The sequence below is a fragment of the Hypanus sabinus genome, chromosome 18, assembly GCF_030144855.1.
Source record: "Hypanus sabinus isolate sHypSab1 chromosome 18, sHypSab1.hap1, whole genome shotgun sequence".
Classification (NCBI taxonomy): Eukaryota; Metazoa; Chordata; class Chondrichthyes; order Myliobatiformes; family Dasyatidae; genus Hypanus; species Hypanus sabinus.
The window spans coordinates 80704124-80848302 of NC_082723.1; positions in this window are offsets into that span (position 1 = coordinate 80704124).

Genomic DNA, 144179 nt, shown 5'->3' on the forward strand with positions numbered 1-144179 from the left:
CTTCTCTACACAGTGGAACTTTAGCCTTTGCAGAAGTCAACCAAGTCAATGGCTGTTCCACTGTAAATGGTACCAAGTAGGTTACTGAATTCAGCTTGCATTGGAGTATTCCATGGCACTGAGCACTCTACATGCAATATCTGTACAGTTCCAAACCACCCACAGTAGTTATGTACACAACCTTACCACAGAATGAATTGAATAGAAAGTAATGCATTCTGCTGAATGGAGTGTACAGTTCAATTTTTCTGATAACTACTATGTGCTGACATGATCTAAACATAGTTATCACACTAACAATATGATATAGAGTTGTCTGCAACCAATTTTATGAGTGTGCTACTTATGGTCCAGAAGTTACTTTCAGTAACATTACCTTCACTGCACAGTGGAACTTTAGCCTTTGCAGAAGTAAACCAAGTCAATGGCTGTTCCACTGTAAATGGTACCAGGTAGGTTACTGAATGCACCTTGGATTGGAGTATTCCATGGCACTGAGCACTCTACATGCAAAATCTATAAACTTCCAAGTCACCCAGAGTAGTTATGTGCACAACCTTACCGCAGAATGCATTGAATAGAAAGTAATGCATTCAACTCAATGGAGTGTACAGTTCAATTTTGCTGATAACTACTATGTGCTGACATGATGTAAACATTGTTAGCACACTATCCATATGATTTAGAGTTGTCTGCAACCAATTTTATGAGTGTGCTACCTATGCAGCAGAAGTTTCAGTAACATTACCTTCTCTACACAGTGGAACTTTAGCCTTTGCAGAAGTAAACCAAGTCAAAGGCTGTTCCACTGTAAATGGTACCAGGTATGTTAGTGAATTCACTTTGCATTGGAGTATTCCATGGCGCTGAGCACTCTACATGCAAAATCTATACATTTCCAAACCACCCAGAGTAGTTATGTGCACAACCTTACCACAGAATGCATTGAATAGAAAGTAATGCATTCAACTCAAAGGAGTGTACGGTTCAATTTTGCTGATAACTACTATGTGCTGACATGATCTAAACATTGTTATCACACTAACCATATGATTTAGAGTTGTCTGCAACCAATTTTATGAGTGTGCTACCTATTCTCCAGAAGTTACTTTCAGTAACATTACCTTCTCTACACAGTGGAACTTTAGCCTTTGCAGAAGTCATCCAAGTCAATGGCTGTTCCACTGTAAATGGTACCAAGTAGGTTACTGAATTCAGCTTGCATTGGAGTATTCCATTTCACTGAGCACTCTACATGCAATGTCTGTACAGTTCCAAACCACCCAGAGTAGTTATGTACACAACCTTACCACAGAATGAATTTAATAGAAAGTAAAGCGTTCAACTCAATGGAGTGTACAGTTCAATTTCGCTGATAACTACTATGTGCTGACATGATGTAAACATTGTTAGCACACTATCCATATGATTTAGAGTTGTCTGCAACCAATTTTATGAGTGTGCTACCTATGCAGCAGAAGTTACTTTCAGTAACATTACCTTCTCTACACAGTGGAACTTTAGCCTTTGCAGAAGAAAACAAAGTCAATGGCTGTTCCACTGTAAATGGTACCAAGTAGGTTACTGAATTCAGCTTGCATTGGAGTATTCCATGGCACTGAGCACTCTACATGCAATGACTGTACAGTTCCAAACCACCCAGAGTAGTTATGTACACAACCTTACCACAGAATGCATTGAATACAAAGTAATGCGTTCAACTCAATGGAGTATACAGTTCAATTTCGCTGATAACTACTATGTGCTGACATGTTGTAAACATTGTTAGCAGACTATCCATCTGATTTAGAGTTGTCTGCAACCAATTTTATGAGTGTGCTACTTATGGTCCAGAAGTTACTTTCAGTAACATTACCTTCACTGCACAGTGGAAGTTTAGCCTTTGCAGAAGTAAACCAAGTCAATGGCTGTTCCACTGTAAATGGTACCAGGTAGGTTACTGAAAGCACCTTGGATTGGAGTATTCCATGGCACTGAGCACTCTACATGCAAAATCTATAAACTTCCAAACCACCCAGAGTAGTTATGTGCACAACCTTACCGCAGAATGCATTGAATAGAAAGTAATGCATTCAACTCAATGGAGTGTACAGTTCAATTTTGCTGATAACTACTATGTGCTGACATGATCTAAACATTGTTAGCACACTATCCATATGATTTAGAGTTGTCTGCAACCAATTTTATGAGGGTGCTACCTATGCATCAGAAGTTTCAGTAACATTACCTTCTCTACACAGTGGAACTTTAGCCTTTGCAGAAGTAAACCAAGTCAATGGCTGTTCCACTGTAAATGGTACCAAGTAGGTTACTGAATTCAGCTTGCATTGGAGTATTCCATGGCACTGAGCACTCTACATGCAATATCTGTACAGTTCCAAACCACCCAGAGTAGTTATGTACACAACCTTACCACAGAATGAATTGAATAGAAAGTAATGCATTCAACTGAATGGAGTATACAGTTCAATTTCGCTGATAACTACTATGTGCTAACATGATCTAAACATTGTTATCACACTATCCATATGATTTAGAGTTGCCTGCAACCAATTTTATGAGTGTGCTACTTATGGTCCAGAAGTTACTTTCAGTAACATTACCTTCACTGCACAGTGGAACTTTAGCCTTTGCAGAAGTAAACCAAGTCAATGGCTGTTCCACAGTAAATGGTACCAGGTATGTTAGTGAATTCACTTTGCATTGGAGTATTCCATGGCGCTGAGCACTCTACATGCAAAATCTATACATTTCCAAACCACCCAGAGTAGTTATGTGCACAACCTTACCACAGAATGCATTGAATAGAAAGTAATGCATTCAACTCAAAGGAGTGTACGGTTCAATTTTGCTGATAACTACTATGTGGTGACATGATCTAAACATTGTTATCACACTAACCATATGATTTAGAGTTGTCTGCAACCAATTTTATGAGTGTGCTACCAATTCTCCAGAAGTTACTTTCAGTAACATTACCTTCTCTACACAGTGGAACTTTAGCCTTTGCAGAAGTCAACCAAGTCAATGGCTGTTCCACTGTAAATGGTACCAGGTAGGTTAGAGAATTCACCTTGCATTGGAGAATTCCATGGCACTGAGCACTCTACATGCAATATCTGTACAGTTCCAAACCACCCAGAGTAGTTATGTACACAAACTTACCACAGAATGAATTGAATAGAAAGTATTGCATTCAACTCAATGGAGTGTACAGTTCAATTTCGCTGATAACTACTGTGTGCTGACATGATGTAAACATTGTTAGCACACTATCCATATGATTTAGAGTTGTCTGCAACCAATTTTATGAGTGTGCTACCTATGCAGCAGAAGTTTCAGTAACATTACCTTCTCTACACATTGGAACTTTAGCCTTTGCAGAAGTAAACCAAGTCAATGGCTGTTCCACTGTAAATGGTACCAAGTAGGTTACTGAATTCAGCTTGCATTGGAGTATTCCATGGCACTGAGCACTCTACATGCAATATCTGTACAGTTCCAAACCACCCAGAGTAGTTATGTACACAACCTTACCACAGAATGAATTGAATAGAAAGTAATGCGTTCAACTGAATGGAGTGTACAGTTCAATTTTGCTGATAACTACTATGTGCTGACATGATCTAAACATTGTTATCACACTATCCATATGACTTAGATTTGCCTGCAACCAATTTTATGAGTGTGCTACCTATTCTCCAGAAGTTACTTTCAGTAACATTACATTCTCTACACAGTGGAACTTTAGCCTTTTCAGAAGTGAACCAAGTCAATGGCTGTTCCACTGTAAATGGTACCAGGTAGGTTAGTGAATTCACCTTGCATTGGAGTATTCCATGGCACTGAGAACTCTACATGCAAAATCTATACAGTTCCAAACCACCCAGAGTAGTTATGTACACAACCTTACCACAGAATGCATTGAATACAAAGTAATGCATTCAACTCAATGGAGTATACAGTTCAATTTCGCTGATAACTACTATGTGCTGACATGTTGTAAACATTGTTAGCACACTATCCATATGATTTAGAGTTGTCTGCAACCAATTTTATGAGTGTGCTACCTATGCAGCAGAAGTTTCTGTAACATTACCTTCTCTACACAGAGGAACTTTAGCCTTTGCAGAAGTAAACCAAGTCAATGGCTGTTCCACTGTAAATGGTACCAAGTAGGTTACTGAATTCAGCTTGCATTGGAGTATTCCATGGCACTGAGACTCTACATGCAATATCTGTACAGTTCCAAACCACCCAGAGTAGTTATGTACACAACCTTACCACAGAATGAATTTAATGGAAAGTAAAGCATTCAAATCAATGGAGTGTACAGTTCAATTTCGCTGATAACTACTATGTGCTGACATGATGTAAACATTGTTAGCACACTATCCATCTGATTTAGAGTTGTCTGCACCCAATTTTATGAGTGTGCTACTTATGGTCCAGAAGTTACTTTCAGTAACATTACCTTCACTGCACAGTGGAACTTTAGCCTCTGCAGAAGTAAACCAAGTCAATGGCTGTTCCACTGTAAATGGTACCAGGTAGGTTACTGAATGCACCTTGGATTGGAGTATTCCATGGCACTGAGCACTCTACATGCAAAATCTATAAACTTCCAAACCACCCAGAGTAGTTATGTGCACAACCTTACCACAGAATGCATTGAATAGAAAGTAATGCATTCAACTCAATGGAGTGTACAGTTCAATTTTGCTGATAACTACTATGTGCTGACATGATGTAAACATTGTTAGCACACTATCCATATGATTTAGAGTTGTCTGCAACCAATTTTATGAGTATGCTACCTATTCTCCAGAAGTTACTTTCAGTAACATTACCTTCTCTACACAGTGGAACTTTAGCCTTTGCAGAAGTCAACCAAGTCAATGGCTGTTCCACTGTAAATGGTACCAGGTAGGTTAGAGAATTCACCTTGCACTGGAGTATTCCATGGCACTGAGCACTCTACATGCAAAATCTATACAGTTCCAAACCACCCAGAGTAGTAATGTACACAACCTTACCACAGAATGCATTGAATAGAAAGTAATGCATTCAACTCAAAGGAGTGTACAGTTCAATTTTGCTGATACCTACTATGTGCTAACATGATCTAAACATTGTTAGCGCACTAACCATATGATTTAGAGTTGTCTGCAACCAATTTTATGAGTGTGCTACCTATTCTCCAGAAGTTACTTTCAGTAACATTACCTTCTCTACACAGTGGAACTTTAGCCTCTGCAGAAGTAAACCAAGTCAATGGCTGTTCCACTGTAAATGGTACCAGGTAGGTTACTGAATGCACCTTGGATTGGAGTATTCCATGGCACTGAGCACTCTACATGCAAAATCTATAAACTTCCAAACCACCCAGAATAGTTATGTGCACAACCTTACCACAGAATGCATTGAATAGAAAGTAATGCATTCAACTCAATGGAGTGTACAGTTCAATTTTGCTGATAACTACTATGTGCTGACATGATGTAAACATTGTTAGCACACTATCCATATGATTTAGAGTTGTCTGCAACCAATTTTATGAGTGTGCTACCTATTCTCCAGAAGTTACTTTCAGTAACATTACCTTCTCTACACAGTGGAACTTTAGCCTTTGCAGAAGTCAACCAAGTCAATGGCTGTTCCACTGTAAATGGTACCAGGTAGGTTAGAGAATTCACCTTGCATTGGAGTATTCCATGGCACTGAGCACTCTACATGCAAAATCTATACAGTTCCAAACCACCCAGAGTAGTAATGTACACAACCTTACTACAGAATGCATTGAATAGAAAGTAATGCATTCAACTCAAAGGAGTGTACAGTTCAATTTTGCTGATACCTACTATGTGCTAACATGATCTAAACATTGTTAGCGCACTAACCATATGATTTAGAGTTCTCTGCAACCAATTTTATGAGTGTGCTACTTATGGTCCAGAAGTTACTTTCAGTAACATTAGCTTCACTGCACAGTGGAACTTTAGCCTCTGCAGAAGTAAACCAAGTCAATGGCTGTTCCACTGTAAATGGTACCAGGTAGGTTACTGAATGCACCTTGGATTGGAGTATTCCATGGCACTGAGCACTCTACATGCAAAATCTATAAACTTCCAAACCACCCAGAGTAGTTATGTGCACAACCTTACCACAGAATGCATTGAATAGAAAGTAATGCATTCAACTCAATGGAGTGTACAGTTCAATTTTGCTGATAACTACTATGTGCTGACATGATGTAAACATTGTTAGCACACTATCCATATGATTTAGAGTTGTCTGCAACCAATTTTATGAGTGTGCTACCTATTCTCCAGAAGTTACTTTCAGTAACATTACCTTCTCTACACAGTGGAACTTTAGCCTTTGCAGAAGTCAACCAAGTCAATGGCTGTTCCACTGTAAATGGTACCAGGTAGGTTAGAGAATTCACCTTGCATTGGAGTATTCCATGGCACTGAGCACTCTACATGCAAAATCTATACAGTTCCAAACCACCCAGAGTAGTAATGTACACAACCTTACCACAGAATGCATTGAATAGAAAGTAATGCATTCAACTCAAAGGAGTGTACAGTTCAATTTTGCTGATACCTACTATGTGCTAACATGATCTAAACATTGTTAGCGCACTAACCATATGATTTAGAGTTGTCTGCAACCAATTTTATGAGTGTGCTACCTATTCTCCAGAAGTTACTTTCAGTAACATTACCTTCTCTACAAAGTGGAACTTTAGCCTTTGCAGAAGTAAACCAAGTCAAAGACTGTTCCACTGTAAATGGTACCAGGTAGGTTACTGAAGTCAGCTTGCATTGGAGTATTCCATGGCACTGAGCACTCTACATGCAAAATCTATACAGTTCCAAACCACCCAGAGTAGTTATGTACACAACCTTACCACAGAATGAATTGAATAGAAAGTAATGCATTCAACTCAATCGAGTGTACAGCTCAATTTTGCTGATAACTACTATTTGCTGACATGATCTAAACATTGTTAGCACACTATCCATCTGATTTAGAGTTGTCTGCACCCAATTTTATGAGTGTGCTACTTATGGTCCAGAAGTTACTTTCAGTAACATTACCTTCACTGCACAGTGGAACTTTAGCCTCTGCAGAAGTAAACCAAGTCAATGGCTGTTCCACTGTAAATGGTACCAGGTAGGTTACTGAATGCACCTTGGATTGGAGTATTCCATGGCACTGAGCACTCTACATGCAAAATCTATAAACTTCCAAACCACCCAGAGTAGTTATGTGCACAACCTTACCACAGAATGCATTGAATAGAAAGTAATGCATTCAACTCAATGGAGTGTACAGTTCAATTTTGCTGATAACTACTATGTGCTGACATGATGTAAACATTGTTAGCACACTATCCATATGATTTAGAGTTGTCTGCAACCAATTTTATGAGTGTGCTACCTATGCAGCAGAAGTTTCAGTAACATTACCTTCTCTACACATTGGAACTTTAGCCTTTGCAGAAGTAAACCAAGTCAATGGCTGTTCCACTGTAAATGGTACCAAGTAGGTTACTGAATTCAGCTTGCATTGGAGTATTCCATGGCACTGAGCACTCTACATGCAATATCTGTACAGTTCCAAACCACCCAGAGTAGTTATGTACACAACCTTACCACAGAATGAATTGAATAGAAAGTAATGCGTTCAACTGAATGGAGTGTACAGTTCAATTTTGCTGATAACTACTATGTGCTGACATGATCTAAACATTGTTATCACACTATCCATATGACTTAGATTTGCCTGCAACCAATTTTATGAGTGTGCTACCTATTCTCCAGAAGTTACTTTCAGTAACATTACATTCTCTACACAGTGGAACTTTAGCCTTTTCAGAAGTGAACCAAGTCAATGGCTGTTCCACTGTAAATGGTACCAGGTAGGTTAGTGAATTCACCTTGCATTGGAGTATTCCATGGCACTGAGCACTCTACATGCAAAATCTATACAGTTCCAAACCACCCAGAGTAGTTATGTACACAACCTTACCACAGAATGCATTGAATACAAAGTAATGCATTCAACTCAATGGAGTATACAGTTCAATTTCGCTGATAACTACTATGTGCTGACATGTTGTAAACATTGTTAGCACACTATCCATATGATTTAGAGTTGTCTGCAACCAATTTTATGAGTGTGCTACCTATGCAGCAGAAGTTTCTGTAACATTACCTTCTCTACACAGAGGAACTTTAGCCTTTGCAGAAGTAAACCAAGTCAATGGCTGTTCCACTGTAAATGGTACCAAGTAGGTTACTGAATTCAGCTTGCATTGGAGTATTCCATGGCACTGAGACTCTACATGCAATATCTGTACAGTTCCAAACCACCCAGAGTAGTTATGTACACAACCTTACCACAGAATGAATTTAATGGAAAGTAAAGCATTCAAATCAATGGAGTGTACAGTTCAATTTCGCTGATAACTACTATGTGCTGACATGATGTAAACATTGTTAGCACACTATCCATCTGATTTAGAGTTGTCTGCACCCAATTTTATGAGTGTGCTACTTATGGTCCAGAAGTTACTTTCAGTAACATTACCTTCACTGCACAGTGGAACTTTAGCCTCTGCAGAAGTAAACCAAGTCAATGGCTGTTCCACTGTAAATGGTACCAGGTAGGTTACTGAATGCACCTTGGATTGGAGTATTCCATGGCACTGAGCACTCTACATGCAAAATCTATAAACTTCCAAACCACCCAGAGTAGTTATGTGCACAACCTTACCACAGAATGCATTGAATAGAAAGTAATGCATTCAACTCAATGGAGTGTACAGTTCAATTTTGCTGATAACTACTATGTGCTGACATGATGTAAACATTGTTAGCACACTATCCATATGATTTAGAGTTGTCTGCAACCAATTTTATGAGTATGCTACCTATTCTCCAGAAGTTACTTTCAGTAACATTACCTTCTCTACACAGTGGAACTTTAGCCTTTGCAGAAGTCAACCAAGTCAATGGCTGTTCCACTGTAAATGGTACCAGGTAGGTTAGAGAATTCACCTTGCACTGGAGTATTCCATGGCACTGAGCACTCTACATGCAAAATCTATACAGTTCCAAACCACCCAGAGTAGTAATGTACACAACCTTACCACAGAATGCATTGAATAGAAAGTAATGCATTCAACTCAAAGGAGTGTACAGTTCAATTTTGCTGATACCTACTATGTGCTAACATGATCTAAACATTGTTAGCGCACTAACCATATGATTTAGAGTTGTCTGCAACCAATTTTATGAGTGTGCTACCTATTCTCCAGAAGTTACTTTCAGTAACATTACCTTCTCTACACAGTGGAACTTTAGCCTCTGCAGAAGTAAACCAAGTCAATGGCTGTTCCACTGTAAATGGTACCAGGTAGGTTACTGAATGCACCTTGGATTGGAGTATTCCATGGCACTGAGCACTCTACATGCAAAATCTATAAACTTCCAAACCACCCAGAATAGTTATGTGCACAACCTTACCACAGAATGCATTGAATAGAAAGTAATGCATTCAACTCAATGGAGTGTACAGTTCAATTTTGCTGATAACTACTATGTGCTGACATGATGTAAACATTGTTAGCACACTATCCATATGATTTAGAGTTGTCTGCAACCAATTTTATGAGTGTGCTACCTATTCTCCAGAAGTTACTTTCAGTAACATTACCTTCTCTACACAGTGGAACTTTAGCCTTTGCAGAAGTCAACCAAGTCAATGGCTGTTCCACTGTAAATGGTACCAGGTAGGTTAGAGAATTCACCTTGCATTGGAGTATTCCATGGCACTGAGCACTCTACATGCAAAATCTATACAGTTCCAAACCACCCAGAGTAGTAATGTACACAACCTTACTACAGAATGCATTGAATAGAAAGTAATGCATTCAACTCAAAGGAGTGTACAGTTCAATTTTGCTGATACCTACTATGTGCTAACATGATCTAAACATTGTTAGCGCACTAACCATATGATTTAGAGTTCTCTGCAACCAATTTTATGAGTGTGCTACTTATGGTCCAGAAGTTACTTTCAGTAACATTAGCTTCACTGCACAGTGGAACTTTAGCCTCTGCAGAAGTAAACCAAGTCAATGGCTGTTCCACTGTAAATGGTACCAGGTAGGTTACTGAATGCACCTTGGATTGGAGTATTCCATGGCACTGAGCACTCTACATGCAAAATCTATAAACTTCCAAACCACCCAGAGTAGTTATGTGCACAACCTTACCACAGAATGCATTGAATAGAAAGTAATGCATTCAACTCAATGGAGTGTACAGTTCAATTTTGCTGATAACTACTATGTGCTGACATGATGTAAACATTGTTAGCACACTATCCATATGATTTAGAGTTGTCTGCAACCAATTTTATGAGTGTGCTACCTATTCTCCAGAAGTTACTTTCAGTAACATTACCTTCTCTACACAGTGGAACTTTAGCCTTTGCAGAAGTCAACCAAGTCAATGGCTGTTCCACTGTAAATGGTACCAGGTAGGTTAGAGAATTCACCTTGCATTGGAGTATTCCATGGCACTGAGCACTCTACATGCAAAATCTATACAGTTCCAAACCACCCAGAGTAGTAATGTACACAACCTTACCACAGAATGCATTGAATAGAAAGTAATGCATTCAACTCAAAGGAGTGTACAGTTCAATTTTGCTGATACCTACTATGTGCTAACATGATCTAAACATTGTTAGCGCACTAACCATATGATTTAGAGTTGTCTGCAACCAATTTTATGAGTGTGCTACCTATTCTCCAGAAGTTACTTTCAGTAACATTACCTTCTCTACAAAGTGGAACTTTAGCCTTTGCAGAAGTAAACCAAGTCAAAGACTGTTCCACTGTAAATGGTACCAGGTAGGTTACTGAAGTCAGCTTGCATTGGAGTATTCCATGGCACTGAGCACTCTACATGCAAAATCTATACAGTTCCAAACCACCCAGAGTAGTTATGTACACAACCTTACCACAGAATGAATTGAATAGAAAGTAATGCATTCAACTCAATCGAGTGTACAGCTCAATTTTGCTGATAACTACTATTTGCTGACATGATCTAAACATTGTTAGCACACTATCCATCTGATTTAGAGTTGTCTGCACCCAATTTTATGAGTGTGCTACTTATGGTCCAGAAGTTACTTTCAGTAACATTACCTTCACTGCACAGTGGAACTTTAGCCTCTGCAGAAGTAAACCAAGTCAATGGCTGTTCCACTGTAAATGGTACCAGGTAGGTTACTGAATGCACCTTGGATTGGAGTATTCCATGGCACTGAGCACTCTACATGCAAAATCTATAAACTTCCAAACCACCCAGAGTAGTTATGTGCACAACCTTACCACAGAATGCATTGAATAGAAAGTAATGCATTCAACTCAATGGAGTGTACAGTTCAATTTTGCTGATAACTACTATGTGCTGACATGATGTAAACATTGTTAGCACACTATCCATATGATTTAGAGTTGTCTGCAACCAATTTTATGAGTGTGCTACCTATTCTCCAGAAGTTACTTTCAGTAACATTACCTTCTCTACACAGTGGAACTTTAGCCTTTGCAGAAGTCAACCAAGTCAATGGCTGTTCCACTGTAAATGGTACCAGGTAGGTTAGAGAATTCACCTTGCATTGGAGTATTCCATGGCACTGAGCACTCTACATTTAAAATCTATACAGTTCCAAACCACCCAGAGTAGTAATGTACACAACCTTACTACAGAATGCATTGAATAGAAAGTAATGCATTCAACTCAAAGGAGTGTACAGTTCAATTTTGCTGATACCTACTATGTGCTAACATGATCTAAACATTGTTAGCGCACTAACCATATGATTTAGAGTTCTCTGCAACCAATTTTATGAGTGTGCTACTTATGGTCCAGAAGTTACTTTCAGTAACATTAGCTTCACTGCACAGTGGAACTTTAGCCTCTGCAGAAGTAAACCAAGTCAATGGCTGTTCCACTGTAAATGGTACCAGGTAGGTTACTGAATGCACCTTGGATTGGAGTATTCCATGGCACTGAGCACTCTACATGCAAAATCTATAAACTTCCAAACCACCCAGAGTAGTTATGTGCACAACCTTACCACAGAATGCATTGAATAGAAAGTAATGCATTCAACTCAATGGAGTGTACAGTTCAATTTTGCTGATAACTACTATGTGCTGACATGATGTAAACATTGTTAGCACACTATCCATATGATTTAGAGTTGTCTGCAACCAATTTTATGAGTGTGCTACCTATTCTCCAGAAGTTACTTTCAGTAACATTACCTTCTCTACACAGTGGAACTTTAGCCTTTGCAGAAGTCAACCAAGTCAATGGCTGTTCCACTGTAAATGGTACCAGGTAGGTTAGAGAATTCACCTTGCATTGGAGTATTCCATGGCACTGAGCACTCTACATGCAAAATCTATACAGTTCCAAACCACCCAGAGTAGTAATGTACACAACCTTACCACAGAATGCATTGAATAGAAAGTAATGCATTCAACTCAAAGGAGTGTACAGTTCAATTTTGCTGATACCTACTATGTGCTAACATGATCTAAACATTGTTAGCGCACTAACCATATGATTTAGAGTTGTCTGCAACCAATTTTATGAGTGTGCTACCTATTCTCCAGAAGTTACTTTCAGTAACATTACCTTCTCTACAAAGTGGAACTTTAGCCTTTGCAGAAGTAAACCAAGTCAAAGGCTGTTCCACTGTAAATGGTACCAGGTAGGTTACTGAAGTCAGCTTGCATTGGAGTATTCCATGGCACTGAGCACTCTACATGCAAAATCTATACAGTTCCAAACCACCCAGAGTAGTTATGTACACAACCTTACCACAGAATGAATTGAATAGAAAGTAATGCATTCAACTCAATCGAGTGTACAGCTCAATTTTGCTGATAACTACTATGTGCTGACATGATCTAAACATTGTTATCACACTATCCATATGATTTAGAGCTGTATGCAACCAATTTTATGAGTGTGCTACCTAATCTCCAGAAGTTACTTTCAGTAACATTACATTCTCTAGACAGTGGAACTTTAGCCTTTGCAGAAGAAAACCAAGTCAATGGCTGTTCCACTGTAAATGGTACCAAGTAGTTTACTGAATTCAGCTTGCATTGGAGAATTCAATGGCACTGAGCACTCTACATGCAAAATCTATACAGTTCCAAACCACCCAGAGTAGTTATGTACACAACCTTACCACAGAATGCATTGAATACAAAGTAATGCGTTCAACTCAATGGAGTATACAGTTCAATTTCGCTGATAACTACTATGTGCTGACATGTTGTAAACATTGTTAGCACACTATCCATATGATTTAGAGTTGTCTGCAAACAATTTTATGAGTGTGCTACCTATGCAGCAGAAGTTTCTGTAACATTACCTTCTCTACACAGTGGAACTTTAGCCTTTGCAGAAGTAAACCAAGTCAATGGCTGTTCCACTGTAAATGGTACCAAGTAGGTTACTGAATTCAGCTTGCATTGGAGCATTCCATGGCACTGAGCACTCTACATGCAATATCTGTACAGTTCCAAACCACCCAGAGTAGTTATGTACACAACCTTACCACAGAATGAATTTAATGGAAAGTAAAGCATTCAAATCAATGGAGTGTACAGTTCAATTTCGCTGATAACTACTGTGTGCTGACATGATGTAAACATTGTTAGCACTCTATCCATCTGATTTAGAGTTGTCTGCACCCAATTTTATGAGTGTGCTACTTACGGTCCAGAAGTTACTTTCAGTAACATTACCTTCACTGCACAGTGGAACTTTAGCCTCTGCAGAAGTAAACCAAGTCAATGGCTGTTCCACTGTAAATGGTACCAGGTAGGTTACTGAATGCACCTTGGATTGGAGTATTCCACGGCACTGAGCACTCTACATGCAAAATCTATAAACTTCCAAACCACCCAGAGTAGTTATGTGCACAACCTTACCACAGAATGCATTGAATAGAAAGTAATGCATTCAACTCAATGTAGTGTACGGTTCAATTTTGCTGATAACTACTATGTGCTGACATGATGTAAACATTGTTAGCACACTATCCATATGATTTAGAGTTGTCTGCAACCAATTTTATGAGTGTGCTACCTATTCTCGAGAAGTTACTTTCAGTAACATTACCTTCTCTACACAGTGGAACTTTAGCCTTTGCAGAAGTCAACCAAGTCAATGGCTGTTCCACTGTAAATGGTACCAGGTAGGTTAGAGAATTCAACTTGCATTGGAGTATTCCATGGCACTGAGCACTCTGCATGCAAAATCTATACATTTCCAAACCACCCAGAGTAGTAATGTACACAACCTTACCACAGAATGCATTGAATAGAAAATAATGCTTTCAACTCAAAGGAGTGTACAGTTCAATTTTGCTGATACCTACTATGTGCTAACATGATCTAAACATTGTTAGCGCACTATCCATATGATTTAGAGTTGTCTGCAACCAATTTTATGAGTGTGCTACCTATGCAGCAGAAGTTTCAGTAACATTACCTTCTCTACACAGTGGAAATTTAGCCTTTGCAGAAGTAAACCAAGTCAAAGGCAGTTCCACTGTAAATGGTACCAGGTATGTTAGTGAATTCACTTTGCATTGGAGTATTCCATGGCGCTGAGCACCCTACATGCAAAATCTATACATTTCCAAACCACCCAGAGTAGTTATGTGCACAACCTTACCACAGTATGCATTGAATAGAAAGTAATGCATTCAACTCAAAGGAGTGTACGGTTCAATTTTGCTGATAACTACTATGTGCTGACATGATCTAAACATTGTTATCACACTAACCATATGATTTAGAGTTGTCTCCAACCAATTTTATGAGTGTGCTACCTATTCTCCAGAAGTTACTTTCAGTAACATTACCTTCTCTACACAGTGGAACTTTAGCCTTTGCAGAAGTCAACCAAGTCAATGGCTGTTCCACTGTAAATGGTACCAAGTAGGTTACTGAATTCAGCTTGCATTGGAGTATTCCATGGCACTGAGCACTCTACATGCAATATCTGTACAGTTCCAAACCACCCAGAGTAGTTATGTACACAACCTTACCACAGAATGAATTGAATAGAAAGTAATGCATTCAACTGAATGGAGTGTACAGTTCAATTTTGCTGATAACTACTATGTGCTGACATGATCTAAACATTGTTATCACACTATCCATATGACTTAGATTTGCCTGCAACCAATTTTATGAGTGTGCTACCTATTCTCCAGAAGTTACTTTCAGTAACATTACATTCTCTACACAGTGGAACTTTAGCCTTTTCAGAAGTGAACCAAGTCAATGGCTGTTCCACTGTAAATGGTACCAGGTAGGTTAGAGAATTCACCTTGCATTGGAGTATTCCATGGCACTGAGCACTCTACATGCAAAATCTATACAGTTCCAAACCACCCAGAGTAGTTATGTACACAACCTTACCACAGAATGCATTGAATACAAAGTAATGCGTTCAACTCAATGGAGTATACAGTTCAATTTCGCTGATAACTACTATGTGCTGAAATGTTGTAAACATTGTTAGCACACTATCCATATGATTTAGAGTTGTCTGCTTCCAATTTTATGAGTGTGCTACCTATGCAGCAGAAGTTTCTGTAACATTACCTTCTCTACACAGTGGAACTTCAGCCTTTGCAGAAGTAAACCAAGTCAATGGCTGTTCCACTGTAAATGGTACCAAGTAGGTTACTGAATTCAGCTTGCATTGGTGTATTCCATGGCACTGAGCACTCTACATGCAATATCTGTACAGTTCCAAACCACCCAGAGTAGTTATGTACACAACCTTACCACAGAATGAATTTAATGGAAAGTAAAGCATTCAAATCAATGGAGTGTACAGTTCAATTTCGCTGATAACTACTGTGTGCTGACATGATGTAAACATTGTTAGCGCACTAACCATATGATTTAGAGTTGTCTGCAACCAATTTTATGAGTGTGCTACCTATTCTCCAGAAGTTACTTTCAGTAACATTACCTTCTCTACAAAGTGGAACTTTAGCCTTTGCAGAAGTAAACCAAGTCAAAGGCTGTTCCACTGTAAATGGTACCAGGTAGGTTACTGAAGTCAGCTTGCATTGGAGTATTCCATGGCACTGAGCACTCTACATGCAAAATCTATACAGTTCCAAACCACCCAGAGTAGTTATGTACACAACCTTACCACAGAATGAATTGAATAGAAAGTAATGCATTCAACTCAATCGAGTGTACAGCTCAATTTTGCTGATAACTACTATGTGCTGACATGATCTAAACATTGTTATCACACTATCCATATGATTTAGAGCTGTATGCAACCAATTTTATGAGTGTGCTACCTAATCTCCAGAAGTTACTTTCAGTAACATTACATTCTCTAGACAGTGGAACTTTAGCCTTTGCAGAAGAAAACCAAGTCAATGGCTGTTCCACTGTAAATGGTACCAAGTAGTTTACTGAATTCAGCTTGCATTGGAGAATTCAATGGCACTGAGCACTCTACATGCAAAATCTATACAGTTCCAAACCACCCAGAGTAGTTATGTACACAACCTTACCACAGAATGCATTGAATACAAAGTAATGCGTTCAACTCAATGGAGTATACAGTTCAATTTCGCTGATAACTACTATGTGCTGACATGTTGTAAACATTGTTAGCACACTATCCATATGATTTAGAGTTGTCTGCAAACAATTTTATGAGTGTGCTACCTATGCAGCAGAAGTTTCTGTAACATTACCTTCTCTACACAGTGGAACTTTAGCCTTTGCAGAAGTAAACCAAGTCAATGGCTGTTCCACTGTAAATGGTACCAAGTAGGTTACTGAATTCAGCTTGCATTGGAGCATTCCATGGCACTGAGCACTCTACATGCAATATCTGTACAGTTCCAAACCACCCAGAGTAGTTATGTACACAACCTTACCACAGAATGAATTTAATGGAAAGTAAAGCATTCAAATCAATGGAGTGTACAGTTCAATTTCGCTGATAACTACTGTGTGCTGACATGATGTAAACATTGTTAGCACTCTATCCATCTGATTTAGAGTTGTCTGCACCCAATTTTATGAGTGTGCTACTTACGGTCCAGAAGTTACTTTCAGTAACATTACCTTCACTGCACAGTGGAACTTTAGCCTCTGCAGAAGTAAACCAAGTCAATGGCTGTTCCACTGTAAATGGTACCAGGTAGGTTACTGAATGCACCTTGGATTGGAGTATTCCACGGCACTGAGCACTCTACATGCAAAATCTATAAACTTCCAAACCACCCAGAGTAGTTATGTGCACAACCTTACCACAGAATGCATTGAATAGAAAGTAATGCATTCAACTCAATGTAGTGTACGGTTCAATTTTGCTGATAACTACTATGTGCTGACATGATGTAAACATTGTTAGCACACTATCCATATGATTTAGAGTTGTCTGCAACCAATTTTATGAGTGTGCTACCTATTCTCGAGAAGTTACTTTCAGTAACATTACCTTCTCTACACAGTGGAACTTTAGCCTTTGCAGAAGTCAACCAAGTCAATGGCTGTTCCACTGTAAATGGTACCAGGTAGGTTAGAGAATTCAACTTGCATTGGAGTATTCCATGGCACTGAGCACTCTGCATGCAAAATCTATACATTTCCAAACCACCCAGAGTAGTAATGTACACAACCTTACCACAGAATGCATTGAATAGAAAATAATGCTTTCAACTCAAAGGAGTGTACAGTTCAATTTTGCTGATACCTACTATGTGCTAACATGATCTAAACATTGTTAGCGCACTATCCATATGATTTAGAGTTGTCTGCAACCAATTTTATGAGTGTGCTACCTATGCAGCAGAAGTTTCAGTAACATTACCTTCTCTACACAGTGGAAATTTAGCCTTTGCAGAAGTAAACCAAGTCAAAGGCAGTTCCACTGTAAATGGTACCAGGTATGTTAGTGAATTCACTTTGCATTGGAGTATTCCATGGCGCTGAGCACCCTACATGCAAAATCTATACATTTCCAAACCACCCAGAGTAGTTATGTGCACAACCTTACCACAGTATGCATTGAATAGAAAGTAATGCATTCAACTCAAAGGAGTGTACGGTTCAATTTTGCTGATAACTACTATGTGCTGACATGATCTAAACATTGTTATCACACTAACCATATGATTTAGAGTTGTCTCCAACCAATTTTATGAGTGTGCTACCTATTCTCCAGAAGTTACTTTCAGTAACATTACCTTCTCTACACAGTGGAACTTTAGCCTTTGCAGAAGTCAACCAAGTCAATGGCTGTTCCACTGTAAATGGTACCAAGTAGGTTACTGAATTCAGCTTGCATTGGAGTATTCCATGGCACTGAGCACTCTACATGCAATATCTGTACAGTTCCAAACCACCCAGAGTAGTTATGTACACAACCTTACCACAGAATGAATTGAATAGAAAGTAATGCATTCAACTGAATGGAGTGTACAGTTCAATTTTGCTGATAACTACTATGTGCTGACATGATCTAAACATTGTTATCACACTATCCATATGACTTAGATTTGCCTGCAACCAATTTTATGAGTGTGCTACCTATTCTCCAGAAGTTACTTTCAGTAACATTACATTCTCTACACAGTGGAACTTTAGCCTTTTCAGAAGTGAACCAAGTCAATGGCTGTTCCACTGTAAATGGTACCAGGTAGGTTAGAGAATTCACCTTGCATTGGAGTATTCCATGGCACTGAGCACTCTACATGCAAAATCTATACAGTTCCAAACCACCCAGAGTAGTTATGTACACAACCTTACCACAGAATGCATTGAATACAAAGTAATGCGTTCAACTCAATGGAGTATACAGTTCAATTTCGCTGATAACTACTATGTGCTGAAATGTTGTAAACATTGTTAGCACACTATCCATATGATTTAGAGTTGTCTGCTTCCAATTTTATGAGTGTGCTACCTATGCAGCAGAAGTTTCTGTAACATTACCTTCTCTACACAGTGGAACTTCAGCCTTTGCAGAAGTAAACCAAGTCAATGGCTGTTCCACTGTAAATGGTACCAAGTAGGTTACTGAATTCAGCTTGCATTGGTGTATTCCATGGCACTGAGCACTCTACATGCAATATCTGTACAGTTCCAAACCACCCAGAGTAGTTATGTACACAACCTTACCACAGAATGAATTTAATGGAAAGTAAAGCATTCAAATCAATGGAGTGTACAGTTCAATTTCGCTGATAACTACTGTGTGCTGACATGATGTAAACATTGTTAGCACACTATCCATCTGATTTAGAGTTGTCTGCACCCAATTTTATGAGTGTGCTACTTATGGTCCAGAAGTTACTTTCAGTAACATTACCTTCACTGCACAGTGGAACTTTAGCCTCTGCAGAAGTAAACCAAGTCAATGGCTGTTCCACGGTAAATGGTACCAGGTAGGTTACTGAATGCACCTTGGATTGGAGTATTCCATGGCACTGAGCACTCTACATGCAAAATCTATAAACTTCCAAACCAGCCAGAGTAGTTATGTGCACAAACTTACCACAGAATGCATTGAATAGAAAGTAATGCATTCAACTCAATGGAGTGTACGGTTCAATTTTGCTGATAACTACTATGTGCTGACATGATGTAAACATTGTTAGCACACTATCCATATGATTTAGAGTTGTCTGCAACCAATTTTATGAGTGTGCTACCTATTCTCCAGAAGTTACTTTCAGTAACATTACCTTCTCTACACAGTGGAACTTTAGCCTTTGCAGAAGTAAACCAAGTCAATGGCTGTTCCACTATAAATGGTACCAAGTAGGTTACTGAATTCAGCTTGCATTGGAGTATTCCATGGCACTGAGCACTCTACATGCAATATCTGTACAGTTCCAAACCACCCAGAGTAGTTATGTACACAAACCTACCACAGAATGAATTGAATAGAAAGTAATGCATTCAACTGAATGGAGTGTACAGTTCAATTTTGCTGATAACTACTATGTGCTGACATGAGCTAAACATTGTTATCACACTATCCATATGACTTAGATTTGCATGCAACCAATTTTATGAGTGTGCTACCTATTCTCCAGAAGTTACTTTCAGTAACATTACATTCTCTACACAGTGGAACTTTAGCCTTTTCAGAAGTGAACCAAGTCAATGGCTGTTCCACTGTAAATGGTACCAGGTAGGTTAGTGAATTCACCTTGCATTGGAGTATTCCATGGCACTGAGCACTCTACATGCAAAATCTATACATTTCCAAACCACCCAGAGTTGTTATCTACACAACCTTACCACAGAATGCATTGAATACAAAGTAATTCGTTCAACTCAATGGAGTATACAGTTCAATTTCGCTGATAACTACTATGTGCTGACATGTTGTAAACATTGTTAGCACACTATCCATATGATTTAGAGTTGTCTACAACCAATTTTATGACTGTGCTACCTTTGCAGCAGAAGTTTCTGTAACATTACCTTCTCTACACAGTGGAACTTTAGCCTTTGCAGAAGTAAACCAAGTCAATGGCTGTTCCACTGTAAATGGTACCAAGTAGGTTACTGAATTCAGCTTGCATTGGAGTATTCCATGGCACTGAGCACTCTACATGCAATATCTGTACAGTTCCAAACCACCCAGAGTAGTTATGTACACAACCTTACCACAGAATGAATTTAATGGAAAGTAAAGCATTCAAATCAATGCAGTGTACAGTTCAATTTCGCTGATAACTACTGTGTGCTGACATGATGTAAACATTGTTAGCACACTATCCATCTGATTTAGAGTTGTCTGCACCCAATTTTATGAGTGTGCTACTTATGGTCCAGAAGTTAATTTCAGTAACATTACCTTCACTGCACAGTGGAACTTTAGCCTCTGCAGAAGTAAACCAAGTCAATGGCTGTTCCACTGTAAATGGTACCCGGTAGGTTACTGAATGCACCTTGGATTGGAGTATTCCATGGCACTGAGCACTCTACATGCAAAATCTATAAACTTCCAAACCACCCAGAGTAGTTATGTGCACAACCTTACCACAGAATGCATTGAATAGAAAGTAATGCATTCAACTCAATGGAGTGTACAGTTCAATTTTGCTGATAACTACTATGTGCTGACATGATGTAAACATTGTTAGCACACTATCCATATGATTTAGAGTTGTCTGCAACCAATTTTATGAGTGTGCTACCTATGCAGCAGAAGTTTCAGTAACATTACCTTCTCTACACAGTGGAACTTTAGCCTTTGCAGAAGTAAACCAAGTCAAAGGCTGTTCCACTGTAAATGGTACCAGGTATGTTAGTGAATTCACTTTGCATTGGAGTATTCCATGGCGCTGAGCACTCTACATGCAAAATCTATACATTTCCAAACCACCCAGAGTAGTTATGTGCACAACCTTACCACAGTATGCATTGAATAGAAAGTAATGCATTCAACTCAAAGGAGTGTACGGTTCAATTTTGCTGAGAACTACTATGTGCTGACATGATCTAAACATTGTTATCACACTAACCATATGATTTAGAGTTGTCTGCAACCAATTTTATGAGTGTGCTACCTTTGCAGCAGAAGATTCTGTAACATTACCTTCTCTACACAGTGGAACTTCAGCCTTTGCAGAAGTAAACCAAGTCAATGGCAGTTCCACTGTAAATGGTACCAAGTAGGTTACTGAATTCAGCTTGCATTGGAGTATTCCATGGCACTGAGTACACTACATGCAAAATCTATACAGTTCCAAACCACCCAGAGTAGTTATGTACACAAACTTACCACAGAATGTATTGAATAGAAAGTAATGCATTCAACTCAATCGAGTGTACAGCTCAATTTTGCTGATAACTACTATGTGCTGACATGATCTAAACATTGTTATCACATTATCCATATGATTTAGAGCTGTCTGCAACCAATTTTATGAGTGTGCTACCTATTCTCCAGAAGTTACTTTCAGTAACATTACATTCTCTAGACAGTGGAACTTTAGCCTTTGCAGAAGAAAACCAAGTCAATGGCTGTTCCACTGTAAATGGTACCAAGTAGTTTACTGAATTCAGCTTGCATTGGAGAATTCCATGGCACTGAGCACTCTACATGCAATATCTTTACAGTTCCAAACCACCCAGAGTAGTTATGTACACAAACTTACCACAGAATGAATTGAATAGAAAGTAATGCATTCAACTGAATGGAGTGTACAGTTCAATTTTGCTGATAACTACTATGTGCTGACATGAGCTAAACATTGTTATCACACTATCCATATGACTTAGATTTGCATGCAACCAATTTTATGAGTGTGCTACCTATTCTCCAGAAGTTACTTTCAGTAACATTACATTCTCTACACAGTGGAACTTTAGCCTTTTCAGAAGTGAACCAAGTCAATGGCTGTTCCACTGTAAATGGTACCAGGTAGGTTAGTGAATTCACCTTGCATTGGAGTATTCCATGGCACTGAGCACTCTACATGCAAAATCTATACATTTCCAAACCACCCAGAGTTGTTATCTACACAACCTTACCACAGAATGCATTGAATACAAAGTAATGCGTTCAACTCAATGGAGTATACAGTTCAATTTCGCTGATAACTACTATGTGCTGACATGTTGTAAACATTGTTAGCACACTATCCATATGATTTAGAGTTGTCTACAACCAATTTTATGAGTGTGCTACCTTTGCAGCAGAAGTTTCTGTAACATTACCTTCTCTACACAGTGGAACTTTAGCCTTTGCAGAAGTAAACCAAGTCAATGGCTGTTCCACTGTAAATGGTACCAAGTAGGTTACTGAATTCAGCTTGCATTGGAGTATTCCATGGCACTGAGCACTCTACATGCAATATCTGTACAGTTCCAAACCACCCAGAGTAGTTATGTACACAACCTTACCACAGAATGAATTTAATGGAAAGTAAAGCATTCAAATCAATGCAGTGTACAGTTCAATTTCGCTGATAACTACTGTGTGCTGACATGATGTAAACATTGTTAGCACACTATCCATCTGATTTAGAGTTGTCTGCAACCAATTTTATGAGTGTGCTACCTTTGCAGCAGAAGATTCTGTAACATTACCTTCTCTACACAGTGGAACTTCAGCCTTTGCAGAAGTAAACCAAGTCAATGGCAGTTCCACTGTAAATGGTACCAAGTAGGTTACTGAATTCAGCTTGCATTGGAGTATTCCATGGCACTGAGTACACTACATGCAAAATCTATACAGTTCCAAACCACCCAGAGTAGTTATGTACACAAACTTACCACAGAATGTATTGAATAGAAAGTAATGCATTCAACTCAATCGAGTGTACAGCTCAATTTTGCTGATAACTACTATGTGCTGACATGATCTAAACATTGTTATCACATTATCCATATGATTTAGAGCTGTCTGCAACCAATTTTATGAGTGTGCTACCTATTCTCCAGAAGTTACTTTCAGTAACATTACATTCTCTAGACAGTGGAACTTTAGCCTTTGCAGAAGAAAACCAAGTCAATGGCTGTTCCACTGTAAATGGTACCAAGTAGTTTACTGAATTCAGCTTGCATTGGAGAATTCCATGGCACTGAGCACTCTACATGCAATATCTTTACAATTCCAAACCACCCAGAGTAGTTATGTACACAACCTTACCACAGAATGAATTTAATAGAAAGTTAAGCATTCAACACAATGGAGTGTACAGTTCAATTTCGCTGATAACTACTATGTGCTGACATGATCTGAACATTTTTATCACACTAACCTTATGATTTAGAGTTGTCTGCTACCAATTTTATGAGTGTGCTACCTATTCTACAGAAGTTACTTTCAGTAATATTACCTTCTCTACACAGTGGAACTTTAGCCTTTGCAGAAGAAAACCAAGTCAATGGCTGTTCCACTGTAAATGGTACCAAGTAGGTTACTGAATTCAGCTTGCATTGGAGTATTCCATGGCACTGAGCACTCTACATGCAATATCTGTACAGTTCCAAACCACCCAGAGTAGTTATGTACACAAACTTACCACAGAATGAATTGAATAGAAAGTAATGCATTCAACTGAATGGAGTGTACAGTTCAATTTTGCTGATAACTACTATGTGCTGACATGAGCTAAACATTGTTATCACACTATCCATATGACTTAGATTTGCATGCAACCAATTTTATGAGTGTGCTACCTATTCTCCAGAAGTTACTTTCAGTAACATTACATTCTCTACACAGTGGAACTTTAGCCTTTTCAGAAGTGAACCAAGTCAATGGCTGTTCCACTGTAAATGGTACCAGGTAGGTTAGTGAATTCACCTTGCATTGGAGTATTCCATGGCACTGAGCACTCTACATGCAAAATCTATACATTTCCAAACCACCCAGAGTTGTTATCTACACAACCTTACCACAGAATGCATTGAATACAAAGTAATGCGTTCAACTCAATGGAGTATACAGTTCAATTTCGCTGATAACTACTATGTGCTGACATGTTGTAAACATTGTTAGCACACTATCCATATGATTTAGAGTTGTCTACAACCAATTTTATGAGTGTGCTACCTTTGCAGCAGAAGTTTCTGTAACATTACCTTCTCTACACAGTGGAACTTTAGCCTTTGCAGAAGTAAACCAAGTCAATGGCTGTTCCACTGTAAATGGTACCAAGTAGGTTACTGAATTCAGCTTGCATTGGAGTATTCCATGGCACTGAGCACTCTACATGCAATATCTGTACAGTTCCAAACCACCCAGAGTAGTTATGTACACAACCTTACCACAGAATGAATTTAATGGAAAGTAAAGCATTCAAATCAATGCAGTGTACAGTTCAATTTCGCTGATAACTACTGTGTGCTGACATGATGTAAACATTGTTAGCACACTATCCATCTGATTTAGAGTTGTCTGCACCCAATTTTATGAGTGTGCTACTTATGGTCCAGAAGTTAATTTCAGTAACATTACCTTCACTGCACAGTGGAACTTTAGCCTCTGCAGAAGTAAACCAAGTCAATGGCTGTTCCACTGTAAATGGTACCAGGTAGGTTACTGAATGCACCTTGGATTGGAGTATTCCATGGCACTGAGCACTCTACATGCAAAATCTATAAACTTCCAAACCACCCAGAGTAGTTATGTGCACAACCTTACCACAGAATGCATTGAATAGAAAGTAATGCATTCAACTCAATGGAGTGTACAGTTCAATTTTGCTGATAACTACTATGTGCTGACATGATGTAAACATTGTTAGCACACTATCCATATGATTTAGAGTTGTCTGCAACCAATTTTATGAGTGTGCTACCTATGCAGCAGAAGTTTCAGTAACATTACCTTCCCTACACAGTGGAACTTTAGCCTTTGCAGAAGTAAACCAAGTCAAAGGCTGTTCCACTGTAAATGGTACCAGGTATGTTAGTGAATTCACTTTGCATTGGAGTATTCCATGGCGCTGAGCACTCTACATGCAAAATCTATACATTTCCAAACCACCCAGAGTAGTTATGTGCACAACCTTACCACAGTATGCATTGAATAGAAAGTAATGCATTCAACTCAAAGGAGTGTACGGTTCAATTTTGCTGATAACTACTATGTGCTGACATGATCTAAACATTGTTATCACACTAACCATATGATTTAGAGTTGTCTGCAACCAATTTTATGAGTGTGCTACCTTTGCAGCAGAAGATTCTGTAACATTACCTTCTCTACACAGTGGAACTTCAGCCTTTGCAGAAGTAAACCAAGTCAATGGCTGTTCCACTGTAAATGGTACCAAGTAGGTTACTGAATTCAGCTTGCATTGGAGTATTCCATGGCACTGAGCACTCTACATGCAATATCTGTACAGTTCCAAACCACCCAGAGTAGTTATGTACACAACCTTACCACAGAATGAATTTAATGGAAAGTAAAGCATTCAAATCAATGGAGTGTACAGTTCAATTTCGCTGATAACTACTGTGTGCTGACATGATGTAAACATTGTTAGCACACTATCCATCTGATTTAGAGTTGTCTGCACCCAATTTTATGAGTGTGCTACTTATGGTCCAGAAGTTACTTTCAGTAACATTACCTTCACTGCACAGTGGAACTTTAGCCTCTGCAGAAGTAAACCAAGTCAATGGCTGTTCCACTGTAAATGGTACCAGGTAGGTTACTGAATGCACCTTGGATTGGAGTATTCCATGGCTCTGAGCACTCTACATGCAAAATCTATAAACTTCCAAACCACCCAGAGTAGTTTTGTGCACAACCTTACCACAGAATGCATTGAATAGAAAGTAATGCATTCAACTCAATGGAGTGTACAGTTCAATTTTGCTGATAACTACTATGTGCTGACATGATGTAAACATTGTTAGCACACTATCCATATGATTTAGAGTTGTCTGCAACCAATTTTATGAGTGTGCTACCTATGCAGCAGAAGTTTCAGTAACATTACCTTCTCTACACAGTGGAACTTTAGCCTTTGCAGAAGTAAACCAAGTCAAAGGCTGTTCCACTGTAAATGGTACCAGGTATGTTAGTGAATTCACTTTGCATTGGAGTATTCCATGGCGCTGAGCACTCTACATGCAAAATCTATACATTTCCAAACCACCCAGAGTAGTTATGTGCACAACCTTACCACAGTATGCATTGAATAGAAAGTAATGCATTCAACTCAAAGGAGTGTACAGTTCAATTTTGCTGATAACTACTATGTGCTGACATGATCTAAACATTGTTATCACACTAACCATATGATTTAGAGTTGTCTGCAACCAATTTTATGAGTGTGCTACCTATTCTCCAGAAGTTACTTTCAGTAACATTACCTTCTCTACACAATGGAACTTTAGCCTTTGCAGAAGTCAACCAAGTCAATGGCTGTTCCACTGTAAATGGTACCAAGTAGGTTACTGAATTCAGCTTGCATTGGAGTATTCCATGGCACTGAGCACTCTACATGCAATATCTGTACAGTTCCAAACCACCCAGAGTGGTTATGTACACAACCTTACCACAGAATGAATTTAATAGAAAGTAAAGCATTCAACTCAATGGAGTGTACAGTTCAATTTCGCTGATAACTACTATGTGCTGACATGATGTAAACATTGTTAGCACACGATCCATATGATTTAGAGTTGTCTGCAACCAATTTTATGAGTGTGTTACCTATGCAGCAGAAGTTACTTTCAGTAACATTACCTTCACTACACAGTGGAGCTTTAGCCTTTTCAGAAGTAAACCAAGTCAATGGCTGTTCCACTGTAAATGGTACCAGGTATGTTAGTGAATTCACCTTGCATTGGAGTATTCCATGGCACTGAGCACTCTACATGCAAAATCTATACAGTTCCAAACCACCCAGAGTAGTTATGTACACAACCTTACCACAGAATGAATTGAATAGAAAGTAATGCATTCAACTCAATGGAGTGTACAGTTCAATTTTGCTGATAACTACTATGTGCTGACATGATGTAAACATTGTTAGCACACTATCCATATGATGTAGAGTTGTCTGCAACCAATTTTATGAGTGTGCTACCTATTCTCCAGAAGTTACTTTCAGTAACATTACATTCTCTACACAGTGGAACTTTAGCGTTTGCAGAAGTAAACCAAGTCTATGGCTGTTCCACTGTAAATGGTACCAGGTAGGTTACTGAAGTCAGCTTGCATTGGTGTATTCCATGGCACTGAGCACTCTACATGCAATATCTATACAGTTCCAAACCACCCAGTGTAGTTATGTACACAACTTACCAGAGAATGCATTGAATACAAAGTAATGCATTCAAATCAATGGAGTATACAGTTCAATTTTGCTGATAACTACTATTTGCTGACATGATCTAAACATTGTTATCACGCTAACCATATGATTTAGATTTGTCTGCAACCAATTTTATGAGTGTGCTACCTATTCTCCAGAAGTTACTTTCAGTAACATTACATTCTCTACACAGTGGATCTTTAGCCTTTGCAGAAGTAAACCAAGTCAATGGCTGTTCCACTGTAAATGGTACCAGGTAGGTTAGTGAATTCACCTTGCATTGGAGTATTCCATGGCACTGAGCACTCTACATGCAATATCTGTACAGTTCCAAACCACCCAGAGTGGTTATGTACACAACCTTACCACAGAATGAATTTAATAGAAAGTAAAGCATTCAACTCAATGGAGTGTACAGTTCAATTTCGCTGATAACTACTGTGTGCTGACATGATGTAAACATTGTTAGCACACGATCCATATGATTTAGAGTTGTCTGCAACCAATTTTATGAGTGTGCTACCTATGCAGCAGAAGTTACTTTCAGTAACATTACCTTCTCTACACAGTGGAACTTTAGCCTTTGCAGAAGAAAACCAAGTCACTGGCTGTTCCACTGTAAATGGTACCAAGTAGTTTACTGAATTCAGCTTGCATTGGAGTATTCCATGGCACTGAGCACTCTACATGCAATGTCTGTAGAGTTCCAAACCACCCAGAGTAGTTATGTACACAACCTTACCACAGAATGAATTTATTAGAAAGTAAAGCGTTCAACTCAATGGAGTGAACAGTTCAATTTCGCTGATAACTACTATGTGCTGACATGATGTAAACATTGTTAGCACACTATGCATATGATTTAGTGTTATCTGCAACCAATTTTATGAGTGTGCTACCTATTCTCCAGAAGTTACTTTCAGTAACATTACCTTCTCTACACAGTGGAACTTTAGCCTTTGCAGATGTAAACCAAGTCAATGGCTGTTCCACTGTAAATGGTACCAAGTAGGTTACTGAACTCAGCTTGCATTGGAGTATTCCATGGCACTGAGCACTCTACATGCAATATCTGTACAGTTCCAAACCACCCAGAGTAGTTATGTACACAACTTACCACAGAATGCATTGAATACAAAGTAATGCATTCAAATCAATGGAGTGTACAGTTCAATTTTGCTGATAACTACAATGTGCTGGCATGATGTAAACATTGTTAGCACACTATCCATATGATTTCGAGTTGTCTGCAACCAATTTTATGAGTGTGCTACCTATGCAGCAGAAGATACTTTCAGTAACATTACCTTCTCGACAGTGGAACTTTAGCCTTTGCAGAAGTAAACCAAGTCAATGGCTGTTCCACTGCAAATGGTACCAAGTAGGTTACTGAATTCAGCTTGCATTGGAGTATTCCATGGCACTGAGCACTCTACATGCATTATCTGTACAGTTCCAAACCACCCAGTGTAGTTATGTTCACAACCTTACCACAGAATGAATTGAATACAAAGTAATGCATTCAAATCAATGGAGTGTACAGTTCAATTTTGCTGATAACTACTATGTGCTGACATGATGTAAACATTGATAGCACACTATCCATATGATTTAGAGCTGTCTGCAACCAATTTTATGAGTGTGCTACCTATTCTCCAGAAGTTACATTCAGTAACATTACATTCTCTACACAGTGGAACTTTAGCCTTTGCAGAAGAAAACCAAGTCAATGGCTGTTCCACTGTAAATGGTACCAAGTAGTTTACTGAATTCAGCTTGCATTGGAGAATTCCATGGCACTGAGCACTCTACATGCAATATCTTTACAATTCCAAACCACCCAGAGTAGTTATGTACACAACCTTACCACAGAATGAATTTAATAGAAAGTTAAGCATTCAACACAATGGAGTGTACAGTTCAATTTCGCTGATAACTACTATGTGCTGACATGATCTGAACATTTTTATCACACTAACCTTATGATTTAGAGTTGACTGCTACCAATTTTATGAGTGTGCTACCTATTCTCCAGAAGTTACTTTCAGTAACGTTACCTTCTCTACACAATGGAACTTTAGCCTTTGCTGAAGTCAACCAAGTCAATGGCTGTTCCACTGTAAATGGTACCAAGTAGGTTACTGAATTCAGCTTGCATTGGAGTATTCCATGGCACTGAGCACTCTACATGCAATATCTGTACAGTTCCAAACCACCCAGAGTAGTTATGTACACAACTTACCACAGAATGAATTTAATAGAAAGTAAAGCATTCAACTCAATGGAGTGAACAGTTCAATTTCGCTGATAACTACTATGTGCTGACATGATGTAAACATTGTTAGCACACTATCCATATGATTTAGAGTTGTCTGCAACCAATTTTATGAGTGTGCTACCTATTCTCCAGAAGTTACTTTCAGTAACATTACCTTCTCTACACAGTGGAACTTTAGCCTTTGCAGATGTAAACCAAGTCAATGGCTGTTCCACTGTAAACGGTACCAAGTAGGTTACTGAACTCAGCTTGCATTGGAGTATTCCATGGCACTGAGCACTCTACATGCAATATCTGTACAGTTCCAAACCACCCAGAGTAGTTATGTACACAACTTACCACAGAATGCAATGAATACAAAGTAATGCATTCAAATCAATGTAGTGTACAGTTCAATTTTGCTGATAACTACTATCTGCTGACATGATGTAAACATTGTTAGCACACTATCCATATGATGTAGAGTTGTCTGCAACCAATTTTATGAGTGTGCTACCTATGCAGCAGAAGTTACTTTCAGTAACATTACCTTCTCGAAAGTGGAACTTTAGCCTTTGCAGAAGTAAACCAAGTCAATGGCTGTTCCACTGCAAATGGTACCAAGTAGGTTACTGAATTCAGCTTGCATTGGAGTATTCCATGGCACTGAGCACTCTACATGCATTATCTGTACAGTTCCAAACCACCCAGTGTAGTTATGTTCACAACCTTACCACAGAATGAATTGAATACAAAGTAATGCATTCAAATCAATGGAGTGTACAGTTCAATTTTGCTGATAACTACTATGTGCTGACATGATGTAAACATTGTTAGCACACTATCCATATGATGTAGAGTTGTCTGCAACCAATTTTATGAGTGTGCTACCTATGCAGCAGAAGTTACTTTCAGTAACATTACCTTCTCTACACAGAGGAACTTTAGCCTTTGCAGAAGAAAACCAAGTCAATGGCTGTTCCACTGTAAATGGTACCAAGTAGTTTACTGAATTCAGCTTGCATTGGAGAATTCCATGGCACTGAGCACTCCACATGCAATATCTTTACAATTCCAAACCACCCAGAGTAGTTATGTACACAACCTTACCACAGAATGAATTGAATAGAAAGTAACGCTTTCAACTCAATGGAGTGTACAGTTCAATTTCGCTGATAACTACTATGTGCTGACATGATGTGAACATTGTTAGCACACTATCCATATGATTTAGAGTTGTCTGCAACCAATTTTATGAGTGTGCTACCTATGCAGCAGAAGTTACTTTCAGTAACATTACCTTCACTACACAGTGGAGCTTTAGCCTTTTCAGAAGTAAACCAAGTCAATGGCTGTTCCACTGTAAATGGTACCAGGTATGTTAGTGAATTCACCTTGCATTGGAGTATTCCATGGCACTGAGCACTCTACATGCAAAATCTATACAGTTCCAAACCACCCAGAGTTGTTATATACACAACCTTACCACAGAATGAATTGAATAGAAAGTAATGCATTCAACTCAATGGAGTGTACAGCTCAATTTTGCTGACAACTACTATGTGCTGACATGATCTAAACATTGTTATCACACGAACCATATGATTTAGAGTTGTCTGCAACCAATTTTATGAGCGTGCTACCTATGCAGCAGAAGTTACTTTCAGTAACAATTACCTTCTCTACAGTGGAACTTTAGCCTTTGCAAAAGTAAACCAAGTCAATGGCTGTTCCACTGTAAATGGTACCAAGAAGGTTACTTAATTCATCTTGCATTGGAGTATTCCATTTCACTGAGCACTCTACATGCAATGTCTGTAGAATTCCAAACCACCCAGAGTAGTTATGTACACAACCTTACCACAGAATGAATTTAATAGAAAGTAAAGCGTTCAACACAATGGAGTGAACAGTTCAATTTCGCTGATAACTACTATGTGCTAACTTGATCTAAACATTGTTAGCACACTAACCATATGATTTAGAGCTGTCTGCAAACAATTTTATGAGTGTGCTACCTATGCAGCAGAAGTTACTTTCAGTAACATTACCTTCTCTACACAGTGGAACTTTAGCCTTTGCAGAAGAAAACCAAGTCAATGGCTGTTCCACTGTAAATGGTACCAAGTAGTTTACTGAATTCAGCTTGCATTGGAGAATTCCATGGCACTGAGCACTCCACATGCAATATCTTTACAATTCCAAACCACCCAGAGTAGTAATGTACACAACCTTACCACAGAATGAATTGAATAGAAAGTAACGCATTCAACTCAATGTAGTGTACAGTTCAATTTCGCTGATAACTACTATGTGCTGACATGATGTGAACATTGTTAGCACACTATCCATATGATTTAGAGTTGTCTGCAACCAATTTTATGAGTGTGCTACCTATGCAGCAGAAGTTACTTTCAGTAACATTACCTTCACTACACAGTGGAGCTTTAGCCTTTTCAGAAGTAAATCAAGTCAATGGCTGTTCCACTGTAAATGGTACCAGGTATGTTAGTGAATTCACCTTGCATTGGAGTATTCCATGGCACTGAGCACTCTACATGCAAAATCTATACAGTTCCAAACCACCCAGAGTAGTTATGTACACAACCTTACCACAGAATGAATTTAATAGAAAGTTAAGCATTCAACACAATGGAGTGTACAGTTCAATTTCGCTGATAACTACTATGTGCTGACATGATCTGAACATTTTTATCACACTAACCTTATGATTTAGAGTTGTCTGCTACCAATTTTATGAGAGTGCTACCTATTCTCCAGAAGTTACTTTCAGTAATATTACCTTCTCTACACAGTGGAACTTTAGCCTTTGCAGAAGTAAACCAAGTCAATGGCTGTTCCACTGTAAATGGTACCAAGAAGGTTACTGAATTCAGCTTGCATTGGAGTATTCCATTTCACTGAGCACTCTACATGCAATGTCTGTAGAGTTCCAAACCACCCAGAGTAGTTATGTACACAACCTTACCACAGAATGAATTTAATAGAAAGTAAAGCGTTCAACTCAATGGAGTGAACAGTTCAATTTCGCTGATAACTACTATGTGCTGACATGATGTAAACATTGTTAGCACACTAACCATATGATTTAGATTTGTCTGCACCCAATTTTATGAGTGTGCTACTTATGGTCCAGAAGTTACTTTCAGTAACATTACCTTCACTGCACAGTGGAACTTTAGCCTCTGCAGAAGTAAACCAAGTCAATGGCTGTTCCACTGTAAATGGTACCAGGTAGGTTACTGAATTCACCTTGCATTGGAGTATTCCATGGCACTGAGCACTCTACATGCAATATCTGTACAGTTCCAAACCACCCAGAGTGGTTATGTACACAACCTTACCACAGAATGAATTTAATAGAAAGTAAAGCATTCAACTCAATGGAGTGTACAGTTCAATTTCGCTGATAACTACTATGTGCTGACATGATGTAAACATTGTTAGCACACGATCCATATGATTTAGAGTTGTCTGCAACCAATTTTATGAGTGTGTTACCTATGCAGCAGAAGTTACTTTCAGTAACATTACCTTCACTACACAGTGGAGCTTTAGCCTTTTCAGAAGTAAACCAAGTCAATGGCTGTTCCACTGTAAATGGTACCAGGTATGTTAGTGAATTCACCTTGCATTGGAGTATTCCATGGCACTGAGCACTCTACATGCAAAATCTATACAGTTCCAAACCACCCAGAGTAGTTATGTACACAACCTTACCACAGAATGAATTGAATAGAAAGTAATGCATTCAACTCAATGGAGTGTACAGTTCAATTTTGCTGATAACTACTATGTGCTGACATGATGTAAACATTGTTAGCACACTATCCATATGATGTAGAGTTGTCTGCAACCAATTTTATGAGTGTGCTACCTATTCTCCAGAAGTTACTTTCAGTAACATTACATTCTCTACACAGTGGATCTTTAGCCTTTGCAGATGTAAACCAAGTCAATGGCTGTTCCACTGTAAATGGTACCAGGTAGGTTAGTGAATTCACCTTGCATTGGAGTATTCCATGGCACTGAGCACTCTACATGCAATATCTGTACAGTTCCAAACCACCCAGAGTGGTTATGTACACAACCTTACCACAGAATGAATTTAATAGAAAGTAAAGCATTCAACTCAATGGAGTGTACAGTTCAATTTCGCTGATAACTACTATGTGCTGACATGATGTAAACATTGTTAGCACACGATCCATATGATTTAGAGTTGTCTGCAACCAATTTTATGAGTGTGCTACCTATGCAGCAGAAGTTACTTTCAGTAACATTACCTTCTCTACACAGAGGAACTTTAGCCTTTGCAGAAGAAAACCAAGTCAATGGCTGTTCCACTGTAAATGGTACCAAGTTGTTTACTGAATTCAGCTTGCATTGGTGAATTCCATGGCACTGAGCACTCCACATGCAATATCTTTACAATTCCAAACCACCCAGAGTAGTTATGTACACAACCTTACCACAGAATGAATTGAATAGAAAGTAACGCATTCAACTCAATGGAGTGTACAGTTCAATTTCGCTGATAACTACTATGTGCTGACATGATGTGAACATTGTTAGCACACTATCCATATGATTTAGAGTTGTCTGCAACCAATTTTATGAGTGTGCTACCTATGCAGCAGAAGTTACTTTCAGTAACATTACCTTCACTACACAGTGGAGCTTTAGCCTTTTCAGAAGTAAACCAAGTCAATGGCTGTTCCAATGTAAATGGTACCAGGTATGTTAGCGAATTCACCTTGCATTGGAGTATTCCATGGCACTGAGCACTCTACATGCAAAATCTATACAGTTCCAAACCACCCAGAGTTGTTATATACACAACCTTACCACAGAATGAATTGAATAGAAAGTAATGCATTCAACTCAATGGAGTGTACAGCTCAATTTTGCTGACAACTACTATGTGCTGACATGATCTAAACATTGTTATCACACGAACCATATGATTTAGAGTTGTCTGCAACCAATTTTATGAGCGTGCTACCTATGCAGCAGAAGTTACTTTCAGTAACAATTACCTTCTCTACAGTGGAACTTTAGCCTTTGCAAAAGTAAACCAAGTCAATGGCTGTTCCACTGTAAATGGTACCAAGAAGGTTACTGAATTCAGCTTGCATTGGAGTATTCCATTTCACTGAGCACTCTACATGCAATGTCTGTAGAATTCCAAACCACCCAGAGTAGTTATGTACACAACCTTACCACAGAGTGAATTTAATAGAAAGTAAAGCGTTCAACTCAATGGAGTGAACAGTTCAATTTCGCTGATAACTACTATGTGCTGACATGATGTAAACATTGTTAGCACACTAACTATATGATTTAGATTTGTCTGCACCCAATTTTATGAGTGTGCTACCTATTCTCCAGAAGTTACTTTCAGTAACATTACATTCTCTACACAGTGGATCTTTAGCCTTTGCAGAAGTAAACCAAGTCAATGGCTGTTCCACTGTAAATGGTACCAGGTAGGTTACTGAATTCACCTTGCATTGGAGTATTCCATGGCACTGAGCACTCTACATGCAATATCTGTACAGTTCCAAACCACCCAGAGTGGTTATGTACACAACCTTACCACAGAATGAATTTAATAGAAAGTAAAGCATTCAACTCAATGGAGTGTACAGTTCAATTTCGCTGATAACTACTATGTGCTGACATGATGTAAACATTGTTAGCACACGATCCATATGATTTAGAGTTGTCTGCAACCAATTTTATGAGTGTGTTACCTATGCAGCAGAAGTTACTTTCAGTAACATTACCTTCACTACACAGTGGAGCTTTAGCCTTTTCAGAAGTAAACCAAGTCAATGGCTGTTCCACTGTAAATGGTACCAGGTATGTTAGTGAATTCACCTTGCATTGGAGTATTCCATGGCACTGAGCACTCTACATGCAAAATCTATACAGTTCCAAACCACCCAGAGTAGTTATGTACACAACCTTACCACAGAATGAATTGAATAGAAAGTAATGCATTCAACTCAATGGAGTGTACAGTTCAATTTTGCTGATAACTACTATGTGCTGACATGATGTAAACATTGTTAGCACACTATCCATATGATGTAGAGTTGTCTGCAACCAATTTTATGAGTGTGCTACCTATTCTCCAGAAGTTACTTTCAGTAACATTACATTCTCTACACAGTGGATCTTTAGCCTTTGCAGAAGTAAACCAAGTCAATGGCCGTTCCACTGTAAATGGTACCAGGTAGGTTAGTGAATTCACCTTGCATTGGAGTATTCCATGGCACTGAGCACTCTACATGCAATATCTGTACAGTTCCAAACCACCCAGAGTGGTTATGTACACAACCTTACCACAGAATGAATTTAATAGAAAGTAAAGCATTCAACTCAATGGAGTGTACAGTTCAATTTCGCTGATAACTACTATGTGCTGACATGATGTAAACATTGTTAGCACACGATCCATATGATTTAGAGTTGTCTGCAACCAATTTTATGAGTGTGCTACCTATGCAGCAGAAGTTACTTTCAGTAACATTACCTTCTCTACACAGAGGAACTTTAGCCTTTGCAGAAGAAAACCAAGTCAATGGCTGTTCCACTGTAAATGGTACCAAGTTGTTTACTGAATTCAGCTTGCATTGGTGAATTCCATGGCACTGAGCACTCCACATGCAATATCTTTACAATTCCAAACCACCCAGAGTAGTTATGTACACAACCTTACCACAGAATGAATTGAATAGAAAGTAACGCATTCAACTCAATGGAGTGTACAGTTCAATTTCGCTGATAACTACTATGTGCTGACATGATGTGAACATTCTTAGCACACTATCCATATGATTTAGAGTTGTCTGCAACCAATTTTATGAGTGTGCTACCTATGCAGCAGAAGTTACTTTCAGTAACATTACCTTCACTACACAGTGGAGCTTTAGCCTTTTGAGAAGTAAACCAAGTCAATGGCTGTTCCACTGTAAATGGTACCAGGTATGTTAGTGAATTCACCTTGCATTGGAGTATTCCATGGCACTGAGCACTCTACATGCAAAATCTATACAGTTCCAAACCACCCAGAGTTGTTATATACACAACCTTACCACAGAATGAATTGAATAGAAAGTAATGCATTCAACTCAATGGAGTGTACAGCTCAATTTTGCTGACAACTACTATGTGCTGACATGATCTAAACATTGTTATCACACGAACCATATGATTTAGAGTTGTCTGCAACCAATTTTATGAGCGTGCTACCTATGCAGCAGAAGTTACTTTCAGTAACAATTACCTTCTCTACAGTGGAACTTTAGCCTTTGCAAAAGTAAACCAAGTCAATGGCTGTTCCACTGTAAATGGTACCAAGAAGGTTACTGAATTCAGCTTGCATTGGAGTATTCCATTTCACTGAGCACTCTACATGCAATGTCTGTAGAATTCCAAACCACCCAGAGTAGTTATGTACACAACCTTACCACAGAGTGAATTTAATAGAAAGTAAAGCGTTCAACTCAATGGAGTGAACAGTTCAATTTCGCTGATAACTACTATGTGCTGACATGATGTAAACATTGTTAGCACACTAACTATATGATTTAGATTTGTCTGCAACTAATTTTATGAGTGTGCTACCTATTCTCCAGAAGTTACTTTCAGTAACATTACATTCTCTACACAGTGGATCTTTAGCCTTTGCAGAAGTAAACCAAGTCAATGGCTGTTCCACAGTAAATGGTACCAGGTAGGTTAGTGAATTCACCTTGCATTGGAGTATTCCATGGCACTGAGCACTCTACATGCAATATCTGTACAGTTCCAAACCACCCAGAGTGGTTATGTACACAACCTTACCACAGAATGAATTTAATAGAAAGTAAAGCATTCAACTCAATGGAGTGTACAGTTCAATTTCGCTGATAACTACTATGTGCTGACATGCTGTAAACATTGTTAGCACACGATCCATATGATTTAGAGTTGTCTGCAACCAATTTTATGAGTGTGCTACCTATGCAGCAGAAGTTACTTTCAGTAACATTACCTTCTCTACACAGTGGAACTTTAGCCTTTGCAGAAGAAAACCAAGTCAATGGCTGTTCCACTGTAAATGGTACCAAGTAGTTTACTGAATTCAGCTTGCATTGGAGAATTCCATGGCACTGAGCACTCCACATGCAATATCTTTACAATTCCAAACCACCCAGAGTAGTTATGTACACAACCTTACCACAGAATGAATTGAATAGAAAGTAACGCATTCAACTCAATGGAGTGTACAGTTCAATTTCGCTGATAACTACTATGTGCTGACATGATGTGAACATTGTTAGCACACTATCCATATGATTTAGAGTTGTCTGCAACCAATTTTATGAGTGTGCTACCTATGCAGCAGAAGTTACTTTCAGTAACATTACCTTCACTACACAGTGGAGCTTTAGCCTTTTCAGAAGTAAACCAAGTCAATGGCTGTTCCACTGTAAATGGTACCAGGTATGTTAGTGAATTCACCTTGCATTGGAGTATTCCATGGCACTGAGCACTCTACATGCAAAATCTATACAGTTCCAAACCACCCAGAGTAGTTATGTACACAACCTTACCACAGAATGAATTTAATAGAAAGTTAAGCATTCAACACAATGGAGTGTACAGTTCAATTTCGCTGATAACTACTATGTGCTGACATGATCTGAACATTTTTATCACACTAACCTTATGATTTAGAGTTGTCTGCTACCAATTTTATGAGTGTGCTACCTATTCTCCAGAAGTTACTTTCAGTAATATTACCTTCTCTACACAGTGGAACTTTAGCCTTTGCAGAAGTAAACCAAGTCAATGGCTGTTCCACTGTAAATGGTACCAAGAAGGTTACTGAATTCAGCTTGCATTGGAGTATTCCATTTCACTGAGCACTCTACATGCAATGTCTGTAGAGTTCCAAACCACCCAGAGTAGTTATGTACACAACCTTACCACAGAATGAATTTAATAGAAAGTAAAGCGTTCAACTCAATGGAGTGAACAGTTCAATTTCGCTGATAACTACTATGTGCTGACATGATGTAAACATTGTTAGCACACTAACCATATGATTTAGATTTGTCTGCAACCAATTTTATGAGTGTGCTACCTATTCTCCAGAAGTTACTTTCAGTAACATTACATTCTCTACACAGTGGATCTTTAGCCTTTGCAGAAGTAAACCAAGTCAATGGCTGTTCCACTGTAAATGGTACCAGGTAGGTTAGTGAATTCACCTTGCATTGGAGTATTCCATGGCACTGAGCACTCTACATGCAATATCTGTACAGTTCCAAACCACCCAGAGTGGTTATGTACACAACCTTACCACAGAATGAATTTAATAGAAAGTAAAGCATTCAACTCAATGGAGTGTACAGTTCAATTTCGCTGATAACTACTATGTGCTGACATGATGTAAACATTGTTAGCACACGATCCATATGATTTAGAGTTGTCTGCAACCAATTTTATGAGTGTGTTACCTATGCAGCAGAAGTTACTTTCAGTAACATTACCTTCACTACACAGTGGAGCTTTAGCCTTTTCAGAAGTAAACCAAGTCAATGGCTGTTCCACTGTAAATGGTACCAGGTATGTTAGTGAATTCACCTTGCATTGGAGTATTCCATGGCACTGAGCACTCTACATGCAAAATCTATACAGTTCCAAACCACCCAGAGTAGTTATGTACACAACCTTACCACAGAATGAATTGAATAGAAAGTAATGCATTCAACTCAATGGAGTGTACAGTTCAATTTTGCTGATAACTACTATGTGCTGACATGATGTAAACATTGTTAGCACACTATCCATATGATGTAGAGTTGTCTGCAACCAATTTTATGAGTGTGCTACCTATGCAGCAGAAGTTACTTTCAGTAACATTACATTCTCTACACAGTGGATCTTTAGCCTTTGCAGAAGTAAACCAAGTCAATGGCTGTTCCACTGTAAATGGTACCAGGTAGGTTAGTGAATTCACCTTGCATTGGAGTATTCCATGGCACTGAGCACTCTACATGCAATATCTGTACAGTTCCAAATCACCCAGAGTGGTTATGTACACAACCTTACCACAGAATGAATTTAATAGAAAGTAAAGCATTCAACTCAATGGAGTGTACAGTTCAATTTCGCTGATAACTACTATGTGCTGACATGATGTAAACATTGTTAGCACACGATTCATATGATTTAGAGTTGTCTGCAACCAATTTTATGAGTGTGCTACCTATGCAGCAGAAGTTACTTTCAGTAACATTACCTTCTCTACACAGAGGAACCTTAGCCTTTGCAGAAGAAAACCAAGTCAATGGCTGTTCCACTGTAAATGGTACCAAGTAGTTTACTGAATTCAGCTTGCATTGGAGAATTCCATGGCACTGAGCACTCCACATGCAATATCTTTACAATTCCAAACCACCCAGAGTAGTTATGTACACAACCTTACCACAGAATGAATTGAATAGAAAGTAACGCATTCAACTCAATGGAGTGTACAGATCAATTTCGCTGATAACTACTATGTGCTGACATGATGTGAACATTGTTAGCACACTATCCATATGATTTAGAGTTGTCTGCAACCAATTTTATGAGTGTGCTACCTATGCAGCAGAAGTTACTTTCAGTAACATTACCTTCACTACACAGTGGAGCTTTAGCCTTTTCAGAAGTAAACCAAGTCAATGGCTGTTCCACTGTAAATGGTACCAGGTATGTTAGTGAATTCACCTTGCATTGGAGTATTCCATGGCACTGAGCACTCTACATGCAAAATCTATACAGTTCCAAACCACCCAGAGTTGTTATATACACAACCTTACCACAGAATGAATTGAATAGAAAGTATTGCATTCAAATCAATGGAGTGTACAGCTCAATTTTGCTGACAACTACTATGTGCTGACATGATCTAAACATTGTTATCACACGAACCATATGATTTAGAGTTGTCTGCAACCAATTTTATGAGCGTGCTACCTATGCAGCAGAAGTTACTTTCAGTAACAATTACCTTCTCTACAGTGGAACTTTAGCCTTTGCAAAAGTAAACCAAGTCAATGGCTGTTCCACTGTAAATGGTACCAAGAAGGTTACTGAATTCAGCTTGCATTGGAGTATTCCATTTCACTGAGCACTCTACATGCAATGTCTGTAGAATTCCAAACCACCCAGAGTAGTTATGTACACAACCTTACCACAGAATGAATTTAATAGAAAGTAAAGCGTTCAACTCAATGGAGTGAACAGTTCAATTTCGCTGATAACTACTATGTGCTGACATGATGTAAACATTGTTAGCACACTAACTATATGATTTAGATTTGTCTGCAACCAATTTTATGAGTGTGCTACCTATTCTCCAGAAGTTACTTTCAGTAACATTACATTCTCTACACAGTGGATCTTTAGCCTTTGCAGAAGTAAACCAAGTCAATGGCTGTTCCACTGTAAATGGTACCAGGTAGGTTAGTGAATTCACCTTGCATTGGAGTATTCCATGGCACTGAGCACTCTACATGCAATATCTGTACAGTTCCAAACCACCCAGAGTGGTTATGTACACAACCTTACCACAGAATGAATTTAATAGAAAGTAAAGCATTCAACTCAATGGAGTGTACAGTTCAATTTCGCTGATAACTACTATGTGCTGACATGATGTAAACATTGTTAGCACACGATCCATATGATTTAGAGTTGTCTGCAACCAATTTTATGAGTGTGCTACCTATGCAGCAGAAGTTACTTTCAGTAACATTACCTTCTCTACACAGTGGAACTTTAGCCTTTGCAGAAGAAAACCAAGTCAATGGCTGTTCCACTGTAAATGGTACCAAGTAGTTTACTGAATTCAGCTTGCATTGGAGAATTCCATGGCACTGAGCACTCCACATGCAATATCTTTACAATTCCAAACCACCCAGAGTAGTTATGTACACAACCTTACCACAGAATGAATTGAATAGAAAGTAACGCATTCAACTCAATGGAGTGTACAGTTCAATTTCGCTGATAACTACTATGTGCTGACATGATGTGAACATTGTTAGCACACTATCCATATGATTTAGAGTTGTCTGCAACCAATTTTATGAGTGTGCTACCTATGCAGCAGAAGTTACTTTCAGTAACATTACCTTCACTACACAGTGGAGCTTTAGCCTTTTCAGAAGTAAACCAAGTCAATGGCTGTTCCACTGTAAATGGTACCAGGTATGTTAGTGAATTCACCTTGCATTGGAGTATTCCATGGCACTGAGCACTCTACATGCAAAATCTATACAGTTCCAAACCACCCAGAGTAGTTATGTACACAACCTTACCACAGAATGAATTTAATAGAAAGTTAAGCATTCAACACAATGGAGTGTACAGTTCAATTTCGCTGATAACTACTATGTGCTGACATGATCTGAACATTTTTATCACACTAACCTTATGATTTAGAGTTGTCTGCTACCAATTTTATGAGTGTGCTACCTATTCTCCAGAAGTTACTTTCAGTAATATTACCTTCTCTACACAGTGGAACTTTAGCCTTTGCAGAAGTAAACCAAGTCAATGGCTGTTCCACTGTAAATGGTACCAAGAAGGTTACTGAATTCAGCTTGCGTTGGAGTATTCCATTTCACTGAGCACTCTACATGCAATGTCTGTAGAGTTCCAAACCACCCAGAGTAGTTATGTAGACAACCTTACCACAGAATGAATTTAATAGAAAGTAAAGCGTTCAACTCAATGGAGTGAACAGTTCAATTTCGCTGATAACTACTATGTGCTGACATGATGTAAACATTGTTAGCACACTAACCATATGATTTAGATTTGTCTGCAACCAATTTTATGAGTGTGCTACCTATTCTCCAGAAGTTACTTTCAGTAACATTACATTCTCTACACAGTGGATCTTTAGCCTTTGCAGAAGTAAACCAAGTCAATGGCTGTTCCACTGTAAATGGTACCAGGTAGGTTAGTGAATTCACCTTGCATTGGAGTATTCCATGGCACTGAGCACTCTACATGCAATATCTGTACAGTTCCAAACCACCCAGAGTGGTTATGTACACAACCTTACCACAGAATGAATTTAATAGAAAGTAAAGCATTCAACTCAATGGAGTGTACAGTTCAATTTCGCTGATAACTACTATGTGCTGACATGATGTAAACATTGTTAGCACACGATCCATATGATTTAGAGTTGTCTGCAACCAATTTTATGAGTGTGTTACCTATGCAGCAGAAGTTACTTTCAGTAACATTACCTTCACTACACAGTGGAGCTTTAGCCTTTTCAGAAGTAAACCAAGTCAATGGCTGTTCCACTGTAAATGGTACCAGGTATGTTAGTGAATTCACCTTGCATTGGAGTATTCCATGGCACTGAGCACTCTACATGCAAAATCTATACAGTTCCAAACCACCCAGAGTAGTTATGAACACAACCTTACCACAGAATGAATTGAATAGAAAGTAATGCATTCAACTCAATGGAGTGTACAGCTCAATTATTCTGATAACTACTATGTGCTGACATGATCTAAACATTGTTATCACACTAACCATATGATTTAGAGTTGTCTGCAACCAATTTTATGAGTGTGCTACCTATGCAGCAGAAGTTACTTTCAGTAACATTACATTCTCTACACAGTGGAACTTTAGCCTTTGCAGAAGAAAACCAAGTCAATGGCTGTTCCACTGTAAATGGTACCAAGTAGTTTACTGAATTCAGCTTGCATTGGAGAATTCCATGGCACTGAGCACTCTACATGCAATATCTTTACAATTCCAAACCACCCAGAGTAGTTATGTACACAACCTTACCACAGAATGAATTTAATAGAAAGTTAAGCATTCAACACAATGGAGTGTACAGTTCAATTTCGCTGATAACTACTATGTGCTGACATGATCTAAACATTGTTATCACACTATCCATATGATTTAGAGTTGTCTGCAAACAATTTTATGAGTGTGCTACCTATTCTCCAGAAGTTACTTTCAGTAATATTACCTTCTCTACACAGTGGAACTTTAGCCTTTGCAGAAGTAAACCAAGTCAATGGCTGTTCCACTGTAAATGGTACCAAGAAGGTTACTGAATTCAGCTTGCATTGGAGTATTCCATTTCACTGAGCACTCTACATGCAATGTCTGTAGAGTTCCAAACCACCCAGAGTAGTTATGTACACAACCTTACCACAGAATGAATTTAATAGAACGTAAAGCGTTCAACTCAATGGAGTGTACAGCTCAATTATTCTGATAACTACTATGTGCTGACATGATCTAAACATTGTTATCACACTAACCATATGATTTAGAGCTGTATGCAACCAATTTTATGAGTGTGCTACCTATGCAGCAGAAGTTACTTTCAGTAACATTACATTCTCTACACAGTGGAACTTTAGCCTTTGCAGAAGAAAACCAAGTCAATGGCTGTTCCACTGTAAATGGTACCTAGTAGTTTACTGAATTCAGCTTGCATTGGAGAATTCCATGGCACTGAGCACTCTACATGCAATATCTTTACAATTCCAAACCACCCAGAGTAGTTATGTACACAACCTTACCACAGAATGAATTTAATAGAAAGTTAAGCTTTCAACACAATGGAGTGTACAGTTCAATTTCGCTGATAACTACTATGTGCTGACATGATGTAAACATTGTTAGCACACGATCCATATGATTTAGAGTTGTCTGCAACCAATTTTATGAGTGTGCTACCTATGCAGCAGAACTTACTTTCAGTAACATTACCTTCTCTACACAGTGGAACTTTAACCTTTGCAGAAGAAAACCAAGTCAATGGCTGTTCCACTGTAAATGGTACCAAGTAGTTTACTGAATTCAGCTTGCATTGGAGAATTCCATGGCACTGAGCACTCCACATGCAATATCTCTACAATTCCAAACCACCCAGAGAAGTTATGTACACAACCTTACCACAGAATGAATTGAATAGAAAGTAAAGCATTCAACTCAATGGAGTGTACAGTTCAATTTCGCTGATAACTACTATGTGCTGACATGATGTAAACATTGTTAGCACACTATCCATATGATTTAGAGTTGTCTGCAACCAATTTTATGAGTGTGCTACCTATGCAGCAGAAGTTACTTTCAGTAACATTACCTTCACTACACAGTGGAGCTTTAGCCTTTTCAGAAGTAAACCAAGTCAATGGCTGTTCCACTGTAAATGGTACCAGGTATGTTAGTGAATTCACCTTGCATTGGAGTATTCCATGGCACTGAGCACTCTACATGCAAAATGTATACAGTTCCAAACCACCCAGAGTAGTTATGTACACCACCTTACCACAGAATGAATTGAATAGAAAGTAATGCATTCAACTCAATGGAGTGTACAGCTCAATTATTCTGATAACTACTATGTGCTGACATGATCTAAACATTGTTATCACACTAACCATATGATTTAGAGTTGTCTGCAACCAATTTTATGAGTGTGCTACCTATGCAGCAGAAGTTACTTTCAGTAACATTACATTCTCTACACAGTGGAACTTTAGCCTTTGCAGAAGAAAACCAAGTCAATGGCTGTTCCACTGTAAATGGTACCAAGTAGTTTACTGAATTCAGCTTGCATTGGAGAATTCCATGGCACTGAGCACTCTACATGCAATATCTTTACAATTCCAAACCACCCAGAGTAGTTATGTACACAACCTTACCACAGAATGAATTGAATAGAAAGTAACGCATTCAACTCAATGGAGTGTACAGATCAATTTCGCTGATAACTACTATGTGCTGACATGATGTGAACATTGTTAGCACACTATCCATATGATTTAGAGTTGTCTGCAACCAATTTTATGAGTGTGCTACCTATGCAGCAGAAGTTACTTTCAGTAACATTACCTTCACTACACAGTGGAGCTTTAGCCTTTTCAGAAGTAAACCAAGTCAATGGCTGTTCCACTGTAAATGGTACCAGGTATGTTAGTGAATTCACCTTGCATTGGAGTATTCCATGGCACTGAGCACTCTACATGCAAAATCTATACAGTTCCAAACCACCCAGAGTTGTTATATACACAACCTTACCACAGAATGAATTGAATAGAAAGTAATGCATTCAACTCAATGGAGTGTACAGCTCAATTTTGCTGACAACTACTATGTGCTGACATGATCTAAACATTGTTATCACACGAACCATATGATTTAGAGTTGTCTGCAACCAATTTTATGAGCGTGCTACCTATGCAGCAGAAGTTACTTTCAGTAACAATTACCTTCTCTACAGTGGAACTTTAGCCTTTGCAAAAGTAAACCAAGTCAATGGCTGTTCCACTGTAAATGGTACCAAGAAGGTTACTGAATTCAGCTTGCATTGGAGTATTCCATTTCACTGAGCACTCTACATGCAATGTCTGTAGAATTCCAAACCACCCAGAGTAGTTATGTACACAACCTTACCACAGAATGAATTTAATAGAAAGTAAAGCGTTCAACTCAATGGAGTGAACAGTTCAATTTCGCTGATAACTACTATGTGCTGACATTATGTAAACATTGTTAGCACACTAACTATATGATTTAGATTTGTCTGCAACCAATTTTATGAGTGTGCTACCTATTCTCCAGAAGTTACTTTCAGTAACATTACATTCTCTACAAAGTGGATCTTTAGCCTTTGCAGAAGTAAACCAAGTCAATGGCTGTTCCACTGTAAATGGTACCAGGTAGGTTAGTGAATTCACCTTGCATTGGAGTATTCCATGGCACTGAGCACTCTACATGCAATATCTGTACAGTTCCAAACCACCCAGAGTGGTTATGTACACAACCTTACCACAGAATGAATTTAATAGAAAGTAAAGCATTCAACTCAATGGAGTGTACAGTTCAATTTCGCTGATAACTACTATGTGCTGACATGATGTAAACATTGTTAGCACACGATCCATATGATTTAGAGTTGTCTGCAACCAATTTTATGAGTGTGCTACCTATGCAGCAGAAGTTACTTTCAGTAACATTACCTTCTCTACACAGTGGAACTTTAGCCTTTGCAGAAGAAAACCAAGTCAATGGCTGTTCCACTGTAAATGGTACCAAGTAGTTTACTGAATTCAGCTTGCATTGGAGAATTCCATGGCACTGAGCACTCCACATGCAATATCTTTACAATTCCAAACCACCCAGAGTAGTTATGTACACAACCTTACCACAGAATGAATTGAATAGAAAGTTAAGCATTCAACACAATGGAGTGTACAGTTCAATTTCGCTGATAACTACTATGTGCTGACATGATCTGAACATTTTTATCACACTAACCTTATGATTTAGAGTTGTCTGCTACCAATTTTATGAGTGTGCTACCTATTCTCCAGAAGTTACTTTCAGTAATATTACCTTCTCTACACAGTGGAACTTTAGCCTTTGCAGAAGTAAACCAAGTCAATGGCTGTTCCACTGTAAATGGTACCAAGAAGGTTACTGAATTCAGCTTGCGTTGGAGTATTCCATTTCACTGAGCACTCTACATGCAATGTCTGTAGAGTTCCAAACCACCCAGAGTAGTTATGTAGACAACCTTACCACAGAATGAATTTAATAGAAAGTAAAGCGTTCAACTCAATGGAGTGAACAGTTCAATTTCGCTGATAACTACTATGTGCTGACATGATGTAAACATTGTTAGCACACTAACCATATGATTTAGATTTGTCTGCAACCAATTTTATGAGTGTGCTACCTATTCTCCAGAAGTTACTTTCAGTAACATTACATTCTCTACACAGTGGATCTTTAGCCTTTGCAGAAGTAAACCAAGTCAATGGCTGTTCCACTGTAAATGGTACCAGGTAGGTTAGTGAATTCACCTTGCATTGGAGTATTCCATGGCACTGAGCACTCTACATGCAATATCTGTACAGTTCCAAACCACCCAGAGTGGTTATGTACACAACCTTACCACAGAATGAATTTAATAGAAAGTAAAGCATTCAACTCAATGGAGTGTACAGTTCAATTTCGCTGATAACTACTATGTGCTGACATGATGTAAACATTGTTAGCACACGATCCATATGATTTAGAGTTGTCTGCAACCAATTTTATGAGTGTGTTACCTATGCAGCAGAAGTTACTTTCAGTAACATTACCTTCACTACACAGTGGAGCTTTAGCCTTTTCAGAAGTAAACCAAGTCAATGGCTGTTCCACTGTAAATGGTACCAGGTATGTTAGTGAATTCACCTTGCATTGGAGTATTCCATGGCACTGAGCACTCTACATGCAAAATCTATACAGTTCCAAACCACCCAGAGTAGTTATGTACACAACCTTACCACAGAATGAATTGAATAGAAAGTAATGCATTCAACTCAATGGAGTGTACAGCTCAATTATTCTGATAACTACTATGTGCTGACATGATCTAAACATTGTTATCACACTAACCATATGATTTAGAGTTGTCTGCAACCAATTTTATGAGTGTGCTACCTATGCAGCAGAAGTTACTTTCAGTAACATTACATTCTCTACACAGTGGAACTTTAGCCTTTGCAGAAGAAAACCAAGTCAATGGCTGTTCCACTGTAAATGGTACCAAGTAGTTTACTGAATTCAGCTTGCATTGGAGAATTCCATGGCACTGAGCACTCTACATGCAATATCTTTACAATTCCAAACCACCCAGAGTAGTTATGTACACAACCTTACCACAGAATGAATTTAATAGAAAGTTAAGCATTCAACACAATGGAGTGTACAGTTCAATTTCGCTGATAACTACTATGTGCTGACATGATCTAAACATTGTTATCACACTATCCATATGATTTAGAGTTGTCTGCAAACAATTTTATGAGTGTGTTACCTATTCTCCAGAAGTTACTTTCAGTAATATTACCTTCTCTACACAGTGGAACTTTAGCCTTTGCAGAAGTAAACCAAGTCAATGGCTGTTCCACTGTAAATGGTACCAAGAAGGTTACTGAATTCAGCTTGCATTGGAGTATTCCATTTCACTGAGCACTCTACATGCAATGTCTGTAGAGTTCCAAACCACCCAGAGTAGTTATGTACACAACCTTACCACAGAATGAATTTAATAGAACGTAAAGCGTTCAACTCAATGGAGTGTACAGCTCAATTATTCTGATAACTACTATGTGCTGACATGATCTAAACATTGTTATCACACTAACCATATGATTTAGAGCTGTATGCAACCAATTTTATGAGTGTGCTACCTATGCAGCAGAAGTTACTTTCAGTAACATTACATTCTCTACACAGTGGAACTTTAGCCTTTGCAGAAGAAAACCAAGTCAATGGCTGTTCCACTGTAAATGGTACCAAGTAGTTTACTGAATTCAGCTTGCATTGGAGAATTCCATGGCACTGAGCACTCTACATGCAATATCTTTACAATTCCAAACCACCCAGAGTAGTTATGTACACAACCTTACCACAGAATGAATTTAATAGAAAGTTAAGCATTCAACACAATGGAGTGTACAGTTCAATTTCGCTGATAACTACTATGTGCTGACATGATGTAAACATTGTTAGCACACGATCCATATGATTTAGAGTTGTCTGCAACCAATTTTATGAGTGTGCTACCTATGCAGCAGAACTTACTTTCAGTAACATTACCTTCTCTACACAGTGGAACTTTAACCTTTGCAGAAGAAAACCAAGTCAATGGCTGTTCCACTGTAAATGGTACCAAGTAGTTTACTGAATTCAGCTTGCATTGGAGAATTCCATGGCACTGAGCACTCCACATGCAATATCTCTACAATTCCAAACCACCCAGAGAAGTTATGTACACAACCTTACCACAGAATGAATTGAATAGAAAGTAAAGCATTCAACTCAATGGAGTGTACAGTTCAATTTCGCTGATAACTACTATGTGCTGACATGATGTAAACATTGTTAGCACACTATCCATATGATTTAGAGTTGTCTGCAACCAATTTTATGAGTGTGCTACCTATGCAGCAGAAGTTACTTTCAGTAACATTACCTTCACTACACAGTGGAGCTTTAGCCTTTTCAGAAGTAAACCAAGTCAATGGCTGTTCCACTGTAAATGGTACCAGGTATGTTAGTGAATTCACCTTGCATTGGAGTATTCCATGGCACTGAGCACTCTACATGCAAAATGTATACAGTTCCAAACCACCCAGAGTAGTTATGTACACCACCTTACCACAGAATGAATTGAATAGAAAGTAATGCATTCAACTCAATGGAGTGTACAGCTCAATTATTCTGATAACTACTATGTGCTGACATGATCTAAACATTGTTATCACACTAACCATATGATTTAGAGTTGTCTGCAACCAATTTTATGAGTGTGCTACCTATGCAGCAGAAGTTACTTTCAGTAACATTACATTCTCTACACAGTGGAACTTTAGCCTTTGCAGAAGAAAACCAAGTCAATGGCTGTTCCACTGTAAATGGTACCAAGTAGTTTACTGAATTCAGCTTGCATTGGAGAATTCCATGGCACTGAGCACTCTACATGCAATATCTTTACAATTCCAAACCACCCAGAGTAGTTATATACACAACCTTACCACGGAATGAATTTAATAGAAAGTAAAGCGTTCAACTCAATGGAGTGAACAGTTCAATTTCACTGATAACTACTATGTGCTGACATGATGTAAACATTGTTATCACACTATCCATATGATTTAGATTTGTCTGCAACCAATTTTATGAGTGTGCTACCTATGCAGCAGAAGTTACTTTCAGTAACATTACCTTCTCTACACAGTGGAACTTTAGCATTTGCAGAAGTAAACCAAGTCAATGGCAGTTCCACTGTAAATGGTACCAGGTAGATTAGTGAATTCACCTTGCATTGGAGTATTCCATGGCACCGAGCACTCTACATGCAAAATCTATACAGTTCCAATCCACACAGAGTAGTTATGTTCACAAACTTACCACAGAATGAATTGAATAGAAAGTAATGCATTCAACTCAATAGAGTGTACAGTTCAATTTTGCTGATAACTACTATGTGCTGACTTGATCTAAACATTGTTATCACACTAACCAGATGATATAGATTTGTCTGCAACCAATTTTATGAGTGTGCTACCTATTCTCCAGAAGTTACATTCAGTAACATTACATTCTCTACACAGTGGAACTTTTGCCTTTGCAAAAGTAAACCAGTTCAATGGCAGTTCCACTGAAAATGGTACCAGGTATGTTAGTGAATTCACCTTGCATTGGAGGATTCCATGGCACTGAGCACTCTACATGCAAAATCTATACAGTTCCAAACCACCCAGAGTAGTTACTTACACAACCTTACCACAGAATGAATTGAATAGAAAGTAATGCATTCAACTCAATGGAGTGTACAGTTCAATTCTGCTGATAACTACTATGTGCTGACATGATGTAAACATTGATAGCACACTATCCATATGATTTAGAGTTGTCTGCAACCAATTTTATGAGTGTGCTACCTATTCTCCAGAAGTTACTTTCAGTAACATTACCTTCTCTACACAGTGGAACTTTAGCCTTTGCAGAAGTAAACCAAGTCAATGGCAGTTCCACTGTAAATGGTACCAGGTAGATTAGTGAATTCACCTTGCATTGGAGTATTCCATGGCACTGAGCACTCTACATGCAAAATCTATACAGTTCCAATCCACACAGAGTAGTTATGTTCACAAACTTACCACAGAATGAATTGAATAGAAAGTAATGCATTCAACTCAATAGAGTGTACAGTTCAATTTTGCTGATAACTACTATGTGCTGACTTGATCTAAACATTGTTATCACACTAACCAGATGATATAGATTTGTCTGCAACCAATTTTATGAGTGTGCTACCTATTCTCCAGAAGTTACTTTCAGTAACATTACATTCTCTACACAGTGGAACTTTAGCCTTTGCAGAAGTAAACCAGTTCAATGGCAGTTCCACTGAAAATGGTACCAGGTATGTTAGTGAATTCACCTTGCATTGGAGTATTCCATGGCACTGAGCACTCTACATGCAAAATCTATACAGTTCCAAACCACCCAGAGTAGTTATGTACACAACCTTACCACAGAATGAATTGAATAGAAAGTAATGCATTCAACTCAATGGAGTGTACAGTTCAATTCTGCTGATAACTACTATGTGCTGACATGATGTAAACATTGATAGCACACTATCCATGTGATTTAGAGTTGTCTGCAACCAATTTTATGAGTGTGCTACCTAAGCAGCAGAAGTTACTTTCAGTAACATTACCTTCTCTACACAGTGGAAATTTAGCCTTTGCAGAAGTAAACCAAGTCAATGGCTGTTCCACTGTAAAGGGTACCAAGTAGGTTACTGAATTCAGCTTGCATTGGAGTATTCCATGGCACTGAGCACTCTACATGCAGTGTCTGTACAGTTCCAAACCACCCAGAGTAGTTATGTACACAACCTGACCACAGAATGAATTGAATAGAAAGTAACGCATTCAACTGAATGGAGTGTACAGTTCAATTTTGCTGATAACTACTATGTGCTGACATGATCTAAACATTGTTAGCACATTAACCACATGATTTAGAGTTGTCTGCAACCAATTTTATGAGTGTGCTACCTATTCCCCAGAAGTTACTTTCAGTAACATTACCTTCTCTACACAGTGGAACTTTAGCATTTGCAGAAGTAAACCAAGTCAATGGCAGTTCCACTGTAAATGGTACCAGGTAGATTAGTGAATTCACCTTGCATTGGAGTATTCCATTGCACTGAGCACTCTACATGCAAAATCTATACAGTTCCAATCCATACAGAGTAGTTATGTTCACAAACTTACCACAGAATGAATTGAATAGAAAGTAATGCATTCAACTCAATAGAGTGTACAGTTCAATTTTGCTGATAACTACTATGTGCTGACTTGATCTAAACATTGTTATCACACTAACCAGATGATATAGATTTGTCTGCAACCAATTTTATGAGTGTGCTACCTATTCTCCAGAAGTTACTTTCAGTAACATTACATTCTCTACACAGTGGAACTTTAGCCTTTGCAGAAGTAAACCAGTTCAATGGCTGTTCCACTGAAAATGGTACCAGGTATGTTAGTGAATTCAACTTGCATTGGAGTATTCCATGGCACTGAGCACTCTACATGCAAAATCTATACAGTTCCAAACCACCCAGAGTAGTTATGTACACAACCTTACCACAGAATGAATTGAATAGAAAGTAATGCATTCAACTCAATGGAGTGTACAGTTCAATTCTGCTGATAACTACTCTGTGCTGACATGATGTAAACATTGATAGCACACTATCCATATGATTTAGAGTTGTCTGCAACCAATTTTATGAGTGTGCTACCTATGCAGCAGAAGTTACATTCAGTAACATTACCTTCTCTACACAGTGGAACTTTAGCCTTTGCAGAAGTAAACCAAGTCAATGGCTGTTCCACTGTAAAGGGTACCAAGTAGGTTACTGAATTCAGCTTGCATTGGAGTATTCCATGGCACTGAGCACTCTACATGCAGTGTCTGTACAGTTCCAAACCACCCAGAGTAGTTATGTACACAACCTGACCACAGAATGAATTGAATAGAAAGTAACGCATTCAAATCAATGGAGTGTACAGTTCAATTTTGCTGATACCTACGATGTGCTAACTTGATCTAAACATTGTTAGCGCACTAACCATATGATTTAGAGTTGTCTGCAAACAATTTTATGAGTGTGCTACCTATGGTCCGGAAGTTACTTTCAGCAACATTACCTTCACTGCACAGTGGAACTTTAGCCTTTGCAGAAGTAAACCAAGTCAATGGCTGTTCCACTGTAAATGGTACTAAGTAGGTTACTGAATTCAGCTTGCATTGGAGTATTCCATGGCACTGAGCACTCTGCATGCATTATCTGTACAGTTCCAAACCACCCAGAGTAGTTATGTACACAACCTTACCACAGAATGCATTGAATAGACAGTAATGCATTCAACTCAAAGGAGTGTACAGTTCAATTTTGCTGATAACTACTATGTGCTGACATGATCTAAACATTGTTAGCACATTAACCTCATGATTTAGAGTTGTCTGCAACCAATTTTATGAGTGTGCTACCTATTCCCCAGAAGTTACATTCAGTAACATTACCTTCTCTACACAGTGGAACTTTAGCCTTTGCAGAAGTAAACCAAGTCAAAGGCTGTTCCACTGGAAATGGTAGCAGGTAGGTTACTGAATTCAGATTGCATTGGAGTATTCCATGGCACTGAGCACTCTACATGCAATATCTATACAGTTCCAAACCACCCAGTGTAGTTATGTACACAACTTACCACAGAATGCATTGAATACAAAGTAATGTTTTCAACTCTATGGAGTGTACATTTAAATTTTGCTGATAACTACTATGTGCTGACATGATCTAAACTTTGTTATCACACTAACCATATGATTTAGATTTGTGTGCAACCAATTTTATGAGTGTGCTACCTATGCAGCAGAAGTTACTTTCAGTAACATTACCTTCTCTACACAGTGGAACTTTAGCCTTTGCCGAAGTAAACCAAGTCAATGGCAGTTCCACTGTAAAGGGTAACAAGTAGGTTAGTGAATTCAGCTTGCATTGGAGTATTCCATGGCACTGCGCACTCTACATGCAATGTCTGAACAGTTCCAAACCACCCAGAGTAGTTCTGTACACAACCTTACCACAGAATGAATTGAATAGAAAGTAACGCTTTCAACTGAATGGAGTGTACAGTTCAATTTTGCTGATAACTACTATGTGCTGATGTGATCTAAACATTGTTATCACACTAACCATATGGTTTAGAGTTGTCTGCAACCAATTTTATGAGTGTGCTACCTATTCTCCTGAAGTTACTTTCAGTAACATTACATTCTCTACACAGTGGAACTTTAGCCTTTGCAGAAGTAAACCAAGTCAATGGCTGTTCCACTGTAAATGGTACCAGGTAGATTAGTGAATTCACCTTGCATTGGAGTATTCCATGGCACTGAGCACTCTATATGCAAAATCTATACAGTTCCAATCCACACAGAGCAGTTATGTTCACAAACTTAACACAGAATGAATTGAATAGAAAGTAATGCATTCAACTCAATAGAGTGTACAGTTCAATTTTGCTAATAACTACTATGTGCTGACTTGATCTAAACATTGTTATCACACTAACCAGATTATATAGATTTGTCTGCAACCAATTTTATGAGTGTGCTACCTATTCTCCAGAAGTTACTTTCAGTAACATTACATTCTCTACACAGTGGAACTTTAGCCTTTGCAGAAGTAAACCAGTTCAATGGCTGTTCCACTGAAAATGGTACCAGGTATGTTAGTGAATTCACCTTGCATTGGAGTATTCCATGGCACTGAGCACTCTACATGCAAAATCTATACAGTTCCAAACCACCCAGAGTAGTTATGTACACAACCTTACCACAGAATGAATTGAATAGAAAGTAAGGCATTCAACTCAATGGAGTGTACAGTTCAATTCTGCTGATAACTACTATGTGCTGACATGATGTAAACATTGATAGCACACTATCCATATGATTTAGAGTTGTCTGCAACCAATTTTATGAGTGTGCTACCTATGCAGCAGAAGTTACATTCAGTAATATTACCTTCTCTACACAGTGGAACTTTAGCCTTTGCAGAAGAAATCCAAGTCAATGGCTGTTCCACTGTAAATGGTACCAAGTAGGTTACTGAATTCAGCTTGCATTGGAGTATTCCATGGCACTGTGCACTCTACATGCAATATCTGTACAGTTCCAAACCACCCAGAGTAGTTATGTACACAACCTGACCACAGAATGAATTGAATAGAAAGTAACGCATTCAACTGAATGGAGTGTACAGTTCAATTTTGCTGATAACTACTATGTGCTGACATGATCTAAACATTGTTAGCACATTACCCACATGATTTAGAGTTGTCTGCAACCAATTTTATGAGTGTGCTACCTATTCTCCAGAAGTTACTTTCAGTAACATTACCTTCTCTACACAGTGGAACTTTAGCCTTTGCAGAAGTAAACCAAGTGAAAGGCTGTTCCACTGTAAATGGTAGCAGGTAGTTTACTGAATTCAGATTGCATTGGAGTATTCCATGGCACTGAGCACTCTGCATGCATTATCTGTACAGTTCCAAACCACCCAGAGTAGTTATGTTCACAACCTTACCAAAGAATGAAAGCAATGCATTCAACTCAATGGAGTGAACAGTTCAATTTTGATGATAACTACTATGTGCTGACATGATCTAAACTTTGTTATCACACTAACCATATGATTTAGATTTGTCTGCAACCAATTTTATGAGTGTGCTACCCATGCAGCAGAAGTTACTTTCAGTAACATTACCTTCTCTACACAGTGGAACTTTAGCCTTTGCAGAAGTAAACCAAGTCAGTGGCTGTTCCACTGTAAATGGTACAAGTAGGTTACTGAATTCAGCTTGCATTGGAGTATTCCATGGCACTGAACACTCTACATGCAAAATCTATACATTTCCAAACCACCCAGAGTAGTTATGTTCACAACATTACCACAGAATGCATTCAATAGAAAGTAATGCATTCAACTCAAAGGAGTGTACAGTTCAATTTTGCTGATAACTACTATGTGCTGACATGATGTAAACATTGTTAGCACACTATCCATGTGATGTAGAGTTGTCTGCAACCAATTTTATGAGTGTGCTACCTATTCTCCAGAAGTTACTTTCAGTAACATTACCTTCTCTACACAGTAGAACTTTAGCCTTTGCAGAAGTAAACCAAGTCAATGGCTGTTCCACTGTAAAGGGTACCAAGTAGGTTACTGAATTCAGCTTGCATTGGAGTATTCCATGGCACTGAGCACTCTACATGCAATGTCTGTACAGTTCCAAACCACCCAGAGTAGTTATGTACACAACCTGACCACAGAATGAATTGAATAGAAAGTAACGCATTCAACTGAATGGAGTGTACAGTTCAATTTTGCTGATAACTACTATGAGCTGACATGATCTAAACATTGTTAGCACATTAACCACATGATTTAGAGTTGTCTGCAACCAATGTTATGAGTGTGCTACCTATTCCCCAGAAGTTACTTTCAGTAACATTACCTTCTCTACACAGTGGAACTTTAGCCTTTGCAGAAGTAAACCAAGGCAAAGGCTGTTCCACTGTAAATGGTAGCAGGTAGGTTACTGAATTCGGATTGCATTGGAGTATTCCATGGCACTGAGCACTCTACATGCAATATCTATACAGTTCCAAACCACCCAGTGTAGTTATGTACACAACTTACCACAGAATGCATTGAATACAAAGTAATGCTTTCAACTCTATGGAGTGTACATTTAAATTTTGCTGATAACTACTATGTGCTGACATGATCTAAACTTTGTTATCACACTAAACATATGATTTAGATTTGTCTGCAACCAATTTTATGAGTGTGCTACCTATTCTCCAGAAGTTACTTTCAGCAACATTACCTTCTCTACACAGTGGAACTTTAGCCTTTGCAGAAGTAAACCAAGTCAATGGCTGTTCCACTGTAAATGGTACCAGGTAGATTAGTGAATTCACCTTGCATTGGAGTATTCCATGGCACTGAGTACTCTGCATGCAAAATCTATACAGTTCCAATCCACACAGAGTAGTTATGTACACAACCTTACCACAGAATGCATTGAATAGAAAGTAATGCATTCAAATCAAAGGAGTGTACAGTTGAATTTTGCTGATACCTCCTATGTGCTAACATGATCTAAACATTGTTCGCGCACTAACCATATGATTTAGAGTTGTCTGCAACCAATTTTATGAGCGTGCTACCTATGGTCCAGAAGTTACATTCAGTAACATTACCTTCACTGCACAGTGGAACTTTAGCCTTTTCAGAAGTAAACCAAGTCAATGGCTGTTACACCGTAATTGGTACCAGTTAGGTTAGTCAATTCACCTTGCATTGGAGTATTCCATGGCACTGAGCACTCTACATGCAAAATCTATACAGTTCCGAACCACCCAGATTAGTTATGTACACAACATAACCACAGAATGCACTGAATAGAAAGTAATGCTCTCAACTCAATGGAGTATACAGTTCAATTTCGCTGATAACTACTATGTGCTGACATGTTGTAAACATTGTTAGCACACTATCCATATGATGTAGAGGTGTCTGCAACCAATTTTATGAGTGTGCTACCTATGCAGCAGAAGTTACATTCAGTAACATTAACTTCTCTACACAGTTGAACTTTAGCCTTTGCAGAAGAAAACCAAGTCAATGGCTGTTCCACTGTAAATGGTACCAAGTAGGTTACTGAATTCAGCTTGCATTGGAGTATTCCATGGCACTGAGCACTCTACATGCATTATCTGTACAGTTCCAAACTACCCAGAGTAGTTATGTTCACAACCTTACCACAGAATGAATTGAATAGAAAGTAATGCATTCAACTCAATAGAGTGTACAGTTCAATTTTGCTGATAACTACTATGTGCTGACTTGATCTAAACATTGTTATCACACTAACCATATGATATAGATTTGTCTGCAACCAATTTTATGAGTGTGCTACCTATTCTCCTGAAGTTACTTTCAGTAACATTACATTCTCTACACAGTGGAACTTTAGCCTTTGCAGAAGTAAACCAGTTCAATGGCTGTTCCACTGAAAATGGTACCAGGTATGTTAGTGAATTCACCTTGCATTGGAGTATTCCACGGCACTGAGCACTCTACATGCATTATCTGTACAGTTCCAAACCACCCAGAGTAGTTATGTACACAACCTGACCACAGAATGAATTGAAAAGAAAGTAACGCATTCAACTGAATGGAGTGTACAGTTCAATTTTGCTGATAACTACTAGCTGCTGACATGATCTAAACATTGTTAGCACATTAACCACATGATTTAGAGTTGTCTGCAACCAATTTTATGAGTGTGCTACCTATTCTCCAGAAGTTACTTTCAGTAACATTACCTTCTCTACACACTGGAACTTTAGCCTTTGCAGAAGTAAACCAAGTCAAAGGCTCTTCCACTGTAAATGGTAGCAGGTAGGTTACTGAATTCAGATTGCATTGGAGTATTCCATGGCACTGAGCACTCTACATGCAATATCTATACAGTTCCAAACCACCCAGTGTAGTTATGTACACAACTTACCACAGAATGCATTGAATACAAAGTAATGCTTCCAACTCTATGGAGTGTACAGTTCAATTTTGCTGATAACTACTATGTGCTGACATGATCTAAACTTTGTTATCACACTAACCATATGATTTCGAGTTGTCTGCAACCAATTTTATGAGTGTGCTACCTATGCAGCAGAAGTTACTTTCAGTAACATTACCTTCTCTACACAGTGGAACTTTAGCCTTTGCAGAAGTAAACCAAGTCAATGGCTGTTCCACTGTAAATGGTACCAAGTAGGTTACTGAATTCAGCTTGCATTGGTGTATTCCATGGCACTGAGCACTCTACATGCAATATCTGTACAGTTCCAAACCACCCAGAGTAGTTATGTACACAACATAACCACAGAATGCACTGAATAGAAAGTAATGCGCTCAACTCAATGGAGTATACAGTTCAATTTCGCTGATAACTACTATGTGCTGACATGTTGTAAACATTGTTAGCACACTACCCATATGATGTAGAGTTGTCTGCAACCAATTTTATGAGTGTGCTACCTATGCAGCAGAAGTTACATTCAGTAACATTACCTTCTCTACACAGTTGAACTTTAGCCTTTGCAGAAGAAAACCAAGTCAATGGCTGTTCCACTGTAAATGGTACCAGGTAGATTAGTGAATTCACCTAGCATTGGAGTATTCCATGGCACTGAGCACTCTACATGCAAAATCTATACAGTTCCAATCCACACAGAGTAGTTATGTACTCAACCTTACCACAGAATGCATTGAATAGAAAGTAATGCATTCAAATCAAAGGAGTGTACAGTTGAATTTTGCTGATACCTACTATGTGCTAACATGATCTAAACATTGTTAGCCCACTAACCATATGATTTAGAGTTGTCTGCAACCAATTTTATGAGCGTGCTACCTATGGTCCAGAAGTTACTTTCAGTAACATTACCTTCACTGCACAGTTGAACTTTAGCCTTTTCAGAAGTAAACCAATTCAATGGCTGTTCCACCATAATTGGTACCAGTTAGGTTAGTGAATTCACCTTGCATTGGAGTATTCCATGGCACTGAGCACTTTACATGCAAAATCTATACAGTTCCAAACCACCCAGAGTAGTTATGTACACAACATAACCACAGAATGCACTGAATAGAAAGTAATGCGCTCAACTCAATGGAGTATACAGTTCAATTTCGCTGATAACTGCTATGTGCTGACATGTTGTAAACATTGTTAGCACACTATCCATATGATGTAGAGTTGTCTGCAACCAATTTTATGAGTGTGCTACCTATGCAGCAGAAGTTACATTCAGTAACATTACCTTCTCTACACAGTTGAACTTTAGCCTTTGCAGAAGAAAACCAAGTCAATGGCTGTTCCACTGTAAATGGTACCAGGTAGATTAGTGAATTCACCTTGCATTGGAGTATTCCATGGCACTGAGCACTCTACATGCAAAATCTATACAGTTCCAATCCACACAGAGTAGTTATGTACGCAACCTTACCACAGAATGCATTGAATAGAAAGTAATGCATTCAAATCAAAGGAGTGTACAGTTGAATTTTGCTGATACCTACTATGTGCTAACATGATCTAAACATTGTTAGCGCACTAACCATATGATTTAGAGTTGTCTGCAAAGAATTTTATGAGCGTGCTACCTATGGTCCAGAAGTTACTTTCAGTAACATTACCTTCACTGCACAGTGGAACTTTAGCCTCTGCAGAAGTAAACCAAGTCAATGGCTGTTCCACTGTAAATGGTACCAGGTAGGTTACTGAATGCACCTTGGATTGGAGTATTCCATGGCACTGAGCACTCTACATGCAAAATCTATAAACTTCCAAACCACCCAGAGTAGTTATGTGCACCACCTTACCACAGAATGCATTGAATAGAAAGTAATGCATTCAACTCAATGGAGTGTACGGTTCAATTTTGCTGATAACTACTATGTGCTGACATGATGTAAACATTGTTAGCACACTATCCATATGATTTAGAGTTGTCTGCAACCAATTTTATGAGTGTGCTACCTATGCAGCAGAAGTTTCAGTAACATTACCTTCTCTACACAGTGGAACTTTAGCCTTTGCAGAAGTAAACCAAGTCAAAGGCTGTTCCACTGTAAATGGTACCAGGTATGTTAGTGAATTCACTTTGCATTGGAGTATTCCATGGCGCTGAGCACTCTACATGCAAAATCTATACAGTTCCAAACCACCCAGAGTAGTTATGTACACAACATAACCACAGAATGCACTGAATAGAAAGTAATGCGCTCAACTCAATGGAGTATACAGTTCAATTTCGCTGATAACTACTATGTGCTGACATGATCTAAACATTGTTATCACACTAACCATATGATTTAGAGTTGTCTGCAACCAATTTTATGAGTGTGCTACCTATTCTCCAGAAGTTACTTTCAGTAACATTACATTCTCTACACAGTGGAACTTTAGCCTTTTCAGAAGTAAACCAAGTCAATGGCTGTTCCACCGTAATTGGTACCAGTTTGGTTAGTGAACTCACCTTGCATTGGAGTATTCCATGGCACTGAGCACTCTACATGCAAAATCTATACAGTTCCAAACCACCCAGAGTAGTTATGTACACAACATAACCACAGAATGCACTGAATAGAAAGTAATGCGCTCAACTCAATGGAGTATACAGTTCAATTTCGCTGATAACTACTATGTGCTGACATGATCTAAACATTGTTATCACACTAACCATATGATTTAGAGTTGTCTGCAACCAATTTTATGAGTGTGCTACCTATTCTCCAGAAGTTACTTTCAGTAACATTACATTCTCTACACAGTGGAACTTTAGCCTTTGCAGAAGTAAACCAGTTCAATGGCTGTTCCACTGAAAATGGTACCAGGTATGTTAGTGAATTCACCTTGCATTGGAGTATTCCATGGCACTGTGCCCTCTACATGCAATATCTGTACAGTTCCAAACCACCCAGAGTAGTTATGCACACAACCTGACCACAGAATGAATTGAAAAGAAAGTAACGCATTCAACTGAATGGAGTGTACAGTTCAATTTTGCTGATAACTACTATGTGCTGACATGATCTAAACATTGTTAGCACATTAACCAGATGATTTAGAGTTGTCTGCAACCAATTTTATGAGTGTGCTACCTATTCTCCAGAAGTTACTTTCAGTAACATTACCTTCTCTACACAGTGGAACTTTAGCCTTTGCAGAAGTAAACCAAGTCAATGGCTGTTCCACTGTAAATGGTACCAAGTAGGTTACTGAATTCAGCTTGCATTGGAGTATTCCATGGCACTGAACACTCTACATGCAAAATCTATACATTTCCAAACCACCCAGAGTAGTTATGTGCACAACCTTACCACAGAATGCATTGAATAGAAAGTAATGCATTCAACTCAAAGGAGTGTACAGTTCAATTTTGCTGATAACTACTATGTGCTGACATGATGTAAACACTGTTAGCACACTATCCATGTGATTTAGAGTTGTCTGCAACCAATTTTATGAGTGTGCTACCTATGGTCCAGAAGTGACTTTCAGTAACATTACCTTCTCTACACAGTGGAACTTTAGCCTTTGCAGAAGTAAACCAAGTCAAAGGCTGTTCCACTGTAAATGGTAGCAGGTAGGTTACTGAATTCAGCTTGCATTGGAGTATTCCATGGCACTGAGCAATCTACATGCAATGTCTGTACAGTTCCAAACCACCCAGTGTAGTTATGTACACAACTTACCACAGAATGCATTGAATACAAAGTAATGCATTCAAATCAATGGAGTGTACAGTTCAATTTTGCTGATAACTACTATGTGCTGACATGATTTCAACATTGTTAGCACACTATCCATATGATTTCGAGTTGTCTGCAACCAATTTTATGAGTGTGCTACCTATGCAGCAGAAGTTACTTTCAGTAACATTACCTTCTCTACACAGTGGAACTTTAGCCTTTGCAGAAGTAAACCAAGTCAAAGGCTGTTCCACTGTAAATGGTAGCAGGTAGGTTACTTAATTCAGATTGCATTGGAGTATTCCATCGCACTGAGCACTCTACATGCAATATCTATACAGTTCCAAACCACCCAGTGTAGTTATGTACACAACTTACCACAGAATGCATTGAATACAAAGTAATGCATTCAACTCTATGGCGTGTACAGTTCAATTTTGCTGATAACTACTATGTGCTGACATGATCTAAACTTTGTTATCACACTAACCATATGATTTCGAGTTGTCTGCAACCAATTTTATGAGTGTGCTACCTATGCAGCAGAAGTTACTTTCAGTAACATTACCTTCTCTACACAGTGGAACTTTAGCCTTTGCAGAAGTAAACCAAGTCAATGGCTGTTCCACTGTAAATGGTACCAAGTAGGTTACTGAATTCAGCTTGCATTGGTGTATTCCATGGCACTGAGCACTCTACATGCAATATCTGTACAGTTCCAAACCACCCAGAGTAGTTATGTACACAACATAACCACAGAATGCACTGAATAGAAAGTAATGCGCTCAACTCAATGGAGTATACAGTTCAATTTCGCTGATAACTACTATGTGCTGACATGTTGTAAACATTGTTAGCACACTATCCATATGATGTAGAGTTGTCTGCAACCAATTTTATGAGTGTGCTACCTATGCAGCAGAAGTTACATTCAGTAACATTACCTTCTCTACACAGTTGAACTTTAGCCTTTTCAGAAGAAAACCAAGTCAATGGCTGTTCCACCATAATTGGTACCAGTTAGGTTAGTGAATTCACCTTGCATTGGAGTATTCCATGGCACTGAGCACTTTACATGCAAAATCTATACAGTTCCAAACCACCCAGAGTAGTTATGTACACAACATAACCACAGAATGCACTGAATAGAATGTAATGCGCTCAACTCAATGGAGTATACAGTTCAATTTCGCTGATAACTGCTATGTGCTGACATGTTGTAAACATTGTTAGCACACTATCCATATGATGTAGAGTTGTCTGCAACCAATTTTATGAGTGTGCTACCTATGCAGCAGAAGTTACATTCAGTAACATTACCTTCTCTACACAGTTGAACTTTAGCCTTTGCAGAAGAAAACCAAGTCAATGGCTGTTCCACTGTAAATGGTACCAGGTAGATTAGTGAATTCACCTTGCATTGGAGTATTCCATGGCACTGAGCACTCTACATGCAAAATCTATACAGTTCCAATCCACACAGAGTAGTTATGTACGCAACCTTACCACAGAATGCATTGAATAGAAAGTAATGCATTCAAATCAAAGGAGTGTACAGTTGAATTTTGCTGATACCTACTATGTGCTAACATGATCTAAACATTGTTAGCGCACTAACCATATGATTTAGAGTTGTCTGCAAAGAATTTTATGAGCGTGCTACCTATGGTCCAGAAGTTACTTTCAGTAACATTACCTTCACTGCACAGTGGAACTTTAGCCTCTGCAGAAGTAAACCAAGTCAATGGCTGTTCCACTGTAAATGGTACCAGGTAGGTTACTGAATGCACCTTGGATTGGAGTATTCCATGGCACTGAGCACTCTACATGCAAAATCTATAAACTTCCAAACCACCCAGAGTAGTTATGTGCACCACCTTACCACAGAATGCATTGAATAGAAAGTAATGCATTCAACTCAATGGAGTGTACGGTTCAATTTTGCTGATAACTACTATGTGCTGACATGATGTAAACATTGTTAGCACACTATCCATATGATTTAGAGTTGTCTGCAACAAATTTTATGAGTGTGCTACCTATGCAGCAGAAGTTTCAGTAACATTACCTTCTCTACACAGTGGAACTTTAGCCTTTGCAGAAGTAAACCAAGTCAAAGGCTGTTCCACTGTAAATGGTACCAGGTATGTTAGTGAATTCACTTTGCATTGGAGTATTCCATGGCGCTGAGCACTCTACATGCAAAATCTATACAGTTCCAAACCACCCAGAGTAGTTATGTACACAACATAACCACAGAATGCACTGAATAGAAAGTAATGCGCTCAACTCAATGGAGTATACAGTTCAATTTCGCTGATAACTACTATGTGCTGACATGATCTAAACATTGTTATCACACTAACCATATGATTTAGAGTTGTCTGCAACCAATTTTATGAGTGTGCTACCTATTCTCCAGAAGTTACTTTCAGTAACATTACATTCTCTACACAGTGGAACTTTAGCCTTTTCAGAAGTAAACCAAGTCAATGGCTGTTCCACCGTAATTGGTACCAGTTTGGTTAGTGAACTCACCTTGCATTGGAGTATTCCATGGCACTGAGCACTCTACATGCAAAATCTATACAGTTCCAAACCACCCAGAGTAGTTATGTACACAACATAACCACAGAATGCACTGAATAGAAAGTAATGCGCTCAACTCAATGGAGTATACAGTTCAATTTCGCTGATAACTACTATGTGCTGACATGATCTAAACATTGTTATCACACTAACCATATGATTTAGAGTTGTCTGCAACCAATTTTATGAGTGTGCTACCTATTCTCCAGAAGTTACTTTCAGTAACATTACATTCTCTACACAGTGGAACTTTAGCCTTTGCAGAAGTAAACCAGTTCAATGGCTGTTCCACTGAAAATGGTACCAGGTATGTTAGTGAATTCACCTTGCATTGGAGTATTCCATGGCACTGTGCCCTCTACATGCAATATCTGTACAGTTCCAAACCACCCAGAGTAGTTATGCACACAACCTGACCACAGAATGAATTGAAAAGAAAGTAACGCATTCAACTGAATGGAGTGTACAGTTCAATTTTGCTGATAACTACTATGTGCTGACATGATCTAAACATTGTTAGCACATTAACCAGATGATTTAGAGTTGTCTGCAACCAATTTTATGAGTGTGCTACCTATTCTCCAGAAGTTACTTTCAGTAACATTACCTTCTCTACACAGTGGAACTTTAGCCTTTGCAGAAGTAAACCAAGTCAATGGCTGTTCCACTGTAAATGGTACCAAGTAGGTTACTGAATTCAGCTTGCATTGGAGTATTCCATGGCACTGAACACTCTACATGCAAAATCTATACATTTCCAAACCACCCAGAGTAGTTATGTGCACAACCTTACCACAGAATGCATTGAATAGAAAGTAATGCATTCAACTCAAAGGAGTGTACAGTTCAATTTTGCTGATAACTACTATGTGCTGACATGATGTAAACACTGTTAGCACACTATCCATGTGATTTAGAGTTGTCTGCAACCAATTTTATGAGTGTGCTACCTATGGTCCAGAAGTGACTTTCAGTAACATTACCTTCTCTACACAGTGGAACTTTAGCCTTTGCAGAAGTAAACCAAGTCAAAGGCTGTTCCACTGTAAATGGTAGCAGGTAGGTTACTGAATTCAGCTTGCATTGGAGTATTCCATGGCACTGAGCAATCTACATGCAATGTCTGTACAGTTCCAAACCACCCAGTGTAGTTATGTACACAACTTACCACAGAATGCATTGAATACAAAGTAATGCATTCAAATCAATGGAGTGTACAGTTCAATTTTGCTGATAACTACTATGTGCTGACATGATTTCAACATTGTTAGCACACTATCCATATGATTTCGAGTTGTCTGCAACCAATTTTATGAGTGTGCTACCTATGCAGCAGAAGTTACTTTCAGTAACATTACCTTCTCTACACAGTGGAACTTTAGCCTTTGCAGAAGTAAACCAAGTCAAAGGCTGTTCCACTGTAAATGGTAGCAGGTAGGTTACTTAATTCAGATTGCATTGGAGTATTCCATCGCACTGAGCACTCTACATGCAATATCTATACAGTTCCAAACCACCCAGTGTAGTTATGTACACAACTTACCACAGAATGCATTGAATACAAAGTAATGCATTCAACTCTATGGCGTGTACAGTTCAATTTTGCTGATAACTACTATGTGCTGACATGATCTAAACATTGTTATCACACTATCCATATGATTTCGAGTTTTCTGCAACCAATTTTATGAGTGTGCTACCTATTCTCCAGAAGTTACTTTCAGTAACATTACATTCTCTACACAGTGGAACTTTAGCCTTTGCAGAAGTAAACCAAGTCAATGTCTGTTCCACTGTAAATGGTACCAAGTAGGTTACTGAATTCAGCTTGCATTGGAGTATTCCATGGCACTGAGCACTCTGCAAGCATTATCCGTACAGTTCCAAACCACCCAGAGTAGTTATGTTCACAACCTTAACAAAGAATGAAAGCAATGCATTCAACTCAATGGAGTGTACAGTTCAATTTTGCTGATAACTACTGTGTGCTGACATGATCTAAACATTGTTATCACACTATCTATATGATTTAGAATTTTCTGCAACCAATTTTATGAGTGTGCTACCTATTCTCCAGAAGTTACTTTCAGTAACATTACATTCTCTACACAGTGGAACTTTAGCCTTTGCCGAAGTAAACCAAGTCAATGGCTGTTCCACTGTAAATGGTACCAGTTAGGTTAGTGAATTCACCTAGCATTGGAGTATTCCATGGCACTGAGCACTCTACATGCAATATCTATACAGTTCCAAACCACCCAGTGTAGTTATGTACACAACTTACCACAGAATGCATTGAAAACAAAGTAATGCATTCAAATCAATGGAGTGTACAGTTCAATTTTGCTGATAACTACTATGTGCTGACATGATGTAAACATTGTTAGCACACTATCCATATGATTTCGAGTTGTCTGCAACCAATTTTATGAGTGTGCTACCTATGCAGCAGAAGTTACTTTCAGTAACATTACCTTCTCTACACAGTGGAACTTTAGCCTTTGCAGAAGTAAACCAAGTCAATGGCTGTTGCACTGTAAATGGTACCAAGTAGGTTACTGAATTCAGCTTGCATTGGAGTATTCCATGGCACTGAGCACTCTACATGCAATGTCTGTACAGTTCCAAACCACCCAGAGTAGTTATGTACACAACCTGACCACAGAATGAATTGAATAGAAAGTAACGCATTCAACTGAATGGAGTGTACATTTCAATTTTGCTGATAACTACTATGTGCTGACATTGTTAGCACATTAACCACATGATTTAGAGTTGTCTGCAACCAATTTTATGAGTGTGCTACCTATTCTCCAGAAGTTACTTTCAGTAACATTACCTTCTCTACACAGTGGAACTTTAGCCTTTGCAGAAGTAAACCAAGTCAAAGGCTGTTCCACTGTAAATGGTAGCAGGTAGGTTAGTGAATTCAGATTGCATTGGAGTATTCCATGGCACTGAGCACTCTACATGCAATATCTATACAGTTCCAAACCACCCAGTGTAGTTATGTACACAACTTACCACAGAATGCATTGAATACAAAGTAATGCATTCAACTCTATGGAGTGTACAGTTCAATTTTGCTGATAACTACTATGTGCTGACATGATCTAAACATTGTTATCACACTAGCTATATGATTTAGAGTTTTCTGCAACCAATTTTATGAGTGTGCTACCTATTCTCCAGAAGTTACTTTCAGTAACATTACATTCTCTACACAGTGGAACTTTAGCCTTTGCAGAAGTAAACCAAGTCAATGGCTGTTCCACTGTAAATGGTACCAGTTAGGTTAGTGAATTCACCTAGCATTGGAGTATTCCATGGCACTGAGCACTCTACATGCAATATCTATACAGTTCCAAACCACCCAGTGTAGTTATGTACACAACTTACCACAGAATGCATTGAATACAAAGTAATGCATTCAAATCAATGGAGTGTACAGTTCAATTTTGCTGATAACTACTATGTGCTGACATGATGTAAACATTTGTTAGCACACTATCCATATGATTTCGAGTTGTCTGCAACCAATTTTATGAGTGTGCTACCTATGCAGCAGAAGTTACTTTCAGTAACATTACCTTCTCTACACAGTGGAACTTTAGCCTTTGTAGAAGTAAACCAAGTCAATGGCTGTTCCACTGTAAATGGTACCAAGTAGGTTACTGAATTCAGCTTGCATTGGAGTATTCCATGGTACTGAGCACTCTGCAAGCATTATCTGTACAGTTACAAACCACCCAGAGTAGTTATGTTCACAACCTTACCACAGAATGAAAGCAATGCATTCAACTCAATGGAGTGTAAAGTTCAATTTTGCTGATAACTACTATGTGCTGACATGATCTAAACTTTGTTATCACACTAACCATATGATTTAGATTTGTCTGCAACTAATTTTATGAGTGTGCGACCTATTCTCCAGAAGTTACTTTCAGTAACATTACATTGTCTACACAGTGGAACTTTGGCCTTTGCAGAAGTAAACCAAGTCAATGGCTGTTCCACTGTAAATGGTACCAGGTAGGTTAGTGAATTCACCTTGCATTGGAGTATTCCATGGCACTGAGCACTCTACATGCAAAATCTATACAGTTCCAAACCACCCAGAGTAGTTATGTACACAACCTTACCACAGAATGTATTGAATAGAAAGTAATGCATTCAACTCTATGGAGTGTACAGTTCAATTTTGCTGATAACTACCATGTGCTGACATGATCTAAACATTGTTATCACACTATACATATGATTTAGAGTTGCCTGCAACCAATTTTATGAGTGTGCTACCTATTCTCCAGAAGTTACTTTCAGTAACATTACCTTCACTGCACAGTGGAACGTTATCCTTTGCAGAAGTAAACTAAGTCAAAGGCTGTTCCACTGTAAATGGTACCAAGTAGGTTACTGAATTCAGCTTGCATTGGAGCATTCCATGGCACTGAGCACTCTGCATGCATTATCTGTACAGTTCAAAACCACCCAGAGTAGTTATGTACACAACTTACCACAGAATGCATTGAATACAAAGTAATGCATTCAAATCAATGGAGTGTACAGTTCAATTTTGCTGATTACTACTATGTGCTGACATGATGTAAACATTGTTAGCACACTATCCATATGATTTAGAGTTGTCTGCAACCAATTTTATGAGTGTGCTACCTATTCTCCAGAAGTTACTTTCAGTAACATTACCTTCTCTACACAGTGGAACTTTAGCCTTTGCAGAAGTAAACCAAGTCAAAGGCTGTTCCACTGTAAATGGTACCAGGTAGGTTACTGAATTCAGATGCATTGGAGTATTCCATGGCACTGAGCACTCTGCAAGCATTATCTGTACAGTTCCAAACCACCCAGAGTAGTTATGTTCACAACCTTACCACAGAATGAAAGCAATGCATTCAACTCATTGGAGTGTACAGTTCAATTTTGCTGATAACTACTATGTGCTAACATGATCTAAACATTGTTAGCGCACTAACCATATGATTTAGAGTTGTCTGCAACCAATTTTATGAGTGTGCTACCTATGGTCCAGAATTGACTTTCAGTAACATAACCTTCTCTACACAGTGGAACTTTAGCTTTTTCAGAAGTAAACCAAGTCAATGGCTGTTCCACTGTAAATGGTACCAGGTAGGTTAGCGATTTCACCTTGCATTGGAGTATTCCATGGCACTGAGCACTCTACATGCAAAATCTATACAGTTCCAAACCAAACCAGAGTAGTTATGTACACAACATTACCACAGAATGCATTGAATAGAAAGAAATGCATTCAACTCTATGGAGTGTACAGTTCAATTTTGATGATAACTACTATGTGCTGACATGATGTAAACATTATTAGCACACTATCCATATGATTTAGAGTTGTCTGCAACCAATTTTATGAGTGTGCTAACTATGCAGCAGAAGTTACATTCAGTAACATTACCTTCTCTACACAGTGGAACTTTAGCCTTTGCAGAAGTAAACCAAGTCAATGGCTGTTCCACTGTAAATGGTACCAGTTAGGTTAGTGAATTCACCTTGCATTGGAGTATTCCATGGCACTGAGCACTCTACATGCAAAATCTATACAGTTCCAAACCACCCAGAGTAGTTATGTACACAACCTTACCACAGAATGCATTGAATAGAAAGTAATGCATTCAACTCAAAGGAGTGTACAGTTCAATTTTGCTGATACCTACGATGTGCTAACTTGATCTAAACATTGTTAGCGCACTAACTATATGATTTAGAGTTGTCTGCAAACAATTTTATGAGTGTGCTACCTCTGCAGCAGAAGTTACATTCAGTAACATTACCTTCTCTACACAGTGGAACTTTAGCCTTTGCAGAAGTAAACCAAGTCAATGGCTGTTCCACTGTAAAGTGTGCCTAGTAGGTTACTGAATTCAGCTTGCATTGGAGTATTCCATGGCACTGAGCACTCTACATGCAATGTCTGTACAGTTCCAAACCACCCAGAGTAGTTATGTACACAACCTGACCACAGAATGAATTGTATAGAAAGTAACGCATTCAACTGAATGGAGTGTACAGTTCAATTTTGCTGATAACTACTATGTGCTGACATGATGTAAACATTGTTAGCACACTATCCATATGATTTAGAGTTGTCTGCAACCAATTTTATGAGTGTGCTACCTATTCTCCAGAAGTTACTTTCAGTAACATTACCTTCTCTACACAGTGGAACTTTAGCCTTTGCAGAAGTAAACCAAGTCAAAGGCTGTTCCACTGTAAATGGTACCAGGTAGGTTAGTGAATTCAGATGCATTGGAGTATTCCATGGCACTGAGCACTCTACATGCAAAATCTATACAGTTCCAAACCACCCAGATTAGTTATGTACAGAACCTTACCACAGAATGCATTGAATAGAAAGTAATGCATTCAACTCTATGGAGTGTACAGTTCAATTTTGCTGATAACTACTATGTGCTGACATGATCTAAACATTGTTATCACACTATCCATATGATTTAGAGTTGCCCGCAACCAATTTTATGAGTATGCTACCTATTCTCCAGAAGTTACTTTCAGTAACATTACCTTCACTGCACAGTGGAACGTTATCCTTTGCAGAAGTAAACTAAGTCAATGGCTGTTCCACTGTAAATGGTAGCAAGTAGGTTACTGAATTCAGCTTGCATTGGAGTATTCCATGGCACTGAGCACTCTGCATGCATTATCTGTACAGTTCAAAACCACCCAGAGTAGTTATGTACACAACTTACCACAGAATGCATTGAATACAAAGTAATGCATTCAAATCAATGGAGTGTACAGTTCAATTTTGCTGATAACTACTATGTGCTGACATGATGTAAACATTATTAGCACACTATCCATATGATTTAGAGTTGTCTGCAACCAATTTTATGAGTGTGCTACCTATTCTCCAGAAGTTACTTTCAGTAACATTACCTTCTCTACACAGTGGAACTTTAGCCTTTGCAGAAGTAAACCAAGTCAAAGGCTGTCCCACTGTAAATGGTACCAGGTAGGTTACTGAATTCAGATGCATTGGAGTATTCCATGGCACTGAGCACTCTACATGCAATATCTATACAGTTCCAAACCACCCAGTGCAGTTATGTACACAACTTCCCACAGAATGCATTGAATACAAAGTAATGCATTCAAATCAATGGAGTGTACAGTTCCATTTTGCTGATAACTACTATGTGCTGACGTGATGTAAACATTGTTAGCACACTATCCATATGATTTCGTGTTGTCAGCAACCAATTTTATGAGTGTGCTACCTATGCAGCAGAAGTCACTTTCAGTAACATTACCTTCTCTACACAGTGGAACATTAGCCTTTGTAGAAGTAAACCAAGTCAATGGCTGTTCCACTGTAAATGGTACCAAGTAGGTTACTGAATTCAGCTTGCATTGGAGTATTCCATGGCACTGAGCACTCTGCAAGCATTATCTGTACAGTTCCAAACAATCCAGAGTAGTTATGTTCACAACCTTACCACAGAATGAAAGCAATGCATTCAACTCATTGGAGTGTACAGTTCAATTTTGCTGATAACTACTATGTGCTGACATGATCTAAACTTTGTTATCACACTAACCATATGATTTAGATTCGTCTGCAACCAATTTTATGAGTGTGCTACCTATTCTCCAGAAGTTACTTTCAGTAAAATTACATTCTCTACACAGTGGAACTTTAGCCTTTGCAGAAGTAAACCAAGTCAATGGCTGTTCCACTGTAAATGGTACCAGGTATGTTAGTGAATTCAACTTGCATTGGAGTATTCCATGGCACTGAGCTCTCTACATGCAATATCTATACAGTTCCAAACCACCCAGTGTAGTTATGTACACAACTTACCACAGAATGCATTGAATACAAAGTAATGCATTCAACTCTATGGAGTGTACAGTTCAATTTTGCTGATAACTACTATGTGCTGACATGATCTAAACATGGTTATCACACTATCTATATGATTTAGAGTTCTCTGCAACCACTTTTATGAGTGTGCTACCTATTCTCCAGAAGTTACTTTCAGTAACATTACATTCTCTACACAGTGGAACTTTAGCCTTTGCAGAAGTAAACCAAGTCAATAGCTGTTCCACTGTAAATGGTACCAGTTAGGTTAGTGAATTCACCTAGCATTGGAGTATTCCATGGCACTGAGCACTCTACATGCAATATCTATACAGTTCCAAACCACCCAGTGTAGTTATGTACACAACTTACCACAGAATGCTTTGAATACAAAGTAATGCATTCAAATCAATGGAGTGTACAGTTCAATTTTGCTGATAACTACTATGTGCTGACATGATGTAAACATTGTTAGCACACTATGCATATGATTTCGAGTTGTCTGCAACCAATTTTATGAGTGTGCTACCTATGCAGCAGAAGTTACTTTCAGTAACATTACCTTCTCTACACAGTGGAACTTTAGCTTTTTCAGAAGTAAACCAAGTCAATGGCTGTTCCACTGTAAATGGTACCAGGTAGGTTAGTGAATTCAGCTTGCATTGGAGTATTCCATGGCACTGTGCACTCTACATGCAATGTCTGTACAGTTCCAAACCACCCAGAGTAGTTATGTACACAACCTGACCACAGAATGAATTGAATAGAAAGTAACGCATTCAACTGAATGGAGTGTACAGTTCAATTTTGCTGATAAATACTATGTGCTGACATTGTTGGCACATTAACCACATGATTTAGAGTTGTCTGCAACCAATTTTATGAGTGTGCTACCTATGGTCCAGAAGTGACTTTCAGTAACATAACCTTCTCTACACAGTGGAACTTTAGCTTTTTCAGAAGTAAACCAAGTCAATGGCTGTTCCACTGTAAATGGTACCAGGTAGGTTAGAGAATTCACCTTGCATTGGAGTATTCCATGGCACTGAGCACTCTACATGCAAAATCTATACAGTTCCAAACCAAACCAGAGTAGTTATGTACACAACCTTACCACAGAATGCATTGAATAGAAAGTAATGCATTCAACTCTATGGAGTGTACAGTTCAATTTTGATGATAACTACTATGTGCTGACATGTTGTAAACATTATTAGCACACTATCCATATGATTTAGAGTTGTCTGCAACCAATTTTATGAGTGTGCTACCTATGCAGCAGAAGTTACATTCAGTAACATTACCTTCTCTACACAGTGGAACTTTAGCCTTTGCAGAAGTAAACCAAGTCAATGGCTGTTCCACAGTAAATGGTACCAGTTAGGTTAGTGAATTCACCTTGCATTGGAGTATTCCATGGCACTGAGCACTCTACATGCAAAATCTATACAGTTCCAAACCACCCAGAGTAGTTATGTACACAACCTTACCACAGAATGCATTGAATAGAAAGTAATGCATTCAACTCAAAGGAGTGTACAGTTCAATTTTGCTGATACCTACGATGTGCTAACTTGATCTAAACATTGTTAGCGCACTAACCATATTATTTAGAGTAGTCTGCAAACAATTTTATGAGTTTGCTACCTATGGTCCGGAAGTTACTTTCAGTAACATTACCTTCACTGCACAGTGGAACTTTAGCCTTTGCAGAAGTAAACCAAGTCAATGGCTGTTCCACTGTAAATGGTAACAAGTAGGTTACTGAATTCAGCTTGCATTGGAGTATTCCATGGCACTGAGCACTCTGCATGCATTATCTGTACAGTTCCAAACCACCCAGAGTAGTTATGTTCACAACCTTACCACAGAATGCATTGAATAGAAAGTAATGCATTCAACTCAAAGGAGTGTACAGTTCAATTTTGCTGATAACTACTATGTGCTGACATGATGTAAACATTGTTAGCACACTATCCATGTGATTTAGACTTGTCTGCAACCAATTTTATGAGTGTGCTACCTATGCAGCAGAAGTCACTTTCAGTAACATTACCTTCTCTACACAGTGGAACTTTAGCCTTTGCAGAAGTAAACCAAGTCAATGGCTGTTCCACAGTAAAGGGTGCCAAGTAGGTTACTGAATTCAGCTTGCATTGGAGTATTCCATGGCACTGAGCACTCTACATGCAATGTCTGTACAGTCCCAAACCACCCAGAGTAGTTATGTACACAACCTGACCACAGAATGAATTGAATTGGAAGTAACACATTCAACTGAATGGAGTGTACAGTTCAATTTTGCTGATAACTACTATGTGCTGACATTGTTAGCACATTAACCACATGATTTAGAGTTGTCTGCAACCAATTCTATGAGTGTGCTACCTATTCTCCAGAAGTTACTTTCAGTAACATTACCTTCTCTACACAGTGGAAATTTAGCCTTTGCAGAAGCACACCAAGTCAAAGGCTGTTCCACTGTAAATGGTAGCAGGTAGGTTACTGAATTCAGATTGCATTGGAGTATTCCATGGCACTGAGCACTCTACATGCAATATCTATACAGTTCCAAACCACCCAGTGTAGTTATGTACACAACTTACCACAGAATGCATTGAATACAAAGTAATGCATTCAACTCTATGGAGTGTACAGTTCAATTTTGCTGATAACTACTATGTGCTGACATGATCTAAACATTGTTATCACACTATCTATATGATTTAGAGTTTTCTGCAACCAATTTTATGAGTGTGCTACCTATTCTCCAGAAGTTACTTTCAGTAACATTACATTCTCTACACAGTGGAACTTTAGCCTTTGCAGAAGTAAACCAAGTCAATGGCTGTTCCACTGTAAATGGTACCAGTTAGGTTAGTGAATTCACCTAGCATTGGAGTATTCCATGGCACTGAGCACTCTACATGCAATATCTATACAGTTCCAAACCACCCAGTGTAGTTATGTACACAACTTACCTCAGAATGCATTGAATACAAAGTAATGCATTCAAATCAATGGAGTGTACAGTTCAATTTTGCTGATACCTACGATGTGCTAACTTGATCTAAACATTGTTAGCGCACTAACCATATGATTTAGAGTTGTCTGCAAACAATTTTATGAGTGTGCTACCTATGGTCCGGAAGTTACTTTCAGTAACATTACCTTCACTGCACAGTGGAACTTTAGCCTTTGCAGAAGTAAACCAAGTCAATGGCTGTTCCACTGTAAATGGTACTAAGTAGGTTACTGAATTCAGCTTGCATTGGAGTATTCCATGGCACTGAGCACTCAGCATGCATTATCTGTACAGTTCCAAACCACCCAGAGTAGTTATGTACACAACCTTACCACAGAATGCATTGAATAGAAAGTAATGCATTCAACTCAAAGGAGTGTACAGTTCAATTTTGCTGATAACTACTATGTGCTGAGATGATGTAAACATTGTTAGCACACTATCCATGTGATTTAGAGTTGTCTGCAACCAATTTTATGAGTGTGCTACCTATGCAGCAGAAGTTACTTTCAGTAACATTACCTTCTCTACACAGTGGACCTTTAGCCTTTGCAGAAGTAAACCAATTCAATGGCTGTTCCACTGTAAAGGGTGCCAAGTAGGTTACTGAATTCAGCTTGCATTGGAGTATTCCATGGCACTGAGCACTCTATATGCAATGTCTGTACAGTTCCAAACCACCCAGAGTAGTTATGTACACAACCTGACCACAGAATGAATTGAATAGAAAGTAACGCATTCAACTGAATGGAGTGTACAGTTCAATTTTGCTGATAACTACTATGTGCTGACATTGTTAGCACATTAACCACATGATTTAGAGTTGTCTGCAACCAATTTTATGAGTGTGCTACCTATTCTCCAGAAGTTACTTTCAGTAACATTACCTTCTCTACACAGTGGAACTTTAGCCTTTGCAGAAGTAAACCAAGTCAAAGGCTGTTCCACTGTAATTGGTAGCAGGTAGGTTACTGAATTCAGATTGCATTGGAGTATTCCATGGCACTGAGCACTCTACATGCAGTATCTATACAGTTCCAAACCACCCAGTGTAGTTATGTACACAACTTACCACAGAATGCATTGAATACAAAGTAATGCATTCAACTCTATGGAGTGTACAGTTCAATTTTGCTGATAACTACTATGTGCTGACATGATCTAAACATTGTTATCACACTATCTATATGATTTAGAGTTTTCTGCAACCAATTTTATGAGTGTGCTACCTATTCTACAGAAGTTACTTTCAGTAACATTACATTCTCTACACAGTGGAACTTTAGCCTTTGCAGAAGTAAACCAAGTCAATGGCTGTTCCACTGTAAATGGTACCAGTTAGGTTAGTGAATTCACCTAGCATTGGAGTATTCCATGGCACTGAGCACTCTGCATGCATTATCTGTACAGTTCAAAACCACCCAGAGTAGTTATGTACACAACTTACCACAGAATGCATTGAATACAAAGTAATGCATTCAAATCAAAGGACTGTACAGTTCAATTTTGCTGATAACTACTATGTGCTGACGTGATGTAAACATTGTTAGCACACTATCCATATGATTTCGAGTTGTCAGCAAACAATTTTATGTTTGTGCTACCTATGCAGCAGAAGTCACTTTCAGTAACATTACCTTCTCTACACAGTGGAACTTTAGCCTTTGTAGAAGTAAACCAAGTCAATGGCTGTTCCACTGTAAATGGTACCAGGTATGTTAGTGAATTCAACTTGCATTGGAGTATTCCATGGCACTGTGCACTCTACATGCAATATCTGTACAGTTCCAAACCACCCAGAGTAGATATGTACACAACCTTACCACAGAATGAATTGAATAGAAAGTAATGCATTCAACTGAATGGAGTGTACAGTTGAATTTTGCTGATAACTACTATGTGCTGACATGATCTAAACATTGTTATCACACTATCCATATGATTTAGAGTTGCCTGCAACCAATTTTATGAGTGTGCTACCTATGCAGCAGAAGTTACTTTCAGTAACATTACCTTCTCTACACAGTGGAACATTAGCCTTTGTAGAAGTAAAGCAAGTCAATGGCTGTTCCATAGTAAATGGTACCAAGTAGGTTAGTGAATTCAGCTTGCATTGGAGTATTCCATGGTACTGAGCACTCTGCAAGCATTATCTGTACAGTTCCAAACCACCCAGAGTAGTTATGTTCACAACCTTACCACAGAATGAAAGCAATGCATTCAACTCAATGTAGTGTACAGTTCAATTTTGCTGATAACTACTATGTGCTGACATGATCTAAACTTTGTTATCACACTAACCATATGATTTAGATTTGTCTGCTACTAAATTTATGAGTGTGCGACCTATTCTCCAGAAGTTACTTTCAGTAACATTACATTCTCTACACAGTGGAACTTTGGCCTTTGCAGAAGTAAAACAAGTCAATGGCTGTTCCACAGTAAAGGGTGCCAAGTAGGTTACTGAATTCAGCTTGCATTGGAGTATTCCATGGCACTGAGCACTCTACATGCAATGTCTGTACAGTTCAAAACCACCCAGAGTAGTTATGTACACAACTTACCACAGAATGCATTGAATACAAAGTAATGCATTCAAATCAAAGGACTGTACAGTTCAATTTTGCTGATAACTACTATGTGCTGACGTGATGTAAACATTGTTAGCACACTATCCATATGATTTCGAGTTGTCAGCAACCAATTTTATGTTTGTGCTACCTATGCAGCAGAAGTCACTTTCAGTAACATTACCTTCTCTACACAGTGGAACTTTAGCCTTTGTAGAAGTAAACCAAGTCAATGGCTGTTCCACTGTAAATGGTACCAGGTATGTTAGTGAATTCAACTTGCATTGGAGTATTCCATGGCACTGTGCACTCTACATGCAATATCTGTACAGTTCCAAACCACCCAGAGTAGATATGTACACAACCTTACCACAGAATGAATTGAATAGAAAGTAATGCATTCAACTGAATGGAGTGTACAGTTGAATTTTGCTGATAACTACTATGTGCTGACATGATCTAAACATTGTTATCACACTATCCATATGATTTAGAGTTGCCTGCAACCAATTTTATGAGTGTGCTACCTATGCAGCAGAAGTTACTTTCAGTAACATTACCTTCTCTACACAGTGGAATATTAGCCTTTGTAGAAGTAAAGCAAGTCAATGGCTGTTCCATAGTAAATGGTACCAAGTAGGTTAGTGAATTCAGCTTGCATTGGAGTATTCCATGGTACTGAGCACTCTGCAAGCATTATCTGTACAGTTCCAAACCACCCAGAGTAGTTATGTTCACAACCTTACCACAGAATGAAAGCAATGCATTCAACTCAATGTAGTGTACAGTTCAATTTTGCTGATAACTACTATGTGCTGACATGATCTAAACTTTGTTATCACACTAACCATATGATTTAGATTTGTCTGCTACTAAATTTATGAGTGTGCGACCTATTCTCCAGAAGTTACTTTCAGTAACATTACATTCTCTACACAGTGGAACTTTGGCCTTTGCAGAAGTAAAACAAGTCAATGGCTGTTCCACAGTAAAGGGTGCCAAGTAGGTTACTGAATTCAGCTTGCATTGGAGTATTCCATGGCACTGAGCACTCTACATGCAATGTCTGTACAGTTCCAAACCACCCAGAGTAGTTATGTACACAACCTGACCACAGAATGAATTGAATTGGAAGTAACACATTCAACTGAATGGAGTGTACAGTTCAATTTTGCTGATAACTACTATGTGCTGACATTGTTAGCACATTAACCACATGATTTAGAGTTGTCTGCAACCAATTTTATGAGTGTGCTACCTATTCTCCAGAAGTTACTTTCAGTATCATTACCTTCTCTACACAGTGGAACTTTAGCCTTTGCAGAAGCAAACCAAGTCAAAGGCTGTTCCACTGTAAATGGTAGCAGGTAGGTTACTGAATTCAGATTGCATTGGAGTATTCCATGGCACTGAGCACTCTACATGCAATATCTATACAGTTCCAAACCACCCAGTGTAGTTATGTACACAACTTACCACAGAATGCATTGAATACAAAGTAATGCATTCAACTCTATGGAGTGTACAGTTCAATTTTGCTGATAACTACTATGTGCTGACATGATCTAAACATTGTTATCACACTATCTATATGATTTAGAGTTTTCTGCAACCAATTTTAAGAGTGTGCTACCTATTCTCCAGAAGTTACTTTCAGTAACATTACATTCTCTACACAGTGGAACTTTAGCCTTTGCAGAAGTAAACCAAGTCAATGGCTGTTCCACTGTAAATGGTACCAGTTAGGTTAGTGAATTCACCTAGCATTGGAGTATTCCATGGCACTGAGCACTCTACATGCAATATCTATACAGTTCCAAACCACCCAGTGTAGTTATGTACACAACTTACCTCAGAATGCATTGAATACAAAGTAATGCATTCAAATCAATGGAGTGTACAGTTCAATTTTGCTGATACCTACGATGTGCTAACTTGATCTAAACATTGTTAGCGCACTAACCATATGATTTAGAGTTGTCTGCAAACAATTTTATGAGTGTGCTACCTATGGTCCGGAAGTTACTTTCAGTAACATTACCTTCACTGCACAGTGGAACTTTAGCCTTTGCAGAAGTAAACCAAGTCAATGGCTGTTCCACTGTAAATGGTACTAAGTAGGTTACTGAATTCAGCTTGCATTGGAGTATTCCATGGCACTGAGCACTCTGCATGCATTATCTGTACAGTTCCAAACCACCCAGAGTAGTTATGTACACAACCTTACCACAGAATGCATTGAATAGACAGTAATGCATTCAACTCAAAGGAGTGTACAGTTCAATTTTGCTGATAACTACTATGTGCTGAGATGATGTAAACATTGTTAGCACACTATCCATGTGATTTAGAGTTGTCTGCAACCAATTTTATGAGTGTGCTACCTATGCAGCAGAAGTTACTTTCAGTAACATTACCTTCTCTACACAGTGGACCTTTAGCCTTTGCAGAAGTAAACCAAGTCAATGGCTGTTCCACTGTAAAGGGTGCCAAGTAGGTTACTGAATTCAGCTTGCATTGGAGTATTCCATGGCACTGAGCACTCTATATGCAATGTCTGTACAGTTCCAAACCACCCAGAGTAGTTATGTACACAACCTGACCACAGAATGAATTGAATAGAAAGTAACGCATTCAACTGAATGGAGTGTACAGTTCAATTTTGCTGATAACTACTATGTGCTGACATTGTTAGCACATTAACCACATGATTTAGAGTTGTCTGCAACCAATTTTATGAGTGTGCTACCTATTCTCCAGAAGTTACTTTCAGTAACATTACCTTCTCTACACAGTGGAACTTTAGCCTTTGCAGAAGTAAACCAAGTCAAAGGCTGTTCCACTGTAAATGGTAGCAGGTAGGTTACTGAATTCAGATTGCATTGGAGTATTCCATGGCACTGAGCACTCTACATGCAGTATCTATACAGTTCCAAACCACCCAGTGTAGTTATGTACACAACTTACCACAGAATGCATTGAATACAAAGTAATGCATTCAACTCTATGGAGTGTACAGTTCAATTTTGCTGATAACTACTATGTGCTGACATGATCTAAACATTGTTATCACACTATCTATATGATTTAGAGTTTTCTGCAACCAATTTTATGAGTGTGCTACCTATTCTCCAGAAGTTACTTTCAGTAACATTACATTCTCTACACAGTGGAACTTTAGCCTTTGCAGAAGTAAACCAAGTCAATGGCTGTTCCACTGTAAATGGCACCAGTTAGGTTAGTGAATTCACCTAGCATTGGAGTATTCCATGGCACTGAGCACTCTGCATGCATTATCTGTACAGTTCAAAACCACCCAGAGTAGTTATGTACACAACTTACCACAGAATGCATTGAATACAAAGTAATGCATTCAAATCAAAGGACTGTACAGTTCAATTTTGCTGATAACTACTATGTGCTGACGTGATGTAAACATTGTTAGCACACTATCCATATGATTTCGAGTTGTCAGCAACCAATTTTATGTTTGTGCTACCTATGCAGCAGAAGTCACTTTCAGTAACATTACCTTCTCTACACAGTGGAACTTTAGCCTTTGTAGAAGTAAACCAAGTCAATGGCTGTTCCACTGTAAATGGTACCAGGTATGTTAGTGAATTCAACTTGCATTGGAGTATTCCATGGCACTGTGCACTCTACATGCAATATCTGTACAGTTCCAAACCACCCAGAGTAGATATGTACACAACCTTACCACAGAATGAATTGAATAGAAAGTAATGCATTCAACTGAATGGAGTGTACAGTTGAATTTTGCTGATAACTACTATGTGCTGACATGATCTAAACATTGTTATCACACTATCCATATGATTTAGAGTTGCCTGCAACCAATTTTATGAGTGTGCTACCTATGCAGCAGAAGTTACTTTCAGTAACATTACCTTCTCTACACAGTGGAACATTAGCCTTTGTAGAAGTAAAGCAAGTCAATGGCTGTTCCATAGAAAATGGTACCAAGTAGGTTAGTGAATTCAGCTTGCATTGGAGTATTCCATGGTACTGAGCACTCTGCAAGCATTATCTGTACAGTTCCAAACCACCCAGAGTAGTTATGTTCACAACCTTACCACAGAATGAAAGCAATGCATTCAACTCAATGTAGTGTACAGTTCAATTTTGCTGATAACTACTATGTGCTGACATGATCTAAACTTTGTTATCACACTAACCATATGATTTAGATTTGTCTGCTACTAATTTTATGAGTGTGCGACCTATTCTCCAGAAGTTACTTTCAGTAACATTACATTCTCTACACAGTGGAACTTTGGCCTTTGCAGAAGTAAAACAAGTCAATGGCTGTTCCACTGTAAATGGTACCAGGTAGGTTAGTGAATTCACCTTGCATTGGAGTATTCCATGGCACTGAGCACTCTACATGCAAAATCTATACAGTTCCAAACCAAACCAGAGTAGTTATGTACACAACCTTACCACAGAATGCATTGAATTGGAAGTAACACATTCAACTGAATGGAGTGTACAGTTCAATTTTGCTGATAACTACTATGTGCTGACATTGTTAGCACATTAACCACATGATTTAGAGTTGTCTGCAACCAATTTTATGAGTGTGCTACCTATTCTCCAGAAGTTACTTTCAGTAACATTACCTTCTCTACACAGTGGAACTTTAGCCTTTGCAGAAGCAAACCAAGTCAAAGGCTGTTCCACTGTAAATGGTAGCAGGTAGGTTACTGAATTCAGATTGCATTGGAGTATTCCATGGCACTGAGCACTCTACATGCAATATCTATACAGTTCCAAACCACCCAGTGTAGTTATGTACACAACTTACCACAGAATGCATTGAATACAAAGTAATGCATTCAACTCTATGGAGTGTACAGTTCAATTTTGCTGATAACTACTATGTGCTGACATGATCTAAACATTGTTATCACACTATCTATATGATTTAGAGTTTTCTGCAACCAATTTTATGAGTGTGCTACCTATTCTCCAGAAGTTACTTTCAGTAACATTACATTCTCTACACAGTGGAACTTTAGCCTTTGCAGAAGTAAACCAAGTCAATGGCTGTTCCACTGTAAATGGCACCAGTTAGGTTAGTGAATTCACCTAGCATTGGAGTATTCCATGGCACTGAGCACTCTACATGCAATATCTATACAGTTCCAAACCACCCAGTGTAGTTATGTACACAACTTACCTCAGAATGCATTGAATACAAAGTAATGCATTCAAATCAATGGAGTGTACAGTTCAATTTTGCTGATACCTACGATGTGCTAACTTGATCTAAACATTGTTAGCGCACTAACCATATGATTTAGAGTTGTCTGCAAACAATTTTATGAGTGTGCTACCTATGGTCCGGAAGTTACTTTCAGTAACATTACCTTCACTGCACAGTGGAACTTTAGCCTTTGCAGAAGTAAACCAAGTCAATGGCTGTTCCACTGTAAATGGTACTAAGTAGGTTACTGAATTCAGCTTGCATTGGAGTATTCCATGGCACTGAGCACTCTGCATGCATTATCTGTACAGTTCCAAACCACCCAGAGTAGTTATGTACACAACCTTACCACAGAATGCATTGAATAGACAGTAATGCATTCAACTCAAAGGAGTGTACAGTTCAATTTTGCTGATAACTACTATGTGCTGAGATGATGTAAACATTGTTAGCACACTATCCATGTGATTTAGAGTTGTCTGCAACCAATTTTATGAGTGTGCTACCTATGCAGCAGAAGTTACTTTCAGTAACATTACCTTCTCTACACAGTGGACCTTTAGCCTTTGCAGAAGTAAACCAAGTCAATGGCTGTTCCACTGTAAAGGGTGCCAAGTAGGTTACTGAATTCAGCTTGCATTGGAGTATTCCATGGCACTGAGCACTCTATATGCAATGTCTGTACAGTTCCAAACCACCCAGAGTAGTTATGTACACAACCTGACCACAGAATGAATTGAATAGAAAGTAACGCATTCAACTGAATGGAGTGTACAGTTCAATTTTGCTGATAACTACTATGTGCTGACATTGTTAGCACATTAACCACATGATTTAGAGTTGTCTGCAACCAATTTTATGAGTGTGCTACCTATTCTCCAGAAGTTACTTTCAGTAACATTACCTTCTCTACACAGTGGAACTTTAGCCTTTGCAGAAGTAAACCAAGTCAAAGGCTGTTCCACTGTAAATGGTAGCAGGTAGGTTACTGAATTCAGATTGCATTGGAGTATTCCATGCCACTGAGCACTCTACATGCAGTATCTATACAGTTCCAAACCACCCAGTGTAGTTATGTACACAACTTACCACAGAATGCATTGAATACAAAGTAATGCATTCAACTCTATGGAGTGTACAGTTCAATTTTGCTGATAACTACTATGTGCTGACATGATCTAAACATTGTTATCACACTATCTATATGATTTAGAGTTTTCTGCAACCAATTTTATGAGTGTGCTACCTATTCTCCAGAAGTTACTTTCAGTAACATTACATTCTCTACACAGTGGAACTTTAGCCTTTGCAGAAGTAAACCAAGTCAATGGCTGTTCCACTGTAAATGGTACCAGTTAGGTTAGTGAATTCACCTAGCATTGGAGTATTCCATGGCACTGAGCACTCTGCATGCATTATCTGTACAGTTCAAAACCACCCAGAGTAGTTATGTACACAACTTACCACAGAATGCATTGAATACAAAGTAATGCATTCAAATCAAAGGACTGTACAGTTCAATTTTGCTGATAACTACTATGTGCTGACGTGATGTAAACATTGTTAGCACACTATCCATATGATTTCGTGTTGTCAGCAACCAATTTTATGTTTGTGCTACCTATGCAGCAGAAGTCACTTTCAGTAACATTACCTTCTCTACACAGTGGAACTTTAGCCTTTGTAGAAGTAAACCAAGTCAATGGCTGTTCCACTGTAAATGGTACCAGGTATGTTAGTGAATTCAACTTGCATTGGAGTATTCCATGGCACTGTGCACTCTACATGCAATATCTGTACAGTTCCAAACCACCCAGAGTAGATATGTACACAATCTTACCACAGAATGAATTGAATAGAAAGTAATGCATTCAACTGAATGGAGTGTACAGTTGAATTTTGCTGATAACTACTATGTGCTGACATGATCTAAACATTGTTATCACACTATCCATATGATTTAGAGTTGCCTGCAACCAATTTTATGAGTGTGCTACCTATGCAGCAGAAGTTACTTTCAGTAACATTACCTTCTCTACACAGTGGAACATTAGCCTTTGTAGAAGTAAAGCAAGTCAATGGCTGTTCCATAGTAAATGGTACCAAGTAGGTTAGTGAATTCAGCTTGCATTGGAGTATTCCATGGTACTGAGCACTCTGCAAGCATTATCTGTACAGTTCCAAACCACCCAGAGTAGTTATGTTCACAACCTTACCACAGAATGAAAGCAATGCATTCAACTCAATGTAGTGTACAGTTCAATTTTGCTGATAACTACTATGTGCTGACATGATCTAAACTTTGTTATCACACTAACCATATGATTTAGATTTGTCTGCTACTAATTTTATCAGTGTGCGACCTATTCTCCAGAAGTTACTTTCAGTAACATTACATTCTCTACACAGTGGAACTTTGGCCTTTGCAGAAGTAAAACAAGTCAATGGCTGTTCCACTGTAAATGGTACCAGGTAGGTTAGTGAATTCACCTTGCATTGGAGTATTCCATGGCACTGAGCACTCTACATGCAAAATCTATACAGTTCCAAACCAAACCAGAGTAGTTATGTACACAACCTTACCACAGAATGCATTGAATAGAAAGTAATGCATTCAACTCTATGGAGTGTACAGTTCAATTTTGATGATAACTACTATGTGCTGACATGATGTAAACATTATTAGCACAATATCCATATGATTTAGAGTTGTCTGCAACCAATTTTATGAGTGTGCTACCTATGCAGCAGAAGTTACATTCAGTAACATTACCTTCTCTACACAGTGGAACTTTAGCCTTTGCAGAAGTAAACCAAGTCAATGGCTGTTCCACTGTAAATGGCACCAGTTAGGTTAGTGAATTCACCTTGCATTGGAGTATTCCATGGCACTGAGCACTCTACATGCAATGTCTGTACAGTTCCAAACCACCCAGAGTAGTTATGTACACAACCTGACCACAGAATGAATTGAATAGAAAGTAACGCATTCAACTGAATGGAGTGTACAGTTCAATTTTGCTGATAACTACTATGTGCTGACATTGTTAGCACATTAACCACATGATTTAGAGTTGTCTGCAACCAATTTTATGAGTGTGCTACCTATTCTTCAGAAGTTACTTTCAGTAACATTACCTTCTCTACACAGTGGAACTTTAGCCTTTGCAGAAGTAAACCAAGTCAAAGGCTGTTCCACTGTAAATGGTAGCAGGTAGGTTACTGAATTCAGATTGCATTGAAGTATTCCATGGCACTGAGCACTCTACATGCAATATCTATACAGTTCCAAACCACCCAGAGTAGTTATGTACACAAACTGACCACAGAATGAATTGAATAGAAAGTAACGCATTCAACTGAATGGAGTGTACAGTTCAATTTTGCTGATAACTACTATGTGTTGACATTGTTAGCACATTAACCACATGATTTAGAGTTGTCTGCAACCAATTTTATGAGTGTGCTACCTATTCTCCAGAAGTTACTTTCAGTAACATTACCTTCTCTACACAGTGGAACTTTAGCCTTTGCAGAAGTAAACCAAGTCAAAGGCTGTTCCACTGTAAATGGTAGCAGGTAGGTTACTGAATTCAGATTGCATTGGAGTATTCCATGGCACTGAGCACTCTACATGCAATATCTATACATTTCCAAACCACCCAGTGTAGTTATGTACACAACTTACCACAGAATGCATTGAATACAAAGTAATACATTCAACTCTATGGAGTGTACAGTTCAATTTTGCTGATAACTACTATGTGCTGACATGATCTAAACATTGTTATCACACTATCTATATGATTTAGAGTTTTCTGCAACCAATTTTATGAGTGTGCTACCTATTCTCCAGAAGTTACTTTCAGTAACATTACATTCTCTACACAGTGGAACTTTAGACTTTGCAGAAGTAAACCAAGTCAATGGCTGTTCCACTGTAAATGGTACCAGTTAGGTTAGTGAATTCACCTAGCATTGGAGTATTCCATGGCACTGAGCACTCTACATGCAATATCTATACAGTTCCAAACCACCCAGTGTAGTTATGTACACAACTTACCACAGAATGCATTGAATACAAAGTAATGCATTCAAATCAATGGAATGTACAGTTCAATTTTGCTGATAACTACTATATGCTGACATCATGTAAACATTGTTAGCACACTATCCATATGATTTCGAGTTGTCTGCAACCAATTTTATGAGTGTGCTACCGATGCAGCAGAAGTTACTTTCAGTAACATTACCTTCTCTACACAGTGGAACTTTAGCCTTTGTAGAAGTAAACCAAGTCAATGGCTGTTCCACTGGAAATGGTACCAAGTAGGTTACTGAATTCAGCTTGCATTGGAGTATGTCATGGCACTGAGCACTCTGCAAGCATTATCTGTACAGTTCCAAACCACCCAGAGTAGTTATGTTCACAACCTTACCACAGAATGAAAGCAATGCATTCAACTCAATGGAGTGTACAGTTCAATTTTGCTGATAACTACTATGTGCTGACATGATCTAAACTTTGTTATCACACTAACCATATGATTTAGATTTGTCTGCAACTAATTTTATGAGTGTGCGACCTATTCTCCAGAAGTTACTTTCAGTAACATTACATTCTCTACACAGTGGAACTTTAGCCTTTGCAGAAGTAAACCAAGTCAATGGCTGTTCCACTGTAAATGGTACCAGGTATGTTAGTGAATTCACCTTGCATTGGAGTATTCCATGGCACTGAGCACTCTACATGCAAAATCTATACATTTCCAAACCACACAGAGTAGTTATGTACACAACCTTACCACAGAATGCATTCAATAGAAAGTAATGCATTAAACTCAAAGGAGTGTACAGTTCAATTTTGCTAATAACTACTATGTGCTAACATGATCTAAACATTGTTAGCGCACTAACCATATGATTTATAGTTGTCTGCAACTAATTTTATGAGTGTGCTACCTATTCTCCAGAAGTTACTTTCAGTAACATTACCTTCTCTACACAGTGGAACTTTAGCCTTTGCAGAAGTAAACCAAGTCAATGGCTGTTCCACTGTAAATGGTACCAGTTAGGTTAGTGAATTCACCTAGCATTGGAGTATTCCATGGCACTGAGCACTCTGCATGCATTATCTGTTCAGTTCAAAACCACCCAGAGTAGTTATGTACACAACTTACCACAGAATGCATTGAATACAAAGTAATGCATTCAAATCAAAGGACTGTACAGTTCAATTTTGCTGATAACTACTATGTGCTGACGTGATGTAAACATTGTTAGCACACTATCCATATGATTTCGAGTTGTCAGCAACCAATTTTATGAGTGTGCTACCTATGCAGCAGAAGTCACTTTCAGTAACATTACCTTCTCTACACAGTGGAACTTTAGCCTTTGTAGAAGTAAACCAAGTCAATGGCTGTTCCACTGTAAATGGTACCAGGTATGTTAGTGAATTCAACTTGCATTGGAGTATTCCATGGCACTGAGCACTCTACATGCAATATCTGTACAGTTCCAAACCACCCAGAGTAGATATGTACACAACCTTACCACAGAATGAATTGAATAGAAAGTAATGCATTCAACTGAATGGAGTGTACAGTTGAATTTTGCTGATAACTACTATGTGCTGACATGATCTAAACATTGTTATCACACTATCCATATGATTTAGAGTTGCCTGCAACCAATTTTATGAGTGTGCTACCTATGCAGCAGAAGTTACTTTCAGTAACATTACCTTCTCTACACAGTGGAACATTAGCCTTTGTAGAAGTAAAGCAAGTCAATGGCTGTTCCATAGTAAATGGTACCAAGTAGGTTAGTGAATTCAGCTTGCATTGGAGTATTCCATGGTACTGAGCACTCTGCAAGCATTATCTGTACAGATCCAAACCACCCAGAGTAGTTATGTTCACAACATTACCACAGAATGAAAGCAATGCATTCAACTCAATGTAGTGTACAGTTCAATTCTGCTGATAACTACTATGTGCTGACATGATCTAAACTTTGTTATCACACTAACCATATGATTTAGGTTTGTCTGCTACTAATTTTATGAGTGTGCGACCTATTCTCCAGAAGTTACTTTCAGTAACATTACATTCTCTACACAGTGGAACTTTGGCCTTTGCAGAAGTAAAACAAGTCAATGGCTGTTCCACTGTAAATGGTAGCAGGTAGGTTACTGAATTCAGATTGCATTGGAGTATTCCATGGCACTGAGCACTCTACATGCAATATCTATACATTTCCAAACCACCCAGTGTAGTTATGTACACAACTTACCACAGAATGCATTGAATACAAAGTAATACATTCAACTCTATGGAGTGTACAGTTCAATTTTGCTGATAACTACTATGTGCTGACATGATCTAAACATTGTTATCACACTATCTATATGATTTAGAGTTTTCTGCAACCAATTTTATGAGTGTGCTACCTATTCTCCAGAAGTTACTTTCAGTAACATTACATTCTCTACACAGTGGAACTTTAGCCTTTGCAGAAGTAAACCAAGTCAATGGCTGTTCCACTGTAAATGGTACCAGTTAGGTTAGTGAATTCACCTAGCATTGGAGTATTCCATGGCACTGAGCACTCTACATGCAATATCTATACAGTTCCAAACCACCCAGTGTAGTTATGTACACAACTTACCACAGAATGCATTGAATACAAAGTAATGCTTTCAAATCAATGGAATGTACAGTTCAATTTTGCTGATAACTACTATATGCTGACATCATGTAAACATTGTTAGCACACTATCCATATGATTTCGAGTTGTCTGCAACCAATTTTATGAGTGTGCTACCGATGCAGCAGAAGTTACTTTCAGTAACATTACCTTCTCTACACAGTGGAACTTTAGCCTTTGTAGAAGTAAACCAAGTCAATGGCTGTTCCACTGGAAATGGTACCAAGTAGGTTACTGAATTCAGCTTCCATTGGAGTATGTCATGGCACTGAGCACTCTGCAAGCATTATCTGTACAGTTCCAAACCACCCAGAGTAGTTATGTTCACAACCTTACCACAGAATGAAAGCAATGCATTCAACTCAATGGAGTGTACAGTTCAATTTTGCTGATAACTACTATGTGCTGACATGATCTAAACTTTGTTATCACACTAACCATATGATTTAGATTTGTCTGCAACTAATTTTATGAGTGTGCGACCTATTCTCCAGAAGTTACTTTCAGTAACATTACATTCTCTACACAGTGGAACTTTAGCCTTTGCAGAAGTAAACCAAGTCAATGGCTGTTCCACTGTAAATGGTACCAGGTATGTTAGTGAATTCACCTTGCATTGGAGTATTCCATGGCACTGAGCACTCTACATGCAAAATCTATACATTTCCAAACCACACAGAGTAGTTATGTACACAACCTTACCACAGAATGCATTCAATAGAAAGTAATGCATTAAACTCAAAGGAGTGTACAGTTCAATTTTGCTGATAACTACTATGTGCTGACGTGATGTAAACATTGTTAGCACACTATCCATATGATTTCGAGTTGTCAGCAACCAATTTTATGAGTGTGCTACCTATGCAGCAGAAGTCACTTTCAGTAACATTACCTTCTCTACACAGTGGAACTTTAGCCTTTGTAGAAGTAAACCAAGTCAATGGCTGTTCCACTGTAAATGGTACCAGGTATGTTAGTGAATTCAACTTGCATTGGAGTATTCCATGGCACTGAGCACTCTACATGCAATATCTGTACAGTTCCAAACCACCCAGAGTAGATATGTACACAACCTTACCACAGAATGAATTGAATAGAAAGTAATGCATTCAACTGAATGGAGTGTACAGTTGAATTTTGCTGATAACTACTATGTGCTGACATGATCTAAACATTGTTATCACACTATCCATATGATTTAGAGTTGCCTGCAACCAATTTTATGAGTGTGCTACCTATGCAGCAGAAGTTACTTTCAGTAACATTACCTTCTCTACACAGTGGAACATTAGCCTTTGTAGAAGTAAAGCAAATCAATGGCTGTTCCATAGTAAATGGTACCAAGTAGGTTAGTGAATTCAGCTTGCATTGGAGTATTCCATGGTACTGAGCACTCTGCAAGCATTATCTGTACAGATCCAAACCACCCAGAGTAGTTATGTTCACAACATTACCACAGAATGAAAGCAATGCATTCAACTCAATGTAGTGTACAGTTCAATTTTGCTGATAACTACTATGTGCTGACATGATCTAAACTTTGTTATCACACTAACCATATGATTTAGATTTGTCTGCTACTAATTTTATGAGTGTGCGACCTATTCTCCAGAAGTTACTTTCAGTAACATTACATTCTCTACACAGTGGAACTTTGGCCTTTGCAGAAGTAAAACAAGTCAATGGCTGTTCCACTGTAAATGGTACCAGGTAGGTTAGTGAATTCACCTTGCATTGGAGTATTCCATGGCACTGAGTACTCTACATGCAAAATCTATACAGTTCCAAACCAAACCAGAGTAGTTATGTACACAACCTTACCACAGAATGCATTCAATAGAAAGTAATGCATTAAACTCAAAGGAGTGTACAGTTCAATTTTGCTGATAACTACTATGTGCTGACGTGATGTAAACATTGTTAGCACACTATCCATATGATTTCGAGTTGTCAGCAACCAATTTTATGAGTGTGCTACCTATGCAGCAGAAGTCACTTTCAGTAACATTACCTTCTCTACACAGTGGAACTTTAGCCTTTGTAGAAGTAAACCAAGTCAATGGCTGTTCCACTGTAAATGGTACCAGGTATGTTAGTGAATTCAACTTGCATTGGAGTATTCCATGGCACTGAGCACTCTACATGCAATATCTGTACAGTTCCAAACCACCCAGAGTAGATATGTACACAACCTTACCACAGAATGAATTGAATAGAAAGTAATGCATTCAACTGAATGGAGTGTACAGTTGAATTTTGCTGATAACTACTATGTGCTGACATGATCTAAACATTGTTATCACACTATCCATATGATTTAGAGTTGCCTGCAACCAATTTTATGAGTGTGCTACCTATGCAGCAGAAGTTACTTTCAGTAACATTACCTTCTCTACACAGTGGAACATTAGCCTTTGTAGAAGTAAAGCAAGTCAATGGCTGTTCCATAGTAAATGGTACCAAGTAGGTTAGTGAATTCAGCTTGCATTGGAGTATTCCATGGTACTGAGCACTCTGCAAGCATTATCTGTACAGATCCAAACCACCCAGAGTAGTTATGTACACAACCTGACCACAGAATGAATTGAATAGAAAGTAACGCATTCAACTGAATGGAGTGTACAGTTCAATTTTGCTGATAACTACTATGTGCTGACATTGTTAGCACATTAACCACATGATTTAGAGTTGTCTGCAACCAATTTTATGAGTGTGCTACCTATTCTCCAGAAGTTACTTTCAGTAACATTACCTTCTCTACACAGTGGAACTTCAGCCTTTGCAGAAGTAAACCAAGTCAAAGGCTGTTCCACTGTAAATGGTAGCAGGTAGGTTACTGAATTCAGATTGCATTGGAGTATTCCATGGCACTGAGCACTCTACATGCAATATCTATACAGTTCCAAACCACCCAGAGTAGTTATGTACACAACCTGACCACAGAATGAATTGAATAGAAAGTAACGCATTCAACTGAATGGAGTGTACAGTTCAATTTTGCTGATAACTACTATGTGCTGACATTGTTAGCACATTAACCACATGATTTAGAGTTGTCTGCAATCAATTTTATGAGTGTGCTACCTATTCTCCAGAAGTTACTTTCAGTAACATTACCTTCTCTACACAGTGGAACTTTAGCCTTTGCAGAAGTAAACCAAGTCAAAGGCTGTTCCACTGTAAATGGTAGCAGGTAGGTTACTGAATTCAGATTGCATTGGAGTATTCCATGGCACTGAGCACTCTACATGCAATATCTATACATTTCCAAACCACCCAGTGTAGTTATGTACACAACTTACCACAGAATGCATTGAATACAAAGTAATACATTCAACTCTATGGAGTGTACAGTTCAATTTTGCTGATAACTACTATGTGCTGACATGATCTAAACATTGTTATCACACTATCTATATGATTTAGAGTTTTCTGCAACCAATTTTATGAGTGTGCTACCTATTCTCCAGAAGTTACTTTCAGTAACATTACATTCTCTACACAGTGGAACTTTAGCCTTTGCAGAAGTAAACCAAGTCAATGGCTGTTCCACTGTAAATGGTACCAGTTAGGTTAGTGAATTCACCTAGCATTGGAGTATTCCATGGCACTGAGCACTCTACATGCAATATCTATACAGTTCCAAACCACCCAGTGTAGTTATGTACACAACTTACCACAGAATGCATTGAATACAAAGTAATGCATTCAAATCAATGGAATGTACAGTTCAATTTTGCTGATAACTACTATGTGCTGACATCATGTAAACATTGTTAGCACACTATCCATATGATTTCGGGTTGTCTGCAACCAATTTTATGAGTGTGCTACCGATGCAGCAGAAGTTACTTTCAGTAACATTACCTTCTCTACACAGTGGAACTTTAGCCTTTGTAGAAGTAAACCAAGTCAATGGCTGTTCCACTGGAAATGGTACCAAGTAGGTTACTGAATTCAGCTTGCATTGGAGTATTTCATGGCACTGAGCACTCTGCAAGCATTATCTGTACAGTTCCAAACCACCCAGAGTAGTTATGTTCACAACCTTACCACAGAATGAAAGCAATGCATTCAACTCAATGGAGTGTACAGTTCAATTTTGCTGATAACTACTATGTGCTGACATGATCTAAACTTTGTTATCACACTAACCATATGATTTAGATTTGTCTGCAACTAATTTTATGAGTGTGCGACCTATTCTCCAGAAGTTACTTTCAGTAACATTACATTCTCTACACAGTGGAACTTTAGCCTTTGCAGAAGTAAACCAAGTCAATGGCTGTTCCACTGTAAATGGTACCAGGTATGTTAGTGAATTCACCTTGCATTGGAGTATTCCATGGCACTGAGCATTCTACATGAAAATCTATACATTTCCAAACCACACAGAGTAGTTATGTACACAACCTTACCACAGAATGCATTCAATAGAAAGTAATGCATTAAACTCAAAGGAGTGTACAGTTCAATTTTGCTGATAACTACTATGTGCTAACATGATCTAAACATTGTTAGCGCACTAACCATATGATTTATAGTTGTCTGCAACTAATTTGATGAGTGTGCTACCTATGGTCCAGAAGTGACTTTCAGTAACATAACCTTCTCTCACAGTGGAACTTTAGCTTTTTCAGAAGTAAACCAAGTCAATGGCTGTTCCACTGTAAATGGTACCAGTTAGGTTAGTGAATTCACCTTGCATTGGAGTATTCCATGGCACTGAGCACTCTACATGCAATGTCTGTACAGTTCCAAACCACCCAGAGTAGTTATGTACACAACCTGACCACAGAATGAATTGAATAGAAAGTAACGCATTCAACTGAATGGAGTGTACAGTTCAATTTTGCTGATAACTACTATGTGCTGACATTGTTAGCACATTAACCACATGATTTAGAGTTGTCTGCAACCAATTTTATGAGTGTGCTACCTATTCTCCAGAAGTTACTTTCAGTAACATTACCTTCTCTACACAGTGGAACTTTAGCCTTTGCAGAAGTAAACCAAGTCAAAGGCTGTTCCACTGTAAATGGTAGCAGGTAGGTTACTGAATTCAGATTGCATTGGAGTATTCCATGGCACTGAGCACTCTACATGCAATATCTATACAGTTCCAAACCACCCAGAGTAGTTATGTACACAACCTGACCACAGAATGAATTGAATAGAAAGTAACGCATTCAACTGAATGGAGTGTACAGTTCAATTTTGCTGATAACTACTATGTGCTGACATTGTTAGCACATTAACCACATGATTTAGAGTTGTCTGCAACCAATTTTATGAGTGTGCTACCTATTCTCCAGAAGTTACTTTCAGTAACATTACCTTCTCTACACAGTGGAACTTTAGCCTTTGCAGAAGTAAACCAAGTCAAAGGCTGTTCCACTGTAAATGGTAGCAGGTAGGTTACTGAATTCAGATTGCATTGGAGTATTCCATGGCACTGAACACTCTACATGCAATATCTATACATTTCCAAACCACCCAGTGTAGTTATTTACACAACTTACCACAGAATGCATTGAATACAAAGTAATACATTCAACTCTATGGAGTGTACAGTTCAATTTTGCTGATAACTACTATGTGCTGACATGATCTAAACATTGTTATCACACTATCTATATGATTTAGAGTTTTCTGCAACCAATTTTATGAGTGTGCTACCTATTCTCCAGAAGTTACTTTCAGTAACATTACATTCTCTACACAGTGGAACTTTAGCCTTTGCAGAAGTAAACCAAGTCAATGGCTGTTCCACTGTAAATGGTACCAGGTATGTTAGTGAATTCACCTTGCATTGGAGTATTCCATGGCACTGAGCACTCTACATGAAAATCTATACATTTCCAAACCACACAGAGTAGTTATGTACACAACCTTACCACAGAATGCATTCAATAGAAAGTAATGCATTAAACTCAAAGGAGTGTACAGTTCAATTTTGCTGATAACTACTATGTGCTAACATGATCTAAACATTGTTAGCGCACTAACCATATGATTTATAGTTGTCTGCAACTAATTTTATGAGTGTGCTACCTATGGTCCAGAAGTGACTTTCAGTAACATAACCTTCTCTACACAGTGGAACTTTAGCTTTTTCAGAAGTAAACCAAGTCAATGGCTGTTCCACTGTAAATGGTACCAGTTAGGTTAGTGAATTCACCTTGCATTGGAGTATTCCATGGCACTGAGCACTCTACATGCAATGTCTGTACAGTTCCAAACCACCCAGAGTAGTTATGTACACAACCTGACCACAGAATGAATTGAATAGAAAGTAACGCATTCAACTGAATGGAGTGTACAGTTCAATTTTGCTGATAACTACTATGTGCTGACATTGTTAGCACATTAACCACATGATTTAGAGTTGTCTGCAACCAATTTTATGAGTGTGCTACCTATTCTCCAGAAGTTACTTTCAGTAACATTACCTTCTCTACACAGTGGAACTTTAGCCTTTGCAGAAGTAAACCAAGTCAAAGGCTGTTCCACTGTAAATGGTAGCAGGTAGGTTACTGAATTCAGATTGCATTGGAGTATTCCATGGCACTGAGCACTCTACATGCAATATCTATACAGTTCCAAACCACCCAGAGTAGTTATGTACACAACCTGACCACAGAATGAATTGAATAGAAAGTAACGCATTCAACTGAATGGAGTGTACAGTTCAATTTTGCTGATAACTACTATGTGCTGACATTGTTAGCACATTAACCACATGATTTAGAGTTGTCTGCAACCAATTTTATGAGTGTGCTACCTATTCTCCAGAAGTTACTTTCAGTAACATTACCTTCTCTACACAGTGGAACTTTAGCCTTTGCAGAAGTAAACCAAGTCAAAGGCTGTTCCACTGTAAATGGTAGCAGGTAGGTTACTGAATTCAGATTGCATTGGAGTATTCCATGGCACTGAGCACTCTACATGCAATATCTATACATTTCCAAACCACCCAGTGTAGTTATGTACACAACTTACCACAGAATGCATTGAATACAAAGTAATACATTCAACTCTATGGAGTGTACAGTTCAATTTTGCTGATAACTACTATGTGCTGACATGATCTAAACATTGTTATCACACTATCTATATGATTTAGAGTTTTCTGCAACCAATTTTATGAGTGTGCTACCTATTCTCCAGAAGTTACTTTCAGTAACATTACATTCTCTACACAGTGGAACTTTAGCCTTTGCAGAAGTAAACCAAGTCAATGGCTGTTCCACTGTAAATGGTACCAGTTAGGTTAGTGAATTCACCTAGCATTGGAGTATTCCATGGCACTGAGCACTCTACATGCAATATCTATACAGTTCCAAACCACCCAGTGTAGTTATGTACACAACTTACCACAGAATGCATTGAATACAAAGTAATGCATTCAAATCAATGGAATGTACAGTTCAATTTTGCTGATAACTACTATGTGCTGACATCATGTAAACATTGTTAGCACACTATCCATATGATTTCGAGTTGTCTGCAACCAATTTTATGAGTGTGCTACCGATGCAGCAGAAGTTACTTTCAGTAACATTACCTTCTCTACACAGTGGAACTTTAGCCTTTGTAGAAGTAAACCAAGTCAATGGCTGTTCCACTGGAAATGGTACCAAGTAGGTTACTGAATTCAGCTTGCCTTGGAGTATGTCATGGCACTGAGCACTCTGCAAGCATTATCTGTACAGTTCCAAACCACCCAGAGTAGTTATGTACACAACCTTACCACAGAATGCATTCAATAGAAAGTAATGCATTAAACTCAAAGGAGTGTACAGTTCAATTTTGCTGATAACTACTATGTGCTAACATGATCTAAACATTGTTAGCGCACTAACCATATGATTTATAGTTGTCTGCAACTAATTTTATGAGTGTGCTACCTATTCTCCAGAAGTTACTTTCAGTAACATTACATTCTCTACACAGTGGAACTTTAGCCTTTGCAGAAGTAAACCAAGTCAATGGCTGTTCGACTGTAAATGGTACCAGTTAGGTTAGTGAATTCACCTAGCATTGGAGTATTCCATGGCACTGAGCACTCTGCATGCATTATCTGTACAGTTCAAAACCACCCAGAGTAGTTATGTACACAACTTACCACAGAATGCATTGAATACAAAGTAATGCATTCAAATCAAAGGACTGTACAGTTCAATTTTGCTGATAACTACTATGTGCTGACGTGATGTAAACATTGTTAGCACACTATCCATATGATTTCGAGTTGTCAGCAACCAATTTTATGAGTGTGCTACCTATGCAGCAGAAGTCACTTTCAGTAACATTACCTTCTCTACACAGTGGAACTTTAGCCTTTGTAGAAGTAAACCAAGTCAATGGCTGTTCCACTGTAAATGGTACCAGGTATGTTAGTGAATTCAACTTGCATTAGAGTATTCCATGGCACTGAGCACTCTACATGCAATATCTGTACAGTTCCAAACCACCCAGAGTAGATATGTTCACAACCTTACCACAGAATGAAAGCAATGCATTCAACTCAATGGAGTGTACAGTTCAATTTTGCTGATAACTACTATGTGCTGACATGATCTAAACTTTGTTATCACACTAACCATATGATTTAGATTTGTCTGCAACTAATTTTATGAGTGTGCGACCTATTCTCCAGAAGTTACTTTCAGTAACATTACATTCTCTACACAGTGGAACTTTAGCCTTTGCAGAAGTAAACCAAGTCAATGGCTGTTCCACTGTAAATGGTACCAGGTATGTTAGTGAATTCACCTTGCATTGGAGTATTCCATGGCACTGAGCACTCTACATGAAAATCTATACATTTCCAAACCACACAGAGTAGTTATGTACACAACCTTACCACAGAATGCATTCAATAGAAAGTAATGCATTAAACTCAAAGGAGTGTACAGTTCAATTTTGCTGATAACTACTATGTGCTAACATGATCTAAACATTGTTAGCGCACTAACCATATGATTTATAGTTGTCTGCAACTAATTTTATGAGTGTGCTACCTATGGTCCAGAAGTGACTTTCAGTAACATAACCTTCTCTACACAGTGGAACTTTAGCTTTTTCAGAAGTAAACCAAGTCAATGGCTGTTCCACTGTAAATGGTACCAGTTAGGTTAGTGAATTCACCTTGCATTGGAGTATTCCATGGCACTGAGCACTCTACATGCAATGTCTGTACAGTTCCAAACCACCCAGAGTAGTTATGTACACAACCTGACCACAGAATGAATTGAATAGAAAGTAACGCATTCAACTGAATGGAGTGTACAGTTCAATTTTGCTGATAACTACTATGTGCTGACATTGTTAGCACATTAACCACATGATTTAGAGTTGTCTGCAACCAATTTTATGAGTGTGCTACCTATTCTCCAGAAGTTACTTTCAGTAACATTACCTTCTCTACACAGTGGAACTTTAGCCTTTGCAGAAGTAAACCAAGTCAAAGGCTGTTCCACTGTAAATGGTAGCAGGTAGGTTACTGAATTCAGATTGCATTGGAGTATTCCATGGCACTGAGCACTCTACATGCAATATCTATACAGTTCCAAACCACCCAGAGTAGTTATGTACACAACCTGACCACAGAATGAATTGAATAGAAAGTAACGCATTCAACTGAATGGAGTGTACAGTTCAATTTTGCTGATAACTACTATGTGCTGACATTGTTAGCACATTAACCACATGATTTAGAGTTGTCTGCAACCAATTTTATGAGTGTGCTACCTATTCTCCAGAAGTTACTTTCAGTAACATTACCTTCTCTACACAGTGGAACTTTAGCCTTTGCAGAAGTAAACCAAGTCAAAGGCTGTTCCACTGTAAATGGTAGCAGGTAGGTTACTGAATTCAGATTGCATTGGAGTATTCCATGGCACTGAACACTCTACATGCAATATCTATAAATTTCCAAACCACCCAGTGTAGTTATGTACACAACTTACCACAGAATGCATTGAATACAAAGTAATACATTCAACTCTATGGAGTGTACAGTTCAATTTTGCTGATAACTACTATGTGCTGACATGATCTAAACATTGTTATCACACTATCTATATGATTTAGAGTTTTCTGCAACCAATTTTATGAGTGTGCTACCTATTCTCCAGAAGTTACTTTCAGTAACATTACATTCTCTACACAGTGGAACTTTAGCCTTTGCAGAAGTAAACCAAGTCAATGGCTGTTCCACTGTAAATGGTACCAGGTATGTTAGTGAATTCACCTTGCATTGGAGTATTCCATGGCACTGAGCACTCTACATGAAAATCTATACATTTCCAAACCACACAGAGTAGTTATGTACACAACCTTACCACAGAATGCATTCAATAGAAAGTAATGCATTAAACTCAAAGGAGTGTACAGTTCAATTTTGCTGATAACTACTATGTGCTAACATGATCTAAACATTGTTAGCGCACTAACCATATGATTTATAGTTGTCTGCAACTAATTTTATGAGTGTGCTACCTATGGTCCAGAAGTGACTTTCAGTAACATAACCTTCTCTACACAGTGGAACTTTAGCTTTTTCAGAAGTAAACCAAGTCAATGGCTGTTCCACTGTAAATGGTACCAGTTAGGTTAGTGAATTCACCTTGCATTGGAGTATTCCATGGCACTGAGCACTCTACATGCAATGTCTGTACAGTTCCAAACCACCCAGAGTAGTTATGTACACAACCTGACCACAGAATGAATTGAATAGAAAGTAACGCATTCAACTGAATGGAGTGTACAGTTCAATTTTGCTGATAACTACTATGTGCTGACATTGTTAGCACATTAACCACATGATTTAGAGTTGTCTGCAACCAATTTTATGAGTGTGCTACCTATTCTCCAGAAGTTACTTTCAGTAACATTACCTTCTCTACACAGTGGAACTTTAGCCTTTGCAGAAGTAAACCAAGTCAAAGGCTGTTCCACTGTAAATGGTAGCAGGTAGGTTACTGAATTCAGATTGCATTGGAGTATTCCATGGCACTGAGCACTCTACATGCAATATCTATACAGTTCCAAACCACCCAGAGTAGTTATGTACACAACCTGACCACAGAATGAATTGAATAGAAAGTAACGCATTCAACTGAATGGAGTGTACAGTTCAATTTTGCTGATAACTACTATGTGCTGACATTGTTAGCACATTAACCACATGATTTAGAGTTGTCTGCAACCAATTTTATGAGTGTGCTACCTATTCTCCAGAAGTTACTTTCAGTAACATTACCTTCTCTACACAGTGGAACTTTAGCCTTTGCAGAAGTAAACCAAGTCCAAGGCTGTTCCACTGTAAATGGTAGCAGGTAGGTTACTGAATTCAGATTGCATTGGAGTATTCCATGGCACTGAGCACTCTACATGCAATATCTATACATTTCCAAACCACCCAGTGTAGTTATGTATACAACTTACCACAGAATGCATTGAATACAAAGTAATACATTCAACTCTATGGAGTGTACAGTTCAATTTTGCTGATAACTACTATGTGCTGACATGATCTAAACATTGTTATCACACTATCTATATGATTTAGAGTTTTCTGCAACCAATTTTATGAGTGTGCTACCTATTCTCCAGAAGTTACTTTCAGTAACATTACATTCTCTACACAGTGGAACTTTAGCCTTTGCAGAAGTAAACCAAGTTAATGGCAGTTCCACTCTAAATGGTACCAGTTAGGTTAGTGAATTCACCTAGCATTGGAGTATTCCATGGCACTGAGCACTCTACATGCAATATCTATACAGTTCCAAACCACCCAGTGTAGTTATGTACACAACTTACCACAGAATGCATTGAATACAAAGTAATGCATTCAAATCAATGGAATGTACAGTTCAATTTTGCTGATAACTACTATGTGCTGACATCATGTAAACATTGTTAGCACACTATCCATATGATTTCGAGTTGTCTGCAACCAATTTTATGAGTGTGCTACCGATGAGGCAGAAGTTACTTTCAGTAACATTACCTTCTCTACACAGTGGAACTTTAGCCTTTGTAGAAGTAAACCAAGTCAATGGCTGTTCCACTGGAAATGGTACCAAGTAGGTTACTGAATTCAGCTTGCCTTGGAGTATGTCATGGCACTGAGCACTCTGCAAGCATTATCTGTACAGTTCCAAACCACCCAGAGTAGTTATGTACACAACCTTACCACAGAATGCATTCAATAGAAAGTAATGCATTAAACTCAAAGGAGTGTACAGTTCAATTTTGCTGATAACTACTATGTGCTAACATGATCTAAACATTGTTAGCGCACTAACCATATGATTTATAGTTGTCTGCAACTAATTTTATGAGTGTGCTACCTATTCTCCAGAAGTTACTTTCAGTAACATTACATTCTCTACACAGTGGAACTTTAGCCTTTGCAGAAGTAAACCAAGTCAATGGCTGTTCGACTGTAAATGGTACCAGTTAGGTTAGTGAATTCACCTAGCATTGGAGTATTCCATGGCACTGAGCACTCTGCATGCATTATCTGTACAGTTCAAAACCACCCAGAGTAGTTATGTACACAACTTACCACAGAATGCATTGAATACAAAGTAATGCATTCAAATCAAAGGACTGTACAGTTCAATTTTGCTGATAACTACTATGTGCTGACGTGATGTAAACATTGTTAGCACACTATCCATATGATTTCGAGTTGTCAGCAACCAATTTTATGAGTGTGCTACCTATGCAGCAGAAGTCACTTTCAGTAACATTACCTTCTCTACACAGTGGAACTTTAGCCTTTGTAGAAGTAAACCAAGTCAATGGCTGTTCCACTGTAAATGGTACCAGGTATGTTAGTGAATTCAACTTGCATTAGAGTATTCCATGGCACTGAGCACTCTACATGCAATATCTGTACAGTTCCAAACCACCCAGAGTAGATATGTACACAACCTTACCACAGAATGAATTGAATAGAAAGTAATACATTCAACTGAATGGAGTGTACAGTTTAATTTTGCTGATAACTACTATGTGCTGACATGATCTAAACATTGTTATCACACTATCCATATGATTTAGAGTTGCCTGCAACCAATTTTATGAGTGTGCTACCTATGCAGCAGAAGTTACTTTCAGTAACATTACCTTCTCTACACAGTGGAACATTAGCCTTTGTAGAAGTAAAGCAAGTCAATGGCTGTTCCATAGTAAATGGTACCAAGTAGGTTAGTGAATTCAGCTTGCATTGGAGTATTCCATGGTACTGAGCACTCTGCAAGCATTATCTGTACAGTTCCAAACCACCCAGAGTAGTTATGTTCACAACCTTACCACAGAATGAAAGCAATGCATTCAACTCAATGTAGTGTACAGTTCAATTTTGCTGATAACTACTATGTGCTGACATTGTTAGCACATTAACCACATGATTTAGAGTTGTCTGCAACCAATTTTATGAGTGTGCTACCTATTCTCCAGAAGTTACTTTCAGTAACATTACCTTCTCTACACAGTGGAACTTTAGCCTTTGCAGAAGTAAACCAAGTCAATGGCTGTTCCACTGTAAATGGTACCAGTTAGGTTAGTGAATTCACCTAGCATTGGAGTATTCCATGGCACTGAGCACTCTACATGCAATATCTATACAGTTCCAAACCACCCAGTGTAGTTATGTACACAACTTACCACAGAATGCATTGAATACAAAGTAATGCATTCAAATCAATGGAATGTACAGTTCAATTTTGCTGATAACTACTATGTGCTGACATCATGTAAACATTGTTAGCACACTATCCATATGATTTCGAGTTGTCTGCAACCAATTTTATGAGTGTGCTACCGATGCAGCAGAAGTTACTTTCAGTAACATTACCTTCTCTACACAGTGGAACTTTAGCCTTTGTAGAAGTAAACCAAGTCAATGGCTGTTCCACTGGAAATGGTACCAAGTAGGTTACTGAATTCAGCTTGCAATGGAGTACTTCATGGCACTGAGCACTCTGCAAGCATTATCTGTACAGTTCCAAACCACCCAGAGTAGTTATGTTCACAACCTTACCACAGAATGAAAGCAATGCATTCAACTCAATGGAGTGTACAGTTCAATTTTGCTGATAACTACTATGTGCTGACATGATCTAAACTTTGTTATCACACTAACCATATGATTTAGATTTGTCTGCAACTAATTTTATGAGTGTGCGACCTATTCTCCAGAAGTTACTTTCAGTAACATTACATTCTCTACACAGTGGAACTTTAGCCTTTGCAGAAGTAAACCAAGTCAATGGCTGTTCCACTGTAAAATGTACCAGGTATGTTAGTGAATTCACCTTGCATTGGAGTATTCCATGGCACTGAGCACTCTACATGAAAATCTATACATTTCCAAACCACACAGAGTAGTTATGTACACAACCTTACCACAGAATGCATTCAATAGAAAGTAATGCATTAAACTCAAAGGAGTGTACAGTTCAATTTTACTGATAACTACTATGTGCTAACATGATCTAAACATTGTTAGCGCACTAACCATATGATTTATAGTTGCCTGCAACTAATTTTATGAGTGTGCTACCTATGGTCCAGAAGTGACTTTCAGTAACATAACCTTCTCTACACAGTGGAACTTTAGCTTTTTCAGAAGTAAACCAAGTCAATGGCTGTTCCACTGTAAATGGTACCAGGTAGGTTAGTGAATTCACCTTGCATTGGAGTATTCCATGGCACTGAGCACTCTACATGCAATGTCTGTACAGTTCCAAACCACCCAGAGTAGTTATGTACACAACCTGACCACAGAATGAATTGAATAGAAAGTAACGCATTCAACTGAATGGAGTGTACAGTTCAATTTTGCTGATAACTACTATGTGCTGACATTGTTAGCACATTAACCACATGATTTAGAGTTGTCTGCAACCAATTTTATGAGTGTGCTACCTATTCTCCAGAAGTTACTTTCAGTAACATTACCTTCTCTACACAGTGGAACTTTAGCCTTTGCAGAAGTAAACCAAGTCAAAGGCTGTTATACTGTAAATGGTAGCAGGTAGGTTACTGAATTCAGATTGCATTGGAGTATTCCATAGCACTGAGCAGTCTACATGCAATATCTATACAGTTCCAAACCACCCAGTGTAGTTATGTACACAACTTACCACAGAATGCATTGAATACAAAGTAATGCATTCAACTCTATGGAGTGTACAGTTCAATTTTGCTGATAACTACTATGTGCTGACATGATCTAAACATTGTTATCACACTATCTATATGATTTAGAGTTTTCTGCAACCAATTTTATGAGTGTGCTACCTATTCTCCAGAAGTTACTTTCAGTAACATTACATTCTCTACACAGTGGAACTTTAGCCTTTGCAGAAGTAAACCAAGTCAATGGCTGTTCCACTGTAAATGGTACCAGTTAGGTTAGTGAATTCACCTAGCATTCGAGTATTCCATGGCACTGAGCACTCTACATGCAATATCTATACAGTTCCAAACCACCCAGTGTAGTTATGTACACAACTTACCACAGAATGCATTGAATACAAAGTAATGCATTCAACTCAAAGGAGTGTACAGTTCAATTTTGCTGATAACTACTATGTGCTGACATAATGTAAACATTGTTAGCACACTATCCATGTGATTTAGAGTTGTCTGCAACCAATTTTATGAGTGTGCTACCTATGGTCCAGAAGTGACTTTCAGTAACATAACCTTCTCTACACAGTGGAACTTTAGCTTTTTCAGAAGTAAACCAAGTCAATGGCTGTTCCACTGTAAATGGTACCAGGTAGGTTAGTGAATTCAGCTTGCATTGGAGTATTCCATGGCACTGAGCACTCTACATGCAATATCTATACAGCTGCAAACCACCCAGTGTAGTTATGTACACAACTTACCACAGAATGCATTGAATACAAAGTAATGCATTCAAATCAATGCAGTGTACAGTTCAATTTTGCTGATAACTACTATGTGCTGACATGATGTAAACATTGTTAGCACACTATCCATATGATTTCGAGTTGTCTGCAACCAATTTTATGTGTGTGCTACCGATGCAGCAGAAGTTACTTTCAGTAACAGTACCTTCTCTACACAGTGGAACTTTAGCCTTTGCAGAAGTAAACCAAGTCAATGGCTGTTCCACTGTAAATGGTACCAAGTAGGTTACTGAATTCAGCTTGCATTGGAGTATTCCATGGCACTGAACATCTACATGCAAAATCTATACATTTCCAAACCACCCAGAGTAGTTATGTGCACAACCTTACCACAGAATGCATTGAATAGAAAGTAATGCATTCAACTCAAAGGAGTGTACAGTTCAATTTTGCTGATAACTACTATGTGCTGACATGATGTAAACATTGTTAGCACACTATCCATGTGATTTAGAGTTGTCTGCAAACAATTTTATGAGTGTGCTACCTATGGTCCAGAAGTGACTTTCAGTAACATAACCTTCTCTACACAGTGGAACTTTAGCTTTTTCAGAAGTAAACCAAGTCAATGGCTGTTCCACTGTAAATGGTACCAGGTAGGTTAGTGAATTCAGCTTGCATTGGAGTATTCCATGGCACTGAGCACTCTACATGCAATGTCTGTACAGTTCCAAACCACCCAGAGTAGTTATGTACACAACCTGACCACAGAATGAATTGAATAGAAAGTAACGCATTCAACTGAATGGAGTGTACAGTTCAATTTTGCTGATAACTACTATGTGCTGACATTGTTAGCACATTAACCACATGATTTAGAGTTGTCTGCAACCAATTTTATGAGCGTGCTACCTATTCTCCAGAAGTTACTTTCAGTAACATTACCTTCTCTACACAGTGGAACTTTAGCCTTTGCAGAAGTAAACCAAGTCAAAGGCTGTTCCACTGTAAATGGTAGCAGGTAGGATACTGAATTCAGATTGCAATGGTGTATTCCATGGCACTGAGCTCTCTACATGCAATATCTATACAGTTCCAAACCACCCAGTGTAGTTATGTACACAACTTACCACAGAATGCATTGAATACAAAGTAATGCATTCAACTCTATGGAGTGTATAGTTCAATTTTGCTGATAACTACTATGTGCTGACATGATCTAAACATTGTTATCACACTATCTATATGATTTAGAGTTTTCTGCAACCAATTTTATGAGTGTGCTACCTATTCTCCAGAAGTTACTTCTAGTAACATTACCTTCTCTACACAGTGGAACTTTAGCCTTTGCAGAAGAAATCCAAGTCAATGGCTGTTCCACTGTAAATGGTACTAAGTAGGTTACTGAATTCAGCTTGCATTGGAGTATTCCATGGCACTGAGCACTCTACATGCAATATCTGTACAGTTCCAAACCACCCAGAGTAGTTATGTACACAACCTTACCACAGAATGAATTGAATAGAAAGTAAAGCATTCAACTGAATGGAGTGTACTGTTCAATTTTGCTGATAACTACTACGTGCTGACATGATCTAAACATTGTTATCACACTAACCATATGATTTAGATTTGTCTGCAACCAATTTGATGAGTGTGCTACCTATTCTCCAGAAGTTACTTTCAGTAACATTACATTCTCCACACAGTGGAACTTTAGCCTTTGCAGAAGTAAACCAAGTCAATGGCTGTTCCACTGTAAATGGTACCAGGTAGGTTAGTGAATTCTACTTGCATTGGAGTATTCCATGGCACTGAGCACTCTACAGGCAATATCTGTACAGTTCCAATCCACCCAGAGTAGTTATGTACACAACCTTACCACAGAATGAATTGAATAGAAAGTAATGCATTCAACTGAATGGAGTGTACAGTTCAATTTTGCTGATAACTACTATGTGCTGACATGATCTAAACATTGTTAGCACACTATCCATACGATTTAGAGTTGTCTGCAACCAATTTTATGAGTCTGCTACCTATGCAGCAGAAGTTACTTTCAGTAACATTACCTTCTCTACACAGTGGATCTTTAGCCTTTGCAGAAGTAAACCAAGTCAATGGCTGTTCCACTGTAAATGGTACCAGGTAGGTTAGTGAATTCTACTTGCATTGGAGTATTCCATGGCACTGAGCACTCTACAGGCAATATCTGTACAGTTCCAATCCACCCAGAGTAGATATGTACACAACCTTACCACAGAATGAATTGAATAGAAAGTAATGCATTCAACTGAATGGAGTGTACAGTTCAATTTTGCTGATAACTACTATGTGCTGACATGATCTAAACATTGTTAGCACACTATCCATACGATTTAGAGTTGTCTGCAACCAATTTTATGAGTGTGCTACCTATGCAGCAGAAGTTACTTTCAGTAACATTACCTTCTCTACACAGTGGATCTTTAGCCTTTGCAGAAGAAAACCAAGTCAATGGCTGTTCCACTGTAAATGGTCCCAAGTAGGTTACTGAATTCAGCTTGCATTGGAGTATTCCATGGCACTGAGCACTCTACATGCAAAATCTATACAGTTCCAAACCACCCAGATTAGTTATGTACACAACCTTACCACAGAATGCATTGAATAGAAAGTAATGCATTCAACTCAAAGGAGTGTACAGTTCAATTTTGCTGATACCTACTATGTGCTAACATAATCTAAACATTGTTAGCGCACTAACCATATGATTTAGAGTTGTCTGCAACCAATTTTATGAGTGTGCTACCTATGGTCCAGAAGTTACTTTCAGTATCATTACCTTCACTGCACAGTGGAACTTTAGCCTTTGCAGAAGTAAACCAAGTCAATGGCTGTTCCACTGTAAATGGTACCAGGTAGGTTAGTGAATTCAGCTTGCATTGGAGTATTCCATGGCACTGAGAACTCTACATGCATTATCTGTACAGTTCCAAACCACCCAGAGTAGTTATGTTCACAACCTTACCACAGAATGCATTGAATACAAAGTAATGCATACAACTCAATGGAGTTTACAGTTCAATTTTGCTGATACCTACTACGTGCTGACATGATCTAAACATTGTTATCACACTAACCATATGATTTAGATTTGTCTGCAACCAATTTGATGAGTGTGCTACCTATTCTCCAGAAGTTACTTTCAGTAACATTACATTCTCTACAAAGTGGAACTTTAGCCTTTGCAGAAGTAAACCAGGTCAATGGCTGTTCCACTGTAAATGGTACCAGGTATGTTAGTGAATTCACCTTGCATTGGAGTATTCCATGGCACTGAGCACTCTACATGCAAAATCTGTACAGTTCCAAACCACCCAGAGTAGTTATGTACACAACCTTACCACAGAATGAATTGAATAGAAAGTAATGCATTCAACTGAATGGAGTGTACTGTTCAATTTTGCTGATAACTACTATGTGCTGACATGATCTAAACATTGTTATCACACTATCCATATGATTTAGATTTGTCTGCAACCAATTTGATGAGTGTGCTACCTATTCTCCAGAAGTTATTTTCAGTAACATTACATTCTCTACACAGTGGAACTTTAGCGTTTGCAGAAGTAAACCAAGTCAATGGCTGTTCCACTGTAAATGGTACCAAGTAGGTTACTGAATTCAGCTTGCATTGGAGTATTCCATGGCACTGAACACTCTACATGCAAAATCTATACATTTCCAAACCACCCAGAGCAGTTATGTGCACAACCTTACCACAGAATGCATTGAATAGAAAGTAATGCATTCAACTCAAAGGAGTGTACAGTTCAATTTTGCTGATAACTACTATGTGCTGACATGATGTAAACATTGTTAGCACACTATCCATGTGATTTAGAGTTGTCTGCAACCAATTTTATGAGTGTGCTACCTATGGTCCAGAAGTGACTTTCAGTAACATAACCTTCTCTACACAGTGGAACTTTAGCTTTTTCAGAAGTAAACCAAGTCAGTGGCTGTTCCACTGTAAATGGTACCAGGTAGGTTAGTGAATTCAGCTTGCACTGGAGTATTCCATGGCACTGAGCACTCTACATGCAATGTCTGTACAGTTCCAAACCACCCAGAGTAGTTATGTACACAACCTTACCACAGAATGAATTGAATAGAAAGTAATGCATTCAACTGAATGGAGTGTACTGTTCAATTTTGCTGATAACTACTATGTGCTGACATGATCTAAACATTGTTATCACACTATCCATATGATTTAGAGTTGACTGCAACTAATTTTATGAGTGTGCTACCTATTCTCCAGAAGTTACATTCAGTAACATTACATTCTCTACACAGTGGAACTTTAGCGTTTGCAGAAGTAAACCAAGTCAATGGCTGTTCCACTGTAAATGGTACCAGGTAGGTTAGTGAATTCTACTTGCATTGGAGTATTCAATGGCACTGAGCACTCTACATGCAAAAGCTATACAGTTCCAAACCACCCAGAGTAGTTATGTACACAACCTTACCACAGAATGCATTGAATAGAAAGTAATGCATTCAACTCAAAGGAGTGTACAGTTCAATTTTGCTGATACCTACTATGTGCTAACATGATGTAAACATTGTTAGCGCACTAACCATATGATTTAGATTTGTCTGCAACCAATTTTATGAGTGTGCTACCTATTCTCCAGAAGTTACTTTCAGTAACATTACATTCTCTACACAGTGGAACTTTAGCCTTTGCAGAAGTAAACCAGTTCAATGGCTGTTCCACTGTAAATGGTACCAGGTATGTTAGTGAATTCACCTTGCATTGGAGTATTCCATGGCACTGAGCAATCTACATGCAAAATCTATACAGTTCCAAACCACCCAGAGTAGTTATGTACACAACCTTACCACAGAATGAATTGAATAGAAAGTAATGCATTCAACTGAATGGAGTGTACAGTTCAATTTTGCTGATAACTACTATGTGCTGACATGATCTAAACATTGTTAGCACACTATCCATATGATTTAGAGTTGTCTGCAACCAATTTTATGAGTGTGCTACCTATGCAGCAGAAGTTACTTTCAGTAACATTACCTTCTCTACACAGTGGAACTTTAGCCTTTGCAGAAGAAAACCAAGTTAATGGCTGTTCCACTGTAAATGGTACCAGGTAGGTTAGTGAATTCAGCTTGCATTGGAGTATTCCATTGCACTGAGAACTCTACATGCATTATCTGTACAGTTCCAAACCACCCAGAGTAGTTATGTTCACAACCTTACCACAGAATGAATTGAATCGTAAGTAATGCATTCAACTCAATGGAGTTTACAGTTCAATTTTGCTGATACCTACTACGTGCTGACATGATCTATACATTGTTATCACACTAACCATATGATTTAGATTTGTCTGCAACCAATTTGATGAGTGTGCTACCTATTCTCCAGAAGTTACTTTCAGTAACATTACATTCTCTACACAGTGGAACTTTAGCCTTTGCAGAAGTAAACCAGGTCAATGGCTGTTCCACTGTAAATGGTACCAGGTATGTTAGTGAATTCACCTTGCATTGGAGTATTCCATGGCACTGAGCACTCTACATGCAAAACCTATACAGTTCCAAACCACCCAGAGTAGTTATGTACACAACCTTACCACAGAATGCATTGAATACAAAGTAATGCATTCAAATCAATGGAGAGTACAGTTCAATTTTGCTGATAACTACTATGTGCTGACATGATGTATACATTGTTAGCACACTGTCCATATGATTTCGAGTTGTCTGCAGCCAATTTTATGAGTGTGCTACCTATTCTCCAGAAGTTACTTTCAGTAACATTACATTCTCTACACAGTGGAACTTTAGCCTTTGCAGAAAACAGTTCAATGGCTGTTCCACTGTAAATGGTACCAGGTATGTTAGTGAATTCACCTTGCATTGGAGTATTCCATGGCACTGAGCAATCTACATGCAAAATCTATACCGTTCCAAACCACCCAGAGTAGTTATGTACACAACCTTACCACAGAATGAATTGAATAGAAAGAAATGCATTCAACTGAATGGAGTGTACAGTTCAATTTTGCTGATAACTACTATGTGCTAACATGATCTAAACATTGTTAGCACACTAACCATATGATTTAGAGTTGTCTGCAACCAATTTTATGAGTGTGCTACCTATGGTCCAGAAGTTACTTTCAGTAACATTACCTTCACTGCACAGTGGAACTTTAGCCTTTGCAGAAGTAAACCAAGTCAATGGCTGTTCCACTGTAAATGGTACCAAGTAGGTTTTTGAATTCAGCTTGCATTGGAGTATTCCATGGCACTGAGCACTCTACAGGCAATATCTGTACAGTTCCAAACCACCCAGAGTAGTTATGTTCACAACCTTACCACAGAATGAATTGAATAGAAAGTAATGCATTCAACTCAATGGAGTTTACAGTTCAATTTTGCTGATACCTACTACGTGCTGACATGATCTAAACATTGTTATCACACTAACCATATGATTTAGATTTGTCTGCAACCAATTTGATGAGTGTGCTACCTTTTCTCCAGAAGTTACTTTCAGTAACATTACATTCTCTACACAGTGGAACTTTAGCCTTTGCAGAAGTAAACCAGGTCAATGGCTGTTCCACTGTAAATGGTACCAGGTATGTTAGTGAATTCACCTTGCATTGGAGTATTCCATGGCACGGAGCACTCTACATGCAAAATCTGTACAGTTCCAAACCACCCAGAGTAGTTATGTACACAACCTTACCACAGAATGAATTGAATAGAAAGTAATGCATTCAACTGAATGGAGTGTACTGTTCAATTTTGCTGATAACTACTATGTGCTGACATGATCTAAACATTGTTAGCACACTATCCATATGATTTAGAGTTGTCTGCAACCAATTTTATGAGTGTGCTACCTATGCAGCAGAAGTTACTTTCAGTAACATTACCTTCTCTACACAGTGGAACTTTAGCCTTTGCAGAAGAAAACCAAGTTAATGGCTGTTCCACTGTAAATGGTACCAGGTAGGTTAGTGAATTCAGCTTGCATTGGAGTATTCCATTGCACTGAGAACTCTACATGCATTATCTGTACAGTTCCAAACCACCCAGAGTAGTTATGTTCACAACCTTACCACAGAATGAATTGAATCGAAAGTAATGCATTCAACTCAATGGAGTTTACAGTTCAATTTTGCTGATACCTACTACGTGCTGACATGATCTAAACATTGTTATCACACTAACCATATGATTTAGATTTGTCTGCAACCAATTTGATGAGTGTGCTACCTATTCTCCAGAAGTTACTTTCAGTAACATTACATTCTCTACACAGTGGAACTTTAGCCTTTGCAGAAGTAAACCAGGTCAATGGCTGTTCCACTGTAAATGGTACCAGGTATGTTAGTGAATTCACCTTGCATTGGAGTATTCCATGGCACTGAGCACTCTACATGCAAAACCTATACAGTTCCAAACCACCCAGAGTAGTTATGTACACAACCTTACCACAGAATGAATTGAATAGAAAGTAATGCATTCAACTCAATGGAGTGTACAGTTCAATTTTGCTGATAACTACTATGTGCTGACATGATCAAAACATTGTTATCACACTAACCATATGATTTAGAGTTGTCTGCAACCAATTTTATGAGTGTGCTACCTTTTCTCCAGAAGTTACTTTCAGTAACATTACATTCTCTACACAGTGGAACTTTAGCCTTTGCAGAAGTAAACCGAGTCAAAGGCTGTTCCACTGTAAATGGTACCAGGTAGGTTACTGAATTCAGATTGCATTGGAGTATTCCATGGCACTGAGCACTCTACATGCAATATCTATACAGTTCCAAACCACCCAGTGTAGTTATGTACACAACTTACCACAGAATGCATTGAATACAAAGTAATGCATTCAAATCAATGGAGAGTACAGTTCAATTTTGCTGATAACTACTATGTGCTGACATGATGTATACATTGTTAGCACACTGTCCATATGATTTCGAGTTGTCTGCAGCCAATTTTATGAGTGTGCTACCTATTCTCCAGAAGTTACTTTCAGTAACATTACATTCTCTACACAGTGGAACTTTAGCCTTTGCAGAAAACAGTTCAATGGCTGTTCCACTGTAAATGGTACCAGGTATGTTAGTGAATTCACCTTGCATTGGAGTATTCCATGGCACTGAGCAATCTACATGCAAAATCTATACCGTTCCAAACCACCCAGAGTAGTTATGTACACAACCTTACCACAGAATGAATTGAATAGAAAGAAATGCATTCAACTGAATGGAGTGTACAGTTCAATTTTGCTGATAACTACTATGTGCTAACATGATCTAAACATTGTTAGCACACTAACCATATGATTTAGAGTTGTCTGCAACCAATTTTATGAGTGTGCTACCTATGGTCCAGAAGTTACTTTCAGTAACATTACCTTCACTGCACAGTGGAACTTTAGCCTTTGCAGAAGTAAACCAAGTCAATGGCTGTTCCACTGTAAATGGTACCAAGTAGGTTTTTGAATTCAGCTTGCATTGGAGTATTCCATGGCACTGAGCACTCTACAGGCAATATCTGTACAGTTCCAAACCACCCAGAGTAGTTATGTTCACAACCTTACCACAGAATGAATTGAATAGAAAGTAATGCATTCAACTCAATGGAGTTTACAGTTCAATTTTGCTGATACCTACTACGTGCTGACATGATCTAAACATTGTTATCACACTAACCATATGATTTAGATTTGTCTGCAACCAATTTGATGAGTGTGCTACCTTTTCTCCAGAAGTTACTTTCAGTAACATTACATTCTCTACACAGTGGAACTTTAGCCTTTGCAGAAGTAAACCAGGTCAATGGCTGTTCCACTGTAAATGGTACCAGGTATGTTAGTGAATTCACCTTGCATTGGAGTATTCCATGGCACGGAGCACTCTACATGCAAAATCTGTACAGTTCCAAACCACCCAGAGTAGTTATGTACACAACCTTACCACAGAATGAATTGAATAGAAAGTATTGCATTCAACTGAATGGAGTGTACTGTTCAATTTTGCTGATAACTACTATGTGCTGACATGATCTAAACATTGTTATCACACTATCCATATGATTTAGAGTTGACTGCAACTAATTTTATGAGTGTGCTACCTATTCTCCAGAAGTTACTTTCAGTAACATTACATTCTCTACACAGTGGAACTTTAGCTTTTGCAGAAGTAAACCAAGTCAATGGCTGTTCCACTGTAAATGGTACCAGGTAGGTTAGTGAATTCACCTTGCTTTGGAGTATTCCTTGGCACTGAGCACTCTACATGCATTGTCTGTACAGTTCCAAACCACCCAGAGTAGTTATGTACACAACCTTACCACAGAATGAATTGAATAGAAAGTAATGCATTCAACTCAATGGAGTTTAGTTCAATTTTGCTGATAACTACTACGTGCTGACATGATCTAAACATTGTTATCACACTAACCATATGATTTAGATTTGTCTGCAACCAATTTGATGAGTGTGCTACCTATTCTCCAGAAGTTACTTTCAGTAACATTACATTCTCCACACAGTGGAACTTTAGCCTTTGCAGAAGTAAACCAGGTCAATGGCTGTTCCACTGTAAATGGTACCAGGTAGGTTAGTGAATTCTACTTGCATTGGAGTATTCAATGGCACTGAGCACTCTACATGCAAAAGCTATACAGTTCCAAACCACCCATAGTAGTTATGTACACAACCTTACCACAGAATGCATTGAATACAAAGTAATGCATTCAACTCAAAGGAGTGTACAGTTCAATTTTGCTGATACCTACTATGTGCTAACATGATGTAAACATTGTTAGCGCACTAACCATATGATTTAGATTTGTCTGCAACCAATTTTATGAGTGTGCTACCTATTCTCCAGAAGTTACTTTCAGTAACATTACATTCTCTACACAGTGCAACTTTAGCCTTTGCAGAAGTAAACCAGTTCAATGGCTGTTCCACTGTAAATGGTACCAGGTATGTTAGTGAATTCACCTTGCATTGTAGTATTCCATGGCACTGAGCAATCTACATGCAAAATCTATACAGTTCCAAACCACCCAGAGTAGTTATGTACACAACCTTACCACAGAATGAATTGAATAGAAAGTAATGCATTCAACTGAATGGAGTGTACAGTTCAATTTTGCTGATAACTACTATGTGCTGACATGATCTAAACATTGTTAGCACACTATCCATATGATTTAGAGTTGTCTGCAACCAATTTTATGAGTGTGCTACCTATGCAGCAGATGTTACTTTCAGTAACATTACCTTCTCTACACAGTGGAACTTCAGCCTTTGCAGAAGAAAACCAAGTCAATGGCTGTTCCACTGTAAATGGTACCAAGTAGGTTACTGAATTCAGCTTGCATTGGAGTATTCCATGGCACTGAGCACTCTACATGCAAAATCTATACAGTTCCAAACCACCCAGAGTAGTTATGTACACAACCTTACCACAGAATGCATTGAATAGAAAGTAATGCATTCAACTCAAAGGAGTGTACAGTTCAATTTTGCTGATACCTACTATGTGCTAACATAATCTAAACATTGTTAGCGCACTAACCATATGATTTAGAGTTGTCTGCAACCAATTTTATCAGTGTGCTACCTATGGTCCAGAAGTTACTTTCAGTATCATTACCTTCACTGCACAGTGGAACTTTAGCCTTTGCAGAAGTAAACCAAGTTAATGGCTGTTCCACTGTAAATGGTACCAGGTAGGTTAGTGAATTCAGCTTGCATTGGAGTATTCCATTGCACTGAGAACTCTACATGCATTATCTGTACAGTTCCAAACCACCCAGAGTAGTTATGTTCACAACCTTACCACAGAATGAATTGAATAGAAAGTAATGCATTCAACTCAATGGAGTTTACAGTTCAATTTTGCTGATACCTACTACGTGCTGACATGATCTAAACATTGTTATCACACTAACCATATGATTTAGATTTGTCTGCAACCAATTTGATGAGTGTGCTACCTATTCTCCAGAAGTTACTTTCAGTAACATTACATTCTCTACACAGTGGAACTTTAGCCTTTGCAGAAGTAAACCAGGTCAATGGCTGTTCCACTGTAAATGGTACCAGGTATGTTAGTGAATTCACCTTGCATTGGAGTATTCCATGGCACTGAGCACTCTACATGCAAAATCTATACAGTTCCAAACCACCCAGAGTAGTTATGTACACAACCTTACCACAGAATGAATTGAATAGAAAGTAATGCATTCAACTCAATGGAGTGTACAGTTCAATTTTGCTGATAACTACTATGTGCTGACATGATCTAAACATTGTTATCACACTAACCATATGATTTAGAGTTGTCTGCAACCAATTTTATGAGTGTGCTATCTTTTCTCCAGAAGTTACTTTCAGTAACATTACATTCTCTACACAGTGGAACTTTAGCCTTTGCAGAAGTAAACCGAGTCAAAGGCTGTTCCACTGTAAATGGTACCAGGTAGGTTACTGAATTCAGATTGCATTGGAATATTCCATGGCACTGAGCACTCTACATGCAATATCTATACAGTTCCAAACCACCCAGTGTAGTTATGTACACAACTTACCACAGAATGCATTGAATACAAAGTAATGCATTCAAATCAATGGAGAGTACAGTTCAATTTTGCTGATAACTACTATGTGCTAACATGATCTAAACATTGTTAGCACACTAACCATATGATTTAGAGTTGTCTGCAACCAATTTTATGAGTGTGCTACCTATGGTCCAGAAGTTACTTTCAGTAACATTACCTTCACTGCACAGTGGAACTTTAGCCTTTGCAGAAGTAAACCAAGTCAATGGCTGTTCCACTGTAAATGGTACCAAGTAGGTTTTTGAATTCAGCTTGCATTGGAGTATTCCATGGCACTGAGCACTCTACAGGCAATATCTGTACAGTTCCAAACCACCCAGAGTAGTTATGTTCACAACCTTACCACAGAATGAATTGAATAGAAAGTAATGCATTCAAATCAATGGAGTTTACAGTTCAATTTTGCTGATACCTACTACGTGCTGACATGATCTAAACATTGTTATCACACTAACCATATGATTTAGATTTGTCTGCAACCAATTTGATGAGTGTGCTACCTTTTCTCCAGAAGTTACTTTCAGTAACATTACATTCTCTACACAGTGGAACTTTAGCCTTTGCAGAAGTAAACCAGGTCAATGGCTGTTCCACTGTAAATGGTACCAGGTATGTTAGTGAATTCACCTTGCATTGGAGTATTCCATGGCACGGAGCACTCTACATGCAAAATCTGTACAGTTCCAAACCACCCAGAGTACTAATGTACACAACCTTACCACAGAATGAATTGAATAGAAAGTAATGCATTCAACTGAATGGAGTGTACTGTTCAATTTTGCTGATAACTACTATGTGCTGACATGATCTAAACATTGTTATCACACTATCCATATGATTTAGAGTTGACTGCAACTAATTTTATGAGTGTGCTACCTATTCTCCAGAAGTTACTTTCAGTAACATTACATTCTCTACACAGTGGAACTTTAGCGTTAGCAGAAGTAAACAAAGTCAATGGCTGTTCCACTGTAAATGGTACCAGGTAGGTTAGTGAATTCACCTTGCTTTGGAGTATTCCTTGGCACTGAGCACTCTACATGCATTGTCTGTACAGTTCCAAACCACCCAGAGTAGTTATGTACACAACCTTACCACAGAATGAATTGAATAGAAAGTAATGCATTCAACTCAATGGAGTTTAGTTCAATTTTGCTGATAACTACTACGTGCTGACATGATCTAAACATTGTTATCACACTAACCATATGATTTAGATTTGTCTGCAAACAATTTGATGAGTGTGCTACCTATTCTCCAGAAGTTACTTTCAGTAACATTACATTCTCCACACAGTGGAACTTTAGCCTTTGCAGAAGTAAACCGAGTCAAAGGCTGTTCCACTGTAAATGGTTCCAGGTAGGTTACTGAATTCAGATTGCATTGGAGTATTCCATGGCACTGAGCACTCTACATGCAATATCTATACAGTTCCAAACCACCCAGTGTAGTTATGTACACAACTTACCACAGAATGCATTGAATACAAAGTAATGCATTCAAATCAATGGAGAGTACAGTTCAATTTTGCTGATAACTACTATGTGCTGACATGATGTATACATTGTTAGCACACTGTCCATATGATTTCGAGTTGTCTGCAGCCAATTTTATGAGTGTGCTACCTATTCTCCAGAAGTTACTTTCAGTAACATTACATTCTCTACACAGTGGAACTTTAGCCTTTGCAGAAACCAGTTCAATGGCTGTTCCACTGTAAATGGTACCAGGTATGTTAGTGAATTCACCTTGCATTGGAGTATTCCATGGCACTGAGCAATCTACATGCAAAATCTATACCGTTCCAAAAAACCCGGAGTAGTTATGTACACAACCTTACCACAGAATGAATTGAATAGAAAGTAATGCATTCAACTGAATGGAGTGTACAGTTCAATTTTGCTGATAACTACTATGTGCTAACATGATCTAAACATTGTTAGCACACTAACCATATGATTTAGAGTTGTCTGCAACCAATTTTATGAGTGTGCTACCTATGGTCCAGAAGTTACTTTCAGTAACATTACCTTCACTGCACAGTGGAACTTTAGCCTTTGCAGAAGTAAACCAAGTCAATGGCTGTTCCACTGTAAATGGTACCAAGTAGGTTATTGAATTCAGCTTGCATTGGAGTATTCCATGGCACTGAGCACTCTACAGGCAATATCTGTACATTTCCAAACCACCCAGAGTAGTTATGTTCACAACCTTACTACAGAATGAATTGAATAGAAAGTAATGCATTCAACTCAATGGAGTTTACAGTTCAATTTTGCTGATACCTACTACGTGCTGACATGATCTAAACATTGTTATCACACTATCCATATGATTTAGATTTGTCTGCAACCAATTTGATGAGTGTGCTACCTATTCTCCAGAAGTTACTTTCAGTAACATTACATTCTCTACACAGTGGAACTTTAGCCTGTGCAGAAGTAAACCAGGTCAATGGCTGTTCCACTGTAAATGGTACCAGGTATGTTAGTGAATTCACCTTGCATTGGAGTATTCCATGGCACGGAGCACTCTACATGCAAAATCTGTACAGTTCCAAACCACCCAGAGTAGTTATGTACACAACCTTACCACAGAATGAATTGAATAGAAAGTAATGCATTCAACTGAATGGAGTGTACTGTTCAATTTTGCTGATAACTACTATGTGCTGACATGTTCTAAACATTGTTATCACACTATCCATATGATTTAGAGTTGACTGCAACTAATTTTATGAGTGTGCTACCTATTCTCCAGAAGTTACTTTCAGTAACATTACATTCTCTACACAGTGGAACTTTAGCGTTTGCAGAAGTAAACAAAGTCAATGGCTGTTCCACTGTAAATGGTACCAGGTAGGTTAGTGAATTCACCTTGCTTTGGAGTAGTCCTTGGCACTGAGTACTCTACATGCATTGTCTGTACAGTTCCAAACCACCCAGAGTAGTTATGTACACAACCTTACCACAGAATGAATTGAATAGAAAGTAATGCATTCAACTCAATGGAGTTTAGTTCAATTTTGCTGATAACTACTACGTGCTGACATGATCTAAACATTGTTATCACACTAACCATATGATTTAGATTTGTCTGCAACCAATTTGATGAGTGTGCTACCTATTCTCCAGAAGTTACTTTCAGTAACATTACATTCTCCACACAGTGGAACTTTAGCCTTTGCAGAAGTAAACCAAGTCAATGGCTGTTCCACTGTAAATGGTACCAGGTAGGTTACTGAATTCAGATTGCATTGGAGTATTCCATGGCACTGAGCACTCTACATGCAATATCTATACAGTTCCAAACCACCCAGTGTAGTTATGTACACAACTTACCACAGAATGCATTGAATACAAAGTAATGCATTCAAATCAATGGAGAGTACAGTTCAATTTTGCTGATAACTACTATGTGCTGACATGATGTATACATTGTTAGCACACTGTCCATATGATTTCGAGTTGTCTGCAGCCAATTTTATGAGTGTGCTACCTATTCTCCAGAAGTTACTTTCAGTAACATTACATTCTCTACACAGTGGAACTTTAGCCTTTGCAGAAACCAGTTCAATGGCTGTTCCACTGTAAATGGTACCAGGTATGTTAGTGAATTCACCTTGCATTGGAGTATTCCATGGCACTGAGCAATCTACATGCAAAATCTATACCGTTCCAAACCACCCAGAGTAGTTATGTACACAACCTTACCACAGAATGAATTGAATAGAAAGTAATGCATTCAACTGAATGGAGTGTACAGTTCAATTTTGCTGATAACTACTATGTGCTAACATGATCTAAACATTGTTAGCACACTAACCATATGATTTAGAGTTGTCTGCAACCAATTTTATGAGTGTTCTACCTATGGTCCAGAAGTTACTTTCAGTAACATTACCTTCACTGCACAGTGGAACTTTAGCCTTTGCAGAAGTAAACCAAGTCAATGGCTGTTCCACTGTAAATGGTACCAAGTAGGTTATTGAATTCAGCTTGCATTGGAGTATTCCATGGCACTGAGCACTCTACACAAGTCAATGGCTGTTCCACTGTAAATGGTACCAAGTAGGTTATTGAATTCAGCTTGCATTGGAGTATTCCATGGCACTGAGCACTCTACAGGCAATATCTGTACAGTTCCAAACCACCCAGAGTAGTTATGTACACAACCTTACCACAGAATGAATTGAATAGAAAGTAATGCATTTTAATGAATGGAGTGTACAGTTCAATTTTGCTGATAACTACTATGTGCTGACATGATCTAAACATTGTTATCACACTAACCATATGATTTAGAGTTGTCTGCAACCAATTTTATGAGTGTGCTACCTTTTCTCCAGAAGTTACTTTCAGTAACATTACATTCTCTACACAGTTGAACTTTAGCCTTTGCAGAAGTAAACCAAATCAATGGCTGTTCCACTGTAAATGGTACCAGTTAGGGTAGTGAATTCACCTAGCATTGGAGTATTCCATGGCACTGAGCACTCTACATGCAATATCTATACAGTTCCAAACCACCCAGTGTAGTTATGTACACAACTTACCACAGAATGCATTGAATACAAAGTAATGCATTCAAATCAATGGAGTGTACAGTTCAATTTTGCTGATAACTACTATGTGCTGACATGTTGTAAACATTGTTAGCACACTATCCATATGATTTCGAATTGTCTGCAACCTTTTTTATGAGTGTGCTACCTATGCAGCAGAAGTTACTTTCAGTAACATTACCTTCTCTACACAGTGGAACTTTAGCCTTTGTAGAAGTAAACCAAGTCAATGGCTGTTCCACTGTAAATGGTACCAAGTAGGTTACTGAATTCGGCTTGCATTGGAGTATTCCATGGCACTGAGCACTCTGCAAGCATTATCTGTACAGTTCCAAACCACCCAGAGTAGTTATGTTCACAACCTTACCACAGAATGAAAGCAATGCATTCAACTCAATGGAGTGTACAGTTCAATTTTGCTGATAACTACTATGTGCTGACATGATCTAAACTATGTTATCACACTAACCATGTGATTTAGATTTGTCTGCAACTAATTTTATGAGTGTGCGACCTATTCTCCAGAAGTTACTTTCAGTAACATTACATTCTCTACACAGTGGAACTTTAGCCTTTGCAGAAGTAAACCAAGTCAATGGCTGTTCCACTGTAAATGGTACCAGGTATGTTAGTGAATTCACCTTGCATTGGAGTATTCCATGGCACTGAGCACTCTACATGCAAAATCTATACATTTCCAAACCACCCAGAGTAGTTATGTACACAACCTTACCACAGAATGAATTGAATAGAAAGTAATGCATTCAACTGAATGGAGTGTACAGTTCAATTTTGCTGATAACTACTATGTGCTAACATGATCTAAACATTGTTAGCACACTAACCATATGATTTAGAGTTGTCTGCAACCAATTTTATGAGTGTTCTACCTATGGTCCAGAAGTTACTTTCAGTAACATTACCTTCACTGCACAGTGGAACTTTAGCCTTTGCAGAAGTAAACCAAGTCAATGGCTGTTCCACTGTAAATGGTACCAAGTAGGTTATTGAATTCAGCTTGCATTGGAGTATTCCATGGCACTGAGCACTCTACATGCAAAATTAATACATTTCCAAACCACCCAGAGTAGTTATGTACACAACCTTACCACAGAATGCATTGAATAGAAAGTAATGCATTAAACTCAAAGGAGTGTACAGTTCAATTTTGCTGATAACTACTATGTGCTAACATGTTCTAAACATTGTTAGCGCACTAACCATATGATTTAGAGTTGTCTGCAACCAATTTTATGAGTCTGCTACCTATGGTCCAGAACTGACTTTCAGTAACATAACCTTCTCTACACAGTGGAACTTTAGCTTTTTCAGAAGTAAACCAAGTCAATGGCTGTTCCACTGTAAATGGTACCAGGTAGGTTAGTGAATTCACCTTGCATTGGAGTATTCCATGGCACTGAGCACTCGACATGCAAAATCTATACAGTTCAAAACCACCCAGAGTAGTTATGTACACAACTTACCACAGAATGCATTGAATACAAAGTAATGCATTCAAATCAATGGAGTGTACAGTTCAATTTTGCTGATAACTACTATGTGCTGACATGATGTAAACATTGTTAGCACACTATCCATATGATTTCGAGTTGTCTGCAACCTTTTTTATGAGTGTGCTACCTATGCAGCAGAAGTTACTTTCAGTAACATTACATTCTCTACACAGTGGAACTTTAGCCTTTGCAGAAGTAAACCAAGTCAATGGCTGTTCCACTGTAAATGGTACCAGGTATGTAAGTGAATTCACCTTGCATTGGAGTATTCCATGGCACTGAGCACTCTACATGCAAAATTAATACATTTCCAAACCACCCAGAGTAGTTATGTACACAACCTTACCACAGAATGCATTGAATAGAAAGTAATGCATTAAACTCAAAGGAGTGTACAGTTCAATTTTGCTGATAACTACTATGTGCTAACATGTTCTAAACATTGTTAGCGCACTAACCATATGATTTAGAGTTGTCTGCAACCAATTTTATGAGTCTGCTACCTATGGTCCAGAACTGACTTTCAGTAACATAACCTTCTCTACACAGTGGAACTTTAGCTTTTTCAGAAGTAAACCAAGTCAATGGCTGTTCCACTGTAAATGGTACCAGGTAGGTTAGTGAATTCACCTTGCATTGGAGTATTCCATGGCACTGAGCACTCTACATGCATTATCTGTACAGTTCCAAACCACCCAGTGTAGTTATGTTCACAACCTTACCACAGAATGAATTGAATACAAAGTAATGCATTCAAATCAATGGAGTGTACAGTTCAATTTTGCTGATAACTACTATGTGCTGACATGATGTAAACATTGTTAGCACACTATCCATATGATTTAGAGTTGCCTGCAACCAATGTTATGAGTGTGCTACCTATTCTCCAGAAGTTACTTTCAGTAACATTACCTTCACTGCACAGTGGAACATTATCCTTTGCAGAAGTAAACTAAGTCAAAGGCTGTTCCACTGTAAATGGTACCAGGTAGGTTAGTGAATTCACCTTGCATTGGAGTATTCCATGGCACTGAGCACTCTACATGCAAAATCTATACATTTCCAAACCACCCAGAGTAGTTATGTACACAACCTTACCACAGAATGCATTGAATAGAAAGTAATGCATTAAACTCAAAGGAGTGTACAGTTCAATTTTGCTGATAACTACTATGTGCTAACATGATCTAAACATTGTTAGCGCACTAACCATATGATTTAGAGTTGTCTGCAACCAATTTTATGAGACTGCTACCTATGGTCCAGAAGTTACTTTCAGTAACAAAACCTTCTCTACACAGTGGAACTTTAGCTTTTTCAGAAGTAAACCAAGTCAATGGCTGTTCCACTGTAAATGGTACCAGGTAGGTTAGTGAATTCACCTTGCATTGGAGTATTCCGTGGCACTGAGCACTCTACATGCAAAATCTATACAGTTCCAAACCAAACCAGAGTAGTTATGTACACAACCTTACCACAGAATGCATTGAATAGAAAGTAATGCATTCAACTCTATGGAGTGTACAGTTCAATTTTGATGATAACTACTATGTGCTGACAGGATGTAAACATTATTAGCACACTATCCATATGATTTAGAGTTGTCTGCAACCAATTTTATGAGTGTGCTACCTATGCAGCAGAAGTTACATTCAGTAACATTACCTTCTCTACACAGTGGAACTTTAGCCTTTGCAGAAGTAAACCAAGTCAATGGCTGTTCCACTGTAAATGGTACCAGTTAGGTTAGTGAATTCACCTTGCATTGGTGTATTCCATGGCACTGAGCACTCTACATGCAAAATCTATACAGTTCCAAAGCACCCAGAGTAGTTATGTACACAACCTTACCACAGAATGCATTGAATAGAAAGTAATGCATTCAACTCAAAGGAGTGTACAGTTCAATTTTGCTGATACCTACGATGTGCTAACTTGATCTAAACATTGTTAGCGCACTAACCATATGATTTAGAGTTGTCTGCAACCAATTTTATGAGTGTGCTACCTATTCTCCAGAAGTTACTTTCAGTAACATTACATTCTCTACACAGTGGAACTTTAGCCTTTGCAGAAGTAAACCGTCAATTGCTGTTCCACTGTAAATTGTACCAGTTAGGTTAGTGAATTCACCTAGCATTGGAGTATTCCATGGCACTGAGCACTCTACATGCAATATCTATACAGTTCCAAACCACCCAGTGTAGTTATGTACACAACTTACCACAGAATGCATTGAATACAAAGTAATGCATTCAAATCAATGGAGTGTACAGTTCAATTTTGCTGATAACTACTATGTGCTGACATGATGTAAACATTGTTAGCACACTATCGATATGATTTTGAGTTGTCTGCAACCAATTTTATGAGTGTGCTACCTATGCAGCAGAAGTTACTTTCAGTAACATTACCTTCTCTACACAGAGGAACTTTAGCCTTTGTAGAAGTAAACCAAGTCAATGGCTGTTACACTGTAAATGGTACCAAGTAGGTTACTGAATTCAGCTTGCATTGGAGTATTCCATGGCACTGAGCACTCTACATGCAATATCTATACAGTTCCAAACCACCCAGTGTAGTTATGTACACAACTTACCACAGAATGCATTGAATACAAAGTAATGCATTCAAATCAATGGAGTGTACAGTTCAATTTTGCTGATAACTACTATGTGCTGACATTGTTAGCACATTAACCACATGATTTAGAGTTGTCTGCAACCAATTTTATGAGTGTGCTACCTATTCTCCAGAAGTTACTTTCAGTAACATTACCTTCTCTACACAGTGGAACTTTAGCCTTTGCAGCAGTAAACCAAGTCAAAGGCTGTTCCACTGTAAATGGTAGCAGGTAGGTTACTGAATTCAGATTGCATTGGAGTATTCCATGGCACTGAGCACTCTACATGCAATATCTATACAGTTCCAAACCACCCAGTGTAGTTATGTACACAACTTACCACAGAATGCATTGAATACAAAGTAATGCATTCAACTCTATGGAGTGTACAGTTCAATTTTGCTGATAACTACTATGTGCTGACATGATCTAAACATTGTTATCACACTATCTATATGATTTAGAGTTTTCTGCAACCAATTTTATGAGTGTGCTACCTATTCTCCAGAAGTTACTTTTAGTAACATTACCTTCTCTACACAGTGGAACTTTAGCCTTTGCAGAAGAAATCCAAGTCAATGGCTGTTCCACTGTAAATGGTACCAAGTAGGTTACTGAATTCAGCTTGCATTGGAGTATTCCATGGCACTGAGCACTCTACATGCAATATCTGTACAGTTCCAAACCACCCAGAGTAGTTATGTACACAACCTTACCACAGAATGAATTGAATAGAAAGTAATGCATTCAACTGAATGGAGTGTACTGTTCAATTTTGCTGATAACTACTATGTGCTGACATGATCTAAACATTGTTATCACACTATCCATATGATTTAGAGTTGACTGCAACTAATTTTATGAGTGTGCTACCTATTCTCCAGAAGTTACTTTCAGTAACATTACATTCTCTACACAGTGGAACTTTAGCGTTTGCAGAAGTAAACCAAGTCAATGGCTGTTCCACTGTAAATGGTACCAGGTAGGTTAGTGAATTCACCTTGCTTTGGAGTATTCCTTGGCACTGAGCACTCTACATGCATTGTCTGTACAGTTCCAAACCACCCAGTGTAGTTATGTACACAACTTACCACAGAATGCATTGAATACAAAGTAATGCATTCAAATCAATGGAGTGTACAGTTCAATTTTGCTGATAACTACTATGTGCTGACATGATGTAAACATTGTTAGCACACTATCGATATGATTTTGAGTTGTCTGCAACCAAATTTATGAGTGTGCTACCTATGCAGCAGAAGTTACTTTCAGTAACATTACCTTCTCTACACAGAGGAACTTTAGCCTTTGTAGAAGTAAACCAAGTCAATGGCTGTTACACTGTAAATGGTACCAAGTAGGTTACTGAATTCAGCTTGCATTGGAGTATTCCATGGCACTGAGCACTCTACATGCAATATCTATACAGTTCCAAACCACCCAGTGTAGTTATGTACACAACTTACCACAGAATGCATTGAATACAAAGTAATGCATTCAAATCAATGGAGTGTACAGTTCAATTTTGCTGATAACTACTATGTGCTGACATGATCTAAACATTGTTATCACACTATCTATATGATTTAGAGTTTTCTGCAACCAATTTTATGAGTGTGCTACCTATTCTCCAGAAGTTACTTTTAGTAACATTACCTTCTCTACACAGTGGAACTTTAGCCTTTGCAGAAGAAATCCAAGTCAATGGCTGTTCCACTGTAAATGGTACCAAGTAGGTTACTGAATTCAGCTTGCATTGGAGTATTCCATGGCACTGAGCACTCTACATGCAATATCTGTACAGTTCCAAACCACCCAGAGTAGTTATGTACACAACCTTACCACAGAATGAATTGAATAGAAAGTAATGCATTCAACTGAATGGAGTGTACTGTTCAATTTTGCTGATAACTACTATGTGCTGACATGATCTAAACATTGTTATCACACTATCCATATGATTTAGAGTTGACTGCAACTAATTTTATGAGTGTGCTACCTATTCTCCAGAAGTTACTTTCAGTAACATTACATTCTCTACACAGTGGAACTTTAGCGTTTGCAGAAGTAAACCAAGTCAATGGCTGTTCCACTGTAAATGGTACCAGGTAGGTTAGTGAATTCACCTTGCTTTGGAGTATTCCTTGGCACTGAGCACTCTACATGCATTGTCTGTACAGTTCCAAACCACCCAGTGTAGTTATGTACACAACTTACCACAGAATGCATTGAATACAAAGTAATGCATTCAAATCAATGGAGTGTACAGTTCAATTTTGCTGATAACTACTATGTGCTGACATGATGTAAACATTGTTAGCACACTATCGATATGATTTTGAGTTGTCTGCAACCAATTTTATGAGTGTGCTACCTATGCAGCAGAAGTTACTTTCAGTAACATTACCTTCTCTACACAGAGGAACTTTAGCCTTTGTAGAAGTAAACCAAGTCAATGGCTGTTACACTGTAAATGGTACCAAGTAGGTTACTGAATTCAGCTTGCATTGGAGTATTCCATGGCACTGAGCACTCTACATGCAATATCTATACAGTTCCAAACCACCCAGTGTAGTTATGTACACAACTTACCACAGAATGCATTGAATACAAAGTAATGCATTCAAATCAATGGAGTGTACAGTTCAATTTTGCTGATAACTACTATGTGCTGACATTGTTAGCACATTAACCACATGATTTAGAGTTGTCTGCAACCAATTTTATGAGTGTGCTACCTATTCTCCAGAAGTTACTTTCAGTAACATTACCTTCTCTACACAGTGGAACTTTAGCCTTTGCAGCAGTAAACCAAGTCAAAGGCTCTTCCACTGTAAATGGTAGCAGGTAGGTTACTGAATTCAGATTGCATTGGAGTATTCCATGGCACTGAGCACTCTACATGCAATATCTATACAGTTCCAAACCACCCAGTGTAGTTATGTACACAACTTACCACAGAATGCATTGAATACAAAGTAATGCATTCAACTCTATGGAGTGTACAGTTCAATTTTGCTGATAACTACTATGTGCTGACATGATCTAAACATTGTTATCACACTATCTATATGATTTAGAGTTTTCTGCAACCAATTTTATGAGTGTGCTACCTATTCTCCAGAAGTTACTTTTAGTAACATTACCTTCTCTACACAGTGGAACTTTAGCCTTTGCAGAAGAAATCCAAGTCAATGGCTGTTCCACTGTAAATGGTACCAAGTAGGTTACTGAATTCAGCTTGCATTGGAGTATTCCATGGCACTGAGCACTCTACATGCAATATCTGTACAGTTCCAAACCACCCAGAGTAGTTATGTACACAACCTTACCACAGAATGAATTGAATAGAAAGTAATGCATTCAACTGAATGGAGTGTACTGTTCAATTTTGCTGATAACTACTATGTGCTGACATGATCTAAACATTGTTATCACACTATCCATATGATTTAGAGTTGACTGCAACTAATTTTATGAGTGTGCTACCTATTCTCCAGAAGTTACTTTCAGTAACATTACATTCTCTACACAGTGGAACTTTAGCGTTTGCAGAAGTAAACCAAGTCAATGGCTGTTCCACTGTAAATGGTACCAGGTAGGTTAGTGAATTCACCTTGCTTTGGAGTATTCCTTGGCACTGAGCACTCTATATGCATTGTCTGTACAGTTCCAAACCACCCAGAGTAGTTATGTTCACAACCTTACCACAGAATGAATTGAATAGAAAGTAATGCATTCAACTCAATGGAGTTTACAGTTCAATTTTGCTGATAACTACTACGTGCTGACATGATCTAAACATTGTTATCACACTAACCATATGATTTAGATTTGTCTGCAACCAATTTGATGAGTGTGCTACCTATTCTCCAGAAGTTACTTTCAGTAACATTACATTCTCCACACAGTGGAACTTTCGCCTTTGCAGAAGTAAACCAAGTCAATGGCTGTTCCACTGTAAATGGTACCAGGTAGGTTAGTGAATTCTACTTGCATTGGAGTATTCAATGGCACTGAGCACTCTACATGCAAAAGCTATACAGTTCCAAACCACCCAGAGTAGTTATGTACACAACCTTACCACAGAATGCATTGAATAGAAAGTAATGCATTCAACTCAAAGGAGTGTACAGTTCAATTTTGCTGATACCTACTATGTGCTAGCATGATGTAAACATTGTTAGCGCACTAACCATATGATTTAGAGTTGTCTGCAACCAATTTTATGAGTGTGCTACCTATGGTCCAGAAGTTACTTTCAGTAACATTACCTTCACTGCACAGTGGAACTTTAGGCTTTGCAGAAGTAAACCAAGTCAATGGCTGTCCCACTGTAAATGGTACCAAGTAGGTTATTGAATTCAGCTTGCATTGGAGTATTCCATGGCACTGAGCACTCAACAGGCAATATCTGTACAGTTCCAATCCACACAGTGTAGTTATGTACACAACCTTACCACAGAATGAATTGAATAGAAAGTAATGCATTCAACTGAATGGAGTGTACAGTTCAATTTTGCTGATAACTACTATGTGCTGACATGATCTAAACATTGTTAGCACACTATCCATACGATTTTGAGTTGTCTGCAACCAATTTTATGAGTGTGCTACCTATGCAGCAGAAGTTACTTTCAGTAACATTACCTTCTCTACACAGTGGAACTTTAGCCTTTGCAGAAAAAAATCAAGTCAATGGCTGTTCCACTGTAAATGGTACCAAGTAGGTTACTGAATTCAGCTTGCATTGGAGTATTCCATGGCACTGAGCACTCTACATGCAAAATCTATACAGTTCCAAACCACCCAGAGTAGTTATGTACACAACCTTACCACAGAATGCATTGAATAGAAAGTAATGCATTCAACTCAAAGGAGTGTACAGTTCAATTTTGCTGATACCTACTATGTGCTAACATAATCTAAACATTGTTAGCGCACTAACCATATGATTTAGAGTTGTCTGCAACCAATTTTATGAGTGTGCTACCTATGGTCCAGAAGTTACTTTCAGTATCATTACCTTCACTGCACAGTGGAACTTTAGCCTTTGCAGAAGTAAACCAAGTCAATGGCTGTTCCACTGTAAATGGTACCAGGTAGGTTAGTGAATTCAGCTTGCATTGGAGTATTCCATGGCACTGAGAACTCTACATGCATTATCTGTGCAGTTCCTAACCACCCAGAGTAGTTATGTTCACAACCTTACCACAGAATGAATTGAATAGAAAGTAATGCATTCAACTCAATGGAGTTTACAGTTCAATTTTGCTGATAACTACTACGTGCTGACATGATCTAAACATTGTTATCACACTAACCATCTGATTTAGATTTGTCTGCAACCAATTTGATGAGTGTGCTACCTATTCTCCAGTAGTTACTTTCAGTAACATTACATTCTCCACACAGTGGAAGTTTAGCCTTTGCAGAAGTAAACCAAGTCAATGGCTGTTCCACTGTAAATGGTACCAGGTAGGTTAGTGAATTCTACTTGCATTGGAGTATTCAATGGCACTGAGCACTCTACATGCAAAAGCTATACAGTTCCAAACCACCCAGAGTAGTTATGTACACAACCTTACCACAGAATGCATTGAATAGAAAGTAATGCATTCAACTCAAAGGAGTGTACAGTTCAATTTTGCTGATACCTACTATGTGCTAACATGATGTAAACATTGTTAGCGCACTAACCATATGATTTAGAGTTGTCTGCAACCAATTTTATGAGTGTGCTACCTATGGTCCAGAAGTTACTTTCAGTAACATTACCTTCACTGCACAGTGGAACTTTAGGCTTTGCAGAAGTAAACCAAGTCAATGGCTGTTCCACTGTTAATGGTACCAAGTAGGTTATTGAATTCAGCTTGCATTGGAGTATTCCATGGCACTGAGCACTCTACAGGCAATATCTGTACAGTTCCAATCCACCCAGAGTAGTTATGTACACAACCTTACCACAGAATGAATTGAATAGAAAGTAATGCATTCAACTGAATGGAGTGTACAGTTCAATTTTGCTGATAACCACTATGTGCTGACATGATCTAAACATTGTTAGCACACTATCCATACGATTTAGAGTTGTCTGCAACCAATTTTATGAGTGTGCTACCTATGCAGCAGAAGTTACTTTCAGTAACATTACCTTCTCTGCACAGTGGAACTTTAGCCTTTGCAGAAGAAAACCAAGTCAATGGCTGTTCCACTGTAAATGGTACCAGGTAGGTTAGTGAATTCAGCTTGCATTGGAGTATTCCATGGCACTGAGAACTCTACATGCATTATCTGTACAGTTCCAAACCACCCAGAGTAGTTATGTTCACAACCTTACCACAGAATGAATTGAATAGAAAGTAATGCATTCAACTGAATGGAGTTTACAGTTCAATTTTGCTGATACCTACTACGTGCTGACATGATCTAAACATTGTTATCAAACTAACCATATGATTTACATTTGTCTGCAACCAATTTGATGAGGGTGCTACCTATTCTCCAGAAGTTACTTTCAGTAACATTACATTCTCTACACAGTGGAACTTTAGCCTTTGCAGAAGTAAACCAGGTCAATGGCTGTTCCACTGTAAATGGTACCAGGTAGGTTAGTGAATTCACCTTGCATTGGAGTATTCCATGGCACTGAGCACTCTACATGCAAAATCTATACAGTTCCAAACCACCCAGAGCAGTTATGTACACAACCTTACCACAGAATGCATTGAATAGAAAGTAATGCATTCAACTCAAAGGAGTGTGCAGTTCAATTTTGCTGATAACTACTATGTGCTAACATGATCTACACATTGTTAGCGCACTAACCATATGATTTAGAGTTGTCTGCAACCAATTTTTTGAGTGTGCTACGTATGGTCCATAAGTTACTTTCAGTAACATTACCTTCACTGCACAGTGGAACTTTAGTGTTTGCAGAAGTAAACCAAGTCAATGGCTTTTCCACTGTAAATGATACCAGGTAGCTTACTGAATGCACCTTGGATTGGAGTATTCCATGGCACTGAGCACTCTACATGCAAAATCTATACACTTCCAAACCACACAGAGTAGTTATGTGCACAACCTTACCACAGAATGCATTGAATAGAAAGTAATGCATTTAACTCAATGGAGTGTACAGTTCAATTTTGCTGATAACTACTATGTGCTGACATGATGTAAACATTATTAGCACACTATCCATATGATTTAGAGTTGTCTGCAACCAATTTTATGAGTGTGCTACCTATGCAGCAGAAGTTACATTCAGTAACATTATCTTCTCTACACAGTGGAACTTTAGCCTTTGCAGAAGAAAACCAAGTCAATGGCTGTTCCACTGTAAATGGTACCAAGTAGGTTACTGAATTCAGCTTGCATTGGAGTATTCCATGGCACTGAGCACTCTACATGCATTATCTGTACAGTTCCAAACCACTCAGAGTAGTTATGTTCACAACCTTACCTCAGAATGAATTGAATAGAAAGTAATGCATTCAACTCAATAGAGTGTACAGTTCAATTTTGCTGATAACTACTATGTGCTGACATGATCTAAACATTGTTATCACACTAACCATATGATTTAGATTTGTCTGCAACCAATTTTATGAGTGTGCTACCTCTTCTCCAGAAGTTACTTTCAGTAACATTACATTCTCTACACAGTGGAACTTCAGCCTTTGCAGAAGTAAACCAGTTCAATGGCTGTTCCACTGAAAATGGTACCAGGTATGTTAATGAATTCACCTTGCATTGGAGTATTCCATGGCACTGAGCACTCTACATGCAAAATCTATACAGTTCCAAACCACCCAGAGTAGTTATGTACACAACCTTACCACAGAATGAATTGAATAGAAAGTATTGCATTCAACTGAATGGAGTGTACAGTTCAATTTTGCTGATAACTGCTATGTGCTGACATGATGTAAACATTGATAGCGCACTATCCATATGATTTAGAGTTGTCTGCAACCAATTTTATGAGTGTGCTACCTATGCAGCAGAAGTTACATTCAGTAACATTACCTTCTCTACACAGTGGAACTTTATCCTTTGCAGAAGTAAACTAAGTCAATGGCTGTTCCACTGTAAATGGTACCAAGTAGGTTACTGAATTCAGCTTGCATTGGAGTATTCCATGGCACTGAGCACTCTGCATGCATTATCTGTACAGTTTCAAACCACCCAGAGTAGTTATGTACACAACTTACCACAGAATGCATTGAATACAAAGTAATGCATTCAACTCAAAGGAGTGTACAGTTCAATTTTGCTGATACCTACTATGTGCTAACATCATCTAAACATTGTTAGCGCACTAACCATATGATTTAGAGTTGTCTGCAACCAATTTTATGAGTGTGCTACCTATGCAGCAGAAGTTACATTCAGTAACATTACCTTCTCTACACAGTGGAACTTTAGCCTTTGCAGAAGAAAACCAAGTCAATGGCTGTTCCACTGTAAATGGTACCAAGTAGGTTACTGAATTCAGCTTGCATTGGAGTTTTCCATGGCACTGAGCACCTTACATGCATTATCTGTACAGTTCCAAAGCACTCCGAGTAGTTATGTTCACAACCTTACCACAGAATGAATTGAATAGAAAGTAATGCATTCAACTGAATGGAGTGTACAGTTCAATTTTGCTGATAACTACTATGTGCTGACATGATCTAAACATTGTTATCACACTATCCATATGATTTAGAGTTGTCTGCAAACAATTTTATGAGTGTGCTACCTATTCTCCAGAAGTTACTTTCAGTAACATTACATTCTCTACACAGTGGAATTTCAGCCTTTGCAGAAGTAAACCAGTTCAATGGCTGTTCCACTGAAAATGGTACCAGGTATGTTAATGAATTCACCTTGCATTGGAGTATTCCATGGCACTGAGCACTCTACATGCAAAATCTATACAGTTCCAAACCACCCAGAGTAGTTATGTACACAACCTTACCACAGAATGAATTGAATAGAAAGTATTGCATTCAACTGAATGGAGTGTACAGTTCAATTTTGCTGATAACTGCTATGTGCTGACATGATGTAAACATTGATAGCGCACTATCCATATGATTTAGAGTTGTCTGCAACCAATTTTATGAGTGTGCTACCTATGCAGCAGAAGTTACATTCAGTAACATTACCTTCTCTACACAGTGGAACTTTATCCTTTGCAGAAGTAAACTAAGTCAATGGCTGTTCCACTGTAAATGGTACCAAGTAGGTTACTGAATTCAGCTTGCATTGGAGTATTCCATGGCACTGAGCACTCTGCATGCATTATCTGTACAGTTTCAAACCACCCAGAGTAGTTATGTACACAACTTACCACAGAATGCATTGAATACAAAGTAATGCATTCAACTCAAAGGAGTGTACAGTTCAATTTTGCTGATACCTACTATGTGCTAACATCATCTAAACATTGTTAGCGCACTAACCATATGATTTAGAGTTGTCTGCAACCAATTTTTTGAGTGTGCTACGTATGGTCCATAAGTTACTTTCAGTAACATTACCTTCACTGCACAGTGGAACTTTAGTGTTTGCAGAAGTAAACCAAGTCAATGGCTTTTCCACTGTAAATGATACCAGGTAGGTTACTGAATGCACCTTGGATTGGAGTATTCCATGGCACTGAGCACTCTACATGCAAAATCTATACACTTCCAAACCACACAGAGTAGTTATGTGCTCAACCTTACCACAGAATGCATTGAATAGAAAGTAATGCATTTAACTCAATGGAGTGTACAGTTCAATTTTGCTGATAACTACTATGTGCTGACATGATGTAAACATTATTAGCACACTATCCATATGATTTAGAGTTGTCTGCAACCAATTTTATGAGTGTGCTACCTATGCAGCAGAAGTTACATTCAGTAACATTACCTTCTCTACACAGTGGAACTTTAGCCTTTGCAGAAGAAAACCAAGTCAATGGCTGTTCCACTGTAAATGGTACCAAGTAGGTTACTGAATTCAGCTTGCATTGGAGTATTCCATGGCACTGAGCACTCTACATGCATTATCTGTACAGTTCCAAAGCACTCCGAGTAGTTATGTTCACAACCTTACCACAGAATGAATTGAATAGAAAGTAATGCATTCAACTCAATAGAGTGTACAGTTCAATTTTGCTGATAACTACTATGTGCTGACATGATCTAAACATTGTTATCACACTAACCATATGATTTAGATTTGTCTGCAACCAATTTTATGAGTGTGCTACCTCTTCTCCAGAAGTTACTTTCAGTAACATTACATTCTCTACACAGTGGAACTTCTGCCTTTGCAGAAGTAAACCAGTTCATTGGCTGTTCCACTGAAAATGGTACCAGGTATGTTAATGAATTCACCTTGCATTGGAGTATTCCATGGCACTGAGCACTCTACATGCAAAATCTATACAGTTCCAAACCACCCAGAGTAGTTATGTACACAACCTTACCACAGAATGAATTGAATAGAAAGTATTGCATTCAACTGAATGGAGTGTACAGTTCAATTTTGCTGATAACTACTATGTGCTGACATGATGTAAACATTGATAGCACACTATCCATATGATTTAGAGTTGTCTGCAACCAATTTTATGAGTGTGCTACCTATGCAGCAGAAGTTACATTCAGTAACATTACCTTCTCTACACAGTGGAACTTTATCCTTTGCAGAAGTAAACTAAGTCAATGGCTGTTCCACTGTAAATGGTACCAAGTAGGTTACTGAATTCAGCTTGCATTGGAGTATTCCATGGCACTGAGCACTCTACATGCAAAATCTATACAGTTCCAAACCACCCAGAGTAGTTATGTACACAACCTTACCACAGAATGAATTGAATAGAAAGTATTGCATTCAACTGAATGGAGTGTACAGTTCAATTTTGCTGATAATTACTATGTGCTGACATGATGTAAACATTGATAGCACACTATCCATATGATTTAGAGTTGTCTGCAACCAATTTTATGAGTGTGCTACCTATGCAGCAGAAGTTACATTCAGTAACATTACCTTCTCTACACAGTGGAACTTTATCCTTTGCAGAAGTAAACTAAGTCAATGGCTGTTCCACTGTAAATGGTACCAAGTAGGTTACTGAATTCAGCTTGCATTGGAGTATTCCATGGCACTGAGCACTCTGCATGCATTATCTGTACAGTTCCAAACCACCCAGAGTAGTTATGTACACAACTTACCACAGAATGCATTGAATACAAAGTAATGCATTCAACTCAAAGGAGTGTACAGTTCAATTTTGCTGATACCTACTATGAGCTAACATGATCTAAACATTGTTAGCGCACTAACCATATGATTTAGAGTTGTCTGCAACCAATTTTTTGAGTGTGCTACGTATGGTCCATAAGTTACTTTCAGTAACATTACCTTCACTGCACAGTGGAACTTTAGTGTTTGCAGAAGTAAACCAAGTCAATGGATTTTTCCACTGTAAATGATACCAGGTAGGTTACTGAATGCACCTTGGATTGGAGTATTCCATGGCACTGAGCACTCTACATGCAAAATCTATACACTTCCAAACCACTCAGAGTAGTTATGTGCACAACCTTACCACAGAATGCATTGAATAGAAAGTAATGCATTTAACTCAATGGAGTGTACAGTTCAATTTTGCTGATAACTACTATGTGCTGACATGATCTAAACATTGTTTGCACACTAGCCATATGATTTAGAGTTGTCTGCAACCAATTTTATGAGTGTGCTACCTATGCAGCAGAAGTTACTTTTAGTAACATTACCTTCTCTACACAGTGGAACTTTAGCCTTTGCAGAAGAAAACCAAGTCAATGGCTGTTCCACTGTAAATGGTACCAAGTAGGTTACTGAATTCAGCTTGCATTGGAGTATTCCATGGCACTGAGCACTCTACATGCATTATCTGTACAGTTCCAAACCACTCAGAGTAGTTATGTTCACAACCTTACCACAGAATGAATTGAATAGAAAGTAATGCATTCAACTCAATAGAGTGTACAGTTCAATTTTGCTGATAACTACTATGTGCTGACATGATCTAAACATTGTTATCACACTAACCATATGATTTAGATTTGTCTGCAACCAATTTTATGAGTGTGCTACCTATGCAGCAGAAGTTACATTCAGTAACATTACATTCTCTAGACAGTGGAACTTTAGCCTTTGCAGAAGTAAACCAGTTCAATGGCTGTTCCACTGAAAATGGTACCAGGTATGTTAATGAATTCACCTTGCATTGGAGTATTCCATGGCACTGAGCACTCTACATGCAATATCTGTACAGTTCCAAACCACCCAGAGTAGTTATGTACACAACCTTACCACAGAATGAATTGAATAGAAAGTAATGCATTCAACTGAATGGAGTGTACAGTTCAATTTTGCTGATAACTACTATGTGCTGACATGATCTAAACATTGTTATCACACTATCCATATGATTTAGAGTTGCCTGCAACCAATTTTATGAGTGTGCTACCTATTCTCCAGAAGTTACTTTCAGTAACATTACCTTCTCTACACAGTGGAACTTTAGCCTTTGTAGAAGAAAACCATCTCAATGGCTGTTCCACTGTAAATGGTACCAAGTAGGTTACTGAATTCAGCTTGCATTGGAGTATTCCATGGCACTGAGAACTCTACATGCATTGTCTGTACAGTTCCAAACCACCCAGAGTAGTTATGTTCACAACCTTACCACAGAATGAATTGAATAGAAAGTAATGCATTCAACTCAAAGTAGTGTACAGTTCAATTTTGCTGATAACTACTATGTGCTGACATGATCTAAACATTGTTTGCACACTAGCCATATGATTTAGAGTTGTCTGCAACCAATTTTATGAGTGTGCTACCTATGCAGCAGAAGTTACTTTTAGTAACATTACCTTCTCTACACAGTGGAACTTTAGCCTTTGCAGAAGAAAACCAAGTCAATGGCTGTTCCACTGTAAATGGTACCAAGTAGGTTACTGAATTCAGCTTGCATTGGAGTATTCCATGGCACTGAGCACTCTACATGCAATATCTGTACAGTTCCAAACCACCCAGAGTAGTTATGTACACAACGTTACCACAGAATGAATTGAATAGAAAGTAATGCATTCAACTGAATGGAGTGTACAGTTCAATTTTGCTGATAACTACTATGTGCTGACAGGATCTAAACATTGTTAGCACACTAGCCATATGATTTAGAGTTGTCTGCAACCAATTTTATGAGTGTGCTACCTATGCAGCAGGTTACTTTTAGTAACATTACCTTCTCTACACAGTGGAACTTTAGCCTTTGCAGAAGAAATCCAAGTCAATGGCTGTTCCACTGTAAATGGTACCAGGTAGGTTAGTGAATTCACCTTGCATTGGAGTATTCCATGGCACTGAGCACTCTACATGCAAAATCTATACAGTTCCAAACCACCCAGAGCAGTTAAGTACACAACCTTACCACAGAATGCATTGAATAGAAAGTGATGCATTCAACTGAATGGAGTGTACAGTTCAATTTTGCTGATACCTACTATGTGCTAACATGATCTAAACATTGTTAGCGCACTAAACATATGATTTAGAGTTGTCTGCAACCAATTTTATGAGTGTGCTACCTATGCAGCAGAAGTTACTTTCAGTAACATTACCTTCTCTACACAGTGGAACTTTAGCCTTTGTAGAAGTAAACCAAGTCAATGGCTGTTCCACTGTAAATGGTACCAAGTAGGTTACTGAATTCAGCTTGCATTGGAGTATTCCATGGCACTGAGAACTCTACATGCATTGTCTGTACAGTTCCAAACCACCCAGAGTAGTTATGTTCACAACCTTACCACAGAATGAATTGAATAGAAAGTAATGCATTCAACTCAATGGAGTTTATAGTTCCATTTTGCTGATAACTACTATGTGCTGAGATGATCTAAACATTGTTATCACACTAACCATATGATTTAGATTTGTCTGCAACCAATTTGATGAGTGTGCTACCTATTCACCAGAAGTTACTTTCAGTAACATTACATTCTCCGCACAGTGGAACTTTAGCCTTTGCAGAAGTAAATCAGGTCAATGGCTGTTCCACTGTAAATGGTACCAGGTATGTTAGTGAATTCACCTTGCATTGGAGTATTCCATGGCACTGAGCACTCTACATGCAAAATCTATACAGTTCCAAACCACCCAGAGTAGTTATGTACACAACCTTACCACGGAATGAATTGAATAGAAAGTAATGCATTCAACTGAATGGAGTGTACAGTTCAAATTTGCTGATAACTACTATGTGCTGACATGATCTAAACATTGTTATCACACTATCCATATGATTTAGAGTTGTCTGCAACCAATTTTATGAGTGTGCTACCTATTCTCCAGAAGTTACTTTCAGTAACATTACATTCTCTACACAGTGGAACTTTAGCCTTTGCAGAAGTAAACCAAGTCAATGGCTGTTCCACTGTAAATGGTACCAGGTAGGTTAGTGAATTCTACTTGCATTGGAGTATTCAATGGCACTGATCACTCTACATGCAAAAGCTATACAGTTCCAAACCACCCAGAGTAGTTATGTACACAACCTTACCACAGAATGCATTGAATAGAAAGTAATGCATTCAACTCAAAGGAGTGTACAGTTCAATTTTGCTGATACCTACTATGTGCTAACATGATCTAAACATTGTTAGCGCACTAACCATATGATTTAGAGTTGTCTGCAACCAATTTTATGAGTGTGCTACCTATGGTCCAGAAGTTACTTTCAGTAACATTACCTTCACTGCACAGTGGAACTTTAGCCTTTGCAGAAGTAAACCAAGTTAATGGCTGTTCCACTGTCAATGGTACCAAGTAGGTTATTGAATTCACCTTGCATTGGAGTATTCCATGGCACTGAGCACTCTACATGCAAAATCTATACAGTTCCAAACCACCCAGAGTAGTTATGTACACAACCTTACCACAGAATGAATTGAATAGAAAGTAATGCATTCAACTGAATGGAGTGTACAGTTCAATTTTGCTGATAACTACTATGTGCAGACATGATCTAAACATTGTTTGCAAACTAGCCATATGATTTAGAGTTGTCTGCAACCAATTTTATGAGTGTGCTACCTATGCAGCAGAAGTTACTTTTGGTAACATTACCTTCTCTACACAGTGGAACTTTAGCCTTTGCAGAAGAAATCCAAGTCAATGGCTGTTCCACTGTAAATGGTACCAAGTAGGTTACTGAATTCAGCTTGCATTGAATTCCATGGCACTGAGCACTCTACATGCAAAATCTATACAGTTCCAAACCACCCAGAGTAGTTATGTACACAACCTTACCACGGAATGAATTGAATAGAAAGTAATGCATTCAACTGAATGGAGTGTACAGTTCAAATTTGCTGATAACTACTATGTGCTGACATGATCTAAACATTGTTATCACACTATCCATATGATTTAGAGTTGTCTGCAACCAATTTTATGAGTGTGCTACCTATTCTCCAGAAGTTACTTTCAGTAACATTACATTCTCTACACAGTGGAACTTTAGCCTTTGCAGAAGTAAACCAAGTCAATGGCTGTTCCACTGTAAATGGTACCAGGTAGGTTAGTGAATTCTACTTGCATTGGAGTATTCAATGGCACTGATCACTCTACATGCAAAAGCTATACAGTTCCAAACCACCCAGAGTAGTTATGTACACAACCTTACCACAGAATGCATTGAATAGAAAGTAATGCATTCAACTCAAAGGAGTGTACAGTTCAATTTTGCTGATACCTACTATGTGCTAACATGATCTAAACATAGTTAGCGCACTAACCATATGATTTAGAGTTGTCTGCAACCAATTTTATGAGTGTGCTACCTATGGTCCAGAAGTTACTTTCAGTAACATTACCTTCACTGCACAGTGGAACTTTAGCCTTTGCAGAAGTAAACCAAGTCAATGGCTGTTCCACTGTAAATGGTACCAAGTAGGTTACTGAATTCAGCTTGCATTGGAGTATTCCATGGCACTGAGCACTCTGCATGCATTATCTGTACAGTTTCAAACCACCCAGAGTAGTTATGTACACAACTTACCACAGAATGCATTGAATACAAAGTAATGCATTCAACTCAAAGGAGTGTACAGTTCAATTTTGCTGATACCTACTATGTGCTAACATCATCTAAACATTGTTAGCGCACTAACCATATGATTTAGAGTTGTCTGCAACCAATTTTTTGAGTGTGCTACGTATGGTCCATAAGTTACTTTCAGTAACATTACCTTCACTGCACAGTGGAACTTTAGTGTTTGCAGAAGTAAACCAAGTCAATGGCTTTTCCACTGTAAATGATACCAGGTAGGTTACTGAATGCACCTTGGATTGGAGTATTCCATGGCACTGAGCACTCTACATGCAAAATCTATACACTTCCAAACCACACAGAGTAGTTATGTGCACAACCTTACCACAGAATGCATTGAATAGAAAGTAATGCATTTAACTCAATGGAGTGTACAGTTCAATTTTGCTGATAACTACTATGTGCTGACATGATGTAAACATTATTAGCACACTATCCATATGATTTAGAGTTGTCTGCAACCAATTTTATGAGTGTGCTACCTATGCAGCAGAAGTTACATT